This window comes from Epinephelus fuscoguttatus, linkage group LG5 (assembly GCF_011397635.1).
Source record: "Epinephelus fuscoguttatus linkage group LG5, E.fuscoguttatus.final_Chr_v1".
NCBI classification, from domain to species: Eukaryota; Metazoa; Chordata; class Actinopteri; order Perciformes; family Serranidae; genus Epinephelus; species Epinephelus fuscoguttatus.
The window spans coordinates 3,465,441-3,582,423 of NC_064756.1; the positions used below are offsets into that span (position 1 = coordinate 3,465,441).

The 116,983-nt window shown below is 42.7% G+C and overlaps 2 protein-coding genes and 9 non-coding genes across 12 annotated transcripts; 8 read left to right on the top strand and 3 right to left on the bottom strand.

The window, feature by feature from the left end:
• Positions 1–1,113: 1,113 nt before the first annotated feature.
• On the bottom strand, positions 1,114–3,319 carry dharma. Its single transcript, XM_049575879.1, has 3 exons — positions 2,986–3,319; positions 2,583–2,785; positions 1,114–1,821 (listed from the first exon to the last, which is right to left on the bottom strand). Exons 1-3 carry the CDS (start codon positions 3,317–3,319, stop codon positions 1,702–1,704), a joined length of 657 nt encoding a protein of 218 aa, XP_049431836.1. The 3' UTR covers positions 1,114–1,701.
• A 13,277-nt stretch (positions 3,320–16,596) lies between these two features.
• trnar-ucu (transfer RNA arginine (anticodon UCU)) lies at positions 16,597–16,688 on the top strand. Its single transcript is given in 2 exon segments — positions 16,597–16,633; positions 16,653–16,688. It is a non-coding gene; the product is annotated as a tRNA-Arg (tRNA).
• A 581-nt stretch (positions 16,689–17,269) lies between these two features.
• On the top strand, positions 17,270–17,361 carry trnar-ucu (transfer RNA arginine (anticodon UCU)). The gene is given in 2 exon segments: positions 17,270–17,306; positions 17,326–17,361. It is a non-coding gene; the product is annotated as a tRNA-Arg (tRNA).
• A 2,933-nt stretch (positions 17,362–20,294) lies between these two features.
• On the bottom strand, positions 20,295–20,386 carry trnar-ucu (transfer RNA arginine (anticodon UCU)). The gene is given in 2 exon segments: positions 20,295–20,330; positions 20,350–20,386. It is a non-coding gene; the product is annotated as a tRNA-Arg (tRNA).
• A 214-nt stretch (positions 20,387–20,600) lies between these two features.
• Positions 20,601–20,692, top strand: trnar-ucu (transfer RNA arginine (anticodon UCU)). The gene is given in 2 exon segments: positions 20,601–20,637; positions 20,657–20,692. It is a non-coding gene; the product is annotated as a tRNA-Arg (tRNA).
• Positions 20,693–21,356: 664 nt separating this feature from the next.
• Positions 21,357–21,448, top strand: trnar-ucu (transfer RNA arginine (anticodon UCU)). Its single transcript is given in 2 exon segments — positions 21,357–21,393; positions 21,413–21,448. It is a non-coding gene; the product is annotated as a tRNA-Arg (tRNA).
• A 284-nt stretch (positions 21,449–21,732) lies between these two features.
• Positions 21,733–21,824, top strand: trnar-ucu (transfer RNA arginine (anticodon UCU)). The gene is given in 2 exon segments: positions 21,733–21,769; positions 21,789–21,824. It is a non-coding gene; the product is annotated as a tRNA-Arg (tRNA).
• A 5,588-nt stretch (positions 21,825–27,412) lies between these two features.
• Positions 27,413–27,504, top strand: trnar-ucu (transfer RNA arginine (anticodon UCU)). The gene is given in 2 exon segments: positions 27,413–27,449; positions 27,469–27,504. It is a non-coding gene; the product is annotated as a tRNA-Arg (tRNA).
• Positions 27,505–28,294: 790 nt separating this feature from the next.
• On the top strand, positions 28,295–28,386 carry trnar-ucu (transfer RNA arginine (anticodon UCU)). Its single transcript is given in 2 exon segments — positions 28,295–28,331; positions 28,351–28,386. It is a non-coding gene; the product is annotated as a tRNA-Arg (tRNA).
• Positions 28,387–31,164: 2,778 nt separating this feature from the next.
• si:ch211-137a8.2 (uncharacterized protein LOC777613 homolog) lies at positions 31,165–83,818 on the top strand. 2 transcript variants are annotated; one of them, XM_049576251.1, is made up of 13 exons: positions 31,165–31,361; positions 57,937–58,137; positions 58,469–58,619; positions 62,633–62,815; positions 63,331–63,465; positions 63,563–63,757; positions 64,339–64,468; positions 64,572–64,742; positions 65,027–65,127; positions 70,271–70,510; positions 75,693–75,848; positions 76,255–76,310; positions 77,993–83,818. In XM_049576251.1, the coding sequence occupies exons 2-13, from the start codon at positions 57,959–57,961 to the stop codon at positions 78,183–78,185; spliced, it is 1,890 nt and encodes a 629-aa protein (XP_049432208.1). In that variant the 5' UTR covers positions 31,165–31,361; positions 57,937–57,958; the 3' UTR covers positions 78,186–83,818. The 2 variants fall into 2 exon arrangements, with proteins under 2 accessions (XP_049432208.1, XP_049432209.1); XM_049576252.1 differs by lacking the exon at positions 63,563–63,757.
• A 24,224-nt stretch (positions 83,819–108,042) lies between these two features.
• Positions 108,043–108,134, bottom strand: trnar-ucu (transfer RNA arginine (anticodon UCU)). Its single transcript is given in 2 exon segments — positions 108,043–108,078; positions 108,098–108,134. It is a non-coding gene; the product is annotated as a tRNA-Arg (tRNA).
• Positions 108,135–116,983: the final 8,849 nt, after the last annotated feature.

Consider the following 116,983-nt stretch of genomic DNA (forward strand, 5'->3'; position numbering starts at 1 on the left):
GATACCAGCCAGGCGTCGACAGGGTCCAACGAGTGCCGAGAAATAAAGAGGTGAGGCACCGCTCCATACTCAGTCCAAGAAGCTGTGGAAGTGCTCGCCAAACAGGCCTTCAGCCTTACCAGCTGACTGCTGCGTTTACCCCGGCGGTGGTGGCGCTTATGCCAGAGAGGTGGAGCTGGGGCGCGGCAGAGGTGAGCTGGGATCCCCGATAGGAGCGGGGGCAAAGTTTTCCCGTCTTGTTGTTTCATTCATCTCCAAAACAAACACATGCGCGAGCCAGGTAAGCGTCTTTACGACAATACGCGCTAGAGCTCATGGGAAATGTAGGCTTCATTCCGGCAAAACACTACCGCTTTTGTCCACAGGGTCGCCAAAAGCAACTCAAAATGAAAGTTCCTTGTAGGGGCTTTAAGTACATTTTGTAGATTAGATAAGTTTAGATAAAACACATTTTACAAGATGCTGTAAAATAAGATATTTCAAGATAAGATTTGACTGAAGGAAACTCAGTGAAAAAAAACACCTTTTAAAATGTTGAGCTTTATGTTTTGAAGATATATTTTTTATGAAAAAAGTCTTTGTGTCAGAGTAATATTGCATTTAGACCTGTAAGTTGTCTCCCTGTAGTGTGTCAGAATATGTAGAGAATAATTAGATGTATTGTTCTTATGCTGTCACATTATTAGGGACAGGGCAAACTTAAAGCAGTTATGTGACTTTTTATGTTACTGTTTTATCTTCTGAGCAAAAATGCAGAATATTCACTGGTCTCAGATATTAAGATATGATGCTTTTCTCATAAAAAAAAGTGTCATTGTAAAAATGCCATTTTGAAATTAAATGTTTTTCACAGTGTGCTGAAATACAAAGTACATTATAAATCATGTTTATCTAAATTTTGCTGAAGCATAATTTATACAGTAAATAAAGATACACAAAAATGAATAAATGTATAAAAATAAACCAACACAAGACTAAATTCATTTCAACAAAATTTATTTTTTGAAGAAACCACTCAATGGTGCTCATGTTTAAAACCTGCACATGGCATCTGTAATACACAAATCTCAATAAATTACATAAAAATACAAAATAATTTAAAAGCCACAGAAAAGTCACTCCGTTGAGATAAAACTGCAGCTCAGGCCGAACAGGTCTCCTGACTCATCAGGGTTTGAAGTCTCCGGTGTCGGACTTTCCCTGCAGCTTCTGAACGCGTCACCACCTGCAGTCACATCAGAGCAGCCGTCTGTTTAGCCAAACCTGTTATCCAACAGCAGGATGCTGTCAGCCGACCTTTGACCTCTGATAGCAGAAGTCATGTTACAGGATGAGTTTGACCTCTGAGCAGCAGGTGGACAGTCAGTGCTTCACAAAGTCAAGGATGCTTCCTTTGGAAGGATGGGTCCTTCAAAGTTGGGTCCTACAGAGGCAAGGCAAGACTCCTTCCTAGTGTTCAGTGAGCATACATTCGAACAGGTGTGCATCACTGAAGAGGCCACACCTTTAAATCAGGCAAATTGTGTGCAAAGAATTGTGGGTCTTGTGGGTATGCATCCTTTAAAATTCTCTGAAGGAAGGACTCAGTCCTCAGTGGAATCCAAGGGTCCTTGACACTGGTACAGTCCTTCTTGAAATTCAGGGTATTGAAGGATCCTTCCTTGACTTTGAGAATCAGGATCAGCATCAGGTTTGTCGGGTTCAGAGGAAGGAGGTGAAGAAGTTCTTCTCTGCTCCAGCTCTGGTGGGAGAGGAGGGGGATTTGACCTTCGACCCGCTGCACTGTCGCTTCCTCCTGGCTCTGCGGTTCTTAAACCACACCTGGAACCACAAACAGAAAGAGAGACAAGATTAAACCATCGGAAGTTTGAAAATCCAGAAATAATTTCTGTTTTACAGTTTCTAGTTGTGATAAATGGTGTAATTTTGGTGATTTGTCTTTCTTTAAAAATCCGTTATAAAAGAAATACAAAATACAGCTATTCAAATGTGTATGCTCCTCCCCTAAGCCAGAAGTCCCCCACAAGTGCTTACTAAATTATCTGACATGCCTCCCCTTTTTGGCACCACTCCCACCACCTTCATACGAACACTCCCTACGAGGTGAGAGCGGTCTCAGATAGCTTCCATGTCTTTTTTTAATACATAGTTAAGTATTTCAGCAGATTTATTCAGCCAGTTTCGGGAGCCCTGGGTAATCAGTCCCACTTTCCCCTCCCACTACGACACCAGAAGAATATGGAACGAGAAAGCGATCGTGCGTAAAACTGCCATATGGACAGGTTCTGCGCATTCCTTGTTCACACATGATTAAAATAAATCACCTGAGCGGCTCCGCATACGCATTTGGGTTGTATATGTTTAATACTGTGAATTATATAACTATAAATAATAATTTTCCTTGTAAAAGGACAGACTTGATTTGCCACATAAAAGAAAAAAACTTCATGGATAAGAGCGTGCGTAAAATCCAAACTGGCAACATTTTACGCAGGGGCTTTGCGGCCTTTTTCTTTCTCCGGCCTATTAAATTAATGAAAAATAAAAATAAAGGCAACACTGAAACATCACGTGGGACTCACCCTGACCGTCTCCTCGCTCAGGCCGGTGCTCCTCGCCACCTCAGCGCGTGCCTCAACTGCCGGATACTCGGTGAGCTCGAACAGCGCCTCGAGTCGCTTGGTCTGACTGTCGGTGAACACCGTCCTCATCCGGGCCTTCTGACGCGACTGCGCCAGCATCCCGGTTTGATGGTAACCATGGTGACTTGCAAACTGTTGAGCACCTGGTAAAAAAAAAGTAGCATTTAAACGAGTTAATGGAGCGAAAAACGGAAGAAATGCGCGAAAAGTGATCCTGAATTAAGTATCGCTCTAAGAGTTTACTCTTAAACTAAAAAAAAGTTTAAATTCAAATACAACTTTATGTCAACAAACTTTTAAAGATTATCTTTAGAAATGTAAAAAATATATATATAATAATAACCTGCAGAGTCCTGGCTGCTGCTGAAATGCACGTGAGCTCCTTGTTGTAAGTTTGGATAAATGCTGAAGTCTGTGTGATGGAAACCGGCTCCGCACGGGCACAACGCCTCTCCGAAGCTCATCCCTCGGTACTGAAGGCAGCCTGACACTGGCACCGGCACCGGCACCAGGACCGGCGCAGGAGGTCTGATGTTCCCGGAGTCCAAACTGAATCCGCCCTGGATCCTCTGGAGACAGCCTCCTGGTGGAAACTCCATCACCGAGGTCTTGTGTCCGAACTGTGGGGAGAGGATGCGCTCCATGCTGAAGTCCGACACGCTGCTCCCTCTGTCCATCGTTACACTTGAATGTCTGAACAAGTTGCTTCTGAGCTCTGGAGCTCCAGTGTCCAGTTTTAAAGAGAAGCACAAAGTGTGAAGCCGCCATCAAACACCTGACTGCGCTTTAATATGTTAATGAGCTTCTTGAGCGTTTGATGGCTGAAGTTCAGTCAGACATGAGAAGAAATCTGGACTTTGATTTGACCTCTTGAACCCTTTGATTCTTTGAACTGGACGATGATGTGATGATGGGACTGAGTCTGTAAACTGGAATCACTTAGTTTGTTCATTTCATCTTCGAATCAGCTGTTAACTTTCACTTTTCTTCAAACAACTGGAGGAGGAGGAAGTACTCCGATCCTTTACTCAAGTAAAAGTACTAATATCACACTGTGAAAGTACTCCACCACAAACTAAAGCCCTGCATTGAAAAGGTTAGTTAAGTAAAAGTAAGTAAATGTAATTAGGAAAATGTGCTTGTGTTAGTACAGTAAAAGTAAAAGTAGGGGAGACCAGGTAGCATATAGTTAACAAACAGCAGTCTTTCCAACTTCTCCAGCTACATCACAGACGTCATTAACTGATGTCCAACACAAGGAGAGCCATAGTTACAGCCTGCTCCACTACACTGGGACAGGTTGGAACACAGCCTGGGGTAAGATCTAACAACAAGAGTGAAGAATTAAAAACTACACAGTACAAAAATTATACATAAAGACACTGATACATACAATACTAACCAGTTCCTATAAGGTGGAACACACTAAGCTGTACGTCTCAGATGCTGAGTACCACACACACACACACACACACACACAAACACACACACACACTTAAAAGACTGTTGCTCCAGTCAAATAACCAGGGGTCGTCCTGCTGCGCCCACACAGGGCAGCTGTGCAGTTGCTGCACACATGCCGCATTATTTTGCGTCCTCAAATTAATTGTCTTCACTGTAGACACATGGCAGGCACACTCAAATGCCGGAGCAACAGTATAAAGTGGCATTTGCACAGTCCATAGGGACTTTGGTCGCTGGTTCAAGTTCCCGTCTGGACCAAATGTGGAGCGTGGACTGGCAGCTGGAGAGATGTCCCTGAGCAAGGCAGCAAACACCCGACTGTTTAGGGTACCTGTCCATTAGTAGCAATTCTTGCTCTAACATCTCCTCATGTATGGGTCCTGTTTGTGAATGTGTGAGTGGCAAAACTGAATTTCCCCTCAGGGGTTAATAAAGTTTATCTTCTTAAAATTAAAGACTCAAGCACAAGTACCTCATATTTGTACTTATGTACAGTACTTGAGTAAATGTACTTTACGCTACACAAAGACTGGGACAGTAGGACAAAGTGTACAGGTACATGTTATTTATTCAGAATACCTTGTCAGCCATCTGTGCACCCCAAATTAGGTTTAAATCTATGTTGATCAGTTTGTTTTTGAACTTTTTAGAGATAAAAAAAAATATATTTCAACCTTTTAAAGTGTTGGAAACGTCCATCTATGGACCAGAGGTGCTGTAAACACACACTTTGTAGTTATTTCTTTCCTTTCCTTTTATTCTCTCCTCACTGTCTTCTGCCATCTGCTACTGTCTGTGATCAGCATCATTTGGATTTTTGAGGAGAAATAATCTGCAGTGAACACCGGTGGCCTGCAGATGTCACCGGTAGTGTTTGTTACAGACTGCAAATAACCTGCTGGCTTCTGAATTACTATTTCTCCAAAAACAAAATGTGAAAAGGAAAAACAGCCAACAGTGTCAGAGAGAAGAGAAGAGAAGAGAAGAGAAGAGAAGAGAAGAGAAGAGAAGAGAAGAGAAGAGAAGAGAATTCACATGCGACAGCAGCTAAAGAGTCAGAATCAAAAGACAAAAGATATGACATGAGATAAAATAGGAAACAAAAAGAAATATATAAATATTATTGCACAGTAAGATGTTGTAGGAAACTGTGCAGGAACGTTACACAGTGTTAATATAAGGATATGTACATGCACACACAAGCTGACAGAGGTGGGTAGTAACTAGTTACATTTACTCAGTTACATTTACTTGAGTAACTTTTTGGATAAATTGTACTTTTCAGAGTAGTTTTAATGCAAAATACTTTTTACTTTTACTTGAGTTATATTGTTTTAAAGCAACAATACTCTCACTTGAGTACAATATTTGGCCACTCTACCCCCCTCTGAGTACATAATTACACACACACACACACACACACACACACACACACACACACACATATATATATATATATATATATATATATATGTATATATTCTTATACTGTACATATGTATATATATATATATGTATGTATATATGTATATATTCTTATACTGTACATATGTATATATATATATATGTATGTATATATGTATATATTCTTATACTGTACATATATATATATGTACAGTATAAGAATAAATTAAATAGTAAATTGTTCTAAAGTATCAGCACTCTTACTTGAGTACAATATTTGGCTAAATATAAATATGTATTTGCTTCGTCACTACACAGCGAGTGTTAGAGTGAAACCAGCTTTGATCTGCAGCAGAGGATCTTTGTCACGTCACAGCAGATCAAAGCTGTAAATGACACTGAGCTTTTCTCACCTTCTCACTTCAAACAGTTAAAAACCTGCAGGAACCGAAACTGACTCAAACTAAATATGATCATAAATAAAACTGTCCACAGGAATGTGATGTATTTTATTCCACACTCCTTTGTGCTACTATAGTAAAAGCACAAGTGATGTGAGTGATGCTGACAACTCATCCTCACTGTGACCTCGTCACATGTCCACGTTTGGTCATGGACTGTCCACGTCCACATATGACGTGTGTTGGTTGTTGACGTTCTGGGACGCCGTGTCAACTTCAGCCTGTTACATGCATTGTCTGTTTTCAAAATACACTTCTGTTTTCACAGGAAATGTACAGTTTGCATACAGTCTCTTTCAAAATAAAAGCACTACGTTGGTAGAACTCTACAAATTGACATTTTTTTCCTTCAGCAACACACGTGGTTGGGTTTAGGAAAAAAAGAACAGAGTTTGACTTTATATTCAAATGGGAAGCGAATAGCGGATATTGAGGTAGTAGTTCTGCCTGCAGCAGATGTACTTAGATGTACTTAGTAGGAGTAAGTACAATATACATGTATACAGAGTAGACGTGTTAAGATTTTTTTTGTGCCACAGTTTATTTACAGGTTTAAATAAAGAAAACGTACAGGCCTCATGGTTTGATTTAGTAACAGCTTTATCAGAGTTTTTAAGACTTGTTGTTTCATCATCTATAATAATGAGGGATAAATAAGAAAATATTTAAGTGTCTTAAGTCAAAAATGAAAAGCATTAATATGTTTTGAGTTTCAGTTTCCACAGTTTGTTTCCCTGTGAGTGTGTCGGATGTTAGTTCAGTCTGACTTCTGAGAGAAGATCAATCAGTGATCAATAACAGATCAGTCAGCGCCGTCTCTTTAAACTCTCTCTGATCTGATCGATCACTAACAGACATGAAGGGAAGGAACAGAAAGAGCAGCAGATTATCAAACATCCTCAGACTGACGATCAAACAGCACATTCACACATTTCAGTGGTACAAACGTGTTCAGTGAGGATCACAGTAGGCTCGGCTGCACAATATACAGACATTAAAGACAAAGAGACAATATCATGATAAATAATTTACAAGTTGTGAAGAACATTTTGAGTCCTGTGGGATTTTAAAAGTCTGTTTGTCTTTGGAAAAAATTTTGTGTATTTGTGCTGTGATGATTAAAATTCACTTTACAATAATAAAATCAGAAAACAACATTTTATGGGTCCAAAATGTTGAAATAGTTCCCTAGAAAGTTTTTGGATAGAACTGAGTAATGTGATACTCATCTGGGGAAAATAAGAATTTCCTTGACAGAAAATAATTCAAATTCAAATTCAAATGAATATTCTGTTATTGCAAATCACACTGCTCTTGTTTATTCTCTATTACCGACAAAGTCCTTTCTTAAAAAATTATTTGGAATTATCTCCTAAATGGATGTGCTACTTGTGCTTTGATGTGATTTTAAAATGTTTAAAATGAATTCTTGAATCATTTTCTTAATAAATATTTCATGAGTAACGGTTGGTTGTCAATTGTTGTTTGATATGAGTAACTATTAACAAACATTTATGTCATGATTTGAGTGAAAACACATTTTATAGAGGCTATTGTACACATATACAAATACTGGTGTGCCTTAGGCATAAAAAGTTTGGTCTACATAATACAGTCCATCACAACAATAAAACATGGAAACTTTCACCGCTGTAAAATCTCACAGTAAATTAGTTAATGTCTTTCTTTAACTAAGGAAACCTTGTAAGGGATTCTGTGCCTCAGCTAAGGAGAAATTAAGCTTTAAGTGTCATATTTAAAGAGAAAACTAAAGGTGTGCTGTGCAACTGGTCCCTGACGTCAGGAGGTTATTAACAGGAGCTTGTAAGGCCCCACCCTTGGTAGGCTCTATGGGGTGAACACAACTCCACCACTGACCGAAAATAACCTCAGAAGACACCTTTAAAATACTCAGATCTATTAACAAATAAACAAACAAGACAACAAAAATTGCAGGCTGAGTGGCAGCAGGAGCAGCAGGAGCAGCGGGAGCAGCAGGACAAGCACCAGAAGCCTCTCTGCTCTGCTGCTGGTACAGGAGCTCTTAAGCACCTCCTCCACACCAGGTGCAATGGACCTTGTTAAGCAATGCAGCACACCTGGACAGGAAGAAAACACACACAGCTGTAACAAAGCTGAATTATCCACCGAGGTCTCTTCCTCTCCAGAACAAATGGACCAGGTCATTAAGGCCTTGTTTACACGGATACCGATACAAATAAAAACTGATTTTTATTTCTTCCGTATAAAAAAAAAAGGTTTACACGATCAGTTGTGAAAGCGATATCCCTGTTTACACGAAAACGCAAAAACTGCAGCTTTTTGCTGCAATTAGCATGCCAGGCCAGTAGGTGGCGATACGCCATACATCAAACACCATAGAAGAACGTTCTGCGTATGCACAGTGATTTGTTTTCCTCTTGGCGCTCGTGATAAAAACAATGATAAACTACATTTGAACCTCATGTAGCATAGTTAGCTGCTATGCACTGACTAATATTGGGCACAGCAGACGTCTTTGTGCTCCGATGTAGCGGTGATGTTGATGCAGCAGTGCTAAGTTCATTTGTAAGCTCGTAAGTAGTCCCAAAAGTGCTAACAAAACGTAAACAACCCGGCACATATCTGCCATTGTTGTTGTGGTTACCGGTCGCCTAGTGGGCACAAACTTTCACTTTGGAAGGCCTTTTTAAAAATCTCCATTTTCATCGAGAAAAACAGCGCTTTCGTGTAAACGACAGACGCAAACACAAAGATAAATACTTGTTTTCAGAAATATACAGAACCATATAAACAGGCCCTTAAACCAGTAAAAACACTGACACTACTCCTTTCAGAGGGGCTTCTTACTACAGTGGTTGACATGGAAACATGAATGTCCCCGTCTAGAGCCAGTGTTTGGTTTGCCCGTTCTGGGCTACCGCAGAAACATGGCGGCACAACATGGTGACTCTGTAGATGGAGCCCGGTCTCACTCCGAAGTCGTCAAAATCCAGCGCTTGGGCAGTGAGAAAGGCGTCCTTTAAAGCTGGCATGAATCGCGGCCAGTTGCCGTTATAGTTTAATGGCGCCCGGCAGCGTCAGGGAGAAACATGGCAGGACAAGGATTAAAGTTAAATATAACCAAATAAGTCATAAATTAAATATACATATCATAACCTGCTGCCGCTTTCTGCTGTTGTCAAATGGCACTTGTTGGCACACACTGCTGGACTGAATGTAAGCACGGCTGTGATTCGGTCGTAGACACGAGGACGCGGGCCTACTTTGTATTAATAATCTGAATCTGTGAAGTAACCAAAGCTGTCAGATAAATGGAGTGTTGTAAAAGTACAGTATTTCCCTCTGAGATGTAGAGTAGAAGTATAAAGTACAGGTACTCAGTTACTTTCCACCACTGCTGATATCTGAACCAGGCGGGGTTAATTAGGGACAGGAAGTGACGACGTCTCCCCCTGTTTCTCACTGAAATGAATGAGGACCCAAATCTAGGGTGACTGCACCGTTAGGGGTCGTGGGCGGACTTTTGTTTCAGCCAGTCCCAGTGAAGGATGTTTTTACACAGCATGAGAGGAAGCAGAGGTCATCTTGTTGTTGTCTTACAACACTGAATGAGTCCAGCTGGGTTATTCATATTAGCCGCCACATCAGGTGTGAGTGTTTCTGTCAGACTCTCAGCTCGTCTCAGCATGAATCAGCAAAACATCATGAGGCCCCAGACTGCTCAGTGAGCTGGACTCTCCCTCTCTGTCTGCTGGCTCACTGTCTGTACTGTCGCTGATTAGTAAGCACGGCGGGAGTTCACTCGTAGGGCTTTTTGGACGAGTTTCAGTTCTTCTCTCACTCTGCCTTTTGGCAACTGCTCATCCCTCCTTCCATGTCCGCTCGCTGTGTCGGCTGGGTTTCAGTTCTGTGTCTGCTCTGCAATGTGTGTGAGACATTTCACTGGCTTCTGGCTGCATCTCAATACTCTGACCAATGGCCTCAGGGCTCGATCTCAAAACTGTGTTAGTTTACTGGCTGGATTTCAGTACTATTGAGTCACTTTGTTGGCTGGCTGCAGTGTAACGTAGTGTATCTTTGGGCTGGGTTTCAACACAGTCCAATGAGCCTTCTGTTGAGGCCTCAGAGCTGTTTTTTGATGTAGTTTTATTACTGTTCAGTGGCTGTTTCTTGCTTTGGTAATTTGAGAGTTTCATATTTTAAAGATTATCTTTCTCAGAATGTGTCTCATTACATCAGCACTCATATAAAATGTTGACCACGAATAAAAACACATGCAGGAGCTCACTGTGGCCTAAACCACACCAACTAATATTGACACTACTACTATTCATTCATTCTTTCATCTTCTAATCGCTTCATCCTCTTGAGGGTCGCGGGGTGCTGGAGCCTATCCCAGCTGACATCAGGCGAGAGGCAGGGTTCACCCTGGACAGGTCGCCAGACTATCGCAGGGCTGACACATAGAGACAGACAACCATTCACACCTACGGATAATTTAGAATCACCAATTAACCTGCATGTCTTTGGACTGTGGGAGGAAGCTGGAGCACCTGGAGGAAACCCACACTGACACGGGGAGAACATGCAAACTCCACACAGAAGGGCTCCCACGCCCGGGATCGAACTGGTAACCCTCTTGCTGTGGGGCGAGAGTGCTAACCACCACACCACCGTGCCGCCCCCAGAAAAAAGTCGTAATATTATGAGAATAAAATTGTAATTTAATGAGGAAAAAAGTCATAATTTAATGAGAATAAAGTCGGAATATTACAAAAATAAAGTCGTAATTTAATGAGAAAAAAGTCATAATATTATAAGAATAAAGTTGTAATATTACAAGAAAAAACCCGTAATATTACAAGAACAAAGTCGTAATTTAATGAGAAAAAAGTCATAATATTATGAGAATAAAGTCACAATTTAATGAGAATAAAGTCGTAATATTACGAGAATAAAGTCTGAGTTTTTAAGGATATAACCAACAACAAACAGAATGGGTTAGATACGGAGCCCCTTAATGGTCAAGTTGGGAGATTTTTTTGGACTGACTTTTGTATTACCTTGCAATACATTGCTTCCCCTCGCAATAGTTTTGCATTGCCTTGCAGGGCGTGACAGACAATCAGACACAGGTGATGTCATCAAAAGGGAGGGAAAACACACAGGGGCAGGAAGTGAAGTGATCTGAAACGAGAGGAGATGTGAGTTTCAAAGTACAACAGGAAACAACATGAATGAATGAAATAAAAAACATAACCTGAGGAACCTGACCTGTGACAGTCAGAAATGTTTGTTGGCTCTGTGATGATTTGGTACCGCAAACAATGATGAAAATGCTAACGTTAGCATTCACCACCTAGCTAACTTGCTCCTAGCCACAGCGGCACATTGGTAGCCTACATTTTAATCAGCATTGACATTGTGACACAAGTTTGGTTCATGTGTGGGAAGAGATAGCGGCCAAATGTTGGCGATAATGCTCCACGATTTGAGACAACACTACCCTGCTGAAATTAGTGCACCATGCAAGAAGTACGTAGTGTAGTGTGCTACATGGAAGTGTACTAACAGAAGTAGGCTACTCTGCTGAAATTGGTGCACCACGCATGAAGTACATGCAGGTTGGGATCTGGCATAAAAAAGGAGGAGGAGAAAGAGAGAAAGAGGAAGGAGGGAGAGTTTGAGGTTTGAGTCTCATCCAGACTGATGTGTGTCACCCAGCGATGACCTGAACTCTCTGAGGACAGCAGACAGAAAAGGGAAACTGGAGGAGAGAGGAAATAATATGAAGATTGATGGTGATCGTTTATTGATGCGGATCAGTCAATAAAAAGAGAGAATCACTCTCTCTTTCTGTCCACAGGTCAGATCAGCTGATCCAGATCTCCCTGAAGAAGAGGGTTATTGTGGTCTGCCTTCTGAAACTGTTTGGAGTTCAGTTTGTGAATGAAGCGCCCTCAGTCTGACGACACGCCTGCTGGCATCAAACTGAAAACTCTCTCTGGATCTCTGCTCGGTGCATGACTCATCTCACAGCCTGCAGGCACACAATCAGATGAGTTTGGAAATATTGACTCTCGTAGAGCTGAATGGTTTTCAAAATTAATTACATGCAGATTTAAAAGCTGCAGATTCTTTAGTTAATAACCTGCTCTGGCTCAGGATCATGAGTGACATCAGTGATGCAGATAAATGTAGTTTCACTGACTGACAGCAGACTGATGTCTTCATTTTGAAATGCTGTAAACATGCTGAGTGCAGGCTTTCAGTTCACATGATTCAAACTGGCTTAATTTGATATGTTTAAATTGCTCTTTGACACCAAGAACAAATTATAACTGAGTCCAGGAGTGATGTGACTCAACCCACACAGTCTGATACTCAACCTGGAGCAAAGAAGGGCACGAGAATCAGCACATTCTCCCTTCGACCTCGTCACGTGTCCACGTTTGGTCATGGACTTTCCACGTCCACATACAACGTGCAAGGTACCCTGGGTGTGTTGGTTGTTGATGTTCTGGGACGCTATATCTACTTCAGCCTGTTACATGCATTGTCTGTTTTCACAATGCACTTCTGTTTTCACAGGAAATTTACTGTTTGTATACAGTCTCTTTCAAAATAAAAGCTTTATGTCAGTACAACATCGCAAATTGACTTTTTTTTCCCCCCTCCAACAGCTAATGCCCGTGGTTGAGTTGAGGCAACAAAAGCACGTGGTTAGGTTTTTGTTTTTTGTTTTTTTTATAAAAGAACAGGGTTTGACTTTATAATCTTACGGGACACAGACGCCATTCTCCGGGTGAAAGTTGGTGTTTGTTGGACACCCCTCCTGCCTGCCCTGCTTGGACCATTGCCGCCTTATTTTTCCTTTCTTTCTGCCGCATTTCCCCAACGCTGCTGAGCGACTGGCCGCGTCTCATGCTGATGTTAAAAAACAGCTCTTTTGTCAGTGTCTGATGCCACAAGTCACTGCCCAAACGCTGGAATTCGACGACTTTGGAGTGAGGCTGGCTTGACAGAACAGTGTTGATATATGTCCCACTCTGTCTCTCTGTCCCTCCTCGCTGACCCCTTCATTGCCATTTTCCATCCATCCACCAGATGCCTTCAGACTTTCCCTCCTTTCCCCATCACCTGACTACACCACCATCCACCAGCCCAGTCGCCTGGAGAAAATGTGGGCATTGTACATTCCTGCAAAACACGTTTCACTTGTACGTTTCATACATATCATACCAATGTTTGTATATGAGCTGGCTTTGTTATCTGGAGGTGGCGGGGATGATGGATGGTGTGTCACCTCAGAGTGATGCCTGCCAAGCTGCAGACCACTGATACACCAACACACAACAAAACTGGTTGTTTTTAGCAACTCATCATTTTTTTTCCTGCAGCTCTTTAGACACAAATGTGAGAACTGTTGCTGGGCTAAACGAGGGTGTTTTTCAGTGGCCTGTCACTGTGTCTCCCACCCCTTATTAGACACGTTAGTGTTTTTTGGTTGTTGTTTTTTCAGAGGGGAAAACACCATGATAAATGACTGGTTTTATACCAAGGTACTGCTGCTTTGCACCCCCGAGACTGGGTATTTTACAGGGTCTGGTTTCCTAACCAGAACCTGTAACAACTGGTGAACCAGGTGAGAGTGGACTCAACTGCACGACTCTGTGGATAGTTTGGGTAGAATGAAACAGTCTTCAGGTGGTTCATTACACAGAGGGATAATCAGTGGAGGCAAACAAATCTTATAGGGATGAGATAGAGGCAGAGTCAATCAACACGTAAAATAAAAATTCCAAGAAAAGGACACAGGAAAACAACACACACAAGGAGCTAAGATGAAAACTGAAAGAAAACAAGACACAAGCCATGTTTCCATCAGCCTGTTTAGATGTGCATCTAGAAGTATCGCATTGGAAAATTATGATGAAACGCCAAAATTCGAATTAAAATCCCCTGATTCGCACAAACTAAAATACGCTTTAGCCAGGTTTGGTTGATTCACAAAACAGGGGATGGAAACAGTTATGTTCAAATTAAGTCTGACGTAGCGCACCACTCTCCATGGTGATATCCACACTCCGGCTCGGGAAGGCGGTAATGCATTTACAAGCTGGTTGCCAACCGCCAGAAAACGTAGAAGAAGAAGTGGAAACACACAGGATTTGTATTTCTTATAGCACGCATTTCCCAATGATTCAAATCACTTTTGGATGTAAACATAGCTACACACTAAATACTGTGGTGAGGGGAAGGATAACGAGACACAGGTGAGGCTAATCAGGGCCGGACAGACAATCGGACACAGGTGTAGTCATCAGAAGGGAGGGAAAACACACAGGGGCAGGAAGTGAATCAATTCAATCAATCAATTTTATTTATAAAGCCCAATATCACAAATCACAATTTGCCTCACAGGGCTCACAGGGCTTTACAGAGCTGTGACATAACCAAGTGGTTTTTGTAAACCACAGTCCTGCTGACACAGAAAGTTTCATTGTACCTTCTACATAATTACATACAAATGTGTGTGGGCTTTGCAGAAATACACAATCAGTGCCAGTTCTGGTGGATGAGTTGCATTGGCACACCTGTTCCCACTGTCCTCCTCAGCTCTGCTACGGGCCTTCTTCACCCACCTCCTCACCTGCATCTTTACCCTCATCGGTCTCTCTTCATATATATGTAAAACAGAAGTGGACACAAACACATGAGCATAAACTTGACAGAATATAGTATGTACTTTTTAAGGGCAGCTGCATTACCTACTAAAAGTAAAAAGAAAAAGTTTGCGATGGGGAACGCACCCTCCACCTTCCTCCCACAGTCCAAAGACATGCAGGTTAATTGGTGACTCTAAATTGTCCGTAGGTGTGAATGTGAGTGTGAATGGTTGTCTGTCTCTATGTGTCAGCCCTGTGATAGTCTGGTGACCTGTCCAGGGTGAACCCTGCCTCTCGCCCAGTGTCAGGATAAGCTATTATGGAAAATAAATAAACAACAAAGACAATGTCATGACTTCAGTTAGAGTCAGTTCAGTTCAGTTATATTTATTATATTGTTTGGTGCATTTAATTGGTGCAAGGCTGACACTGTGTCATCAGTGAGCCCACTTACATAATAATGAGCCTGACTGAATATTCCCAGCTGTGAGCTTCAGCTGCAGTTTGTCGGTGTGACCAGCAGGAGGCGGCGCAGACAGTAGAGCAGACAGACGGCTGCTAAAAACCATTATGTAACGTCTCTGTCTTCTCTCTCTGCTTCTCTCTTATCCTTTCATCGACTTATCTTCCATTCAGCCTTCCTCCCTCTCTCCCTCCATCCTCTTTCAAAGTGACTCACTCTTTTTCTCTCTCCGCTGTCTCCTTCCTCTCACTCTGTGCACCTGTTTCAACCTGTAGTATCTTAATACAATATAACCAGAGAATAACGTGAAGACATTTAACTGTTGGCTCTTTGTCTGACACACACACACACACACACACACACACACTCCAGACAGTCATTAGACAACTGTCCGACCTTCATTGCTCCACATAGCCCACAGGAGACACACCACACACACACACACACAGCCTGCCTAAACACACACACACACACACACACACACACACACACACACACACACACACACACTCACTCTCTCGTCACCTGAGGCGATACAGAAGTCTCTCTCTGAATAATGTGATCTCTCTTCAGGCGTGCTTGATTTAGCTCCATTCTGCAGGATTTTTTCTTTCCTCAGTTAGACCCCCCGCCCCCCCCCCTTCTGATAAATCAAACGCGCCCCAGGTTTCCACAGAGGTGCATGATAACCTCTGCTTCTACCTGAAGACAGAAGGAGACACACAGAACATACAGACATGCTTCTAATTATCACATTTTAAATCCTGTGAAGTCTGTCTCTCAGTACTGTCTGACTTCCTGACTTCCTGTCTGTGTCCCTGTCTGGTTCTTACCAAAGATGTAAATCTTTAAAAACAACTCACAAATATTTGGGTTCATATTTTTTAAAAAAAAAGGCTCAGTAATTTCCCAAATGGTGGAGCGATTCCTCAACGAAAGATCACAGATCACTCAAATTCTGCAGAGCAAGAGAAAACACCATGTCTGCTGCATGAAGTTGTTTCTCTGTGGCGCAATGGATAGCGCATTGGACTTCTAGACAAAGACAGAAGAAGTGTTTCAAAGGTTGTGGGTTTGAGTCCCACCAGAGGTGATCTTTAAAGATTGCAAAGTTAGGTGGGTGCAAGGTCCTGAGAAGGGAGATCACAGTCCCGGACACACCAAACCGACATCAAAGAACAAGCAGAGATGAAAGCCACCCATGCGCCACTCCTCGCACTCGCCCTAATAGAACTCCTGCCCCCTTAACTTTCCTTGTTATCCCACCACATTTCCCCCTGATGCTGCTGGCCGCCATTAAACAATAATGGTGACTGGTTGCGTATCATGCCAACGTGAAAGGATGTTTTTTTCATCGGCGTCTGATGCCAGAAGTCACTGACCAAGTGCCCGTATTCGACCACCTCAGAGTGAAACCTGGTCGAAATTTTCAAGCAATACTGGGAGTCTTAAGACCAAGAAGACCCACTACATCAGGCGAAGCAACATGTGGCTCTGTGGCGCAATGGATAGCGCATTGGACTTCTAGACAAACACAGAAGAAGTGATTCAAAGGTTGTGGGTTCGAGTCCCACCAGAGTCGATCTTTAAAGATTGCAAAGTTAGGTGGGTGCAAGACTTCTGAGAATGGAGATCACAGTCCTGGACACACCAAACCGACATCAAAGAACAAGCAGAGATGAAAGCCAAATGTTCCGCTGCCTAACGTCACCTGTGTCTTGGCCAAAACTCTCCATACCAGCATTGTGTTTACAGTCTCTTTCAAAATAAATGCACTACCTTGGTACAACTCCACAAGCTGATGCTTTTTCCCTCAACAACAAACACAGTTGGTTACATTTAGCCAACACATGCACATGGTTGGGTTTAGAAAAAAAGAACAGGGTTTGGCTTTGCAATCTTACAGGAAGCAAACACCAGCCTCCCAGGTGAAAGGCTGGGGTTGTTGGACCCCTTCACCCCCTCATGCACTCACCCTAATAGAACTTCCGCCCCTTTAACTTTCCTTGTTATCCCACCACATTTCCCCCTGATGCTGCTGGCCGCCATTAAACAATAATGGCAACAGGTTGTGTATCATTACAAACGTGAAAGGACAGTTTTTTCATCGGCGTCTGATGCCAGAAGTCACAGACATCATAAGAATCATAAGCAACAACATGCGGCTCTGTGGCGCAATGAATAGCGCATTGGACTTCTAGACAAATACAAGAGAAGTGATTCAAAGGTTGTGGGTTCGAGTCCCACCAGAGTCGATCTTTAAAGATTGCAAAGTTAGGTGGGTGCAAGACTTCTGAGAATGGAGATCACAGTCCCGGGCACACCAAACCGACATCAAAGAACTAACAGAGATGAAAGCCAATTACTCTACTTCTGAATCTCTTCACACCAGCAGATGGCAGTAGCCTGTCAGTGCCTCTCAAAGTCAAGGATGCTTCCTTGATAGCATGGGTCCTTCCAAGTTGGGTTCTACAGAGGGTAGGCGAGACTCCCTCCCAGCATTTACTATTCATTTTCTATTTAGCATTTACTATTTATTGAACTCAGATTGGCCCCCGCCTTTAATTCAGGCAAATTGTGGGTACTTTATGCCAGCTGAGGATACACTCATGTGTCCTTTAAAATTCTCTGAAGGAAGGACTCGGTCCTCATTAGAATTCAAAGGATCCTTGACATTAAAACAGTTCTTTGGTGGGATTCAGTGCACAGCCTCCTTGACTTTGACAAGCATTATGTATTTGTCATTCAGAAAGGGAAACCTGAGGATCGACAGGACGGATTCAAGATGCTTGTCAGCCAGTCAGCACGTTAACAACACAACCTGATGGTGAAAGAGCAAAGCATATTTACTGTGCGCCAGTGATCAAGGACACAAACAGCTACTAACCATCTCTGCCAAAGACCCCAGTGGATAAAAAATAATCATACCTAATATAAAAAGTTTGTTTTGATCTCAGTTGGCTAAAACATGATCCTTGACCCCATGAACCTTTTTTTTTCCTATAACCAAGTGCTTCATGTGCTGTAACCTACAAACACATTAACCATAGCACCGTTGGTGATTTTTGTCTCAGTTCCACTTCAGCTCTCCTTTTCCACTAACTGACAATCATTAGTAGTTTTTGTGACCTGTTTTACGTTAAACACAAGGCCTGCTCAGTGGAAATATGAGGAAATGTCAGCCGTAATCAACAAGGACAACAAAACACAACATCTGACCCTTTTCCTGTCGTTTCTCTCCTCTTAGTGTGTCACATTAAGTGGAAAAAATACTCCCACTCGCTGCCATTAAAAAGGTCGGAGCTGATGTAGCAGTAAAGGTCAGGAAATGCATACAGAAGCACACACACACACACACACACACACACACACACACAGAGCATACACAGTGCGCAGCTCATGTACAAGTGTACGGCTGAACAAAAGAAAGGGTGAAGGGAGGAGAGTTTGAGTTCAATTATGCAGGGTCTGTGTTCGTGTGTGTCTGTGTGTGTGTGTGCGCATAAAGAAGTGGGCGTGGCGTAAAGATGGTAAGGAGCTGATTGGTCCATTTGGGGGTACATACAGCGCTGTGATTGGCCAGTTTGCATCACAATAGGAGCTGAGATTGGCTGACAGGCGGACAATGGCCGTGTCATTGGTCAGTTCAGGGAACAAAAGGCTGTTTGGGCATCGAGGCGGAAAGGTGAGGAGGTCAGTGTGTGTGTGTGTGTGTGTGTGTGTGTGTGTGTGTGTGCGTGTGTGTTCAGTCTATTGTGTTGTATGCAGGACAAGACGTCTTCTGCAGCACGTTGGGAAAAATATGAAGTGAAATAAAATCATTTGAGACTCTAATTTGTGTGTTTTCGTAGCCTGGATATTTTGATATTTTACATTTGCTTGGTCATACTTCCCCCTTTTATTTTATAAATCAGCTGATGGATAACTAAACTGATCAATATATATTTACAGCTCTCTGTGTTACTGCAGAATGACTGTAGCTTTAAAAAAAGAAGTTATTATTTCAATAATAATAATAATAGCGTTCATGTGACCCATCGTTACTCCCACATATTGTAACCTAATTAACATTATATTGAGCCTCATACAAGAAACAGTATACGGACAAGTTTCCTGCTCTTTTTGTTCATGTCCATGACTTGTTCTCATTTTGTCAGTACCCATTGATTTCTGGTATTCACCAATGTTGTCTTATTTTTGATCCTATCTGAGGTCAGAGAACATTTTACATGAGATTGAGGGCACGCTGACTAAGATGCGAGAAAAACAAACCTTAGGTACCTTCACTTTACTTGAGAACACTGTTTACTCCGCAAAAATGAGTTGATAACTTTAGGGACTTTACAAATTAAAGTATCTGGAAACAAACAATATGAAAATATACACGTGCAGCTGAAATGATTAGTTTCATTATATCAGCTTCTCAAATACAAAGACTTGAAGAATTTTACAGTGTAATAGTAGTACTTTTACTTAAATAAAGGATCTGAATACGTCCACCACCACTGACTGAACGTAGTGCTAATTCAGGCAGGACATGATGTCAAGCTTAGCCCACATCCCAGCTTCATCATCTGATCTCAAGCAGCCCAATCAATTGGTGGATCATCATGTTGATTTGGCACTATCGCTACCTGTTGGCGCGACAACTGTGTACCCCCATTATGCTATACAGAACCCTGATGTGGAATAATGCCGCATTCGTTTGGCAATCCAGGCCGGTCATTCCTTGTCGGATTTATATGACTGTATGACACGTCTGATCTGAAAGCGTTTCATTGCAACAGTCCGGAAAACATGGCGGTGTGCCGTAACTTTGTTTTTGTTTGCATGGTTGCTGAGCAACGGAGACTTTGCTGGTTCAAACGACTTTAGGATACCATAGGCTTGCACAGACTTTTTTTTTCAACACAAATCAACAGTGGAAATAGAAATGCCATTGCAAAGTACTTGTATGATTTTTACGACACAAATGCTTAATTAAACAGCATATACGAGGACAAATAACTTTGTTTACCATTCACAATGTGTGCAGCCATCTTTGTCGTGACGTCAATTCTACCGACTCGGTCTACGTGGACCTTGCCTGAGTTTGATGACGAGACCTCCGGGTAGAACGGGTGTTCTTTTGTACCTTTCCGGCTTTTTAATTTTTTTGTACTGCCTAACACTGTAAACCTTTAAAGATCGACTCTGGTGGGACTCGAACCCACAACCTTTGAATCACTTCTCCTGCGTTTGTCTAGAAGTCCAATGCGCTATCCATTGCGCCACAGAGCCGCAAATTTGATACTCCAGTGATTTCAAGTCATCAGACTTGAAATGTTCTGTACGAATTCAAACATACAAGACACAACACATGATCCAGGATCTGGACGCTAGATTTTGACGTGGTGTCTGATGCACAACTTAAAACCACATAAGTACTGCATATTTAATTGTTCCTCTACATCAAGTTTGCCAACAAAAACAGTCACATTAGCACTAAGCCTGTGGCTCTGTGGCGCAATGGATAGCGCATTGGACTTCTAGACAAACACATGAGGAGCTATTCAAAGGTTGTGGGTTCGAGTCCCACCAGAGTCGATCCTTAAAGGTTAAACCATGATTTCCTTTGATGTAGATACTTGTTAAGTTGATGCAAACCATGAGCTGAAATCAACTCAATCAAATCTCAGACATTCAGAACAACTGATGCATCATAATGGCTAAAGCAAAATTTACAACCTTGTAAAACCCAAACTGGTCTCATGCTTGATCAGTGATTTCTGGCATGAGTGCTGGATGAGTCCAACAACCACCAACCTTCAGGCCGGTGTTTGCCTCCCGCAAGATTGTAAAGCCAAACCCTGTTCTTTTTTCCTGAACCCAACCGTGTGTGTGTGTGTGTGTGTGTGTGCGTGTTGGCAAACTGTAACCATGTGCATTTTTTGCTGAAGGAACAAAAGCATCAATTTGTAATGTTGTACTGACGTAGTGCTTTTATTTTGAAAGAGACTGTATTTAAACTGTACATTTCCTGTGAAAACAGAAGTGTATTTTGAAAACAGACAAGTGAAACATCTCTGAACATCAACAACCAACACACCCAGGGTACCTTGGACATCATATCTTGACATGGAAAGTCCATGACCAAACGTGGACATGTGACAAGGTTGGAGTGAGAATGTGTTGTAAAACCATTACAGTACTATAATGTCGATACATCAAGTCTGCCCAGAAAAACCCATCACTTCAGCACAAATTGTGTGGCTCTGTGGCGCAATGGACAGCGCATTGGACTTCTAGTTAAGCACAGGAGAAGAGATTCAAAGGTTGTGGGTTCAAGTCCCACTAGGGTTGACCTTTACAGGTTTAGAATGCTTAGAATTAAGTCATTATTTCCCTTGATATTAATACTTGTAAAGCTGATAAAACCATACAAACCAACTGCAGACTCCGACTGCATCCTGCTCTGCCATTGAGCAAAAAGGGACAATAGGGTCCCAGTTAAAAGTGACTGAAGTTACCCTTTAATGATTGACAAAACTTAAATTGCTGTAAAACCCCCACAGCAATATATATTTCATCATTTCTCTATGTAAAGTCTACCTGCAAACAAACATCATCGAGTATGTATCATGTGCGGCTCTGTGGCGCAATGGATAGCGCATTGGACTTCTAGTTGAGAAGAGGAGAAGTGATTCAAAGGTTGTGGGTTCGAGTCCCACCAGAGTCGAGCTTTATATGTTTGTACAAAGAGAGGTTTGGCATCATGTTACAACACACAGTAGAAGTGTCTTGTTTGTAGTGTAGTGAGGTAAACACACACTCAACAGCTAGGGAACACCTTGCCAGTACTGTTCCTCCTTTTGGTCCATATTGACATGATGACATCACACAGTTGCTGCAGATTTGTCGGCTGCACATCCATGATGAGAATCTCCCGTTCCAGCACATCCCAAAGGTGCTCTATTGGACTGAGATCTGGTGACTGTGGAGGCCATTGGAGTACAGTGAACTCATTGTCATGTTTGAGATGATGTGAGCTTTGTGACATGGTGCGTTATCCTGCTGGAAGTAGCCATCAGAAGATGGGTACACTGTGGTCATAAAGGGATGGACACGCTCAGCAACAATACTCAGGTAGGCTGTGGTGTTTAAACCATGCTCAGTTGGTACTAAGAAAATCTCCCCCACACCATTACACCACCAGCAGCAGCAGCAGCCTGAAGCGTTGATACAAGGCAGGATGGATCCATGCTTCCATCTGAATGTGGTTTTTCCAATCTTCTATTGTCCAGTTTTGGTGAGAAAACCCGTGTGAATTGTAGCCTCAGTTTCCTGTTGTTAGCTGACAGGAGTGGCACCTGGTGTGGTCTTCTGCTGCTGTAGCCCATCTGCTTCAAGGTTGGACAAGGTGTTGTTGCTTCAGAGATGCTCTTCTGCACACCTTGGTTGGAACCAGTGCTTATTTGACTTCCTGTTGCCTTTCTATCATCTTGAACCAGTCTGGCCATTCTCCTCTGACCTCTGGCATCAACAAGGCATTTTGGCTCACTGGATATTTTCTCTTTTTGGGACCATCCTCTGTAAACCCTAGAGATGGTTGTGCTGAACATCCCAGTAAATACTCAGAGCAGCCCGTCTGGCACCAACAACCATGCCACGTTCAGAGTCACTTCAATCACCTTTCTTCATCATAAAGTGGCCGGTGAGTGCATATCAGTTAAAATAAAAGGAGACAAAAGACAACATGCTGTTGCGCCACAGAGCCGTAGCCTGTCTACAGCTGACAGGACAGAATAAAGTCAGCCCCAACAATTTTCTATAAATCATAAATATTTACATAAATCATCTGTATAAATCAATTTAAAATGAAGGTCAGTTTAGCTGCACAACATTTGCAATGACTGATTTCATACACACACAGAGTTGAAAACATACACTCACACACATGCACACACACATCCGCAAACAGTGGCACATATAAAACCCGAGGAGAGCTGACAGACACAACAAATCAATGCCTGGCTTTTGTGTGTGTGTGTGTGCGTGTGTTTACATGTGTGGCCAATCTGCATATATGTAAATGAGTTCACACACACTCTGCCGTAGATTGGTGCAGTGACTTTATCTCTATGCAATTATGTAAATGAGGCCTGGTGTTGTAGGACAGTTACGTAAGCATCGTATTTCAAAAAGAGGTTTAGCAGGAAATTACATAAGATGCTGGTTCTGAGGCTATTTACAGCCACGATGAACTGCGCTCTGCCGACACAATCACACCAAGACAATGCACTGTATTTATGGCTACGAGTGAGGAGGGAATTACTCTGAGCACGAGCCAAGGAGCTGGTCAATTTAGGCTGGTGGCTGCTGAGTTCATCACTTCTGTCATTTGAAGGAAGACTTCAGAGCCACCGCTGAAATTTGGTAACTGAAATTACACATGCAAAGATCCGCAGTTAAATCTGGTCTCCTGCTCTCTGCTGGGAACCAGAAACTTTTGGCATCAGTCACCAGACAAAGGACAAAAGGGAGAGTCCATATCACCTCAGGTATGGAGGACTTGGCTCAGCTGTTTACTGAAACATTTTGCAGAGCGCACCTTTCAGTGTCCACTGAGCTGAGTAAATGAGGGCGTCATGACCCCCGCCTGTCTGTCTTCAGTCTCTGTCTGCCTCACTTTCAGCTGCTGATCATAATAATTCATGAATCTCAAAGGAGTCCTGTTTCATCTGGCACTGATTGTGTTTGATGTGCTCCTTTCAAATTCTGTTTCTGACTAATACAGTCTGATTAGAGGGGGCGTCATTGTGAAAATCTATTAGACTGTTATCTTTAGAGCTTTTGTCGTGGACTTTTGCTCTTTTTTGTATCTTAAATGACTGTATTTCCCAATTGTCTATCCTATTTGTCACTTTTCATGTTTTGAGTAGGTGCTTTACAGTAGAATATCCAAGTGAAGTGAAGTTACTTCACTTGGATATTCAGCCTCTGCTCAGAATGAGGTCTGTGTGTTTCTTTAGTGCTCACCTTTAATCTCAGTTTGAGATGTGTTTGCATCACAATAGCCAATCTTGTGTCCAGTAGTTGAACTTTTTGAATTAAGAATGTGCACATGTTCAAAGATTCAGGAGGTTTCAATGAGGGAAATGGGGTAGATGTAACTTTCAGAGTTATTAAAAGTAAATGCCCTGAGTTAGAAATGTTACTCAAGTAAAAGTATATGTGTCAGGAAAATGTATTTGCATAGCTAAAGTAAAAGTACTCACGCTCAGTGGCTCACCGGGTAGAGCAGGAAACCCATATACGAAGGCAAGGATACATTAAATACTAGTTTAACTAGTATTTAATGTATCAAATAAATGTAGGGCAGTGAAAAGTAAAATCAGAATTATACTGTACTTTGTTACCTTCCACCACTGCTGCAAACTGCAGATTCAGACTTATAATTATAAAAATATTATGAACAAATAAATTATGATGGATAAACATAGGACTTGACTGTGACCTGTAAAGAAGCCCCACATTTACCAGGCTCAACATTAAAGTGAAGAACACATTAATCTGAAACTGACTGTTCTGCATGGTTAATACTTTTACTTTTTGTTTCTCTTGTACTTGAGTAATGAGTAAAAGATCCGAGTACTTCTTTCACCACTGCAACCCTGTGTCAAATTAGGCCATTAGCTTGATGCTAACACATAATGGGAATTACCATTATGCGCTATTGAAAATTACCATTGGGAAAATATTATCCTTGCAAATGATCCATTTTTATTTCAAATGCTTAACATTACATAAAATAACACAAAGGAAACGCGCTCAAACCGAAAGGGCAAAAAATTCTCCATGCTCTCTGGAAACGAACTAACAGCGGCTGACTCCTGCCGCAGTAGGAATTGGACAGTATTAAAGGGATAGTGCACCCAAAAATGTAAATTCAGCCATTATCTACTCACCCATATGCCGAGGGAGGCTCAGGTGAAGTTTTAGAGTCCTCACATCACTTGCAGAGATCCAAGGGGAGAGGAGGTAGCAACACAACTCCACCTAATGGAGGCTGACGGCGCCCCAGATTCAAACGTCCAAAAACACATCATTGAAACCACAAAATATCTCCATACTGCTCGTCCGTAGTGATCCAAGTGTCCTGAAGCCCCGACATAAAAAGTTGTTTGGAAAAACCTCATTTGAACTCTGTTTTTAGCCTCATTGTAGCCTGTAGCTCTGACTGTCGCTGTGGACCGTGCGCGAGACCAGCGAACGCACATGAACACACATGAAGGCAGTGCCCATGTCTCACGGTCTCGCGCAAGCGCGCACACGTCAGCGCAGTCTACAGAGAGGCAGTTAGAGCTACAGGCTACAATGAGTGTTGTGAGGACTCTGAAACTTCACCAGAGCCTCCCTCGGCATATGGGTGAGTAGATAATGGCTGAATTTTCATTTTTGGGTGCACTATCCCTTTAAACAGATACACAGAACACATGTCACAAATGTCACATGACCTGCAAACTTACAGGAAGCAATCCACAAATGTGCAAATCCAGTTTCAAAATGGATCCACAAATGCTAAAGTATGACTTTATGTGTATTTGCTGTAAACTCTTTACATTTGTAACACCTGTAACATTTTATGTGAAATTAAAGTACGTGTTTACAGAGTAAGTTGTATGTATTTTTGTGGATATGCCCTTACAAAACACAAATGTAAAAAGACATGTTTGTGGATAGATTGTCTTGTGTGGGTTACAAATAATAAAATAATCCACACCAAACAATGATCCACAGTCGAACACTTCAGTGTTGAGTCACAGCAGACATAAAGCTCTGCAGATGAATCTGAAACACTTCCAAATCCTGAGAGATCTCTGGAAAGTTTGCTTCTGGATGTATAAGAGCTAAAAGTTTTTCTTTATTCCCTCTGCACTTCACCAGAGATTCAGTTGTACGGGATGGACAAATTCCTGTTGATTCCCCTCGGCTGGATGTTGGTAACCACAGTTAGATGTGTTTCTGAGATGCCTTACAGATATACGAGGGCTCTTTATCTTTCCTTGGGTTTTGTTTGCCAAAGTGCGAAGCAGCAGGCCTCCTAAGGTGCTGCGTGTGTTGTTTTCAACGGTTGATTAGCCTCACTTGCGGCTAAGTAGCTAAAGAGCTAAGTAGGCACACTCCCAATGTGATGCTCTCTTTGCCCTCTCAGTAGCTTAATTCAATGGATTTGGTTTAAGCAGTTATGGAGCTAAACAGAAGCAGTTCTCAGATGGTGAGGAGATGCTTTGGAGGCATTGTGAAGAGGATTAGCTGATGGCGGTCTGATGACAGATGCTATTCTTGGCTTCAGCGAAGTTATTCTCCATGGTTCACTGAGCTAAGACCGCCCCGCTCTTCAAACCCCCCACTCCATTTTGAAAGAGTACTCCAAGTCTGCTGACCAACACAAACTGTCATATCAATGTAACAATGTTGCTCTGTGGGGCAATGGACAGCATGTTGGATTTCTAGACAGACACATGAGAAGTGAATCAAAGGCCTTGGGTTTAAATCCCATCAGAGTCAATCTCTAAAGGTTTTCAGGGTTAGGTGGGCATCAGAAAGAATTTATACTTCCTTTACATGCAACAATAAATCTCCTGCGTGATGGCATACATACAGCCAATAGATGGCACTGAAGACGGAGTTCATAGTTTCCAACAACAATCGAGGCAACAGTGGAAGTCGTAATAATGTACCGTTTAACAGAGGTAGCATTGTAGACTGAGGTGGCCTGTGATAACACTGCAAGATGTGGCTGGAGAATTATTTTCACTTTATTACTGATTTGTTCCATTTTGCCATTTTTCACATTTCTTCTTTGTCTCCTATGGTCGTATCTTACTTGAACTATACTACACTGCCCCCACAATCTATTTCATCTGTATACCTAAACTTTAAGAAAATGTCCATAAACACAGACAAAATGAACTTAGAGTACTCTGTGTCTTTAACATTTCCCTGTACTACAAGGAAGTCTTATAATGCTTGCCTTTGGTGGAACACCAACCCACAACCTTTGAATCACTTTTCCTGTGTTCGTCTAGAAGTCCAATGCGCTATCCATTTTGCCACAGAGCCACACACTGTGCATTGCTAACTTGAGGTTTTTGTTTGCAGGTAGGTAGGTATGTGAATATAAATGTATCATTGAATATGTAGCATGGTGGTGTTTTTTACAGCATTTTAAGTTCTGTTGATCTTCAAAGGTTTACAGGCTAAGATATACGACTGGGAGTCTTAAGACCAAGAAGACCCACTACATCAGGAGATGCAACATGAGGCTCTGTGGCGCAATGGATAGCACATTGGACTTCTAGACAAACACAGAGGAAGTGATTCAAAGGTTGTGGGTTCGAGTCCCACCAGAGTCGATCTTTAAAGGTTTACAGTGTTAAGTGGGTGAAAAGTCATTCAACCATGATCTCCCTTGACACCAGCCTCCTCTGGACTGCCTGTTCAAGGTAGGAACTTTGTGCTGTTATTCCACCTCAGGGTTCTGTCCAAAAGCAGAATGGTCATGAACTTTCTACATCAACCTACGATATGCAATGTACCGTGGGTGCGTTGGTTGGTTGACATTCTGGTATGAAATGTCAACTTAGGCCTGTTACAAAATACAGTTTGGTTTTCACAGGAAATGTACAGTGTGCACACAGTCTCTTTCAAAATAAATGCACTACCTTGGTACAACTCCACAAGCTGATGTTTTTTCCCTCAACAACAAACACAGTTGGTTACATTTAGCCAACACATGCACATGGTTGGTGGTTGGCATGTGATTGGGTTTAGAATAAAAGAACAGGGTTTGGCTTTGCAATCTCACAGGAAGCAAACACCGGCCTCCCAGGTGAAAGGCTGGGATTGTTGGACCCATTCACCACTCCTCGCACTTGCCCTAATAGAACTTTCACCCCTTTAACTTTAGTTGTTATCCCACCACATTTCCCCCTGATGCTGCTGGCTGCCATTAAACAATAATGGCGACTGGTTGCGTATCATGCCAACGTGAAAGAACAGTTTTTTCATCGGCGTCTGATGCCAGAAATCACTGACCAAGTGCCTGTATTCGACCACCTCGGAGCGAAACCTGGTCGAAATTTTCAAGCAATACTGGGAGTCTTAAGACCAAGAAGACCCACTACATCAGACAAAGCAACATGTGGCTCTGTGGCGCAATGGATAGCGCATTGGACTTCTAGACAAACACAGAAGAAGTGATTCAAAGGTTGTGGGTTCGAGTCCCACCAGAGTCGATCTTTAAAGGTTTTCAGTGTTAGGTGGATGAAAAGTCATTCAACCGTGATTTCCCTTGACACCAGCCTCCTCACGCACTCACCCTAATAAAGCTTCTGCCCCCTTAACTTGCATTGTTATCTCACCACATTTTTTTTAATTTGTGAAAAGAAGTAAAAACATCAAGAAACCTCATAACATGTTTGTTAATACTGACACATATAACTGTAGTTATGATTTACAAATGAAGTTGGGAGTGTCAGCAGCACATTTAATTTGAATGTGGAGGAGAAAGATTCTCTTTTGTTTCCATGTGGATCACTGATTCCAGGGTGTATCTGTTACACAACGACAACACCACAGCAGCAGAGTGAGGGCTGAAGGTCCACGTGTGGTATTTTGAAATCTCAGCCACACAAAGAGATACAGCTGCTGAAGCCACGCCAAATCTTTCCTAACTGTTTCAGTTATGTTGTATCAAATGAACAGTGACCTCTTCTCTGGCAACAAGCCACGAGTTGTTCACTCATGTTTCTAGTTTCTCAGAGGGGTTCCTTTTGTTATGCTGATCTTAAAGGGAAACACCAGTATTTTCAACCTGGACCTTATTTTTCATTATGTGTTCATTATTTATTATGCAATAGAACCACTCAGGGCACCTGCGCCCCGTCAATTTACATCCATTAAAAGTGCTTGCTTTTGCCACTCACAGGCTCAGGTCGTTATTATGAGTGTCTTAAATTTTGCGTAAAGGATCCTGCAGAGAAATGAAATGCTTTCTTTTGTACCTTTTGCTTGTTCCAATCAGTTTTATCTCAGTTCTACTAACAGGAATTCTCTTTCTGAAATCTCACAAGGCTAAAGACAACAAGAATTTAATGTCGGTTGAACATGCAGCTGATTTTGACATTGTGGAAAAAGTCTGTGAGTCACTTAGAATCATAAACATGGGAAAATCCAGCCTGGTAAGACCACCCTGATGGCGTCAGCTCAATATTCTGTTTTGGACTCTATGCTGCCCCAAACTCCTTCCAGAAATTAAAATCCAATCGGGGCCAATCAGGGATAGTTGACAACATAAGCAGCCAATCAGGGACTGCGTTGTAGTTCGTGAGGTAACATGTAGCCTGCAGCTTGCAGAACAGTTATGCTCCTGAAGCAACGAGCGCCAACTCTAACGTTAGTCGAATAAACACAGCAATAAGTAAAGTTATTGCAGAAATAGAATCAAAAACAACAATTAAACAAGAACAAGAACATGCACTTACCGTGTTTCTTACAGGAAGAGATGTTTTCGCAGTTCTTCCATCTGGATTTGACAAAAGCTTGACTTTCAACTGGCTCTGTTGGTGCTGATGAAGATGATCCCTGGTGTTTTGTTACACTGATTGGCTGAAGGACAGTGATCCCGCCCACTGGAAGTGTTTGGCGCGGCACAAAGTCCAGACTGATACAGAGAGTGAAACAGAACGTTAAGCTCACGTCATCAGGATGATCTAACCAGGCAGGGAAAATAAGGTACTGGGGGGGATCGTCCCCTGGAAAACTTTTATGAACAAGCTCTATTTTGATGCTTTTTAAAATGCACTCTGGCATTTACCCTTAAAAAGTGTTTTTTAAAATGAAAATTTCCAGATAAACGGGAAATTGTGCAGTTAAGAATATTAGTAATTGTTGGTCATTAGTATTAAGCAGAAACAGAACACCTGCACCTGTATCATTAAAGTTTAGAGAGAAAAATATTTCTGTTTCATGCTACTTTATACTTCTGCTCCTCCTCTACATCTCAGAGGGAAACACTGTACTTTTTACTGCACTACACTTATTTGTCAGCTTAAGTTACTCTGAAAACTCAGATTAATAATACAAAATATAATCAACTACTAAATGATGATGTATAATTATAGATTAAACTATCCAGCAGTAAATATATTTAAAGCTTTTACCACTGAAGTGATTATTGGTGCGCTTTCCCTCTTCCATGCGATCACACAATATGTGTTGCTTGAATGACACAGAGGACCTAAAACAAACAGCATCATATTATTTTTATTTTTAATCTATTCTACTTAGATCCAGGGCTATTCATAAAACATTTGGGGCTGAAACCTCAGATGCCCAGGCCTAAAAACACCACTGGTAAATAATTAACACAACTATGGATTTATTACATTTAGTATTTACTTAAGGTTTCATCATATTTATTGTATATTTTTGTACTTCTAATCGGTGCTGATTCTTCCTTGTGAAGCACCTTTGTTTTGAAAAGTATGTATCAGGTTCATAATTATAATTCTACTTCTAATTCTGCTAATTATTATCATTTCAAATGCTGTATCATGATGTTTGCGTGGTGTGTTTTCTAAATTAAAAAGGAATCTACGTGTTTACAGGTCTCAGACTGATGGAGAGGTTTTATGGGTTTATGGTTTAATAGCAAAGGTAAAGGAGGCCATAAGGGCCGCGTCCCATTCCAGTAACAGCTCCACTTCTGTGCTTCCTTGCCTTTGTGCAAACAAACTGAGCGATGAGGAAATGTCAGGAAACGGATAAAAAGAATGAGAAGGTGAATGAAAGTATTTGGAAGATTGAAAGTCACCTTCACTCTGTGTGAGGAGGTGAAGTAGGACACATCAGAGGAGGTTTATAAAGAAAAAGGGACGCGGGTAAGAAAGCGCCGAGCTAGTGGTGCAGGTGCGCAGCTGCAGGTGTGTGTGTGTGTGTGTGTGGAAATGTTCGGAGGGGGCGTGGCTTATAAACTACCTGCAGCAGGTAGGTTTGTGTTACCTGTCGTGTTTTCCTGCTGCACACTGAAGATGTTTCACGGCTGCTGCTGAGTTTTATCTCTCAGCTCTTATCAGATGACCACAAGCCCAAAACTCACCTGGATCACCGGAAGTGTTTCTGACTGTCGGAATAGTTTTGTTTTTACCCCAACAAACCGGACACGTTTTTCTCTTGACTCGTTTCCTGAAATGAGCTCATCCACCGGCCGGTAAGTGACTCATCATGCCGACGTTAATTAGATCACGTTCACCTTGCACACCGTTTACACTCACCGTGAGTTTGTTTTCCGGTTTGTGAGGTCTTACTGAGTGTTGTTTTGTTGTTTTGTTGTTTTATCTGCATGTAAACAAGTTTCAGATGTCACCTGAACCGAAACTCTCATCACCTGTTTGTTATTTTAGACACAAGTTGTTTTGAGGAAACATGCAGCTTAATGTGAGACTCTGAGGGTGGTAATTTACACCGCTGTGCTGCTCAGGAACCGGTTTTTATTCTGTACCTGGGCAGTGTGTGTGTGTGTGTGTGTGTGTGTGTGTGTGTGTGTGTGTGTGTGTGTGTGTGGTAGAGTCACTCACACACAGGGCTGTCAGGAGTGTATCCAGTGTCCTGTGTGCCCTCGGGATAGGAGTTTTAAGAGTTGTGTGTGTTTGGTGTCCATGTGTCCCTCTGTTGCCATGGTTACGGAGACAGGCAGGCATCATGCATGCTGGTCTGGTGCACATGGAGCAGGAGTCACTTCAAAATGTAGATCTTTTTTATGATATCCTTGAGGTTTAGGATGTTGGTCGGACAAAGCCAGATGTTGTGATCTGCATGTTTCACTGTTTTCTGGTATTTTATAGACTCATATAGTTTCAGGTCGGGCTGTGATTGGATAGTTGTATCAAATGATGTAACACAGAAGACACAAAGGAGGACACAGTGCTGTTTAACAACACAGCTCACAGCGTCTGAGCCTTATTTTAGTTTTACAGTGGACATTTGTAGTTAGTTAACTGAGCTGGTAAACCCTTTTGTTTAAGCTGCATTTATCTGAACTTCAGAAGGCCTTTGTGTCGAGCACTGAGAGCTTCATTCTGCAGCTTTCTTACTCTTAAAACAACCTAATTAAGTCTAAAAGTTGATCTGGTGTGTAAGGAATAATATCTTGTATGTAGGAGATAGTAGAATATGTGATGATAAACTTTGTATCAGCTGATACAGACTGGTGAATGGTGGTGTCCATCAGTCTCTGTCCCTTTAACACCTCTGCTTGTGTTTGACTTCTGAGAGCTGCTTTATGGTATCTCTGGAGTTTTGCATTAATTAGATGGAGCAGATTCTGAACCACTATTTTGCACAATTCCCGCTGGAAAAACAGCGATGGGACGCTAGAAAACACCCACATTTTGTGTCTAAAAGCAGCTGGAAACACAGCGACAACTCACTGGGTCACAGCTGGTTTTGCTCTTTGCTGGTATCGACAGGTCGGCAGGTGTCTCGTCTAGGTGTCACTTTAGAAAAGCTGAAATGATGCATATGAAACATGCCAATGTTACATATTCATGGTTGCAGAAACATACAATGCCAACATTTTTGCTTTTCAATTGAAAACAAAACATCTGAACACTTCATGTTGGACTGTAGGAAACTGTGATGGGCTTTAAATCTGAGCATTTTGTGGCTTTGTGAAGCTGCAGTACGTCCCAGGTTGTGACCCAGCTCATTATCTGTGTCCACCACCTCAAACAAACAAACACGCTCCTGTCACGCCCTAATGGATGGTCTTTGGTCACATTGGATTGTCTACAGGATCCTTCAGGCTTGCTGTGACTGGAACAACCACCACAGCAGCAGCAGCTGTCGGTGCTGCTGTAGGAATGTGTCGCTGTGGTGAAACACCTCCTCCACCCACTGACAGCAGAACACTCAGACCTGTTTTTGGTGTCTGACAGCAACATGTTGCTGTGTGTGTGAGTGTCAGTTTGAGCTCGAGGTCTCCGGTGAATTCTCCGACAAACAAACAGGTTGATCCCTGACTGTGTTCAGGAGTTTGTTTTACAACAGTGTTGCAGATGTGTCAGTTACATTGACCTGTAGACAGCTGCTTCTGAAGTGCAGTGTGTCCACCTTGACTTGAATTTAGTGCAGCTCAACCAAACAGTCGACTGACAGAAAATAAATTCACAGCAGTACTGATACTCCATTAACACTGTGTTTCCAGCTTCTTCAGTATGATCGTTTGCTGCTTTCATCTGTTTTATATCATGATAACAGAATATCTGTGAGGTTTAGGTTGTTGGTTGGACAAAGTGAGATGTTTTCTGATATTATATAGACTCATATAGTTTCAGGTGAGGCTGTGATTGGATCGTCACATCAAACGATGTAACACAGAAGACTAAAAGTAGGACACAGTGCTGTTTAACAACACAGCTCACAGCATTTGAGCCTTATTTCAGTTTTACAGTGGACATTTGTAGTTAGTTAACTGAGCTGGTAAACCCTTTTGTTTAAGCTGCATTTATCTGAACTTCAGAAGGCCTTTGTGTCGAGCACTGAGAGCTTCATTCTGCAGCTTTCTTACTCTTAAAACAACCTAATTAAGTCTAGAAGTTGATCTGGTTATCTGGTATGCTTTCATTTGATAAGTTGAAGTAATAAAAATACTGAAATGATAAAGCCTACACTTCAGCTAACCTTCTACTTGGACATTGTGTTCGAGGAACATTTGTGTCACGGGGTAATTTTTTTGGTCCGACCCTTGTGGCTGCAGCTTCATCCAATACAGCGACCACTGTGTCATGCACACAGGTCACGTCCCGCATGGGCTCTATGAGTGGAGGGTTACGGTGTCACTGAGCTCAGGTGAACCACCCTGCAGCTTTTACAATGTAACTGTGTCACATAGATCGTATAACTGTGGCTACAGTTTCACTACAGTGACCTGAGCTGTGCTGAATGTTTAGTGTCACCTGAGAGGCTGAGTTATGTTTGACCCCGTTCCCACCTGAAACTGAAACAGTCGTGATCACTGAACGTGTGACAATAAAAATAAAGTTCTTGTTGTTTCAGATATTGGATTCATTTGACCTGCTTCAGATTCTGAGCAGAGCATTTTGCAGCTGCAGACTGTGCACCAGTAAATGTGGTCTGTAAAGTGTCAGAAAATTGTACAAAATGCTCATCACCTGCTTCAACAACCATGCCATGTTCAAAGTCTCTTAAATCACCTTTCTTCATCATTCTGATGCTCAGTTTGAACTTCAGCAGCTCGAACTTCAGTTGCTGCCACGTGATTGGCTGATTAGCTATTTGTGTTAACAAGCAGTCGAACAGCTGTACCTAATTAAGTGGCCAGTGAGAGTAAATGTATAAAACTGCTGTTTTCATGCATTTTTGAAGACAATACGAGTCAACACAAACTCTCTGTGCCAATCAATGAAGCCTTTGACAGCTGCAGTGATAATGAGCCCTGCGACGAAGCTGCTTGAAAACTGTTGAACAAATAGTGAACACTTTTGAGAGGAAGACAGGTGTGGGAGGAAGAGGAGTTAGAGATGAAGAGCTGCAGTGAAAGAGGATGCAGAGCAGGTTGTGAGTTGATCTGAGTGTTTTGAAAGGAGTTAATGTGTTTTATTAGTGTTGCTGAGGCTGCTGGGCTTCATTATGACTCAGATTACCTTCATTATGTCCCAAGGCTCCACCCCCCCACCCCCACCCCCCCATGGAGGCAGTCTGCACTAACTCTTTGCTAGCTAACATCTGCAGGCTAATGTCCCCTCTGACAGCCATAACAACACATAATGTTATTACACCATTAAATAGCCTGCTTCCTTCAGCTTTATGACTGCTGTTACCTGCAGCACGTCAGCCCTCTGCACAGGAACACTCTCAGTTAGCCTGTTTCCACTGCACCGCCGAACGGGGCCGAAGAAGGCCGAGCAGGGCCAGTCTGGTTTCCCTAGCAAAGTTTACTGTCAGGTAGACGGCACTGATACCTTGTTCACGTTGCAGAGTAAACGACCAGAAAGTTTTTCTTGAACATATTTGATTGGTGAAGGCTGGAATTATGGTGCAGTTTGCAGGTTAGCAGCAATAGACTACAAGTATTTTTCAGTGGAAGCTGGTAACATGAAGCTACAGACTGACGCTCAACACTTCAGGAAGTCTGTGATCGGGTACGTGCAGCTGATGGGGAAGATGATGATGATGGTGTTGAAGGTAGAGCTGAAATCCACAAACAGGATCCCGGCGTAAGTTCCTGGGGGTGAAGGATAAAATGGAGGGTTATGTATGTGAGGGTTATGTTGACTGCATCGTCCACAGACCAGTTGGCTGTGTAGGCGAACTGCAGGGGGTCCAGAAGTGGGTCGGTGGGATCGAACAAGGCGCTCAAAGGACTTAATAACCACAGAGGTCAGGGGGACAGGTCTGTAATCGTTCAGTCCTGTGATCCTTGTTTTCCGGGGGACATGGATAATGGTGGAGGTTTGGAAGGTTTTCATGGCATGTCTTCAGCAAGGTGTTAAAGATGTCCGCGGACACCAGACACAGCCAATCAGCACAGAGCTTCAGAGTGGAGGCAAAGACAGAGTACAGAGAGGGCCGTCGTCGTGGTGTGGGGGAGAAGGAGGGGGCTTCTGGGATGAGCAGTTGCAGGGGGCTCCAGACCCCTGCTGAGGTGGGGGAGGAGGAGCTAGTGGTCTGGAGCTGGTGGATGGAGTCATGGGGGATGGTGTCAAGACTGTCCCATTGTCTTTCAAATCAACAGTAGAACTTTATCTGGTTTGCTAGGTGCAGGCTGCAGATGGAGTAGGGAGCTTTGGGTTTGCAGTTAGGACACATGCAAAGCTAGGTGCCTGCAATCAGGTGTGGTGAGTGCTGTGGCAAATGTGCATGTCAAATTTGGGTAGAAACGTGTGGTCGTGACAACACTGAGCAGGAGAACTAACTATTCCTCATGGACTAAAACCTCGATTATATTTGGAGAGATCAGGCTTTGGACTGTTCATGGTGTTTTTTTCAAGAAAATTGGAATAGATTAAGTGCCTCCGGGTGCATTGAGACTAATTTGGCAATAAAGTGATACCTGACTCTGTATCCAGTCAGTCTGCATCAGTCAGGTTCACACAGCTAGAAGCCTGCCAGCTGCAGCACAGTGTCCGCTATTGATCCACAAAGCCACGTCTCTGTGAAGCACAAAACGCAAGATGAAGAAAAGTCTTTGTTTCTCCCCACCAGTTGCTGGAGTTTGTCCAATTTGTTGCACAGTGAATGCACATTGTAGAGAAATATTCATGGTAATGGTGTGCGAAGTACGCTCTTGTGGAGGTGCACAAGCTCATCGGCTCATTTCCCTCTCCTTCGTCGTTTCACTGCTTTGACCAGAACATCCATTAATTCCACTGAAGAAGAGAGAAAAGTGGGAAATAAATCTGATGGGGTTGTTTCCCCGGTGCTCATAAGGTCCTCTCTGAATCCCCTCTGAAAACACTGAATCAGCAAGCAAAACAGGGCAATACATGGTGGCCATTGGCAGTTCCATCTCGATCTTGAATGAACAGTTTTAAAATAGAATAGAAAAGAACTTTATTTATCCCCGGAGGGAAATTCAGCTGTTCAGCAGCTCATAAAAGACAAAGAACAACCACACTTTCCCTCAGGTTTGAGCAGTTTTTGACTTCAGCAGTGTCCCCTAACCCGTATGGGCCTCTTCCACTGTCACTTTTGACCGTGCCGAGTGAAGCCATGCCTGCTTTTCCATGTTCAGTTTAGACACGCAATGCCACGCTGAGCTTTGCTGTCCCTTTTCTTTCCATCTGCCCAGGTGTGCTGCGTTGCTTAACGAAGTGCATCACACCTGGCATGGAGGAGGTGCTTAAGAGCTCCTGTGCAGCAGCAGAGCAGAGAGGCCTCTGGTGTGGGGACTGCTGGTCCTGCTGCCTCTCAGCCTGGGATTTTTGTTGTCTTGTTCGCTTGATTTATTTGTTAATAAATCCCAAGGATCTGAGTGGTTTAAAGATGTCTTCTGTGGTAATGTTGGGTCAGTGGTGGAGTGTTGTTCATCTCATAGGGCTGTCTAAGGGTGGGGCATAACAAGGGCTAAGAGGTCATTAAATGTCATGATGTTTCCAAAGAAATCAGGACTTCCTGTCATGTCAGAAGTTCTGCAGATAACATAGCAATAAAAACAATCGTTAGTATTGTAAAAGACGTTAATATTTAATTCTCCAGCCTGAATCTCCTTCTCAAAGTCTGAAATATGTCGTCACACTCCCCTCCGCTCTCCGTCTCTCTCTCTGTGTCTGTGATCCTCCCTGCTTATCCCAAAACTCCACACTTTCTCCTTTCAGTCCGTATAATTCACTGCACTCTGCCGCCTCGTGACGCCACTTCCAGCTTAGTTAGTTTAACATTCAAATCTGCAGAGAAACGTCGACGTATTTGGGTCATGAGATTAAGATCTGCTCAGTAAAAAGACTCCTCTGACACCTTTAGAAGTTTCAAAGTCCTGTTCAGCCTGAAGCCAAATTTGACATAATCACTGAGCTTAGAATTATAAAGTCACATCTGTCTGATTTACTTTTATAAATCAGAACTGTTTTCATGCTGTTGTGCAGTTTTAAGGAGAATAATTTTGGGTTTTAGAAAGTTAAGTAGAAAGTATGTGGTTGTTATTTTAGGGTGACAACACCTCAGGGTGTCTTCACAGCTGGGACCAAAATGACACATAAATTCAGTACGTTAACAGCTCATTGGCCTGTGAGGGCTTCCCCAGGGCAGATATAATTACTGTGATTTACAAAGTGTTTATTCCCTGCACAGCCTGCGTGCTCCATTAAAGGGGCTGTACGTAGCTTTTTAAAATCAACATATCATTGCCTCATTAATTTTTAAGAATGGACCATGATAACTGTAAACGGATGACAGAACAGAAATCTCTGATTACATGGGGGGGTTTTTTTGACAGTGATGCTCTCTGGGATTGTTTGGGCCCAAAGATGCTGAAAGGTTTGTAGCTCGCTCCTTCGTGGAGGACGGCAGCTGCAGTTTCATTCCTCAACAGTTTCGGTGAAGACTAAGTGGAGTCTGGGGCTGGGCGATGTAACGACCATGTGATACATCAACATATTTTCAAGCAAGATATAAATTTAGACAACACTGTTTATATTGATACAGGGACAAGTTGTGTTACACAATGCTCACTCACTCACAAGTTCTCCAGCAACACTCAGAGACACAGAGCTGCTCCTCTGTTTTATCTGTCTGTTAATTAGTCTCCAGTGCGATGTCGGTCTATATGTTGCACGTGCTGCGCTAAATCAGTCTGAGATGAATGAAATGACCACAGTAGCACACATGCAGTCCAGCACTGCGCTGCATGAGCTGTTTGATTGTGTCAGGTGCATCGTGGGTGTTTTGTGGCAAACCATCACTGTTTTTCCCGCTGCCACCAACACTGAATATTCTAAGCCAAAACATGATCTTTTCCCAACCATAACCAAGTAGTATTTGACCACAGGTTAACCACAGCGTTATTGAAATGGAAAGTTTCAATGTATCTGCTGCATGATAACATGCAAATGTTCCATAGCTGTGATTTGCAGAAATGTAAAACACTTATTCTGCCGAATGGTTTGGCTTTCTGCCCAGTCTCAAGGTCCGTAGAGAGATATTGCTCTGATGATATTAAAGCACAAACAAACCCATTAAGTTTTGCAACTGAGTGCAGTTTGCCCTTTTTTACACCTCATTGCAATTATCCATGTGGCAAAGTATAAATGTTGCCTTTGTACTGAGAACACAGAAGGCATAAATGTGTCAGAGAGAAAAGACGGCGAGCTGCAGGTCCTGACCAACAAGAGGCAGAGTTGTTCCTCCAAACTTCAGGCGGGGAATAGACAATGACAGAGAGAAGCCGCAGACCTGGCGAGGTACTCTTGGTCCCAACCCTCACCTATGGTCATGAGCTCTGGGCAGTGACTGAAAGAATGAGATCTCGGATACAAGCGGCCAAAGTGAGTTTCCTCTGTAAGGTGTATGGGCTCAGCCTTAGTGTAAGGGGAAGGAGCTCTGACATCTGGAGGGAGCTTGGAGTAGAGCTGCTGCTCCTTCATGTCGTAGGGGTCAGTTGAGGTGTTTCGGCTACGTCCCACTGGTGGGAGGCCACGGGTCAGACGCAGAACACACTGGAGGGATTATATATCTCGTCTGGCCTGGGAACACCTTGGGGTCCCTGGGCCCCAGTTAAGCGACTAAAAATGGATGGATGGAGAGAAGCCATGTTTGTGATTTAATATCCGAGTCTGTGAGTGCACTTGACTTCCCACCAACTCTGTGATAATTATTTCACTGTGACTGCGTGTGGCTGTTAGTGCTGATCTTTGTGAATTGGACCAGTTTGTAGTAAGGCCCATTTGCATTGAAAGGGGGCAGTTTGGTGCCAGGTGTTTGCATATTACCTCATTTAAATGCGTGCAAATAGCACAGGAGCATATTTACTTGGCAGCGCGGTGCGAGGTGCATTCCATCCTTTGTGGGAGCTTTGAGAGTTAACCTTTTCCTCTTTGTGTTATTTGTGCAGGTTTAGCAGCCGCGAAAGCTGCACAATACTTTTGTAAATTCTTCCTGCAGTTTAGTTTTGTTTCTTGCACTGTTTGCTTTTTTCTTTAACCACCTGCAGCTACACTTATTGCTCATGTGCAGCAGATGTGAACAGCTCTAGTGAAAGACTAGTTGTGCTACATTTAGGTTGTCAATATATAAGTAGTAAAAACAGAAAAAGATTCTGTATTTAGTGCAGACTTTAAGCTCGGCTCATATCTGCACTATCAGGCAGGTGGAAACCAACATTAAAGTGATGAAAACAGAAACTAAACTAACTCGAGTGTCCTTAAATGCTCTTTGTATTCTGTTATTTTGAGCCTTCAGCGGAGGGAACAGGTTCACATTTCACTGAAACAGCATTGTACTGTTTGACACACTGAAGGAAACTGGTGTTTGAGTGAACTGTGGCTCATATTACTGTTAATGTGTTTCTTTTATCCACTTCCAGACTGTATTCACTTCCCTCCTTTACACTTCATGAACACCTCTGCTGCCTTTTAGTAGACTAGGGACAGAAGAACAAATCCACGCTGCTCTCTCATGTATGTGAATATATGCTGGCTGAGAGTTGTGGAGTAGAAAGGCAAATCTGAGGAATTCACTGTGAACGTTAAGTACAGTATGTTTGTGACACCCGGGCGAGACGCCTGCTGAGCTGCAGAACACTGGTCGAGACCAACAAACAACAAAACTGGTTGTTTCGGTGACCCGCTGCTGTTTCCACACCAGTGACAGTGCCTCCAAACGCAGGAATTTTAAGCCAAAACATGATCTTTTTCTCACCATTAGCAAGTGGTTCCTTCACACGTATGTCTAACAGGATAAAACGATGAAGAGGTGACATTTATCTAAAAGGTCAAAGGTCAGCTTCACTGTGACATCATAATGTTCTGCATAAAACACTTTCGGCGCTTATTTAACATCATATCTCAGGAACAGAAGGGGAGACATTTGGTCAGATACTAAACCGGTGACTGTGAAGCATCCGTGTTTTCTGTCAGAGAAACTGGACTGTTTCGCAGAGACATGCAACCAATAGGCAGTAATTTCAGCTGGTACCAGAAACTGAACAGTTGTCTCTGGTTGAAATGAAAGGTGACGTCAGAGATGAACTTACACAATGTTAGTTTTGGTCTATTCATATTCAAGAATATAGAATATCACTGATGGGTATAATCCATAGAAGCATGCAGCCGTTCTTTCCCCCTGTGGTGCTCTGACTGTTTTCTCTCTGTCAGTTATTTTAAAGATGATTTGTAACCTTATACACCCTCCAGATATTCTCACTGTCTCCTTTTCCATCTCCTCCCTTTTTCTCCATCTTCTCTACGTAATTAGATAGTTAGGATCAGGTATCGTTCATACCCTCCACCCCTTCCTCTCTCTAGGTCTCTGTCTCTCCGTCTGTCTCTGAGGGGGACAGAGAGGCTGTTTGTTCCCTGCCTGCCTCCTTTTGTCCAGATGAGACAATAGACTGACTCTGGGGGCAGAAAGGAGGAGGAGCAGGAGGAGGAGCAAAGATGTGTTGGAAGGGACAAGGACAAATAGGTGAAAATGCAAGTTAATTCCTCAGAGATCTTTCCTATAAATAGCCTAACTGACAAACTTAATTTCAGTGTGGCTGCAGTCTACAGTATGAGCTACTTGATCAGTCTTCTAGTGCACTCAATCCACTTTGTGCCATTTAGTGGCTGAGTTTAAAGTATATCATTTCAGGACCATAGAGACTGCATATGCACCACCATTTGAATGGTGATAATTGACGACCATTTTAAATCTCAGTTTACTGCACTATTGAATGTGTATTATTAAGGAAATAGCAACAGAGTGAAGCAGCATTACACAGCATTAATTTAGGTTTGATGTGTCACAGTCATGCTTTGCTGACTGACTGTGCTCCACATGTTCAGACAGGCTCATGGTGGACGTTCAATTAGAGAAGCCTACCAAGCTGCTGATCACTGCAGAACAACACATGCATAACAATAAACAACAAAACCGGTTGTGTTTTAGTGACTTGTCATTTCCCGGAGCTTTTTAGGCTCCAAGTGAGGGTGTTTTTCAGGAAGCTATTACTGGTTTTCCACCAGAGATTTTTACCAAGACCTCACTGAGTTTCCTGCTGGGATAGTGCCACGAAAAGTGGTTGTATTATAGCGAGACACGGCTGCTTTTGCTGCGGCAATAATGCCATGGAAAGCAGTTGCTTTTCTACTGAGACATTAGCTGTGTTTCCATCCAAAAATGATTCGAATCTTTGGGAAATGTGCATTTAAAGAAATAGGAATCCTGTGTGTTTCCATTAAATGTACGGACTTTGGTGAAAACTACGAACTCGCACAAGTTTTCCGCAGAACCGGAAACAAAACAAGTCTCGCATTCTTCTTCTTCTACGTTTTCTGGCGGTTGGCAACCAGCTTGTAAATGCATTACCGCCTTCCCGAACATAACTGTTTCCATCCCCTGTTTTGAGAATCAGCATTTTTTCGAATCAACCAAAACCCGGCTAAAGCGAGCGTATTTTAGTTTGTGTGAATCAGGGGATTTTAATTTTAATTTTGGCGTTTCCATCATAATTTTCTGATGCAATACTTCTATATGCGCATCTAAACAGGCTGATGGAAACATGATTATTGCTGCCACGCAAAGCAATTTTAATTTTTACAGTGACATCGTTGAGTTTCCTGCCGAGACAGTACAGTGAAAAGCAGTTGTTTTTTTACGCAGACATCACTGCGTTTCCTGCAGAGATAGTGCCATGAAAGTGGTTGTTTTTTAACGCAGGTATTGCAGTTTCCTGCCAGGATCGTGCAACTGAAAGCAGGTATTTCGAGTGAAAACATGATAATTTCTGAACCATTCCAAAGTGGTTTTTGTGCCTTAGCATAACCATGTTAACCACAGTGTTCTTGAAACCCTGAGAGGCCGTTTACACGTACACGGTGATTTTGATAAACGGAGACATCTTCCTTCGTTTGTGCCCTTCGTTTACACGCAAACGGAGATTTCTCCTCTGAAAACGAGTCTTTCTAAAAACTCCGACCAGAGTGGAGATTTTGGAAAACTCCGGTTGCGCGTTTGCATGTAAACTGAGATAAACGGAGATAAACGGAGTTATAGGCAGCCGACGTCACAGTATGCGCTGGAACTTGCGCCTGTGTCAAAAGTGCAACCTATGTTGCTATGGTGACAGTGGATACATGGAAGGCTTGAGCTTCTCGTTACACTGCCACCTACAGGTTTGGCATGCTCTTGTGTATATATACACGGGTAAGTGTAAACGAAGATCTTTTTGAAAACGGAGACGGTGAAATGTCCGTTTATGAAAATAGCCGGCAACGTGTAAACGGCCTCTCAGTTTCAACGTATCCACTACATAATGATCTGCAAATGTTACATATCCATGTGTTAAGGCTGTCTGTGTATTCTCTGCTGCTGTCCCTCTTCCCTCCCTTGCAGATCTGCCCAGGTGTGCTGCATTAGTTAATGAGGTGCAGCGCACCTGGCATGGAGGAGATGATTAAGAGCTTCTGTGCCACCAGCAGAGGGGAGAGGCCTCTGGTGTGGGGACTGCTGGTCCTGCCGCCTCTCAGCCTGGGAGTTTTGTTGTCTTGTTTGCATGTTTTACTTGTATTAAATGCCATGGACTTCAGTGTTTTAAAGGTGTTTATGTGGTTATTTTGGGTCAGTGTTGGAGCTTTGTTCGCCCCATAGGGGCCTAAGGGTGGGTGTAACACCATGGTTTGCAGAAAAGTACAATGCCAACATTTTCTCAGACCATTGGGTTGGTTAGATGACAAGGCTGCAGTGTGAGTTCTCAGAGTGCTTGCAGGTCTAATTTTGTTGTTTGGCATAAAAATTGCATCTAAGGAGGAATAAATAAGTTACTTTATTTCATGTTGGGAAATATAAAAAAGGTTTTGGTGGTCAGCAAGATTTTAGAGCTGGTTTTAATGTGGCTGGTTGAGCTCAGATTCTGCAGGTGCAGGGAGAGCTGTACTGTAGGACACAATCTGTGAGAGGAGAAGAGGGCAGGCAGGGAGGAGAGTTCTGACAGAGGAGCAACCGGCCTTATGTCACTACACACACACACACACACACACACACACACTGATGTCACCACAGGCTGCTCTCTGCTGCACACTAGGTTGTGTCTTTTTAGTCGTCGCAAGGTTAGAAAGAAGAGGAATGTCCAGTGAAGAGAGGACACTGGTTGGGTGTTGTACAGGAGTTTATTTTATGCTGGAGACTGGAGAGGGATTACATGTAAACTCACTCTCTGTGAAACCTCAAGGACAGTCCACACTGCCAGAGTTACACCGAGTGTTTTTGGAGTGTTGCCATCTTAATTAATGGCACAATCCACACTGAGAGATGCATGTCCGTACGCTCACAGTCGACTTATTTGTTGTTTCCTGTTCAGTGTAAGTTGTAATCTCCACAAGCAGCCGTTCAGATTACACAAATCTCCTGCTGTCTATATGTTGTGAATTCAATAACACAGTTCTAATCTGTAATTATGGATCCAGACCTTCAGGTTCACTGTCAACTTTCTGGTTTCACTGTGAGCATATCGAGCGACGGTGTGCAGAGGCAATAAATAAAAACCTTTCGCTTTAATGGCTGTGCAAGTCACTGGAATTTGATTTGGTGAAAACACTCAGTGCACAGAGTCAGCAGCACAGCATATACTGTAAGCAACAAATGATAATGACAGCGCGCCTGTTCTCCTCCTGCACGCATCTCATGTAGTGCTTAAAACTATTCTGCAGATCAATAGTTTTGTTGGTAATTCTGACATCAGTCATCCAGATAACGACGCTGTGGCCGGCTGCTGCCCTCTCAGACTGAGTTTATCTGTGCTGCTGACAGACAGCTGCTGCTGTAACACAGTCGGTGTGGACTGCACGGATGAACGCTTCAGTAGCTCTTACACACTGCTGACATCTGAAATTGGGGTTATTCTTTAGGTTATGACGGAGTCAGACATTCTTTCCTGTGGGCTTGAAATGACCTGCAAACTAAGTTTTTACAGGAAGCTTCTGTGTTGAAGCAAAGAACTCTTTAGAGCTTATATCTTTTTATTGTGATGGAGACAGAAAGTAAAGCAGACTGACGCTTTGGCTCCAACATAAATTAAAGGTTCTATCACTGAACAACAATTTAAACATTCATTCCAGCCTTTTTTCGATCCTGCACAGGTTCAACTTAAGTTGTTAAAGTCCGTGTTAAGGCTCATCTATAGACCCTTTTAGGGCCGATGTCACGGTTATATATCTTTTTATTAGCTAGAGGCAAAACAGGACTCGCCACCACAGGGCTGTAGGCTACACAGGAGTCTTAAGATGTTGTGTTATTTATCATAAAACATCCATCCACTGAGTGAGAGCGTACGGGTCGGCCAGTCTGGTCCCGTTGGTCAGTGTTTACTTATTCAAGTAACACTGGCGGTCCCGGAGAGTGAGTGACCTGACATGGTGTGTTGGTAAATTCAGTCTGACGCTCTACACTAAAATGAGAGCCCTGTTGGTGGAAGAAACGCAGCGTTATATTTCTACACGAATGAACCAACGGTTAAGTTAATCACACATTCACTCCGCTCGGCGCTCTGCTGCTCCGTCTCCACAGACAGAGTGTCCAGAGTGCGCTCTGCCACTCTGAGAGTGCGCTGCTCTGGATAACCCAACGCTACATTCAGACAGCGCTCCCAATTTACAAACATTTCAGTTTGCTTGGAATGAATATTTCTGAACTCACCTTTTTCAGAGAGACTCGTATCATCTTCCTCCACTGTCGAAAACAAGCCAACAGAACTTGTTAGCTAGCACTAGCTAATGTCTGTGGAGGATTGTTTTGCCTCCAGCTAAGCCCCGCCCACCAAAACCCATCATAATGTTTACTAACAGTTAAAGGCCCAATGCTCTTTTTACATATGACAATCTGGCGATAGCCGTGGCTGAGGCCTTGTGTTGTCAGGTTGTCTGTACATATAAATGTACTAATGAACATCTGTACATCCGTCTGTCCATCTGTCCCATTCTCGTGAACACGACATCTAAAGAACACCTTGAAGAAATTTCATATTTGGCACAAACATCCACTTTGACTCAGCGATGACCTGATTAGAATTTGGAGGTGGAAGGTCAAAGGTCATTGTGACCTCACAGAACATGTTTTTGGCCTTAGGTTAAGAATTCTTATGCTACTTATGACAAAATTTCACACAAATGCCTGATAGGATAAAATGATGAAGTGATGACATTTTGCATCCAACCCCAAGGCGGTAATTCCACTTATCTACATGTTCCAAACTCACAGTTGTTGAGAGGAGGAGATGATAAACCCCCTCAGTACGACACAAACGATGTTTAATGTGGTCACACGGCGGCCATGCAAGCTCAGGTTTGTGTGTGTTCTCAGCTGAGCTGCAGAGGGGATGATTAACTTTGTCTCAGGACACAGACGTTATTTTAATCAGTCTTGGTTCTAATAGTCTTAACTTCCTCTCACCTTCATCACCTCCTCAGCTGAATATCACTTTCCCTCTAAAGCCGCTGCGCTCTAATAGGAGCCATTCATCTCTTTTCCTCGCCGCTGAAACTTCAGGGAGTGATGCATTTCAGTGCTTCGTTCCAGCATTTTCCAAACTGCACTCGCTGACCTGCAGTGATTTTCTCTACACGCACAGTGTGCCTGATGCCAGTTTGATCGGAGTTTTCTAAACGTTAAGGTCACAACCTTAGTAGTGTTGCCATTTTTTGCCAGATATACATGCAGTCATATGTACAGCAAACAAGCTTCCTTTGAATTCATGAAAACATTTTCTTTAATGTTTATCTGGCAGCATTGGGTGGAAATAATGCTGCGTTCATGACAAAAGGGAAGTTCAAACTCAGTATTTCTCAGGTGCAACCTGTTAGGTTCAAAAGTTACATAAAGAGAATTAAGGTAAAAACACATTGTGCAGAGCTCAAGGCTGAAGTGCTGCTGTTTCATTAATGATACTTAGAACAACCTTAAATTTTGTATCACAATATATCTTTAATGTTATCATGAAATCAAAACCTTTTTTAATACTATTTATTCACATTCTGTAATCTTCTCTTTATAAAGTAGTTTTTTAGTTAGTGGCAGGATCCGCCACTCCTGCACTGGATTCATATTCATATCCACACATGAACAAATCCAGGTTCTCAATGGGTGTTGGCCTCCACCAGGATTGTCCCTTGTCACTGATCCTGTTTGTGATATTCATGGACAAGATCTCAGCCACGGGGAGGAGACTTCTTTGCAGACCTTACTATTGTGTCTCTGCTGTTTGCAGATGATGTGGTTCTGTTGGCTTCAACAAACCGTGACCTCCAGCAGGCACTGTGGCGGTTTGAAGCAGAGTAGGAAGCGGTTGGGATGAGGGTGGAAAACTGTGGATTGCCCCCTCTGGGTTGGAAGTGAGTTACTGCCCTGAAGAAGGAGTTCAAGTATCTCGGGGTCTTGTTAACAAATGAGGGTAAAATGGAGCGTGAGATGGATTGTCAGTATGGTGCGGTGTCTGCAGTGCTGCGGGTGCTGCGCCAGATTGTGGTGGTGAAGAGGGAGCTGAGCAAGAAGGCAAAGCTCTTGATGTCGTGGTCCATCTGTGTCCCAACCCTCACCTATGGTCATGAGCTTTGGGTAATAATCAGAGGATGAGATCACGGATACAAGTGGCCAAAATAAGCTTCCTTTGTAGGGTAGCTGGGCTTAGCCGTAGAGGTCCAACTGGTTGGAGGCCCCCGGGCAGAACCAGAACACGCTGGAGGGATTATATATCTTGCCTGGTCTGGGAACGCCTTGGGATCCTGCAGGAGGAGCTGGAAAGTTTCACTCTGAAGAGAGGCGTCTGGGGTGCTTTGCTTAGCTTGCTGCCTCGTGACCCCGCCCTGGATAAATAAATGAATGGATGAAACAAATCCAGTGTTACTGTTTGTTATTTGATCTTACTCATATCAGTGTTACTGCAGCTGTGTCAGAGCTGAATTAAGTCACTGCTAGTTAGGGTTGCAAGGGTACGAGCTCTTCATAATAACCATCAGAAAATATGGTATCAGTTTTTGTGTAATTACAATACTGGAATTTCTAACTTGGATGCAGTACCTTGAAAAACAGATCTTCTGTGCTGCCGGGGGGGAAGTTATGTGTGAAGCATTCATGTTTTCACAGACATGGATGGAAACTGTCATGGATGAACTTGACTGGTGTGCAGAGGCATACAACCATGAGGCGGTAATTTTAATTTTTCAGTACCATTGAAATGTAAATGGTATGATAACTATTTGCACACCATGGTATGCTGTAAAACCGGTTCACTCCTGCAACCCTGCTGCTGAACTGAATTTGTTTCCTGCTGCTGCTTCACATTAAAAGCCTTCAAACCCCGGGGGGCTTTTACTGTGAAGCAGTCACAGGAAACGCATCATTTTGTCACCTTTACTGTGTCCTGCTGTTGTGTGAAATACTACTGGCTGTGTTTGCACAATGAAATCAGGTGGTGGTTGCTCATGACGTGTCACGATGGTAAGACTAGGCGAATGACTTCTTTATGAAAACACCCCGAGTTTGGTTGGCTGCACTGTAAACAGACACACCAGCTGCTCAGCCTCTGTTTGCTGTGGTATTAAACACACCTGCTGTTACCAACAGTCAACCTGGACTGAAATCTGCAGGATTTAAATGGCTGCACACACTTCCTACACAGAGTCATCACATTCATTTTAAATGTCTGCTCACCGTTCACTGCCAGAGGCTGAACCAGCACTGTCTCAGGACTCACTGTGGGAATATCATCATGCTGTGAACGTGCTTCCTGTCACCTTCACACCTGAATATCATCCAGTTTATACTGCAGGCCTGATAGCACAAATCCACCTCTGACCACCATGCCAATAAAGCTGCATATAAACTAACTCCGCCCCTCGTCTCTCTGTTATTAACTGCCAGATTCATCTTTCTGTCTCAGGACGTAGACATTATTTAAATGAGTCTAAGCTGAGTCTTCAGAGTCTTTTCCTCTCACCTCAATCTCCTCCTCAGCTCCATATCACCATCAGGTCTAACAAAAGCCATTTTCTTAATCTTAATAACATGAATTCACTTCCTCTGCTGCTGCAGTGTACAGCGGAGGAGGTGATTTCCTCATCATCTCAGCAGGGATGAGTCTTAATAGTGAAGATGAGCTGCTTACCCTCATTCCCTCATGCTGGTCTGTCTGGCTGCTTCTGGTTTCCTGCAGGCACAACAGCAACATGCGCTGCAAGAAAAAACAAAATCCCCCCTGCAGAGACATAAAATATTATGTAATCTAGAGAAATCTTCTGCTATCAAACAGAAACATCTGCCAACAGGGTAAGAAGAAAATGTAGCATTAAAATGAGGCCAGTACCAAACACTACATGACCTTTAAAGTAGTAATGTAAGCAGTGGAACTTCAGACATTCAAGATAAAGGTTCCTGAAACTAGATTGTCTTTTAATTCATTCAATTAAAGCAGAAGTACAGAGGAGGATCTGATAAGCACAGCACTGCCCCCTGCATGCAGTCAGGAGTCGTCAGTGTAGTTACCTTGAAACAGGTTTAATAATCTAATGCAGTTTATGCTTGATAAGAATTTTTATCCTCGATAAGCAAAAAAAAAAAGCTTAAAGTCTCAGTGAAGCAGAATTTTAAGAACATGACACTGCTGCGATTTCTTTGATTTTACTTTCCATTAAAACAGGATGTTGAGGCAGTGTATGCTTCTGCAAGCCATGGATGTGTGTTACATTTGCATATTTATTATGTGAGAGAACTTTATGTTGTAACAGCGCTGTGGCTTAAGTGTGGGTAGGTTTAAGCACAAAATATACCCAGTTTTGGGAGCACAATCTGTGCTGGAAAAGCAGCGAGGTCTCTGTAAAAAAACACCCTATATGTGGCACCATCTCCGGTGGAAATAAATGACTCGCTAAATCACAGCTGGTTTTGGTGTTTGTCGGTGGTCTACAGCCTGGCGGGTGTCGTGCCATCCATCATGCCCTCCACCTCCTGATGCAACATATTATCACTCTGACCTTGTCATGGACCTTTCATGTCCACATGTGACGTCCAAGGTACCCTGGGTGTGTTGGTTGTTGATGTTCTGGGACGCCGTGTCAACTTCAGCCTGTTACATGCATTGTCTGTTTTCAAAATACACTTCTGTTTTCACAGGAAATGTACAGTTTGCATACGGTCTCTTTCAAAATAAAAGCTCTATGTCGGTACAGCACCACAAATTGAACAAGAAATGCACATGGTTACGTCTTCAACACACACATGGTTAGGTTTAGAAAAAAAGAACAGGGCTTAGCTTTACATACAGTAGATACTAGGGCTGTACCCAAATATTCGGCTATTCGAATATTCGTTTCTATAGGTAGGTATTCGTTATGAAAATTTGGTATCCGATATTCGTTTTTTTATTAAATTTTTTTTTTTTTTTAATTTATTTATTTTTTAACATTTTTTGGTGCTAAATGTAGTCGTTTTGTTGTTGGTAAATGTAGGCTATCAATAAAAATTAAATTGCATTGTTAAAAATATAGTATCGCCTACCAACGGAGCTTGAGCTCATCCGTCTGAGGCTGTGGATCAATGCCAAGTTTTACCACTTTATCACTATTCCCTCTAACTTGTAGCTGTGTTTTCGTTATCTTTTGAATTTAATATGAATTATGGAACCGTTTTTGTCACCGTTTTTGGACTGTCACCTGTTCAACGCATCAGTACCTTCGGATGCCATGACAGTAATAGATTATAGATTAATAGATTATAATAATAATGTCAAAATATCATTTACAGACCGATTTAACAGACGATCACTGCTGCCTGACCCGCAGGTCCATTTGCGGGTCCCGTGGGTTACGGGTCGACCCGCACATCACGACTCAGCTCAGTCTATAAGGCTGTACACAACAGTAAGGCTATAGACATTATATTCTATTCAGGCCGGCAGAACCAGCAGCGCATCGGCTCCACAGTGCACGGCACTGCTGATTAACCATTTTATTGCAGCACAGAGTGTCTGCCAGCAACCAATTACTTGCAGAGGCTTCCTACAGCTTGTTTCAGCGGTTCCCATTTAATCAGTAGACAAATTGAACAGGATGACTAGCCAATGTGAAAATCAAAAGAAAGCATAGAATAATGTACTGAAGGAGACTGTTGTGCCATCACATTTTTTTGTGGTTTGAGAGCAAAGATCCGGTCGCCGCTGTGCAAAACTCCACAATACAGTTAGGTCCAAAAAAACCCCGGAGTCCGCCCCCATCATGCTGACATGAAAACAGCTTTTTTCATCAGTGTCTGACATGGAAGTTACTGCCCGAGCGATGTGAAATGAGAATGGTTGCCTGATGTCAAAACGTGAGACGTATGAAATGTACATATGTAACCAGGACCAGGAACTTAACTTAAAAGTGGAAAATAGTGGAAACAAAAACACAACAATAAATACATATTAAGTTTTGATGTATTGTTATAGTGAAATTAAACTAAATATCACTCAAACTACCAAACATCCAGCTCTCTTTGCTCTGGGATTAAACAGCACCCTCTTCCTGTTGTGCCTCAAAGCACTAGATTCCTCCCTAGATGCAAATCAAATTCTGACTACCAGCAGACATCAAACTGATGCACAGAAGGTTTAATAAAAACTAACAGAGATGGTGGGAATGATTTATAATGCGTGCGGTCAAGTGTTGAGGAGAAACGAGATGAGAAGAGCGGGTGATGCTACACTGTTGAGACGCGGCCAGCTGTTTGTCCCCCCCAGACTGTTTGTTGGAGGCATCAAAGTCACAGAAGTCAATGACTGATCTGAGACGCACACACAAACAAACACACACTCACATGGGAAGCTGTCGGGTAATCATACTGGGTGATGAAGCATCAGTCATTACAGCCAATCAGGCTTCACTGCCAGCTTGTCTGTCCAATACAATCGCAGGTTGGGTTTTTTTTTTGCCTGTCTGGCTCAGCTGGCGATGTCTGTGACATCATCAGCGATGAATACTGTCAGGTATCAGACTTCTTGTCCACCTGTCTGTCTGTCTGAGTGAGTGGCGTGTTTGGTTAAAGGATTATTGAGATACAGGCTGACTGTGTGTGTGACAAGTGACACACACTCTCACAGTTGCTGTGAAAAGATGCTCAGATATCTGTGAAGACTGAGATGTTGTAATGACGGTGTGTGATCTGTATTCAGAGGCTTTTTTGCATTCTTGAACGTCCTTCAAGACGCGATGGAATTCTCTAATATTTGACTGTTTGAATAGTTGTAATCCGGCTTTAATGCAGATGATGCAAATGAAGTTCTCTGTGTGTTTGTTCATCTCTGTGTCATATTCAGATCTCCCCCGCTGATGGAAAACTACCAGACACAAACCTGTTTCAGTTCACTCATGTTCTGTTGTGTAAAAACTCAAAGAAATAGTTTGATCATTTGAGAAAATATTTTTCCTTTCTTTCTGAGGGTCAGATCGATGCCACTCTCATGTATGTATGTTAAATATGAAGCTACAGCCAGCAGCCGGTTTGTTTAGGGAACATTTCAGTTGCCAGACGAAAATGTTAGCAAATGTTAGAAGCATATGTGTTTCTGGAAACCATGGATGTGTTACATCTGCAAGAGGGCACTTTAGCGCACGTTTTTCAACAGTTGGGCCAGAACAGGGTTTGGCTTCATAGGGGAAGCTAACACGGCCTCCCAGGTGAAAGTCGGTGGTTGTTGGACCCTCCCACCCTACTCAGACTTCCACTACCTTAACTAACATTGTTGTCACGTTTTCCCCTGTCACCACTGGGTGGAATTTCACAATAATGGTGACGTATCATGCCGATATGAAAGGATGGCTTCTCTTGCCAGAGTCTGAGGCTGGAAGTCACTGCCCAAGCACTGGTATTAGAGTGAGAACTGGTCATAAGCTCTTTATAGTCTGTGACTAAAAACCCACATTGTCTTGAGATATGAGAGGTCGTCACACTGAAGTCTCCCAGCGTGTGGTAGGCATTAGACTAGTGTTTAAATTAATATGCAAATCAATTATTGACACCAACACACACTTAAATCCATTCAGTCCTTATTTTTGCTTCTGTCATGCTACAATATTTATACATGTTGACCGACGTTTGTCTGTTTTGAAGTTTTTAGTTTTGTGTATTATGAATTTTTGCCCACTCAATTCCTGCATGTCCTGCACTCTTGTGACCCGTAAGATTCACAACAACAAATACAAGAAAACACGAATAATCAGAAAGTTCAATATATCTACAAGTTCAGTCTCTGTGTTTACGGGGGCAGAGGAACATTTAAACTCCCCTGAGGTTCACAAACGTCCCAAATTCCCAACAAGAAGACAGAGAGGACATGACCTCAGTGTCCTCAGAGGTAGCTGTGGTGCTGATCAGGACTGAGACTGTTGACTTGTGTGTTTAATATTGTCTGCAACAGGGACCAGAAGTCGAGCGTTAAAAGTGGAAATGGAATGAATGAAAAATAATAGTCATTAAGCAAGCAGGTGTGTGTGTGTGTGTGTGTGTGTGTGTGTGTGTGTGTGTGTGTGTGTGTGTGTGTGTGTGTGTGTGTGTGTGTGTGAGAGAGAGACAGAGAGTAGCAGCACTTTAGTGTGTTGTTGGAGCCCTGAGCTGCAGTTGGTGACTCATCAGCAGATAAAGATGCTCTCTTTCCCTCTCTGTCTCTCCATTCACACGTCCAGCTCACTGTGGGACACAGCAGTGTGTGTGCATTTGTGTGTGTATTCACATGTTCAACAGATGTTCATATTAATGTTTTTCTCTCGAGACCGAGGTGGTAAATGTCTTCATCTGGTCCTGAATTGAACCCGTCTGTCTGTTTGTTTATTGAGACATGTTGAACCTGTGTGGAAAACAAAGTCATCTTTACCATAAATAAATGTGCTCTAGCACGACTAACTGAAGACCAGCATTCAAAGAAAATTAGACAGAGTCTTGTGAATTAAATAAATAAAAAGGTTGCAGCAGTCAAATAAAAGAACTGGACGCTGTCGGGAAACTCTAGAGTGTGTTGCACTCATTTCATTACTGTTAAGTTTCACAAATGTATGCTTCCATGCTGGCAATAGGTGCGGTTAGACTTGGTTAGCTCCCACAGTAGAAAAGGTATTGCCACGTCTCTACTGGTGGACACATTTCTAACATCGTATATAATAATGTCACCCAACCCTAAGCCTGTTAGTCCCCTAAGTGGACCAGTAGTGTTGGGTTTGTGTGGTCACATGGAGAAACAGAAGTTTTGCTAACCATCATATACAGCAGTTTGTTGCTAACCTATAATTTTATGTTCAAAACATTTTTATGACTCTGTGCAGATGATAGCTGCAGCCAAAGGCATGTTTGCAGGTTGTCCATACGTCCTTCCCATTTTTGGGAATGTGATACCTCAAAAATGCCTTAAAGGATAACTTTGGTATTTTCCAGCCTGGGCTCTATTTCCCCATGTGTATGTGTGCATATGATTCATAGGTACAACTCGTTCTAAAATTGGTTCAGTATTGAGGGAGGTGGATGCAACCGGCTGCCGCGAAACGAGCTAAAACGGTAACGGGGGCAAATGCATCCCGTATAAGTTTGCACATTAAAAGTGCTTTTTTTCACCACTGACCGGTTCAGATCGCCAGTGCTATCTCTGTAAATAGCATGCTAACTTAGCCTTTCCCTTACCTCTGGGCTGTGTGACGTCATCTCACGAGAGCTTTGCTTGTTGCCGGAAGAAAACAGAGGAGCCATGCTGAGCACCGCTCAGAGTGGCGCTGGTTGTCCCGGAGTACAGCTGAGAGTTTTACTGCATCGATTGAAAACAATGGTTCGTGTTTGTGCTTATCCGAATTGCAAGAACAGGATGTCGCATAACACCCCGTACAGCTTTCATGGGCTGCCTTTGTCGGACGGCGAGATGCTGAAGTTGTGGCTAGTTGTGCTACAAATGGATGCTAACACTCCTCTGCAGACACTGCGCCTTGCAGACCATCGGGTCTGCAGTGCTCACTTCTCCCAAGATGACTACTGCCAGCCGAAGAAGAGAAGACATCCAATCCCGAAACACCTCTTCCTCAAGAAAACGGCTGTCCCACGAGTAGAGAGAGCTACAGACACAGTGGAGTCAATGTTATATAAACAATGTTCGAAACGCTTAGTATGCTATCTACAGAGATAGCACTGGCGATCTGAACCGGTCAGTGGCGAAAAAAAGCACTTTTAATGCACAAACTCGTTTCGCGGCTGCCGGCTGCATCCGCCTCCCTCAATACTGAACCAATTTTAAAACGAGTTGTACCTATGAATCATAAGCACACATACACATGGGGAAATAGGGCCCAGGTTGGAAAATACCAAAGTTATCCTTTAAGGGAATTTCGTAAGATTTGGCAGAAACATACACTTTGACTCAATGATGAAGTGATTAGATTTTGGTGGTCAAAGGTCAAAGGTCAAAGTCACAGTGACCTCATTTGTGTCATTCTTTTGAAAGCGATATCTCGAAAATACAGTGAGGGAATTTCTTAAGATTTGGCAGAGACATTCACTTGGACTCAATGAACACAAGAGATTTTGGTGGTCAAAGTTATGACTAAATTTTGCAGAAATGTCTTAGTGGATAAAAAAATAATGAAGTGATGACCTTCATATCCAAAAGGTCAGCTTCACTGTGACATCATAATGTTTAATTATTCAACATCATATCTCAGGAACAGACGGAGAGACATTTGGTCACATACTGAATTGATGTGTGTGAAGCATCCATGTTTTCACAGACGTGGATGTTAACTGTAACTGCACCTTCACTGGTTTGCAAAACATACAAACACAAGGTGGTTATTGTAGTTTGGAGAATGAAATTAATGAGGAAGACACAGCACACAGTAATACAGATGCTCCTCTCTTGGCTAGTGATCGTCATCTTGAACAACTGACTTATCTGTAATGAAATGAGCACTACAGATTTTGGAGTTTCCCAGTGGTGTCCAGTTCTTTCCTCTGGCGCTTTGCACTGTTCGTTTCTTCAGGGAAGCAGTAGACTTTTATTTCTGACATCAAGTTTGAACCATGTTAAAAGGAACAACCTCCAAGTGAGCGGCAAGGTCCTGAAACTGATTCTGTCATTTCCCACAGTGTGTATTTCAGGAGGACTAAAGTTCAGTGTTTCATATGTTGTTTATGTGCAATACTGGCTGGACTGGAAGTCTACCTGAAACAATGATGTCATTTCTTGACAACCTAAACACGCCCTGAAACAGCCTATAGACTAACAGGTTGTGCAAATGCTGCGTCTTTAACCACATGGAGAACGTGAGGTCAGATGCTGGGTGCTAGGCTTGTCTTGGGTCTTGTGCCAGCTTTCAAGAGCGCGGTGGCAGGTTGCGTCTAAGGTTCCTAAGCAGCCTTAACAAGCACCGTAACACAGCCTATTGACCTGAAACCCTGAGTGCAGAGCTGATCTTCTTCCATGAGCTGTTTGTGTGTAGGCCTGTGTAAAGTTCTGGCAGCCCTGCACTAAATGATCAACTTCTTCTCCATATTTATGACATACTGATATTTGATTGGTGATTGGTTGGTCCTCATGACATGACATGCAGTGTGCGCTGCTGCGTTCCAAAAGTTGAATTCTGTTTATCTCACGATGCGGCCTGAAAAATAGGCAGTTGGGGACTCTCTGGCGTCTGAGCGTGCCTGCCATGTGTCTACACTGAAAACAATGAATTTTAGAGTGCAAAAAACGCATGCACGGCCCCTTAGGAGTCTCTCACTCTCACACTCACACACACACACACACACTGATGCAGACAGACAGTAAGTGGGATCTATGTGGCGTCTCAGAGGTGCAGGGCCGAAGCCTTGGCCTCATAACTCTGCTAATACACCACACACACACACACACACACACACACACACACACTCACACTCACACTCTCTCTCTCACACACACACACACACACACATAGTCCCCAGGTGTGGGTTTTGAGGATGTGGCCTTGGCCTGATCAGCCTCCTGTGGGGTGGGAGGAAGCACTTGATTTATGAGTCTGGGAGGCCAGAAGTTCTTAGGTGGACACACACACACACACACACACACACACACACAAAGAGTTGCGCTAAATGAGTGACTCATTAAATTTGTGATCTTAGAGAGGAAAGGAAGGTAGGAAAGAAAAAAGTAAGGAGAGAAGGAGAGGAAAAAACAGAAGACGAGAGCTCTCAGAGAATGAGCCTGGGTGTCAGTCTGTGGACCCGACTGTTTGATCAGCTGCTGCGTCTGTAAATCAGGAGATAATTACTCACAGGCTGTGAGCTCAAACTAAACAAAAGGTGAAGCGTAAATGTGTTCTTCCTTTCATACACGTAAATCTTGCCTTCAGTGAGGCGTTATTGGCTCCATATTTGTGTGTGTGTGTGTGTGTGTGTGTGTGTGTGTGTGTGTGTGTGTTGGTCCTTGTGGAAGTGATAATGGTGAATCACTGCTGCCTCTGTGTGTGTGTGTGTGTGAGGTCTGTCTCTTTGCTCGGAGGCTTTAAACCACTAAACAAAATGAATTCTTGTTGTTTGCTTTTCTTCTGTTCTCCAGGAGCAAAAACTCAAATGTGTTTAAGTCGACTTGTTTAAATCACAATCAGGTTTATCGCCCAGCAGGTTGTCACACACTGCTAGCAATTAACAGCTAAGAATGTCCACAAATAGTAAAAACAATGAGGTGCAGGAGCTCCTCACCCTCCGAGCAGAGGACGAGACGCTAAATTATTGTTATTGTTTGCCGGCTGGTCCTGTGTAAAAATGCAAAGGCAGTGTAAAGAAGGGACTTGGTAGCAGCTCTCTAACGACATCTCTGTGTACACGCTGGGGGATTTTTTTTTTTAAATTTGGCACAAATGTCCACTTGACCTCAACAATGATGTGATTAGATATTGGTGGTCTTCAGTCAGAGGTCAAGGTCAGTGTGATCCTTGTGAACATGATACCTGTTATCTCATGAACGATGACTTAATTGATAAGAATTTGGTGGTCGAAGGTCAGAGGTCAGTGTGACCTCACAAAACATGTTTCTGGCCTTTCTACAAACTCCTGCTTTCAACAGTCTAATTTATTGTCTCCACTTTGTGTCTTAACAGGTAAAGGTCACGTGATGTCAGGATGCCTGGATCCCTAGCCACTTCAGAGCGCCACCCCAACACAGAGGGACAGGAAGTGAGGGACATGGAGCTGTTTCTGGATCTGTCAGAGTCTCCTTTTCTTTCCACCTCGTCTGCAGCTTCGGAGCAGCAAGGGGACGGCAGCTGGAGCCAAGACGGAGACCTGCAGGGATGTGGACAGTGAGTGTCCCGCATATGTGTATCATGAGAGCTTAGTACTGGACTCCAAGGGTTTCACAAATATTAGATCTATCAACCAAAGAGTACTAACATTGTTTGCAGCCGGAGGCATCCTGTCTCTAATGTGATGGCGGTTCTTGGAGGTTGAGGGTTTACTGTCTAAGGTTTCTTACATCTGGAACACAACCTGGTAGATCTGGTTTAACTTTGGCACTCTATGGAGTCACCCCCGCTGCCACCACAAGACCATTTATAACCTCCATGTCTTTGTGTCTCACATTCCAGCAGCCTGTGTGTCTTTCTTGCTGTCTGACTTCCTCTGTGTTTCCAGATTAGAGAGGAAGTGGGTGCTCTGGCACGAGTTCATGAAAGAACACGCCCACCTGGACACTTGGCTTCGACTGGCCGAGCAGGCTGTCAGTTCCCCCAACTCCGCCCACGTTACCTGCATCACTGCCAAGGAAGAACTGAGGAAGTTTGAGGTGAGTAGAAATGAAACACAAATTACTGTAGAGTGGCAAATTCCAGGAACACTGGAGGTGGAATCTTTCCATGGGAAGAGATTTTTGCTCAGGCTGTATTTACTATCCCTACTCTCATTTTTCAGTTTTCGCATCCTTGATTCCTTTCCTTGCCCTCTCGCCTCATGTTTTAAACCCTCCCATCTGATGTGAGCGGAGGAGTCAAGGCAACAGGCATTTAATATAATGAGACATCTGGGCTTCGAAGCAGTGTCAGTTAAATATGACATGAAACACAGCTGCATTATTTCCTGTGTGTCACATCATGAATGCAGGAGAGACTTGTGCATCCTCAGTCTTCTCTCATTGACATGCATTTTAGGAATTGAGACATCCGTAAGCATCCCGCTGTGAATGATGTCCAGGTCACAGGCAGGAGGACGGAGGAGACAAGGAGGCACAAAATGGACAAATGAGAGACAAAATGCACAATAAACACAGTCAAAGAAAAATTATTTCTATTTACAGTATTGTCTCTGCCTTTACTAGGCCTATGCAGAAAGCCTAAGGTGGAGAGAGCACACCTCTCCGCCCTTTCACGCGCAAACAAGGAAAGCCTGAGGCAGAGAGAGCAAACCTCCCTGCCCTTCCATGTGCTGACATGCAAAGCCAAAGGCAGGGAGAGCAGCAGCGACGACCCCCTCCCCGGGTACAGAAAGTGAAGAGATGTCAGAGTGAGGGGGCTGCCTTGGTCAGGCGCCCCGAGCAGTTGGGCCCAGGAGGTGAACTGGCACCTCTCCAGCTACCAGTCCACGCTCCATATTTGGTCCACATGGGGACTTGAACAGGCGACCCTACGGGTCCCAACCCAAGTCCCTATGGACTGAGCTACTGCCGCTACTGCTTCTTCTTCTGTTAGTGTCACTTACAGTAACGAGTATAGCTGCCACCAACTTGAGTCATTTTTGAGTTACCTTCACTTTGTTTCCAACGCGGCCGCTCGGCTGTTCACCGGTTACCGTGTTGTGTCAGTGTGTGTGTGTGTGTGTATGTGGAGGAGTTCAGCGCCGGCACAAAAGAACCGATACTGTTAGAGCATATCAATACTATGGTCTTTGATAACTTAGCCCCGGTGCTAATTTATTTCCAGGTGTCGGTACCGGTCCTTAATCGAAACACAAACAAAGTGAAGCCTATAGGAATGAAATAAAGTTTGCAGACACACTGACACGGAACTGCAGAAGGCTGTGTGTGCATTCCACCGATCAGCGTTCTTCGGCACACCGCTCCACCCCTCAAGAATTCTGGGTAATCTGAAAAGTCCTACCCCCTTACTAGGTCCTTTTTCCAGGGTAAATTTGGGGTTGAGGGAAAGTTTTTTACCTGGGTAATTTCGGTGGAAACGCACAGAGGTTTTTCAAAATCTCGGGTAAATGAGAAAAGTTCCTGCGGTGGAAAAGGGGCTATTGATAAGTCAGACACAGCATGAAAAGGAGGAGCTGGGGTGGAGGCAGGTTGCAAAGCAGCTTGCAGAGGAAGCAGCAACAGTAGGCAGGACAGAGCAGTTTAAATAGGGCGCCCTGAATGATTCACCAATTGGTTGCATAGAAAGGAATCATGTGATCTTAAATTGTGGATGAGTTTAGCTTCTCTTTGAAAACTTTTGCAAAATTTTCCAGAGAAAAATTGAAAACTAAGAGTGAGTTCATATTTGAACCCAAACTTCAGTTAATGAAGGGATTAAATGGGAACTTTATTTCTCATCAGATTAAATATGGAGTCTTATTCAGTAATGTAAAAAAAAAAATCTGCTTACTAAGTTTTTATTTCATAGCCTTATTTCGTACTAAATTTGATCTCTCCACAGTTACTTTTCATCTTGGCTTGTCCTGCATTTTATTTTATTTTTTTATTTATTGGTCATTTATTAAATCTCCTCTGTGTTGTACATCATTGTCATAATCAAAGTAAGAGTGGGTCTTAGATCCATATATTTGTCTCGAGGCTCTACAATCTGGATAGCTCACATGCCTCGGTGAAAGAAAAACTGGGGTTAAAACAAAGTTCGGCTAAGTTCAGGTGCAGGTTAAAGACATAATCCAGGTAGAGCGTAAATATCGCTCAGCGGCTGGTCGTAAAGCTGAGGCAGTCAGTATTTATGTGTAAATCCCGTCGTTTTACAACCTTTAAATCACAAAGTTTGAGTGTGCAGCCGAGCAGTGCGTCCATCCCTGCTGACTGAAAAGCTGTAGATTCTCCTTGTTTGTCCAAATTAAATTCTGCTGTCAGGTTGGTCACTTCTGGGAAATGTGATCCACAGCAAACCTCCTCTGCAGCTCCAACACACAGTTAGGCAGCTGCTTTTATGTATCAGTCACTTTCTGTTGTTCCAGTGGAGGAGAAGGCAGGAGAATGATCAAGCACAGAATTCCCCCTGTTTCATGTATCTGCACTTTAAATTAAACACCAGTATAAGGAAACTTACTGAAGGTTCAAAGTCTTGTTATTATTGGTTACATAATTTGATGGTTGAATTTTCATGTGCCGCTGATTACGAGGCCCAAAGATTTGAAAATGTGGAGTGTAAGTTACAAATTTAACAACAATATATATGACTCTATCAGATTTTAATGTTTGAAAATAAACATAATTTTGATTTTACTACAGCAGCTTCAGGCTCTTCTCTAAAAATGTTCATTTAAAAGCAGATAGCAGAGTCAAGTCGTCTGCATAATGCAGGACTTTAATGTCTGATTTGTACAGAGTGAGACTAGAGCTGCAATGATTAGTTGATTAGTCATTCGACACACAATCTGCAATTACACTCACTGGCCACTTTATTAGGTTCAACTGCTCGCAAACGTTAATAGCTAATCAGCCAATCATGTGGCAGCAATTCAGTGCATTTAGTCATGTAGACATGGTGAAGACGAGCTGCTGAAGTTCAAACGGAGCATCAGAATGATGAAGAAAGGTGATTGAAGTGACTTTGAACGTGGCATGGTTGTTGGTGCCAGACGGGCTGCTCTGAGTATTTACTGGGATTTTCAGCACAACCATCTCTAGGGTTTACAGAGGATGGTCCCAAAAAGAGAAAATATCCAGTGAGCCAAAATGCCTTGTTGATGCCAGAGGTCAGAGGAGAATGGCCAGACTGGTTCAAGATGATAGAAAGGCAACAGGAAGTCAAATAAGCACTGGTTCCAACCAAGGTGTGCAGAAGAGCATCTCTGAAGCAACAACACCTTGTCCAACCTTGAAGCAGATGGGCTACAGCAGCAGAAGACCACACCAGGTGCCACTCCTGTCAGCTAACAACAGGAAACTGAGGCTACAATTCACACGGGTTTTCTCACCAAAACTGGACAATAGAAGATTGGAAAAACCACATTCAGATGGAAGCATGGATCCATCCTGCCTTGTATCAACGCTTCAGGCTGCTGCTGCTGCTGCTGGTGGTGTAATGGTGTGGGGGAGATTTTCTTAGTACCAACTGAGCATGGTTTAAACACCACAGCCTACCTGAGTATTGTTGCTGAGCGTGTCCATCCCTTTATGACCACAGTGTACCCATCTTCTGATGGCTACTTCCAGCAGGATAACGCACCATGTCACAAAGCTCACATCATCTCAAACATGACAATGAGTTCACTGTACTCCAATGGCCTCCACGGTCACCAGATCTCAGTCCAATAGAGCACCTTTGGGATGTGCTGGAACGGGAGATTCTCATCATGGATGTGCAGCCGACAAATCTGCAGCAACTGTGTGATGTCATCATGTCAATATGGACCAAAGTCTCTGGGGAATGAAAACATTTGTTTGTCCCAGCTTCTCAGATCCAAAGATTTGATGCATTTCTTTGTCAAATGTGATTGTAAACTAACAGGCAAACTCACTGCATGACTTCAACCCACAGGACTTATGGGTAATGGAGTCCTCTAAAGATGTCTGAGATGTTTTGTGTAGCTGTAGGACAAAAACAGTAATACGGTGTTTGTTACCTCAGACATGCCTTTTCTGTGTGTGTTTAGAGGCTGCGGTGCGAGGCCGGATCTCGTCTTGTCCAGTTGGACAGTCTGACCCAGAAGAATCGGACGCTGACTCGGCTGTTTCAGGGCGCCATGCAGGCGCGGCTGCTGGCGTTGGCAAGGGAGTGTGGGCAACGATGGGACAATGTGAACGCCAAACTGGAATCCATCACCAGACAACTCAAGGTCAGAGTCCCCCCCAATAAAATACCCAAATTAGTATTGTACTTCCAATAATATCTTGTATTTTGTTAAAGCATAGAAAAAGATTTTAGTTAATTAATGCTGCGGTTGAATTTTCATGTTGCTGATTCTGACATTGAGAGTTTTGGGTGAGATGAGAACCAAAAGGTAAATTTTGGTTCTACTGCAGCAGCAACTCCACACTTTACCTAAGTAAATGTTAAATCAGGTGTATTCACATGCTCACACTTATTGTTGGCAGAAAAGATCTTTGGTGCCAAAAACGTAGCCAGAAAGTACGTAGTCCAAAAAACATTTTCTAAAGTTAGATTGCATGTTTACCAGGTAGTGCAGTGTACCTGTGATCTGTTTAATAATTTAGGAGAAACTGAATTTAGCTTCAGGCAGAAATGTTGAAAAAATGACCTTAAAACACTAAAAATTCCTTTATTGAAGCAATTGTGAACCATCAGAGCAAAGAAAGAGAGATTTGTGTGTATCTCTATTTCTTCTGTCAGCTCTTTGTCTCGGAGTGGGAGGGGTTTGAGGCAGAGAGGGAGGAGCTCACTCTCTGGTTGGCTGACCTGGACATCCGTCTGACCGATGTCGATCACCTGACAGGAAACACCTGCGAAAAGCTGAGACAACTGCAGGTTTGTGTGTTTGTGTTATATAACTAAATGCATGTGTTTTCCTACCTTATGTATATGTTTTGGGTTTTTTTATGTGTGTGTGTGTGCGTGTGTGCAGTCCTTCCAGCAGTGTGTGTGTGTGAACTCCGGCCGTGTGAATGTCCTGCTGCAGCGCGGGGAGGCCTTGATCCAGCGCAGCCAGCCAACTGATGCTCAGCATGTGGAGAGTCGGCTGCTGGAGCTGCTGCGGCGCTGCAGCCTCGTCTACAACAACATCGCACGAACACACACGCGGCTGCTGAGCATGAGACTGGTACACACACAGACACACACTCATTGTGACAGCTGAAATGAATGGCAGTGAACTCACACAGATGTAAATATACATGAAGGTGGAGTGAAGCTCACACAGACATCTACTTGACTCAAGAATGAACTGATTAGAATTTGGTGGTCAAAGGTCAAAGGTCACTGTGACCTCACAAAACATGCTTTCAGCCTCACTTCAGAAATTCATTCACTAATTATGACAAAATTTCTCATAAATGTCTAACAGGAAAAAAATAATTAAGTGATGGCATTTTATATCCAAAGGTCAAAGGTCACCTTCACTGTGACATCATAATGTTCTGCATAAAACACTTTTATGGCCACTACTCAGCGTCATATCTCAGGAACAGAAGGGGAGACATTTGGTCAGATACTGAATTGGTGACTCTAATATTGAACCTGTGCTGATTGTATAGATCTTCTGTGTGTGAAGCATCCATGTTTTCACTGACATGGATGGAGACTGTAACATGCTAACATGTAGCATACACAACCACAAGGTGGTAATTCTAATGTTCATTTCTTTTTCTCTTCCTCCCCCTCCTCCTCCTGCTCCTCCTCCAGGTGTTTGAGGATGACTGGATTCTATCTCAGGCTACAGACTCTGGTTGTCCTTCAGAGACTCTACTAGAGGAAGAGGGAGCGCTTGATAAAGCCAGCCTGGACCTCCCTGCCTTATCAAACCATCCGAAAGGTTAACTGAAACACTAAACATTTAATCACAGGTATTAATGACTCACTAAAGGACAGCTGCTGACATTCAGTAATAAATCAAACTGGTTGTGTCTTTTCTCTAGATTCCAGCCAATCGGCTAACTACACCCCGGCCTTCTCCTCTCCCATTCACCCCCCTCCTCAGTCCTCACCTACCCACGAGCACCAGGGGCTGGAGTGGGACCCCTCGGTTGATGTTGGTCGCTCTGTTTCCCGTGACGATGCCGACTCGTCGTATTTCAGTGTCAGCACAGGTAGGAATATTTTCAAGTGTCTGTCATATAAAACTTTCCTCACAGGAACATCTGAGACTTTTTATTTCACTGTTGTTTCTCAGTAGCTACAGATCCAACACCTCGTTTACCAGACCACCATGAAGGGCCGCAGGCAACTGTAGGGTTTTTTAAACGTATGTCGGGATAAGACTGAAAGACTGCTGAACGTTCCGGGCTTTAGGTTTTGGTGTTGGCTATAATGAATATAAGTTGCCCTCAATGAAACATACTCTCATAGATGAGTGCTCTGTCTGTGTTTCAAGGTCTGTGTCACAGAGATGGCGTGAAGAGGCGGAGCTACCTCAGCTCCCTCGGCTCTCTGTCTGATATCAGCAATGACATCAACAACCAGGAAGCAGATCTGGTGAGTTAAACAAGAACAGCCCCCTTGAGTTTTCTGATAAAAATAAATTCATTATGGTTCAGGGGAAATAGACTGACGTCATCAATTTAAAAATATCAGACAACAGACATTTCAAGTTCTTTATTGTTGTGTGCACAGTTACAGTGACGCAGTCATTGGCTCTCTCCAACAGTGCTCATAAATATACTAAATATAATAATGTAATATAAAAACACACAAACCTGTGGCATCACCCAGTGCACTGTTGAGTACTGTACTGTCCTACGTTATAATGCCTTATTTGTAAAACAGTTCCCTCAGTACGGCGCACCTGGTGCATGTCTTACACTAGTCACAGGTGATCAAACATGGTGTCACTATTTTAATGCCAAAATGTAACTACTTTGTAGAAATCCCACACAAACAACACCTATCTCAACATTTAACACAACTATTCAAACATATAATGTGTGAGTTTCACTGACCCACCACTGTTATTTTTTATGTTATGACTGTGGATGTCAGAGTGGGTTTGGCCATGCAACCATACACGCAACAAGGAAGTCTGGGCCACTGCTGATTTTGTCAGATGCCAGGGGTCCGTCCCAAGTCTCTCATTTTTATAGTGCTACTGCTAGCTCCTCGCTTGCACCGGAAGTCGTTCGAGGTCCGCCATCTTCTAGGCCGTCCCAAGTCTCTTATTTGTGCAGCAAGGAGCTAGCGCTAGGAGCTAGCAGCAAGCTTTAAGCAGCTATGAGCTAGGATGGTCGAGAGCTTACTATCCAGAAGAGTTTTTCAGCTGAACGCCATGACGTATAAATGCCTGCCCTCTACATCTGGCACATTTGAATGAGATGGCGGAGAAACAGTACAGAAGTAAGTACCAGTTACATGCATTCTTTGCAATGAATCGCTGTAATTCACGTACCTACTTCAAAGAGTAATGATATTTCATGCAAGATTGTTATGTTGCAATTATTTTTATTTCAGTCACAACCCGTTGCGTTGTTCATTGGACTGTCGGTGATGTGCGGCTGCTACATGCAAAAGTGTGTGACCAGAGTCATGACAGCGGGGGGTGGGGGCTACTGTTTTGGTCAGCGAATATAATGAGACTTGGGATGTACCCATAGTAACGCCAGACGCTGGCTGCTTTACGGAGCAGATCCAGTGGTGCCGGCGTCATCAGGAATGGACGTCGCTTCTCGTGACGCTTCAGTGGAAAGGACGTCTCATGTCTCTTCAACCGACAATGCTCGCTCATCGCTCCTAGCGCTAGCTCCTCGCATTTTTTCCTAGGTGGGAGGGGCTAAACAGCTAGCAAAGTTGGCTAGGTAAAATAACTAGCAGTAATTTAAGAGACTTGGGACGGACCCCAGGATGTCACTGTCTATGATGTAGCCTGATGCTCGCTGATTGGCTGGGAGAAATCACACCTCACAGAGAGGCATGGGGAGGCCATTTTGAATTTTGTCCACTGAAGTTAGCTATGTTCTTTTGCCTGATGAAGGGGGACTCTGGTCTTTTTCAACCTGGAGCCTGTTGCAATATGGAGAGTTTTCCAGCCTGTTAATGTACGTCCAAAAAAATTTTTTTGGTGAAAATTTCACGAGAGGTGACGTGTTGCAGAAAGAAAACAGTGGAAACACGAGTGAGAGTTGGAGAGAGGAGTGCCACTAATTGTTTGGAGTACAGAAAGTGTATTTTACTCTAATCAAAAATATTTTCATTGTCACGGTTGAATGTTTAGCTGATTTCAGTGATGTGAAAAAGTCTGCAAGGTATCAGAACGAGACTTCTCCTTTTGCGAAACTTGGTGCAGAACAAGTGAAAGGTACAAAAAATGTTTCATTTCACTGTAGGGATTCTTTCCATAATGTTGTTGTAGTAGCGTAGTATGGGTGAGCTCCGACAAGGCTCTGACAGCACGACTGTGCTCCATAGACTCTCATGCAATCGCTTCTGATTCTCCTCTATTCAGGCTGGTTTTGTGGATGTGGAGCTAAATGCTGAGCCTAGAGATCATTGTGAATAAATGACACTCGTTACCTGGAGAGGTTGGGAGGAGATATGTCTGTCTTCCCTGTTTCAAAAGCAAAATCAAACCCTGAAAAGTGTAGGGTTAGCTAGCTAGCTACTGAAGGTATAGCCTCCTGAATGCTGCTTTTGCTTATTAATAATTATAACAGTGAAACAAAGGCAGACCCTGCTGTACAGTAACCAGTGAAGGGAAGCAGGGAAACTTTGCTCATATTCAACCAGCTGTGTGTCATCGCATTGTGCGCAGATGACTGTTGTTTGGCTTCCCCTGGAGATCCTCAGCCATCCACCAGCAGAGGTCCGGCGGCTGGCGGCACAGGGGGAAAGCCAAACAACGTTAATCTGTGATGACACACAGCTGGTTCAGTATCAGCAAAGTTTCCCTTCATATTCTTTGTCTTGTGTGTCGATCAGCAGTGATGTGGTGGTTCACTTTTACACTGTGATCTGTAGCCTATAGTTCGGCTTTAACTTCTAACTATCTTTGTCTTTTTAACCTGTTGTTGCTGCTGAGTCAGTTTGACATCCTGGATATATAGTGTCATTGTCGGTGTACAGTTGCCTGCAGGAGTTACTTATAGCCTCTTTGGCTGTTGTGACTGCAGCTGTCTCCCTCAATACTTACCTAATTAGAATTTTTTGTCTCTATTAGCCTCTAGACACAAAAACAAAAAGGGCACTTCTGTGGCGTCATATTCAAACCGTCAATTTAATGAGCCCAAACCAGCTAACATGGAGAAACTTTTTATGTATCGTATGTATGTACTTATGTATCATTTTCCAAGTATTCGTAATGATTTTGACGCTAACTTTTGCTCCAGACTGCCGTTTCCTTCTAATGTCACTTGGCAACACAAAAGCGAGAGGTGCTGAAATGATTCATTTTAATGTATTTATTTATTTACAAACTGATGTGTTGTTGGAGGATGACTACAGAGGAGCAACATCAGGCTGAAATAAGAATAAAACCATGTGGTGTTTACCTCTAACTTCATTGTACACTCTCTTTTGCTCTGCTCTGACCCAGATGCTACATGGCCCAGAGGCTTCGTCTGTCTGTCTGTCTGTCTGTCTGTCTGTCTGTCCCACACACACAGACACACACGTACACAGTCATTGATGTTCGGATACACCAGCTATCTAAAAATGTTCTCCGTGGCTGCGTGCCGGCTTCATGAGCTGGTTAGTTCACCTCCTCTACTGCTGATTTATTGATGACGCCTGCAGGATGTGGCACTTCTATATGTTGTTGTCAGTTTCCTCTTTTAGCTTTATTTTGGCGAGACAGGAGTGTGTCAGCAGCTGCACGAGAGAGAGAGAGAGGCAGACACAGAAATAAAGAGATAAAAAATGGAGAAGGAAAAAAAAGACGTGCGTCCATGAACTGTGGGGAAACAGAGGCGCGAAGCGAAATATTGAAGTGATTTGAGTATCCTCCTCTGCTCGCCTGCAGCTCCCCCCTCTCTCTGCCTCTCTGTCTGTTTCACACCCACACACTGTTGCCCTGTCGGTGAACTCCAAAGCCCAACAGGAAAAGAGACGAACAGAGAGACGCACGTAAAACTGAATTAGCATCTGATCACAGCTGCAGCATCCCAACAAAGACATCAAAGTGTGTGAACACTCTGAAAGAAAAAGAAAAAATACAATCTTATGTATTTGCTGGATGTGTAGAGACGTGATGTCAGCACGCCCTGCCTGCAGGCTCAGCTTGGCGCTGTCTGCCCAGAAGACTCTTCATGTTGTACTTTATTAATCTGCGACCGTGTGACCTCGTCTGCTTGTATGCCGCAAGAATTCTGAATGCAAGTCAAAAGATGGAGATTACACCTCTGATCAATTTCAGGCATCACCAGTTTAACTTAAATTCACACTTCTTTGACAATATGGTGCAGAACCCACTGTCCTGTGGTACAACTCTTCGTCATGGTAGTTTTGCATGTTTTAGCTAATTTCCTACACATCATTTTTTACATCATTTCTTAGATCATTATTTATATAGCCCACGATCAAAAATCACAGTTTGCCTCATCGGGCTTTACAATCTGTGCAACAGTCCTCAAACCCTCACAGCAGATGAGGAAAACCTCCCCCCCAAAAAAACTTCAACAGGGACAAAAAATGGAAGAAACCGCAGGAAGAGAAACCGTCTGTCCCAGGACAGACAGACAGGAAATGGATGTCTTGTGGACAGATTAGACCAACGTAATAAAATCACAGTATAGACATTCCACTCATCTGCTAAAGAGAATTATATTAACAAACTCTGAAAATTAATGTAATTTTAATGAGGAAGTTTGTAAATGTGGTTACTTTTTTAAGCTTTGCAAAAAGGAGTGTAACTGAAGTGCCACACGATAATGTTGGCACTTTGATAGGACAAAAAGGGCACTGAATATTTACTCTGTTTGATTTTTACGCCTCTGTGCCGGCGATAGCGGTGGCCGGAGGCATTATGTTTTTGGGTTGTCCATCCGCCTGTACATCTCATTCTTGTGAATGGGATATCTCAAGGGAATTCCTTTAAATTTGGCACAAAGGTCAGCTTCACTGTGACATCATAATGTTCTGCATAAAACACTTTTCTGGCCATTAGTTAACGCCATATCTCAGAAACAGAAGAGGAACTATATGGTCAGATATTGAAGTGGTGACTCCAGTCTTAGGGTTAATCTTGAAACTGTGCTGATTGTACAGATCTTCTGTCCTGTCAGAGGGACAAAGGGTGTGAAGCACCCATGTTTTCACAAACATAGATGTAAACTATAAGAGAAACTTGACTGGTGCATGGAGGCATGCAACCACAGGGTGATAAATCTAGTTTAAATTGCACTACAATGAAACGAAGCTGTGGTTGCTTGAAAATTAGGAAATCATTTAAAAGCCTGGATGGTATGATCTGGTGAAAAGTCAGCAGTTAGGAACCTTCCAAACCCTTGAACAAGCCCTTTTAAAAGAGTATTAGGTCTCTATGTCTGAGTTCACACTACTAAGTTTCCACATTATGACACATAACAAAATAAACCAAAACAAGAAGCTGTTACATGCTGGATCATGTGAATGGCATAAAATGACTTTTTTCCAAACCTAAGTCTTCTGTGTATATTATCTGTTTTCTGTGCAGCGATTGGAGGGATGGCTTGACCACGCCCAGCCCAGTGTCTTCCCTCCAGTCACAACCCAAAGGGGTGGGACTCGGACAAACAGAGACCAGTGGGCGACCTCAACTCCTGACAGACAGGACGGTGAACCAGTCAGCTTTGACGGTGGGCGCGTGAGGGCGTGGCTGGGAGTCCAGAGTCCCAGCCCTCCAGAAAGGAGGACTTCCTGTTCCAGAGCTGTGCAGACGGACGGGCAGGTGGAGGTGGGTGACCTTCATTCACACTACTGAAACTTGAAGAGCAATTACTCATGACCAAAATACATTCTTTCTGACAATTCTTTGTTCTACTGCCAACATTTTGCAAAATGAAAGAATTAACTTGGCAGCAGTAAGTTCATATTTCACCTCTATTTCAAGGATAAATTTGATGATGTTTCATATAGTTTTTTAAATTGTCAAGACGTTCTATGAAAAGACTCAAACTAACACCGAATGTATCTACGAACAAGTATGGCAATAAATCTTCTTCCTCCACTGTTGTTAAAAACACATCAGTGAGTCACACTGTTGTTCCTTCATCACCATGAAAACACACTCTAGTTATTCTGACTGAATCCCACATATACTGTCGTGCTGCCACAAATACTCACAAGAGCACCAAATGTGGATTAATGCACCGCTGAAAATAGTCCCCAACAGACAGGGAGTCAAAGAGTATCAGAACATCATAACACATTATTGGTTTTGTGCTTTTCGTGAGATTTGTTGACAATAACAACAATATAAACCTTATTGTTTTGTCTTACTTTTATGCCTCTGCTCTGCTGATAGCTGTGGCCAGAGGCTGGTTTTGGGTTGTTTATTTGTCTGTACATCTCACTCTCTAAACCAGATTTCTCAAGAGGAAGTTGGGTCAAACTTGACTTTGGTGGTAAAACGTCAAAGGTCAGCGTGACCTCACAAAACATGTTTTTAGCCAAAACTCAAGACTTCGTCCACTAATTAAAATTTCACACAAATGTCTAATCGAAGGAAAATTATGAAATGATGACATTTTGTATCCAAATGTTCAAAGATCAACTTTATTGTGGCATCAAAATGTTTTCTGGCCAAGGAATGCCTCGAGGGAATTTCTTCAAATTTGGCACTTGGACTCAGCAATGAACTGATTAGATTTTGGTCGTTAGAGGTCACTGTGACCTCACAAAATATGTTTTTGGCCAAGATAAAATGATGAGTGGATGACTTTTCATATCCAGAAGGTCAAAGCTTAACTTCACTTTGACATCATCACATTTTTTCTGGCCATTACTCGACATCATATCTCAGGAACAGAAGGGGAGACATTTGGTCAGATGCTGAATTGGTGACTCCAGTCTTCGGTGTCCACCTTCAAACTGTGCTGACTGTATAGATCTTCTGTGCTGTCAGGAGGAAGATGTATGTGAAGGATACATGTTTTAAATTTGCAGCTTTTTGCAGTAACATGTGAAGCATTGTCAACTGTCATCGCTACATATGAGTCTGGACAGACATGAATGTAAACTGTAACTGCAGCTTAACTGGTTCGCGGAAGCATGCGACCACGAGGTGATAATTCTAGTTTGCTAAGCTTGTTTTCTGTGGAGTTCAGTATTAACATTCAGCGCATGGCATCACATGAACATCGTCTGTGTATGTAAAAACTCCTGACCTGACTCTCGAGACATTCACCAATTTGCTCTCTCTTTTTCTCAAACACACACACACAAATGGCTGCCCTTGTGGGGACCAACTTTGTTATGGAAGGTGACAAAATAACTGAATGAGGACAATGCAGGAGGATACCTAGCGTGTAAGTAGTAGATGTGAAAGTCCACTGACAAAGCTGCGGTATGTGATGACTTCGGATGAGAACGTGTTCAGAGGTTTGGTTAGGGAGTGTCCGAAGTATACAGGCCTTTTAAGTCTTGTTAAAGTTGTGGAGTCTAACATGATGAAACTTCACTCTCAGGTTAAGCTGAACAACTTATAGTCACAGTTTGTCACAAGTAAGAACAGTGCTGTTGATGATTTAAAGTTGTCCAACAACTCTTCTCTCAGTCTCAAAAATCACAACAAATGTGTGCCTGCGTACTCCATACACTGTAAAAATAATGGGTGTAGCTACTGTGAAGTTGCCCATTGGTTTATGGACCAATTATTGGAACCAATTAAATGAGCCAATATTTATTCTCCACTGCCAACTTGGCTTTTTGGAGTCAGAGGGGATCATATTTGGATGAGAGGCTGGAGCTGTGAAGAAGTGAGGAGTGGATCTGACTCAATGACTGCAGCAAGTTGCACGCAGCCTGTCAATCAAGCAGCCCTGCACTTAAATATGCGTAACTTTGGGCCTTAATAAAATATAAATGGGTGAGTTATAGAAATTCACCTCCTGCACAGTTGTCGTGAATGTTGAAATTAGCTCAGAGTCCAAAACTGTTTTTTGTACCAGGCTGTAAACATGTTTATTACTGCTGTAAAGTTGAGCATTTTATCACAGAGCTCTATGGGGACTTAGGCCCAATCCCAATACCCCCACTTGTCCACTACCCCTTAGCCCTTGGCCCTACCCCTAGCCATTGCCCACTACCCCTTGGCCCTCGAAATGAAGCAACGAGGGGTAGGTGTTGAAATCTTTCCCTAGGAATTGGGACACCACTCACTACGTCACTGCATCGGTTACGTTCACGCATACGTAACTATTTTAAACAGAAGCTGCGAGCCATCTACATTTCCAACCGACATCTACAATGGAGTCTCCAGTTGAGTTCATCCTACCGATCTCGTTTGCTGCATTCATCATGCTTCGTTTGATGAACGACAGACGACAGGGGACTTCTGCTAGCTAGCTAACATTATGAGGCAGCATAGTTACACTAGTTGGCATGTTATCGTAATGTGAAAAGTCCGACAATTTTGCAGAACAGGACAGATGACAGACGCCAGATAGCGCGAGCTAGCTAGCTAGCTAGCTAACAAGCAACCTCACGACGGTAACATTAGCTATGTATGAACTTTTTCCCCGTCTCTTGCTCGGTGGTAGCCATGGCGATGTCTGCCCCTTGCTGGCAAGTCAGCATCTGAAATCTCTCACTCCGAAGGGCTAGTTTCATACCCACTACCCCTCGTTATGCCCCCTACCCCTACAGGCAAAAAGGAATTGGGACACCACTACCCCTTGCGGGAACGCGCAAATCTAGGGGTAGGGCCAAGGGGGGGTATTGGAACGGGCCCTTACGGTTTTGTAGCCAGCCTCAAGTGGCCATTAGAGGAACTGCAGTTTTTGGCACTTGTACACTGGCCTCATTTCTCAGCCTCAGAGGTTGCCACTTGGCATACTTGCAAAGGTTGATGCAGACTAACCAGCACACAGATTTGTTTAGTGCTCACTCAATTCTTTTCTCCTTAATTTACTTCTGTACTTTTTGACCCCAAAATGTGGATTGAGAAACGGATTCCCCACGAAATCATTAATGCACATACAGTAGGTTGTCTTACTTACACACAGTATGTCATTGTTATCTCTCTCACTTTGCTCAGCATTGTAAAGAGTTCCAGCAACACACACACTGAGTGATGTGCCCTCTCACCAGAAGCGCCATCAACATTCATACTCATCATCCTTTATTTTTCCACCTTTTGTAAAGACAGATTCCTGAATATCTGTCCTCTAACCCCCCTCTCTGTTTCCCCTTTCCGACTTCACTTTCCTCTCTCCATCTGACTTCATTGGCCTTCTCTCCCTCTCTCATTACTGGTGAAAGCGCCTATTTATTCTCCTCTTCCTCCGTCTCGTCCGCCGCTCCTCGGGCCGCCGAAATGAATCCATAAAGTCTTGATTTATGCATCGAGTCTGGCTGCACTTTAACTGTCGCCATAAAAACAGGAGAGAAACACGCAGACTTCCTCCTTTCCTTCCTTCCTTTTTACTTGCACTTTCCTTCATCTCTGTTTTTCCTCTGTGTGACTTACAACCCGTTACAGATTACTGTCTGTGTACAGGAGAGAGAGGTAAAGTTGGTAGATGAGTTTTTAAGGGTCAAATCTGATGACAAAGTGTGTGCGTTATTGTAATTAGAGCGCTTTTGAGCACACTCATTTGCAGTATGCGAGTTTGATTGAACGCGTGTTTGTGCGTAATAGCATTGGCACTTTCTAATGGAGGTTCATTACTGACAAAACTATCGAGCGAGCACAAAACAAATTGGAGCAGAAATCAACCTGCGAGTCCAGATTTGAGAGCAGCGAAGGAGAGAATCAGGAGTTTAATCGATGTTTGGGAGCAGCTTGTGTACAAACTCAGACTGAGAGCTGAACAAACTGTTGAATTGTAATTTGAGGCATCATAGTGACCCTCCCTCCCTGTGTGCTCCATCATCTCGGGGGTGAAGTTTTGCCACTTTGAAAGAACTTAGCATAGCTGGACTAAGAGTGATGTCTGGAAAACATCCTCTTAACTGTGTTATGAATATGAATTCAATATGCCTCTCTGCAGAGCAGTGAGTTGACAGTGTCGCCACCTCTAGGACAGGGTGACATTTTTTCTTTTCCCCAGAACTTTATTGATGCCATGGTTAACCTGTGCACAGTGCTGGGCAATAGCATAGTCCCTGTTTTGTGTGCAGATTGTAGTTTTGTATTCTGATATACAAGTCTTTAAAGCTCTTTTGGTTTGTCTGACATAAACCAGACCACAAGGCTGTTTCACTTTGTAGACAGCATGTATGCTGCTGCAGTTTGTTAAGGATTTTATGGAGTAAGTTGTCCCAGTATGTGGATGTGTAAAGCACTTGGTGTCTGAAGAGCAAGAACATTATGCACAGTGGCCATAGCGAGAAAAAAAAAACCCTATAGAAAACCTACAATCAATATTTTATCGATATTTTATCGATACAGCATTGCCACACAAAATATTGAGATGGAAGATGGAAATTATAGTTTAATCTGAACTCATCCAGTCATGTTTGTAACAGCAAAGTTTAGGTATCCAGTGTAAAGACGTAAAAACACTCTGCAACTGCAACAGTTCTATTAGAATGTATTAAAAAGGACTAAAACCAATTTAACACAGCTTTGAAATGACAGTGATCAAATGTTGGGCAATTTTTTTATAGTCTGCATTCAAAAACCTGGAAGCCTTGCTACTTGACTTGGACTTGGACTTGGACTTGACCCAGAAGACATAAAGAGAGCTCGGGCTGTACCAGATCACAATGAGAGCATTGAAAATGGCTGCAGGACTTTGGCAACTAACATGTCTGTCGCAAATTCTGCCTAAGCGTCCCCTCGGGGGGGGGGGGGGTCGAAACAGCTGTAGATGTTGCAGATGTGGAGAGTGTTGACAGCTTTAACCTTCACTAATTAGACTTTATCACCGTCCATCCATTAACAGACTGTATTTAACTGTTCTGTGTTACAGTGCTACCTGGATGAACGCCACAGTGACGCACCCAACCATCTGCGTCCTCATTTCAACAACACACAACAGTCTTTTCCTGCCCCCTCCTCTTCACCCTCACATGACCTAAAAGCTTCGCCTGATTGGACAGGGCACCGATATGGATCAGATCTTCAGGTGAGTAGGCAGCATCGGTTGGTTGTCTTAATTTTGGATGATAAACCAGATGAATTATCATAGAGATGTTGTTGGTGTTTTTGGTCGCAGCTTTCCCTGAAAGAGGCTTGTTGTCATGGCACATAATATACAGTGTCGAGACTGCCAGAGGATTTCATCCATTCACAGTAATTAAAGTGTCAAAAATTAATGTAGTATTGATTTATTGATGGAAAATAATACGCAGAGAACCTTTTAAATAAGTAGTAGCAATAAGACATAGTGTCAGTCATGCCCTCTGGGGAGGAATAAACTCTGTGTGTGCAGATATTTCTGAGCTGATATATTCCTGAAAAGTTTTCCTGTGAAAGTAAGAAATGTTGCCTGAAACCACAGCGGATCAACAGAAGCTCTCTCTGTTCCCCAGGCTGAAGAAGAGCAGTCCTGTTGTGAGGAAGCTGAGCGTCTTCTCTCCGAACAAAGGTGAGAAAAGAGTTGTGTGCAGATGGAGCGATAAAAGACGCAGGCTGACTGTAATATGCAGGATTTTTCTAAAACCACAGAGATAGGCAGAACAGTGTCCTTTGTGTTGATGAAGAGAAAAACAGAAAGTCAAGTTTTTCATCACATCATTAACAAGAATACTGCTCAGTGTTTGTAGACAGTTTGTGGTGTTGCGTTTTGTGCCCCACCTGTGTCTGTGGAACATGCATGTACATTATTGGGGACCTCGGCCGAAGTCAGAGGACCCTTTTGTTTCTGGTACTTTTATTCTTTCTCCCACCACCTCTTTGAGCTGGAATTAGACCCCCTAAACATGCTCAAAAACTCACCAAAATTGGCACGCGTGTCAGGACTGGTGAATAATTTCATAAAATGAAAAAAATTAACCCCAAAACTGCCAAAATGGGCTCCCTAGTGCCACCTAGACACATTAAAATGGCTCCTGCAGCCCGTAGAAATGTCGTAGAAAGATCAAACCAAGACTGGCTTGTTTGTCTCATCGAGACCTACAAATCACGTGCTGACACCCAGACACCCACAGCTAGTGCCTCTGAAATTAACATGAGCAAATGTGGAGAAATTGTCAGCTGTGAGGTAGACATCTTAAACTTGCGACCAAGATCGCATTTTTGAGTCCACAAGCATAAAACCTATATGTCTGCGTTCGGGACGAGTGTATCTCTCTGCTGGTATGTTCAGATTAAGGATTGGACCCACGGTTTGGAAATAAAAGGGAGGAGTTCGACACATTTTAAAGCCATCTCCATCTGCCTGGTCTCTCACAGCTTGTCTCTCCCTCTGCTGCATGTAAGTCAGTGTGTGCGTGTCTCACAATCTTTATAGGACAGATTGCAGCAGCAGAATCTTCATCTGAAACAGCATCTACACATTATACACCAGTGTTTTCCATCTCCCACATACTACTACAGCCTTTATTACTTATAATACTGTTGCCACTTTTGTGATTATGACCGTTAAATACATTTTGTAACGCACTGTAATATAAAGTCCCTCCATTGCCAAACATGACCTTGCATACCCTTGACATTGCTTGTTTTCTCGACATTTCGACTCTAATAAATATTTCGCACTGTCTGCGTGAGCTGGAGGCCAAAATGGCGTGAGTCTGAGGTCCCGCCCAACGCTGCTCGCAGCTTTAATTTAGTTTTTGAGATATGATCATTTTTATGAGCGGAGTGCAAAAGCTTTGTGATAGATACATCATTTATTCCTGTGGCACCACTGCGCATTTCTGCACCACATGTAACGCAGTGCAGTGACATCATTCTGAGAGAACAACATGATCACTTGAAAGACAGAAGCCTTAGCTTCCTACTGCAAAATGAATGAATGTTCTGGTTTTTATTATAGAGGGATATATACTAGATAATGCAAACAACGACGTCCCGCAGCCATTACGGGGAAATACCGGTGTTCATTACTGCAAAATATCCCATTTGCATGGCACATAATTTAACATGTCAATGATTGCTTGATAAATTATAGTTTCATTAAAAAACCACTAAGGTTTATCAACATGTAAGTTTAGCATCTAACTTGTTCCTTCTAGTTAAGCTCCACCTGTTGCCCAAAAGTAGATCTTCTGGCTCCACAGCTGAGCATCCAAACCAGACAGTAACACCTCCACCTCTCCTCCACAGTATGACCTCCAGCAGCAGGGCCTCGTCCTCCCTGCTCTGCCCAGCCCTCCTCTACCTCCTTCTGGCTGCAGCTCTGGCTCTCCTGGCCTATCTGATCTGGGTCGTCCTGGAGCCGCCGTGTCACCGCAGCAGCAGGATGCATCGTAGTTTCCACCTGGCACTGAGATATGTCAACGGACCCCCGCCTACCTGAGGACCACCCAGAGACAGTTTGACTGAAGCACTTTCCTCAGGCTCGACAGAACAGAGGTTTGCAGCTCACCATGTAATGCTCATTTCAATGAACCCACAAGAGTCAAACATCAAAGATCTGACAGTGAGGTGCAGGAATAGACAATGAAAAAGCAACTTTATAAAACCTTGAATCAAGGGCAGCACTGAGTGTCAAACATACACGTTTTTCTTCACATTTTCCAAAATAATTGTCATAATGATCCAACTATGTTTTCTCTAACTACAAAACTAGCTTCTTCCTGTATTAAACTCGGGCTGCGGCATGGTTTTGGCGCAACCCAAATGTCAGTTAGTTAATAGTCTGAACTTCAACTGTTTCTTCTTTAAGTGATGAGCCACTGAACGATGAAAATGTTCTCATTATACAACCTCATTTTTGGAATATCACAATAAAGTTGGCTTCATTTTAAAACCAATTAGATGTAAACACATAACCAGTTTTGGATCCAACCCTCTGAGAGCTTCATCCTCATCTTCATCTCTCCCTGTATCACTCATCACTGAGGCTGGCGACCTGTCAGAGAATTTGTCAGTGGTGTCTGGGCTTTTTGTAGAGTCCTCAACCCCCTTCTCCTCCTCTGCCTTATCTTCAACCTCCTTGCCCTCCTGCTCCTCACCCTCATCACAGTCATTAATAGTCTCTTGCCTCAGTTGCCTCACAGTCTGCAGCCAAGTCACTCAAATCTGACTCTGTGTCAGGGTCATCAGCATGTTGGGGCTCCCCTTCCAGCTCAGTCCTTGAATCGTGGCCTTCTGCTGTCTCAGCATCCTCCACCAGGGCCTTTGTTCTGAGTTACCTCACTTTAAAGGCCTCATGAAGGTCTGGTACAGCGCAGTAAAATATTTCTGCTGTCGCCACATCATGACACATGGAGGTGTCCACCCTGGTTCTCTCCTCCTGGGTCAGGTGCTTTTTGACCTGACTGCTCACAGTTAATCATGTTAAGTTGATGGTGATGGTGCCCTTGAGGCCAGCATCATGCCAGGCTGTGTTCAGGTCAGCGCTCAATTTGGTGAGCTGCTTCCTGTCAGTTGCATGAAAAACGTGCTATGTGTAATGTGTATCACCTTCCTCAGCCAAGTGTCCTCCTCCTCATTGAGGGCCAAAGTGGCGTGGCCAGATGTTCTTTGGGTCTTGTCATCTCCTACCCACACAAGATTCATCTTCTTCCTCATCTATATCCAGGACCTCTTCCATTTTCAGTGATGTGAAGACAACTGGCTGGTGTCCAGTTGGCATAGGTTGGAAACCAGTTATGTGCCCCAGCAGCATGGATATAGTTGTGACTCTGGCCTTCCTCGTCAGTTTGGAGCAACGTTGGTATCACTTTCTTGGCCTTGGCGAAGAAGCCACTCTGATCTTCCGCACTCACACGGTTCCTAAAGTTCAAGCGTTGAAGTCAAAGATGGTTGTGGATTTGTTGCCCTGAGCTCTTGTAACTTTTCCACAATAGGCACCCGCTTGGCTTTGAACATAAAGTCATCAACTTCATGTTGGGGTGCAGCGCACAGATCCCACAGGTGCTTACCCACCCGAGATTAGCCCGGCTTGTCACACATTGGGCACGTGAGCTTTCCTGCACCATGCCCACCTGCCCAGCAGAGGAAGGGTTCTGGATCTTGTTTCATTGAATGACACCGTGAACATGGACAAACTCGATACAACATTATACAACCTTTAATGAAGTGAGACAATTCCACTGGTTCTGTGTGCTGTTTATGTTTTTCCTTTAACTTTCTAAAAGTGGTCATCACTCAGAATCTATAAAAAGAGACAGGTTGCTGCATCAGTTTAAGAAAAAATACTTTGATATCTATTGGAAACAGCTGAAATAATGTCCTCACATATTCTTTTTACATTCATTTTATAAACAAAGTTTAAGACTTGATAAAGACAGTTTATCCTTGTCCTTAAAAACAGGAATCTGACCAAAGAACCAACCAGTTTTACCACTTACTGCCTTCTTCAGGAACTTTTTCAGACTCAGTGTTCTGGTGTGTATTTTTTGCATCACACAGCAATTTAACTGGTCTGGACGCAAACTTTTCCAAACCTCCGTTGTTTGAGCACAAGGAATGACTATGCGAGATTGACAGGTTGCAAACCTTTTAAAAATATTATTAAATGTTGACAGCTAAAGATGCGATTTTATGCACCAACAAAAGAGAGTTTTTAGAAATACTCTCTCGTGCTTTGTGGCAGCTGATGTGGGTGGTGCGTTGAGATTAAATGAGCAGTTTGTATAATATTTTATAACTCCTGAAAGGTAAGGGACAAAATCAAATCATGTTTAAGTTTGAAACATAAGATTTCAGTTTGAGTTTAGTTCTTTCCAATAATTCGCAGTAACCTGCCCATTAAATTAACAGAGTCTGAACACAGTATGCTGCCTAAAATATATCTTTCTCTCTTACTAGGAGCTGTAGGCTACATGAAAATAATACGATAGCACATTTCTGCCCGTGTAATGAATAAAGATCCAATAAGTCATTAAAGTTAGAAACCTTTTTAAAATAAGTTAGTATACCAAAATAATAAATTAAAAACCCAAAATAGAAACAAGACTAGTTCATTATTTTGACATAGTAACTCATTATGAAATACCAATTCATCATTTTAAGATACTTACTCATTACTTTGAGATACTGTTATTTTAAGATATTACCCGTTATTTTGAGATTCCAATTCCTCATTTTGAGTTACTAACTCATTATTTTGAGAAAGCTGCATATTTTTAGATACTAAATATTTAAAGAAACTAAGTCATTATTTTGAGATGCTAATTATTCTGAGATAGTATCAGTAAGTAATAAGAAGCTTTCTTAAAATAATGAGTAAGTAACCCAAAATGACAAATTAGTATCTCAAAAAAATTAGTATCTAATGAAAGAGTTAATATTGCAAAATATTGGGTTGGTATCCTAAAACAATGAGTTAGTATCTGAAAATAATAAGTTCATATCTCAAAATGACAAGCTTTCTCAAAATAATGAGAAGCTTTCTTAAAATAATGAGTTAGTGTCATTATTTCAAGAGAGCTTTTCATTGTTTTGAGTAAGTCAGCTTTATTGACAGTGGGGCTCAGTATCTTAAAAAAATGAACTCATCAATGAACTAATCAACTCAATATTTTGAGATACTAACTTGTTCTTTCAAAAGAAGTTTCTCATAGTGACTAAAACATAGTGATTTTTCTTTTTCTTCATCACACTGGCTTGATGGGCTTCCATATGAAACATGTCTGGCTTCACCTGCTCAGAAATAATATTCCAAAGTCCATGCCTTAAAGAATACATATACACCGCCTAAATATAGCAGAATGTATGTAAACTAATGGGAAGTTGTACTATGTAGATTTATCTTTGCATATGAGATTTTTCTGTCAGTAAAATTATTCCTAACTGCCTCATTTTCCAGACCAATGCTATTACAGCTGATTAAATGTCCACATCAATGTGTTCAAAGTTGTAAATCTGCTTTGTTTGTTTGTAGTTCCAATGTTGCAGTAGTTGCTTAGAAAAAAACAAAAGAAACATAGATGTCTTTTTTTCTGTTGAATAAATGCAGTGTATGTTTGAAAGATTGAGGGGGTTAAAAATGAGAAAGAGTCTGACTTGTACAGCTGTTTATTTCCTTTTTTCCTAGATATGAAATCATAATTAATAACGTAGAAACACTGTACTAGCACAGTAGGAAAGTGAGGTCAACAGTCACAGCCAGAATAATTTTATGACTCATGTTGTGTAAAAAAAAAAAATGTAATGACACAGACACTAATGTTTTGACTTTAGAAGATTTACTTCCTTGTTCACACAGGTTATATCTTTAAACCACTATCTGTACTAATGTAGCCAAAGCTAATGTAAAGGATGCAGCTCACAGGCTAGCTCTGTGCTGCCCCCATGGATACAGCATTGGCGGCGAGGCCCCGTTCAGTCCTGTGAAAGTTGCTCAGTCACGCATGAAGCCAAAATCACTCAGTTTCCATGTTATAAAATTATCCGGACAATCACTAATGTTTCGGCATCATTGGGCCCATAGAGCAGACGCACTAGAGACTTACGGCCACTGACCGAGCGGCTAATGTCCAGTTTAGCACTGCGCTAACTTCAGTGCTGATAAAATTAGTTAATCTTGCAGCTCTTTTAGAATTTTCAAAAGATGCTGGACCGAATGGATTAAATCTTGATAGTGGAGCAAGTCCTTTCACAGAGGTTGTGACTCATAAAATATATATATGTCTTTTTCCCAATGTTAGTCTGTGGGAAAAAGTCTTTTTGGGCCCATTGGCATCACATGACAGACCCTGAAAATTGCAATACCACTGTTTGGCCACTACGAAAATTGACTTCAAAGCCTGGTACACTTCCTGGGGGCCTGCTTTCCTCTTAATAACTCTGTGTAATACTTAATTAAACTACCATTTATGACAAAATTATGAAGTATTTTGTACTTATATTGACCACTAACTGCCTTTACACCGTGATAGCACTTGTATTTAAAATTCATTAAGATGTTTTGCAAAAAGGGAAATGTGTTGAGGGTAACATTTGTCAAAGTTTTAAGGACCAAGTCCTTTTTTGTGTGTTTATTTTTATTTATTGTTTTAGTCCATTAACTACAAATCACATATCTGTACATCACTGCTGGCCTCTTTCTAAACAACCAAAAGTGTTAATGATTTTGGTTTTCCTTTTTTATTTTTTTCTCAGGCAGCCTTTGGTTTCAGTTCATTTCTCCAAAGATCATCTCATAGTGACTCATCTTTCTGCAGAGGCATTATCACAGCCGAGATCCAGTCTGTGTTTATTGTAGTAAAGTTGTGTTGTTGGTGTTTGATGATGCGTTTTAAATGCAGTTAGATTTTAAAAGCCCTTAGTGCTTTTCCAAAGAACAATAAATTCACTGTGACCAAAATAAAACCATACATGATGGATTATTTGCAGCCAGTTTCGGTACAGCAATAGTGCACAGAGTATATCTGATGATTATTAAAGGGGCTAAAACATGAAAAAGAAACATGGTTTCTGAAAGGGAAGTTTGATGGTTTATCTCTTGTTTGTTTGTGGAGTTCTGACTGATTTTGTACTTTAACTGTCCACTAAGTGTAAATAATGTCACGCTCCAGCTAGAACAAGGTGCTGCCTGCTTTATTGTTGTGTGTTTAAAGGGACTGAAGAGTTTTGTGTTCCCAGCATCATGTAACAGCTGTGAGAGACCACCTGTGTGTGACTGCAGCTCAGTCAGTGACCTGTTAAAACCCAAATGTGTCAGGGGAAGGTTCTTAAAACAAGTAGATTTCAGGAGGATCAATAGTTGTTAAAGCTGCCGTCCGTGGGCTGTGTGATGATGGTGATGATGATGGTGATGATGATGATGATGATGATGATGATAACGTGTGTTTTGAGCCTTTTGAGGTTGAGAGAATCATTGAAAAGGGAACTTTGTAAACCAACTGCCATCTAAATATTTCACTGTTTTTTAGTTGAAGGTTTGTTTTTTGGTCATTGTTAAATATTTCAAAAACAGATCCAATCAAATGTTCTTGCTTTTGTACTTGTTTGAAGATGAATAAAATGAACTGTATGAAACATTTAGATTTTCAAGATCATTTTGTCAGTTCTGTTTTGTGTGAACGCACCACAAAAAAACTGTTAGTGTTTCTCATATGTAGAATTTATTTTAGTGGGAGAGACACTAAAACTGCGTTTATTTCTGCCTCTCAGAAGTCTCAGTGGACATACATTTAACAGCGAGAGATTTTTATGCCTCCACACTGGTGATAGCTGTGGCCAGAGGCCTTCCATTTTCGGGTTGTCTGTCCATCTGTCCCATTCTTGTGAACACAATATCTCAAGAACGCCTTGAGGGAAGTTTTTAACCTTTTGGTCAAAAGTCAGTGTGACCTCACAAAACATGTTTCTTGTCATAACTCAAGAATTCATGCACTACTTATGACAAACTTCACACAAATGTTTAACAGGACAAAATGATAACGTGATGACATTTTTTATCCAAAAGGTCAAAGGTCAGCTTCACTGTGACATCATCATGTTCTGCATAAAACGCTTCTCAGGCCATTGTTCAGCGTCTTATCTCAGGAACAGAAGGGGAGACATTTGGTCAGATACTGAACTGGTGACTCTAATGTTGTGCTGATTGTATAGATCTTCTGTGTGTGAAGCGTCCATGTTTTCACTGACATGGATGGAGACTGTCAGAGACACTGGACTGGTGTGCAGAGACACACAATAGTGGGCGGTAATTGTAGTTATTTTTATACTGCATAACTTTCAATCAATTTAATTTATTTTCCTTGCAGGTATGGGGTTCAGTGCTTAAGATCTTTGCCTTAAAGGGGAACTAATGTTTTTTTTCAACCTGGGCCCTATTTTGAGATCTCCTTTTGTCTAAATGAGTGATAGGATGTTCAATATGTGACATTTCTCCAGTATGAAGCTAGGGCTGACCTGCCTGCAGCCCGTGAGCGCGTGCTATATTAAATAACAGGGCACTCAGACAGTGTCAAACAACGTCAAAATACGTCCACTAAAAGTGCATTTTTTCACACAGATAGGCTCGGATTGTTAGTATAATTATCTGACAACATAACGGAAAGGAGAAATGAACGTCTGTGTTTACCTTTAGCTGGATTCAGACATGTTCCTCTGCCTGTTGCTGCTCCCTCTCTCTCCTCGTCCGCTCTTCAGTTTCAATGAGCTCTGCGTCCGTGTACGTCCGTGTACTCCGTGTTCAAATAAATACAGGCGGTCATCAAATTCAAATGGCTCATCCAGATCCAGTTGGTCAAAATCGGATAAAAATTCAGCCATGACTACTCCAAACAGAGTAACTCCTCACGTTTGTAAGGTCGCTCCAGCGGTAACTTCCTGCAACAACTCAAATCTAGCAAGACGTGAGATTTCAGAGCCAGACTTTCACTCTCTGAGTGAGTGTTTTGACTTGCCACAACAAACATATCTGAATTTTTACCCGATTTTGACCAACTGGATCTGGATGAGCCATTTGAATCTACAAATCTTGTTTATTGATCTGCTCAGACCCAGAAACCACCATTTTTGGGGGTTCAGAAGAAACGTCAATGTTACCAAACGTTTTGTTGAAACTTTTCCACATTCCAACCGAATCGTCAGCATTGCATTTTATGTGTCTGCAAACCATGGGTACGTTACATTTGTAGCAGATATGTTGAACTACGTTTCAACCACATTGTGTGGTTAACATGATGTTAGGCTTAGGCACAAAAAACATTCGGTTATTTTAAGGAAAAGATTGCATATGGCCTAAAATACCCTGGTTTTGAAAATGTTAAAGTTCACACATCACAATACATCACAGCAGTTTGACTGCACTGTTTCAAGGTACTTTATTTGAGTATTTCTATTTTATGCCACCTTATATTTCTACTACATTACAATCCAGACAAATATTGTACTTTTTATTTTAAGATACTTTCTGCTTTAAAGCTTTAGTTACAACTTAAGTAGATGAAGCTACTCAGCAGTATGTGAAGTTTTAAGGTTAGCTTCACATTTACCAGCTGCAACATTAAAGAGATGAACACATTAATGCATCAGTAATTATAGTTGAGTAATATGACATATATCAAGGTCCATTCAGCATTATGTGGACATTTTTGAGGCTAATACTTTTGTACTTTTACTTGAGTGAGATTTTGAGCGCAGGAGTTGTAACACAGAATTTTTACACTGTAGCACTGACACTTTTACTGCAGTAAAATATCTGAATGCTTCTTCAACCACTGAGTGTCTGAATCCATGTTTTTGTAACTTTAAAGGAAATTCTTCTAAACTGGAGCTTTAAGTGAAGTTTAGAGGGGATTCTTGTCACATCCCACAGGTGAGTGATGCTGAGCGTGTGTGTGTGTGTGTGTGTGTGTGCGTGTGTGTGTGTGAGTAAGTGAATGACGGCAGGTTTTGCGTTGTGTCTTACAGCAGATTTGCGTGCTGGATCTCGTGCCGCACTCACGTGTCTGAAGAACGCCGAGTCACTGCGATCGGTGACACTGCTAATACACTAAGCAGGGATTATCACTGCAAGACAAGCAGCCTGTGTGTGAGTGTGTAACCATGCATGTTAAGTGGGGCGTCATTTTCATTGTCTGTCACTAGAGTGTGTGTAGTGTTTGTGTGTGAGCATGTACATGTATGATCCCCAGACACAAACCCATTTTAACTACCTTAATGTGCTCTTGTACTTCTTGTACTTCTATCATTGTGAAGACTGATTCTAATTTCAGAAAGACATTTTTGGAAACTGGGGATCTTTAAGTCAGCTGTTAGGTGTGTGTGTTTACAAGCATGCAAACCTGTTTTTAGAACTATTTAGAATTTAGGAATTAAATGCCGAAAGGAAACACCAAAGAATCAACAGCGACAAACTGATACATGAAGGAATATTGAAATTTTCTGCATTTTTTTTGCTCGGCAACCCAGTCACCAGAAAAAAATGTTGGCGTTGCATGTTTCTGAAAAACCACCGATATGTCAGATTTGTATGTTACTATGTAGCAGGTTTGTTGAAACTTGTTGATGTTGATGTGTGGTCAGGTTTCAGCAGCAAAACCACTGAGTTGTGATCTGGAGAATCAGGCTTTGGTTTAAAATTCCTGGTTTTGGTGCACTATCCTCACTGAAAAAACAGTGACAGGTCGCTACAAAACACCAATATTGGTGCCTAAAAACCCATCAGACACACAGCCACAGGTTGCTACAAGATATCCACATTTCAATAAGGAGGGACTCGTTTTTATGGCAAAGGAATATTTATTAACATGTGAACATATGAATAGGAATGTGAAAAGTCTTTGGCGATTAGACCCCATAGAGATGGTATGATTTAAGGAGGGTGATGAATCCATGGTCGAATAGGGGACCCGGGGTGGTAGAGGTGTGAAGATGAGAGGAAGATGGAGAAGTGCCGATGATCTTGATGAGTAGAAGCATGAGCCTTTGTTGAGCTTGTCTGGATGGCTGTAGGTGGATGGGGTGGAGGAGGGCACGAAGATTCAGCCTAAAATGATGGCTGACAGGAGCAGAGGAGAGAGCAGATTTAAAAGGAGTAGTGAGAGTGGGATGGAGAGAAATGCGAAAGGATGAGCACAGAGGAAGTCTTTCTGATTGAACTTACGCTGAGCTTCATTTAGTGCGTAAACAACACTAGAAAAATAGCGATGGGTCGCGACAAAGAGCCCACATTTTGAGGCTCAACAGTCAGTGACAGGTTGCTGGACAGCACCCACTCTTGGTGCCTAAAAAGCCACTGGGAAGGGGTGTCGGTGGCTTAGTGGTAGAGCAGGCGCCCCATGTACAAGGCTGTTGCCGCAGCGGCCCAGGTTCGACTCCAGCCTGTGGCCCTTTGCTGCATGTCACTCCCGCTCTCTCCCCCCTTTAACACTTGTCTGTCCTGTCAAATAAAGGCTAAAAAATGCCCCAAAAAAATATCTTTAAAAAAAAAAAAGCCACTGGGAAAACAGCAACAGGTCGCTACAAAAAGTCCATGTTTGATGCCTTAGAGGTGCTGGAAAAAGCAGCAGGTTGATGGCTATAAACCACTGGATTATTACTGACAGGTTGCTAAAAAATGCCTGCATTCAATGCCTAGGGAACAGCTGGAAACACAGTGACTGAATGCTACAAAACACCCAAGTTTGGTGCCTAAAAAGCTGCTGGAAAAACTGTGATGGGTCACTACGATACACTTGTAGATCGGTGCCCAAATAGAAGCCAAAAACACAGCGACATGTTGCTACAAAACACCCACGTGTTGCTTGTAAAACTGCTAGAAACACAGTGACTTCTATTGGCTAAAAGGCTGCTGAAAAAACAACGATGGATCACGACAAAATACCCATGTTTGTTGCCACCACAGCTGCTTTTTTGTGTCACCATCACCACAGAACAAAAAAACATTGTCGCTATAAAAAAACATTTGGTACCTAAAAAGCCTGTGGAAACACGGGGTCGTGACAAAACCCCCATGATGGTGTCACGATCCCAGCTGGAAAAATACTGTTGTCACTACAAAAACACTCATATTTGTTGCCTATGAAGCCGCTGGAAACAAAGCAACTGGTCGCTACAAAACGCCCAGGGTTATGCCTTAAAAGCCACCGGAAAAATAACATTAGGTCGCTTCAAAACACTCATGTTGGTTGCCTTAAAAGAAGCCGAAAACACAGCGACAGGTTGCTACAAAACACCCACATTAATGCCCAAAATGCTGCTGGAAAATAGTGACATCACAACAGAAGACCCACATTTGTTGCCATCCTCCCTGCTGGAGATGCACAGATGTCTAGGAAAGAAACTGTGTGAATGGACTGTGCTCAGAAGATAAAAACAGCCTCTAATATTAAATATTGTTCCCATCAATGCTTGTCTCTCAGTTATGGCTGAAGTACGGCTGGATTTCGTTAAAAACACACTTTGTTTTTCATTGAACAAAAGACATTTCAAATGTTGTCTTCATACCATTAGCTGTATAAGAACTGACTAAATAAAATACGGTCCAAGAAAAACAAGATTTAAATCAGGAATAATAGCATTAGAGGTGTGTGTGCATGTGAGTGTAAAGAGTGTGTGTTTAGTGTAAACATGTGAGTGCATAGTGTGTGGCAGTCATTCTCAATGACTGTCAGCAGTGTATGTGTGTGAACATGCCTGTGTCCATGTGTCTGTGTTTTTGTCGTGCAGCTGTCACGTCATGTTTGTGTCTCTCAGCCTGTGATCTGTACTACAGTGTGTGTGTGTGTATGTGTACTTCCATGTGTTACTGTAGCATTGTGTTATTTTGCCTGTTTTTAATTCTGCGTGTTCAGACAGTTTGCATCAGTGTGTTTTCTTCTCCAGAGCTAGTTTTTTCTCTCTGAGTGTGTGAGCAGCAGCGTGGTTTCTTGTGAAGGACTCTACTGATAATATTCTTTAATTTGTGTGACTCTGCAGTCTTTCTTTTGCTTGTTCATGTGTGTGTGGGTGCATGTGTGTGTGCGTGTGCTCCGCTGGTGATCCAGTTAATGAAAGCGCTCCATCTGTTCGGAGCGCCGGCAGGCCTGCAGCTGGGATAAAGACGATGATGATATCTGCTCATTAAAAGACAAAAAAAAGAGAGAAAATTTAAACTTCCTTCTTGTGAATCATGAGAAGACTGAGAACAACTGTTACATTGATTTTTCAAATTTCTAAATTTAAGCCCTGACTCCTCCTGAATGATGACTTCTGCCCACAAGAAAATTGTCTTCTGGGAAAATCTATTTTTAAGTTGAAATATGAAGGAAGTTTAAATTTGTAAATGTATATTTAGCTTTTGATATGACTGTAATCAGTTAAAGATGAGACTTGTTACTGTTGCTTTGTACAAGCAGAATTTCCTCACACATGAAACCACATATCTGAGACGCTGTACATTCTGCCACGATAGGCTGCATTCCAATTTCAAATTTTGTCCATTAGATGGTCCAAGTTTGGACGGACAAGACGTGTTTTTCAGTCTTTGCGTGCAGGAACAGCACAGGGGTGAGGGGAGGAGGAGGACAGCAGACACATGAATGGACATGATTGTTTCCCAGCAGCTGAGAAAACGCCTCAAATTCAGTTAGAGGGCAAATAATTTCATGTTAGCTGAGGAATCTGGAAGTGGACTTTTAACCCCAAGGTCGTGAGATGGCGAGAGCTGATGAAGAAAGAGCAGGAGACAAAAAAGAGAGACAGAAAATTGAGAACTAAAATTGAGGAGGACTGAAAGGTTTATAGGGACAGTTCAACCCCAAATCAAAAATATATATTTTTCCTCTCACCTGTTGCTATTAATCAATCTGGATAGTTTTGGTGCTGGAGTGTTACATTGGACGTAGAGATGTCTGCCCTCTCTCTAATGTAATGTAACTAGATGGCACTCGGCTTGCAGTGCACCAAAAACTAGAATAAAAAATACATTTGAAAAACTCGACAGCAACTGAATCATTGTGATGTAGGAAGAGTGCATCTACTCATGGACGGCTCGTGCTCGTGACAGGGCAAGATGTAAATATCATTGACTTCCTCCTTGGCTGAGCTGTAATGTTAGCTAGCTCAGTGGTGCTAGGTGAGCTAGCAGTACATCCACGCTTCCTTCTGCGTGGTGAAATAGTTGGCAGGTGTGGTTCGGTAAAAGAAAGTAGTTCCTACACGAAACTGCTCCCAACAAGATCTGTGGATTATCCTGAGCAAGAGACATTGCTATTGAGTTTTTCAAAACTTTTGGTTCTTCGAGCGCCACGAGCTGAGTGCCATCTAGTTCCATTGTATTGGAGAGAAGGCAGACATCTTTACAGCTGATATCTCCAATGCTTTGCAACTCACACCAACACAACCTAGACTGAAAATAGCACCACATGGGAGAGAAAAAATAAGTATTTTTGGTTTTAGGCTGAACTGTCCCTTTAAAATAATTTTCTAGTTGCTCCACATTCACAAGTTCTTTGTTTCAAACAAAGCTCAAGGACTGACCTCTTGAGATGAGTCATCTCAGTTTCAAGGGAGACATTAGACACAAAAGACATAACACTAACACATGATGACAGCAAAAACAATTTTTAATTAGCTACAGAGCTCCTCAGGGAACATGGGAATACAACTTTTTTTGGTGCACAATTATAGCTGCCCATATACACCAGAAAAATCAAATGAAGCAGTTTAACTTGATGACATGTTGAGCTCTACAACTCTTCATCTAAAACCTCACTGTGGCTGATTCTGCTCATACCCCCCCCCCCCCCCCCCCCCACAATATTTACAACTGTTCCAATGTGGTTTAAACATGTAGAAGTTTTTTCTAGCTGCTTCAAAATAAAGGACATCAGAACTGCATCTCTGCTTTTTGCAGATGATGTTACTCTGTTGGCTTCATCACACCGTGACCTCCAGCATGCACTGGGGCGGTTTGTAGCCAAATGTGAAGTGGTCGGGATGAGAGTCAGCACCTCCACATCTGAGGACGTGGTTCTCTGCCTGAAAACTCTGGGTTGGGAGAGAGTTACTGCCCCAAGCGAAGGAGTTCACGTATCTCAGGGTCTTGTTCACGAGTGAGGGTAGAATGGATCATGAGATAGACAGGCAGTTTAGTGCAGCATCAGCAGTGATATAGGCACTGTGCCAGACCTTTGTGGTGAAGAAGGAGCTGAGCCAGAAGGCAAAGTTTTCGATTTACAGGCCCATCTACATCCCAACCCTCACCTATGGTCATGAGCTCTGGGTAGTGACTGAAGGAAGGAGATCGCAGATACAAGTGGCCAGAATAGGTTTCTGCCTTAGGGAGAGTAAGATTTATTTATATATTTTTCGCAGACATAGATCACAAAGTGCTTCACAAGGACAATATACAACAAGAAAGAAATCATAGAAACAAAGTGACTACCTGAGCTACGTTGTTATAAGTGCACAACTAACAAAACTATTTGCACACACACAACAAAAAAGAAGAATTCGAACTTCACACCAACACACAAAAATTTTGAAAAAGTACAGCTCTGGTACCCAAACGGCTGTCTAAACAGGTGCGTTTTTAGTTGGTCTTTAAAAGAAACCACAGATTCAGCAGATTGTAAGGCAGCGGGTAATGCATTCCAAAATTTAGGGGCTATAGTTGCAAAAGCTTGAACACCACGTCTTTAAGCAAGTGTGAGGGACAGACAACAAATGTAGTGTATTTTATCAAAGAGTGTGAACCATTGATAACGGGTGAAGTAGTTCAGCTACAAGAGAGGGAGCCTGACCGTGTAATGCTCTGTAAGAGCCGCTGCTCCTTCACGCTGAAAAGGGCCATATGAGGTGGTTCAGGCATCTGATCAGGATCCTCCTGGGTGCCTCTTATAAGAGGGCATGTCCGACTGGTAGGAGGCCCAGGGGCAGACCCAGAACACGCTGGAGGGGTTTTATATATCTTATCTGACCTGGGAAGGCCTCTAGATCCCCCAGGAGAAAGTGTTGCTGGGAATAGGGACGTCTGAAGTACTTTGCTCAACCTACTGCTCCCATGACCCGCCTGGGATAAGCAGATGAAAATGGATGAATGGATGGATGGATGGATGGATGGACAGTGGACAAAAATGTATATATGTGTCTAGATTTCTGTTATTGTGCATAGAGATTTTTTGTTGTTGTTATGAATGTACAGAATTGTGCAGATCTGGTCTCTGAAACTAGCACACTCAAACCCACATTTGTAAAACTGACAGTGAACTCAACATTACTGAGGAAAAACAGAGAACTGAAAGAAGAGATGGAGGGAGGACAGATTCCAGTCACATTCCAGCTCTGGAGCTGCTGTGTTCAGTAATTTTAGATATCTCACTACGTATTTATGCAGAGCACACAGGCTGTGTTGTTGTATAATGGAGACCTCAGCTGCATCCATTTCACACAAAACCCCCTTCAGTCCTGCAGCATATAGACACGTCCCATCTCTATTCAAATCAGGATATAGCCAAATAAGGGCCACCATGTTCTTCTACATCCTGACCGTTTCTTATTAAAGATCTGGGCTGAACAGAGTTTTCAAAAACAGTCTATACTTTGTCGCTTTGCCTGAACAGATGTAAAGAAAAAAAAACAGTGGCAAACTGAATTATTGCATTGATTTAATTTAAATCCAGCAGCAGCAGCAGACGACTGTTACACTGCTGCGGTTAATCTGATTTAAAATGTACACAGAGGTTCTAGTGGAATTTAAAGAGAATGTCAGGTAGAAAGATGCTGCTGATTTAATTAAGATGTAATGGAGTTAGTTTGTTTACTGGTACAAACATACAAACAGAAAAATGCAGGTTTGGCGGGCTGCTGTCTGTATGTTACCCTCTCTCCTCTTATGAGTGTATAGAGGTTGAACTAAACAAGGTGTGTGTGTGTGTGTGTGTGTGTGTGTGTGTGTGAGGCGAGTGTGCACAGTGTGTGGCTCCAGGCTGGACACACACTCCCTGATCTCTAGAACTAATGAACCGTCCAAATTGTCGGCCATATTCTCGAGGTTTCAGCGTCCTTAAAAACACTCTTTTTTAGTTTTATCGTCCCAAACACATTCTCTGCATTTCCCAAATAACCCCCCACTCTCCCGCGCACACACACACACACACACAGATGCAGTTTCATTTCATTAAGCAGGGGATCAACTTATGTCAAAGCGATGCCAGAAAACAATATTACTGTTTGTGCATAATACAAATTCTCACTGAGTGTAGAAATGTAAGCGGACGCTCTTACATCTTCTCTTGAATCTATAACGGGGGAAGAGATTTGAACTTTACTCATAGTGTTACAATAATATTTCTGCAGGTCAGCTTAAGATGATGCATCATCTGTCATGATCATATCCTAAAATATTACATAGAATAACATAATGTGTCTGATAAAAAGGCTCTTCTCATCCCACATCACACACGTGTGTAAGTGCAGCCAAACACTGCTCAGTTGCTAGAAAAAAAATATTGGCATTGTACGTGTCTGGAAACCATGAATATGCTACATTCGTATGTTTCATACATTTCATATCAGCGTTTATAAAGTGACATGGAGTATGATTTTTTCAGTGACCAGTGGCTGCTTCTCCAGCAGCTTCTCAGCCCCCAAACATGGGTCATGTTTTAGGAACACATGGCTGTCTCTCCTGCAATTATTTAAGGTACCAAATGCAGGTGATAATTAAACGTGCAATATGTAATTTTCTGCCGCTAGGGGTCTCAAACCAAAACAATAACATAAGACGGAGTTGGATGATGTCACAAAGTAGCATGGGATCATGGGAGTTGTAGTCATATAACAGATACAGATCTTACTTAGCTTTACAGTTAGCGATGGCTTCTCCCTCTCTGCTGCTCTCTCTTGCTCAGTGCGTCTTATGTTTAGCTATTCCTCTGCCTCTTTTATAAATGCAGTTCATTTACCGGCATCAGCTCAGCATTATAGAAACCTATCGTTAGATGTTGTGGTTAGCCGCTGGCCGGAGTGCTGGTGCCCCGGCGGGCAGCAGTGCTTGCAATACACTGGTGGAAATGATTATTATTTCGATAACATCAGCCAGATGTTTGCTTACCTGTCTAGTAGAACACACACGAGGTCGGCGTCGAATTGTAGTCCTAGATTTTCACGAAGCTCTCTCCATCTTGGAAAGGCCACACCAATATTTATCCTTGATTTAGCTCTCTTCTTATCCCAAATTCTTCTGGGATCGCTTGGTTGACCCGTACGTTTCCGTTTTACCGGCTTGTTTCCCGGGAACAGCTTCGGTGTCAGAAGGTGCAGCAACCGTCAATGCATAATCATGATCCATGACGAGTTAGCTTAGCCTAGCAACAGTAACCTTCATTCTCTGACGTTTCATCCGGTCTGCTTCTTCTTCTTCTCCTTCATTTAATAACTATGGTAACTGGAGTTACGTCACCATTGACATGCGACCTAATGACACGGTCCGTAACTGTTATTAATATTTCATATTTATCTGGGTTTGAAAAATTGTTGGAAACATTTCTGATAATCAAAGTACACAACTAAACAAAATATATAATATTGGTTTAGTCATTTTTATGTGGAAAAACTACACATTATACCTTTAAGTTAAGGTGTTCTAGATTTTGAAAAGAATTTTGTGTAGACATTTATTGACCTGCAAATCATCCAGTCAGTGCTCTCTGGGACTGGTGTCTGATGCCTCAGTCAGACACATATCGAACACATCTGCTAATGCTTACAGTAGATGATGATGCATATCTCAAATCATAGTGGTGGGTAGAGTACTGAAAATCTACACTCAAGTAAAAGCACAAATACTCTAATAAACAGAGACTCAAGTAAGAGTGAAAATTACCATGTGAGACACCTACTCATGTTAAAGCAAAAAAAAAAAGGTTTTGAAATGAAGTAGCGCTGATTAGGGCTGCAATGAAAGTAATATTGGAGCTGGAATTACAATTTCAAAGCACAGTAAACCACTAGCTACAAAATAACTTGTGTCTTAATCATAACATCAAATTTAATGTCAAACATGAAAAATGAATGTCGCTAACATTAGCTAGCTAATTACATTTTCACCTACGGTTCGACTTCCTTCATTGTCCTTGCGGAGGTTAGAAGAGGACTTTTTAAAAGCGGAGATTTCAGTGTTTTTCAGGAGGCACAGCAAGCACCTCATCATGGGACATGTTGTATATAAAGTGTGGCTGGCTCAGCCAAAGATTGCTAAAAACATGTTAAGGGGCTGAAAACCTGCAGGAAGCACTGCTAGAGGTCTCAAAACACCCATATTTGCAGGCTACAGTGCTGAAAAAATAAAACAAAAACAGCAATGACAGGTCCCTAAAAACATCCAAGTCTGGTGCCAAAAAAATACAGGAAAACAGCAACCAGTGCCTAATTAATACCCACAGTTGGTGCCTAAAAAATGAGGCAAACACAGTGACAGGTCTCTAAAGAACACCAACGTGGTGCATGAAAAAAATGCAGGAAAATCAGTGACAGGTCCCTAAAAATACTCACATTTGGTGCCAAAAAACCCTGCAGGAAACATAGGGAGGGGTCACAGTTTGGTGCCTAAAAAAACAACAGGTGCCTAAAAAACACCCACAGTTTGGGGCTTAAAAGATGCAGAAAAACATGTGATTGATCCTTAAAAAACAGCCATGTTCGGTGCCTAAAATCGCTGAAAAAAATCCCACATTGATATGATACGTATGAAATGTGCACATGTAACGTATTTGTGGTTTGCAGAAATGTACAATTCCAACATTTTCTTCTGGCAACTGGGCTCAGTTGCAATGACGGTTTAAATGGCAAATGTAGTGAAAACAAAGTAGATAACTCGCTAAACAATATACTCAAGTAAAGAGTAGATGTAAAGTTTTACAAAAGGAACATGTTCCTTGAAAACAATACTTTCTCACTCAGGATGTGTTTCTGCCCACTCCTGACAAAACGTGAACCTCGTCAACAACTAATACAGCTCGTCATTATGGAAAGAGTCATTAGGAGTTATTACTGAACAAATTTTGCATGTTAACATGCAAACTTCAGATTTTTCAGCATTTACAACTGTAGTTAAATGGAAATAATGAATATGTTATCTCAGTTATAATGATGTGTTTAGAGCCAAACTACAGTGCATTAGACTCGCGTTTTTCTTATGGACAGAAAACAAGGGTGTTCCAGTTTCTCAGTTAGCGTGACGAGAAATCCCACACTGACCTCCAGGTGTGTGTCGCTGCAGGTGGGGAGCGGTGCTAACATTAGTGAGCTTCAGCTCCCTTATAATACCAACACTGATCACTTTCCTGGGATCTTTAATACAGATAAAAGCATCCACCAACTGGCTAATAATAGTGCTCAGCCTATAAACACACCAATTAACAGGGCATTACCTGCGCCCATCTGTAGGAAGGGACAGGTGTGTGTGCGTGTGTGTATGTGTGTTTGTTTGTGTGCTGTGTCTCGGCAGTGTAGTGCGGGGTAAAGTCGGGATGTTCCCCTGGCTAATGGCTTTGGATCGGAGCCCGCAGTGACAGGACTGACTGACCGACCAACCGGCTGCTGCGTGAAGAAGCCTGGTTCACTGCCAAGTCAACACACTCATTACACACACACACACACGCACAGCTGAGACAGGAAACTGAGGGTGGGAAGAGTGTGTGTGTGTGTGTGTGTGACAGGAAGCTGATGTTGTTTGGAAATTAAAAGTGACGTGCTGCATCCAGAGCATAAAAACGGGAAGATGTCGGTGTTTTTGGTACTTAATTATTTAAAATGATGCTCCAAAGCGATCGATACAAGAGCGGGCTGACTGGAATATTTAACAAGCTGATGGGAGAAGCTTAAAGTGCTCTACGTAGCTGTTTAGACCTCTTACAAACCTCCATTCTGACCTTAAATTTCAAGTTTCTTACAGTTTGGAATATACTTTTTCATGGTGAATAGCAGTTTTACATTGTGTAAATTCTGTATCTTTATAGCTGCAACATCAATGGAAATGCTCTTGGCACATTTCCTCCTCAAAATTGAGCCTGACATATTTGGTATCTTTGCAAATTTAAGGGTTTCCACAGAGCGAGAGAAAGTGTTGTTGAGAGGCACAGGCGTGCAGAGAGAGAGACGACCTGACCTCCCCTGAGAGTTTGAACAAAGAGATTAAAAAACACCAAGACAGAGAGGGAAAATTAAAAAGTCAAGACAGAGAGATAAATGAGGAGGTAGTGGGATCTCATCACTCAGGACACATCCAGAGGTGGGAGAGGACACAATTCATGACATGTCATGAATGACAATTCAACCCTAACTGCATTTAAGAATCCAGTTTGTCGATGTTTTGTTGCTTAAAGCTTTGGGCTCATGCTAGCTTCACTTTAAAGATTTTTTTCTAATGTTATTCATTAAAATGCCTCCTTTTCTCTCTGACTGTTGAAGTAGATACACAGTCAAGTTTTCGGGGGGTGGGGGGGGTTCTGTATTTAAGGCATGAGCTCTGAAAATACAAGTTTCTAATAGACAACATGAGGTAACTGAATAACTTGAATGGACATGAAACTCTCCTTGTTAAACCATCAGATGGAGACCTTTGCTGGACTACAATTATCGCCTCGCGGTCGTGCACCAGTCATTTGAGTATCTGACCAAATGTCTCCCCTTCTCTTCCTGAGATGTGTCGTTAAGTAATGGCCAAAGAAATGTTTTTGCAGAACATGATGATGTCACAGTGAAGATGACCTTTGACTTTTTGGAGATAAATTGTCATCACTTCATTATTTTATACTATAGGACATTTGTGTGAAGTCGCATTCAAGTAATGTATACAAGGTCACATTATATAGGACGTTGACCTTTGACCACCAAAATGTAATCAGTCACAGAGTCACAGGGGATGTTTGTGCCAAAATTGAAGAACTTCCCTCAAGGCATTCTTGAGATATTGGTTTTAAAAGAGTGGGACGGGCAGACAGACAATGAGAACACATAATGCCTTCGGCTACTGCCAGCACAGAGGCATAAAAACTAAATAACACAAGTACATTTTAGCTCATTTCCCAACACCACTGAAAGAAAACCATGGCAACAACAAGTGTGTCCCAGCTGTGTTCATCACTTTTTAGTGTCCCCTTGAAACAGTGTTTGTTATTGTGTCTGTATTTGTTTATTCCTAAATATTGGTGAAGATATTTTCTCAGTTTGCAGGATGTATATTCTCAGGGCGCTGCAATGTTTGCCAAACACGACGACAGATACAAAAATTTGTTGGACAAATTTCTGTTGTCCCGCATGCAGTTCATATTGTCACATTATCCCCCCGTGTAAGAGGCACATTTTGACAGTCTGTCTCACCTAACAGAGACAAAACCTGGATTGATGTGAGCAGGGTCTGAGGTACAGTGAGGGGGTGGAGTTGGTTTGAAGGGTGGACAGCAGAAAAAGACAGGAGGGTGTTAACATTACAGAGAGAGTGGTCTACATTCAGCTTCCTGAGGGGGAAAGGTCAAACCTGCCTCCGAGCCTCAGTAGATTAGGACTGACCTGACTCGCTGCTCCCTCGAGTCCAATCACTCAGTCTGGAGGAAATCTGCTCTGCCTCGGCCCTCCCTGCGGAGAAAAGAACAGACAGTGGATTGAGACTTGTCCACCTCAGCAGGTTTCCAGTGTCCACTCCTCTGTGCAGAGTGTTAAGGTGATGTAACCTCCTCAGCTCGTTACCCCAAACAGCCAATCACAAATGATCAGTTGGTCTGGGGAATCCTTTGTCTTTTGATATTGTCTAAAACAATTTAACGTCACTGTTTGACAGTGTCTGCACCCTCTGTACTCAAGTCTCTTGTAAAACTAGAGCTAAATTTAGATGGATAGTAGGATGAATAAAACAGTTACAGAGGTAAAGTTAGTTTAACTTTGTTTGTTGTCCGTCCACCTGTCTGCCTATCCTGTTCTTGTGAATGTGATATCTCAAAAACACATTAAGGGAGTGTCTTCAAATTTGGCACAAATGTCCACTTGGACTCAAGGATCAACTGACTTGATTTTGGTCAAAGCTCAAGGTCACTGTGACCTGGTGTGACGAGCCTCCACTCCACTGGGTGCGCCTGTTTTCTTGGCTGTTCCCTCTGTTTCAGGATGCAGGTCCAGGCAGAGGGTCGTCAGTAACCTCATGAGCCACACCTGGGCCCAGTGTGCATCATGCTGTAAAAGCTCACCGCCCTCCGACAGAATATCTCCTCTTCCCTCATGGCATAGCTGCTGTTCTTTTGGTTTGTCTTTAGACATTTTCAGACACACAGACATGACTGATTACTGACTTTCACATTTATTTGTTTATCTATTGTTATTCTGTAAATAAATAAATTTTTAACTCTTTGTACACTCAACTTGTCTCCCATCATTGTTGCAGCCTTAGAGCTGGGTTGTAACACTTGTTCCTCTCATTCTTGTGAACACAGTGTCTTAAGAACACCTTGAGAGAATGTCTTCAACTTTGGCACAAACGTCTGCTTTAGCACTTTTTAAACAGGAGTTGTGCAAATTTGCAGGAAAGCCCAATCAGTCTTTTTTCAGCATTGACAGTATAAAAACAAAATCGGGGAGTGCGGCAAAATGCCGCTTACCTACTTTTGTTTATACAGAATGTGCCTTTTTCGGGGCAATGGGGGGCGTGAGCAAGTAACAAAACGTGTAGCTCAGCGTGTGACGTAAACAGTGACGTGGGAGGGAAGCCGCGGCTGGTCAGTCCTTCGGTGATTCTCTCATAAGTCGGCCCGTCCTTCACCGTCCCCGTCATCTGACAGTTAATGGCCTCTTCGTTTGCGAGGACAAGGAGGGCGCGCAATTCCTTGTCTCCCCAGTTGCTCATCTTTACAGTGTCTGTCAGGTTTGTGTTTCCCTCTTACTACTAGCTGCTCGCTAATTCCTGCTATCAGCTGTTTCCTGTTTATCCACCGCCAGTGGCTCACACGTGCGGCGTCATCAACAGCTCCTCCCGTTGCAGAAGGCCGCCTCGGTCTGTTTAAACTAAAAGGTTCCGCCAATATGTCTACCCTACGAGGCAGAAAATTGGGCTCCTCAGATCAACTCGCCAGTCCGGCTCTGTCTGTCTAAACGCTCGCAGCTGGCCGGCAAAACGACCCAACATTTGCGGAAAATCTGGCAGTGTGAAAGGGGCTTTAGAGTCAAGGATGAACTGAAAATGGAAAATGAAAAAAGACAGATGGGGGCTGCAAGGTGACTTGGTTGGCAGTGTTTGCATCTGCCTCTTCAGCAGTGGGAGAGACATGCGTAACATGTAGTCAGTTAATCTAAAGTAACGTCATACGTCAACTTTTGCTGTGAAAGTATTGAAAAAATTTCAGTTCAAGTTCATTTTGGCGGATGTGTCGTAGTATTTCAGACTTGAAGTTCTTCGATGGTACATTAACATTCCATTCACGGGCTGAGCAGCGTCGTCTCGTCTGCCTCCATCATGTGAAAAAGCTACTGTAGCCTGCAATGACGCATCGGGTCATTGGGCACCACAGAAAACGATTTATCAGCATTAATTTTTTTAATTTTTGTGATGAATTACTCTAGGCTGACCAAACGTCCTCTTTTGCCTGGACATGTCCACTTTTCATGTCCCGTCCGGGGCGTCCGGGGCGTCCGGGGGGGGGGGGGGGGGGGGTTTATAAACTGATGATAATGTCCAGTTTTCCGTGTGTGTGAGTGTGTGTTAGAGTGCGGCACGGGCCGCATATTTCTGTCCGAACCCGAACCAAGCCCGACATTATTTAATGACCAAAGCACTGAGTTTGTGTCACACAGTGGTTACAGGCTATTTAACAGGCTGGATGTGCTCAGCTGCGGAGAGGGAGACCTCCGTGTTTGAGACGGGAGCAGGATGCGCGAGGTCCGACGCTTCCAGTGATAGGAGAGGGAGAAATAAAACAAAATAAGATAAAATAGGAAAAACCTGTCTCCTTCTTTTATTTTATTTTCAGCGTTTAATCAAGGCGGAGGCGGAGGCGGGCGGCTGGAGGTCTGAGACTTCCAGAGAGGGGAGAGGTAGAAACAAACAGCCAATGTGTGTGTGTGTGTGTTATGTTCAGGTGTTGTCACATAAATAACAGTGCCCAAGCAATAAACAGGACAGACAATAGGATTTTATTTATTTTTACACTACATTTTCACTGAAAGCTGACTGAATCCGACCCGAGCCCGAATACAGTTTATAGTTACATTTTTGACCAAACCCGGCCGACCTGTCGGGACTCGTCGGGCTTGGATCGCCACACTCTAGTGTGTGTATGTGTCCCCTGTTGGGGCCTATCTGGATTTCTGTCGTTGAGAGATATTATTTTGTAATTTAACTGAATTTTCTATCCATACATATAAATTTTAAATATATTAAAATTATAAGGCATCTTTGGGTAAACTGCGATTATCATTTAAGTAGGCTATGTCGTGGCCGGCCGAGGGTCCTCTTTTTTGGAAATCAAAATATGGTCACCCTAAATTACTCGAAATTAACGCGTTTTATGACAGCCCTGGCATTATATTAAATGAAATCTACTTTTTTACTGTAGAAATTTGGACTTTCATTGGGCTCAGGTCCAAAACTGCTGCTATGGTTTGGGCTTGGACAGAAATTGTGTTCATGTCGTGTCAGACTTGATGTATTTGGTCACACTGAGAGCTCTAATGCTCAGTACTACACTTATCTTCACTGGATCTGATTGATTTGATTGATTGGTATGATTTCCCCCGCTGCCCTGGAGCTTGGGCATTAACAGATGTACATACATGCAGTATGTGTAGCTGCTGCAGATTCTGTCCACCTAAAACATCTAATATAAAAATTTTTCTTTGAATGAAAACATGTCTGTGCAACAGAGCTCGGCCACTCAACAGACACTGGCCAAATACATCACAGTCCCTCTCTCTGTTTCTCTGCCTCTCTCCATGTCTCTCATCCCAAGTGTCCACTCAGTACACCAGTCAAACCGCAATGAGCTCACTCAACCGCCAGTCCCCTGGGGCATTATGGGTAAACTCACAACATTATGCTCTCTATTGACGAGTGGAGTGCACTCCAGGGACCACAGACACCAAGCAATTACACACACACACACACACATACACACACACACAAATGGCCGGTCACATGAAAACATGCTCACTCAGGGACTGTCTATCTTGAAGACACACAGGCAGTTTATAATTGACTGTGAGGCTCCTCCCACTCTCCGGCCAGCAGTGTCATCAGCCTGATCTAGTTCACCTGGTTCACCTCCAGGCTATGAAAGCTGCTCCATGTGCTCACTCTGTCTCTGTCTCTGTCTCCCATGCACTGCTCTCACTGCTGACATTTCTGATCTGCCCACTCCATGGCTTGTTTTGCCGTAACGTTAGCTTAATAAATTGTTTAAGTAAATCTCTTGTGTGGACTCCCTCCTTGTCATGTTCCCAGAGCCAGTCTGGAGGCTCCTTGACTTGCGTGTCTGACTAGTCTGGTTTGGTCCTTGTGGTTGTCAATGCTAAAATGAATTTAGGTGCTCTTTGTGTCATTTTATCTACCCATGTTGTGACTTAAGGGAGTATCCTGCGTCATTAATACCGACAGTGCTAAACTCAAAATATCTTTGCACCAAAATTTCTTTAAAATGTCTGCACTTTGCCAAAAAAACTGTTCTCATTTTGGCAGAATAAAACCCAAGTGTTCTCATAGGAATATAAACACACACATAAACACATTGTGCACATGCACAGATAGTGTGTGTAACACACTTGGAGCTGCCTCCTGTCAGATCACACAGCTCCGTTCAGTGAGATGAAAAGAAAAAGAGAAGTGTGAAGAGAAGCAGAGAAAGAGAGAAAACAGTGTTTTTAGGCCAGTCTAGTTAAGACCTCACTGTCCCAGTTGAACAGAATATAGAGCTCACACTCTGAGATGAAAGCTGTGTGTGTGTGTGTGTGTGTGTGTGTGTGTGTGTGTGTGTGTGTACTGTACACTCAGCAGTAGGTCTGTCTCTCTGGGACAGATCTCAGTAGGAGTTGGAGCGACAGTGTAGAATGAATCTGTGTTCTCAGTCTTTGTGAACGGTGTCAGGAGAGGCAGCTCACTTTTAAAGCCATGGACTGCAGGATTGTGACCCCGTCTACATCAAACCTGTGGCTCCGCTCCGTCTGAACATGAACGGGCAGTCAGCAAAGGGACACTTCAGATCTTTTGACTTCATGTGCATCAATCACAGCAGTTTTTTTTATTTATTTATTTTTTTTTACTTATGGCCTGGTCACACAAGCATTAGTAGTACATGCAGAGCTTTTGCACTGATGCATGACTTTGTGTCGTCAACTGACAGCAAATCGTCTTAACTGTTCCGACTGTTAAAGAAACAGAGAGCCAGACCGTCTGAAATGGAAGAAGTTGTTGTGACATCAACACGTCCTCATCCCAAGTCGTCACATACTGTCGCTTTGTCAGTGGACTTTCACGTCTACATATTACACATAATGTATCCTCCTGAGTCTGCTGTTGGTGTTCCGGGATGCCACAACCAACGCTGGAACAAAAGCATGTGGTTAGGTTTAGAACTCCAGGGTGAAAGTCCAGGGTTTGTAGGACCCATCCACCACCAGCCCCACCCCCACCCACCAGCTCCTTATACTACATTGTTAATGGCAGCATATCACACTGATGGAACTCGTCTGCATACCATCACTGCTGCCACAGGTGCTGTCCAGCTGACCGGCGGTGTGTCATACCACTGCAAAAAGTGGCTTTTGGCATTGGCGACACCAAAATCACAGACAAAGCAGCCGTGTTTAATGATGTCGGAATGAGAACCAGCTGGTGACACCATCCAATTTAATATAACCCTGCTCTGGTGGAGTGTAACCTGCTCCACAAAAGACGTGCATGGTTTCATCCGACAGAGACAGGTACACATAAACTCATTTATTAAACTACTGGTAGCAACACAGGGAAAGCAGTTCATTTGCATTTTCTGCACATTTTCCTCTTCATTCTCTGTAACTCAAAGACATGAGAGGATTCATGTACATTACTGAAACCATATCAGTGTTTCTAAAGTGACGTAGTATATGAGCTGACTTAGTCATCAGGAGGTGGAGGAGATGGTGGATGGTGGATGGTGGATGGTGTAGGCAAGATGCCTGCTCAGCTTCAGATCACTGTACAAGACCAACAAACAACAAAACTGGTTTTGAGTTAACAAATCATTTCTGGGTTTCCAGCAGCTTTAGCCACCACACGTGGGTGATTTTTAGGGACCTGTTGCAACTTATCAACCACCAAACATAGGTGTTTTTTTAGCAAACCAGTGCTGTTTTCCATTGTTTTTTTTTTTTACCAAGATATCATTATGGTTCCTGCTGGGATAGTGCCATGAAATGCGATTGTTTTTCACAGATATTGCTGATTTTTCTGCCGGGATTGTGCCTAAAAAAACGTGTATTTTAAGTCAAAACCATGATCTTTTCGTAACAATATTCAAGTATTTTTTGTGCCTAAAGTGAACCACGATTAAACCACAACATTGCTGAAATGTACAGTTTCAATGTATCTGTAGGCTACATAACAACATAAAAGCATAACATATCTATGATTTGCATAAACATACAATGCCAATATTTTTCTGGTCATTAGGTTGTTTTAATGAGTTAAAGACGAAGCGCAGCCGACTACATTCAGACAAATTTCCACACATATTTGTTGTATTTTGAAGCTTGTTTGTGACAAAGAGAGATAATGTCTATCTCACTGTCTGCTCTGTCCAAATATACTCTAAATGCTGTATAGTGAGGTGATGTAACAGAAGTTTTTCCTGTCTAAAAATTTGAGAGCTTCCTCCTGGGAAGGTTGCCGAATTTTGTTTCAAATAAGAATATCTGTCATTTAAAAAAGTCATAGGAACATACTTGCATGTTTTAGTCCACTTAATTTCCAGGTAAAGATGTGACATTACTGCTAAACATCATCTGCGCATGTTTTCTTCCCAGGCTGCTCTGGGTTTCAGTTACAGTATTATAAAGTCACTGTCCTGGCTCAGTGTGGTGTCCTGGTTTGGCTTCTAAATCTGCCCTGCTGTCTAACCGGTGGCAGTGTATCAGGCCATGTTTACTGCCATCAGATTAGCTTGCAGTGGCCTGTAGTGTACAGCTGACTGCTGGCGAGCTAACAGAGTGTTTACACCAGCCAGAACAACAACAACAATCTTCTTCTGCCAACTGGAGTCATTCAGGCTTATTCGGCTTGCTTAAGGACACTATGGCAGTAGAGGCAGATGTATGGGGAAGTGGAGTTTGTTTTGTTTCTCTGTTGAAGTTCTCAGCAGGTTACTTCTGATCTTTAGTTCACAAGAGCTAATTTAATCCCCCCACCTATCAATCAGTGTTCCTTCTTTAGGAGGTGAAGCCAGTCCCAGTGTGCGGCCACAGCTAACATCGATGAATTGACTTTTTGTATACAGACTGCAAGAACCTCCTGTTTCCAAATGCATTGCATTTAATCTGAACACATCAGAAGTTTTAACATCATGTCAAACAGACCTATGGAAAACTTCCACTGCACATAAAGTCAATAAGTAAACTAAAGTGTAGAAAGTGTATTTTGCATTGTATTTTGCTAAACAAACAGCGAGTGAGAACATGTTGGTGTTTACCATGTCCACACCACTTGATTCCAGTTATCGGCTGTATTTTACTACGAACAAAGTTAACAGTTAGCTGCCTTACCCAGTTAGTTAGCATAACTGTTAGCACAGCTGTTGAAGACAAATATTCACCCGTTGCAAAATACTCCAAACCATTCCAGCGTTTGGTTTGAACACACCATAAGGATAATAAGGTTCAGGCTCAAACAGAAAGAGAGTGCCTGCAGCAGCAGGAAACCTCTTCCTCACATACAGCGAACAAGTGAACTCTGCAGATCCAGATATATATACATGTACTACAAGCAACAATAACATTAAGGGAGCTTATCGAATACTGATTGAGCCCAAGTCACGGCTCTCTATTGCTCTAAAAAAAGGTTGGAGGTGAACAAAGCTTCACAAAAACAGAGCCAGGGTGTGTGTTTTGTTAAAGCTTCACTCAGCCTGTTTGCTGACATATGGAGGAGATTAGGACGTCTTCATTGGACAAAACAGAATGTTCACTCATGAGATGCTCACCCTCCTAATGAGCACCACAAAAAACATTTTTCTCCTGTGGTGGTGGAGGTAGCATCATCCTCAGGCCTCCATCCTCCCCTGCTTCACTCAGCCTTCGCCCTCTGGTGAGCTTAGCACAGCCAGAGCCATTTATAGCAGACAATGACCCCCACCTGAGCCAGGGTGACTATAGGTTAACAGAGAAAGGCACTATAGTATTAGACACATACACACAAGCTCTTTAGTGCCCTGAGGAGGTGAGGAGGTGAGGAGTGAAGGTGATCTGGGATCAGAGAGTTTAAAGGCGTGGAAGATAAAGACATGAGAGGACTTTAAGTCAGGATAAGACAATGCACAGGAAGAGACTGCCTTCAGATCATTCCTTCATTTCTATGAGGAGAGACTGAAAAAACAATCATAATATTAATAAAGCACATAATCATAAATATGTAAAGATTCATTTTTTAAATCACCACTGACTGATTCTGTTTGCAAAGTATTGACGTTGTGTTTTTCTCCAGAACAGAAACTGGTTTGGAGGAATGTCTGACCTGTGAAAGCAGTGACAGGTGGTTAAAGAGGTCAAACAGGACGCCAAAACTGGAACACAGGATCATATCAGTTGACCTTCTTCCTGACAGAAGTCAAAGGTCAAACAAATTTGAGGGGCTAAGAGCAGAGGTTACACTTAAACATGGATTATGGGTAATAATCTTGCTGGTGTTAAATGGTTCAGGTTAAAACTTCCTAAGAAACACTGTCACTGAGCAACCCCCCACCCCCACTACCATAAATTATGTGTCTCATAGTGTAGTGCATTAGAGTTCAATTATTTTAGTCTCAGCAAGTTAAATCTCTGTTTTTAATGTATTCACTGTTTCATTACATCCAGACACACACAGCCAGGTGTTGAGAATCGCACGAGTCTGTCAAGTGTGTGATAAGCTGCAGTGACAGCAACATGATCTCTCCAAAAATATGTGAAATGACCACAGCTTCTTAACACATCAGGTGAACTGACACGTATTTAAATTATGTTGCGGCAGCATGGCTTGGTTTAGGCACCAAAACAGTTTGGTTAGGTTAGATAAAACATTGTGTTTTCGGTTACAATAACTAAGTTTGTTACATATTGCTGTAAGTATGTCGTAAAGTGACATATGTAATGTGATGTGACTATGGAAAGGATATAAGTACAAAAAGTTAAAAGAAGTCAACAGTGACTCTTTGTTCCACAAAGACATGAACAACAGTTTCCTAGGTGAAACTCCTGTGTCTGTTTGACCCATCTGCCGCTGCAATTTCCTCTGTTAATGGACTTTCTTGCTCTCTGTACTACCTATGGGGTTGTGACCACCATCCATTATCTGACACAATGAACCAAGGAGTTCATGTGTCCACCACAACAAAGAACCTTTAGTTCTTTATTTGTGCATAAACAGAAAATTAAACAAAAGAAAACTAGAACTACCGCCCTGCGCTTGTATGCATTCACGCACCAGTCAGGTTTCTCTTACAGTTCATATCCATGTCTGTGAAAACATGGATGCTCTACACAGAAGATCTATACAATCAGCACAGTTTGAAGCAAAAACCAATCTTTTCATTCACTTAACACTGTAAACCTTTAAAGATCGACTCTGGTGGGACTCAAACCCACAACCTTTGAATCACTTCTTCGCTGTTTGTTTAGAAGTCCAACGCACTATCCACTGCACCACAGAGCCACATGTTGCTTCTCCTGATGTAGTGGGTCTTTTCAGTCTTAAGACTCCCAGCTTGAAAATTTCAACCTGGGGTCCGTTTCACAAAGCAGGTTCAACAAACTCTGAGTCTAATCCTGAACTCTGAGTTGATCTACTCTGAGATAGGAAACTCTGAGTTTCCGGTTCCAGAACAGCTGATTTGAATCAGTTTAATCAACTCGGAGTAGTTTCACCTGGAGTTAAGCGCGTGCACCACAACTATAAAAAGCCAGCATCAATGGAGCCCCGATTCGACGAGTCACCATGGCAACAGGGAAGAGGAGCGCTGCGTTTTTCACTCCACTAGAATTAGAAATCTTAATGCGCTCATACGGCGAGTTTGCACACGTTTTCAAAAAGAAGTGCAACACCGCTGCAGCTGCAAAAGAGAGGGAGACAGCGTGGGAGAACATTGCTGCTCAGGTCAATGCATAAGTTTAAATGTCATCCTTTGCAATCACAATAATATTACAGGGGAAAACTGCTTGAATGGTAGCCTATTAATTTATTTCATTTAGGTGCAATCCCGCGGGGGAGAAGCGCACTTGGCAGCAGTTTAGGATGAAATATAAAAACATTGTTCAAACAGGTAAGGCTCAGCATAATCTCATGGGGGTGCCTGATTTTGATCATGTTTTACATTGTAAAGTAAATATTAAGTGGCTGTTTGACTGTGCAGTTGTTTTATCCCCAACATAATGCTGTTTTCACACACATAAATGTCTTCTCATCTATATCATGTTCTGTTAAATAATTAAGCCTATTTAAACTAACACAGACTTCTACTCAGCCAGCAGAAAGAAGGCAGATGCCCGTAAAACGAGCACACTTTTCTGAACACCCTGCACACAGTTGTCTTACTCAAGTGCTCAGCATCTCCGACATTGTACAAAAAACTTCCATTTGCAAAGAAACGCAGCGCATTTTTATACAGTTTATGAGCGCAACACACAATATCTGCTGGGATGTGAGAGCATGACTATGATTGGTAATGTTGCAAATGTAAGGACGGATTAGGTTGTGTATGTAGATGATGGACTGTGATGTGAAACGGTACAGCTCAAAAAGATAATTGTCTGGAAATGCTAGAACATCTATGCGCGGTCTGATAACCATCTCCCGACGAACATTTAATTCTCTGCGCAGTAATGCTGCACCTTCATCCACGGGATCGTTATCAAAAGGACATGTCATGTTAGTGAAAAAAGTCGCCACCTACTGTGCCTAATGGACTTCTAATATACTGACTCTGATTTTCTTAATGATTTTTTAAAATGACAGACGGCAGAAGTAGGCTACGCCAAAACTCACCTGCTGACTGAATGAATGAGGAAATCAAATGGAGTGTGTGGCTCTGAAAGAGGGCGGAGACAGAGAGAAACTCGAGGTTCATTGAGAAAAACCTGGTCCCGACCAGGTTAGGTTCATGGAGTCTGTCACTACGGTAACTGACCGAGAGCTTAAGTTACCTCTCTCTCTGAAACAGGCTAGAGTTACCCCTCTTTCTCTGGTTTGAGTTACCTCCCTTTTTGAAACGGAAAACTCAGAGTTTCCCTCATTTCAGGGTTAACAGACTCTGAGTTTTCACTAAACCTGCTTTGTGAAACGGACCCCAGGTCTCACTCCGAGGTGGTCGGATACGGGCGCTTGGTCGGTGACAGCTGGACAACAACAAAAGTTAAGAGCATTCTTTGCATTTGGAATATGAATCTCAGCTGGGATTTTTACTGGAGTTTGTGATGCAGACAGCTTTTTGCATGTTTACAGTCAGCTCTGTGCGTTGTACACAAACCAACTAGCCATCAGGCCGCAGTAGAGATGCATGCCCAAAAGAAAAGCTCATATTTCTAGTCAGAAGGAGAAACACACCTACTTTTAAACTTTCTGAAAGACTTCATATCAACAAATTTTTGAGCAAATATTGCAACGCCAGCCTTATCAAGAAGGTGGTTGAAGGAATCGCAAATGGAGGCTGTGTTCACACGGTCCAACAAGTTGGCCACCATTAGAAAACTTTGCTCCTTTGACGCAAAGAAGCAAAATACCACAAGTGTCTCCAGCCACTTTTCTACATTTTGATGTAATATACGGGCATGTTAATGGGAGTATGCACGGCTGTGTGTACATGGGAATATTCATTTTCATTAACCATGTAAAGAGCTTAGTGGGAATATTGTCTTTTTCAGAATAATGGAAAAAACTTTGTGCATGTAAACATGGTCAGTGGTTAGATGATCAGTTCCCTGTAGATGCAGAGGTTCGCTTCCATCATGGCCCAATCAGGACGTCCAACATGGCCGCCAGAAGGTGTGTTACATCACCTGAAAATCCTTCTGTTCTTTTCTGTGTAACCCTCCCTCCACCTGCCCATCACTCACTACCCCTCCACCCTCCCTGTGTACCTCCCCTGGAGTGGGCGGGGCTTCCCTAACGAGATCACCGCAGGCTAATCAGCAGGAAGGGTTCCCATTGGCTGAGAGCCCAGGGGCAAGCCCGTGGCGGGAGGTTGGCATGACAACAACACTGATTGACACTGACAGGTCATTGCTACACATAATGGGATTATGGAGAAAGGGAGGGAGAGGGAGAGAGGGGGTGAGGGAGGCTTTGACAGAGCAGCAAGGGAGAGAGTGAACAGTGTCACTGTGTGTTTGTTCCACAGCCGCTCCATGTTGTGCTCGTTGTTGTACAGTGTTCGCAACATGTTGGCTACATTTACATTGCTGCTAAATAGGGCCATGGCAGTCCTGAGTGTTTCTCACTATGCTGACAGGAGAACACAAACCTGCACACTGGATGAATGTTACACTGACTGAGATAGTCGAGAATATGTTTGTTGTGGGGCGCAAGGTAGCAATAGTTCTTTTATTTCATAACATCACCCTCAAGTAGTTCCTACAAACTCTGTGACCACAAAAAAACTGAGAGGAGTAAAAAGTTTTAATTGTACAAGTATAGGAGTGCACAGTTTCAGACAAGGCCCTTTTACACAGATATTGTTCTATAGGACTGCTACAAAGTCCTGTCTTTATGCTGCCTTTGCATTTTTACACAGAACCAAACAATGGTTGCGTCACGCTGTTCCAGTGTGCTATTATACCCTGCTCCCGGCATTGTGCCATGAAAAACGCTGTGACGGGTGTGACATGTAACGCAATAGTGTTGGCCTCTACTGTGAAATAAAACATACGTGTTGGCAGCGCTTTATAAACAGTAACAATGGACAAACATAGCAATAAAAATCATTTACCATCCCTGTTGTATGACAGTTGATCTCATCCTCTGCTCAGAGGTTAAGGAGCTCCTCGACCTTGCTGTTTCTCTTCTTCTTTGAGTTAACTGCTAACTGCTAACAGCCACTTTTTAAATCTCCCACAGTGGGTCACATACATAACACAACATCAAACTGTCCCTCCTGTCCTAGCCATGGTCCCATCCTGCCAGGTGTCCTGTTTATACGGACATCGTTCTGGCACCGTTACTACCTCTCATGACGGCTTACAGGCAAGACAACTCTGTCCCCTCATTCTACGATCGTATCTTATATACAGCACAGTGAGGGGACGTAATGGCCAGTCACCTCACCCACCGCTCCCCTGTCCCAAGGTGTCCCCCAGGGGTCGATGCTTGGTCCCCTCCTCTTCATCCTCGACATGCTCCCCCTTGGCAAGATCATCCGTCGTCACGGCCTCCAGTTCCACTGCTACGCCAACGACATCCAACTGTACATCTCCACCAAAGCCATCACCAACACCACCCACTCCACACTCACCAACTGTCTCACTGAAATAAAATCATGGATGCAAACAAACTATCTCCAACTGAACAGTGACAAATCGGACATAATCATCATTGACCCCACATCCCGCACCAAAGCCACCCACAACCTAGGAATCATCTTCGATAGCCAGCTAAGGTTTGACCACCACATCAATCACATCACCAGGACTGCCTTCTTCCACCTCAAGAACATCGCCCGTCTCCGCCCCTCACTCACCTTCTCTGCTGCAGAAACCCTCATCCATGCATTTATCATATCCAGACTGGACTATTACAACAGCACCCTCTATGGCTCATCATTCAAACTCCTCAGTAAACTTCAGTACATCCAGAACTCCGCTGCCTGCCTGCTCACCCACAACCGCTCCCGAGACCACATCACCCCGGTCCTCTAAAACCTACACTGGCTCCCCATCACACATCGCATACAGTTCAAAATCCTCCTCCTCACACACAAAGCACTCAACAACCAGGCCCCCTCCTACTTCACACACCTACTCCACCTCCACACCACCTCCTGCGACCTCCGCTCATCCGAAGGAAATCTCCTCTCACTACCTGCACGGACCAAGCACCGAACCTGGGGCGACAGAGCCTTCTCCATCACTGCCCCCTCCCTCTGGAACTCACTCCCCAAACCCATCCGTATCTGCACACACCTCCCAACATTCAAGACCACGCTCAAAACTCACCTTTTTAAATCAGCTTTTAATGTATAAGTTTGTGTGTTTTATGCTGTTTTATTGCTGTTTTTTATTCTGACATATCTCTATTTTATGAAAAACTGTGAAGTGTCTTTGAGCATTTGTTAAAAGCGCTTACAAATAAAATTTATTATTATTATTATTCCCACCTTAAACAGGCAATGTAAAAGGGGCTACACAAGACATGGCAAGAGAGATAATTCAAACCCTGTGTGAGGTGGGCAAGATTGTCAGATTGTCTGTTTTGAAAAGTTACAAAAGTTGCTCAGTGGAGTCCCTACCAATAACAAAGTGGTAAAGGTGTTGGTGGAAGGAATTTTTGATTGCTATCTGATGATTGGGCTATCACTTATTTTGCAACGGGGTCTCATCCCTACTCATCATGTTTTGACACTTGGGCAGAGCCCCCTGGCGTTATTTTAATGATGCTACAGGCAGCCTGTTGCATTGTATCTCGTTGCAGAAGAGGATGGCAGATCTTGTCATGGAAGCAGCTGCAGGATCTTGACGTGTAAAAGGGTTGGTGGGTCTTCACATGAAAGAGGTCGGAGGATCTAGATGGGCAGGGGTTAGAGGATCTTGATGTGTAAAAGTGTTGGCAGATCTTGACACAGAAAAGAGTTGGTGGATCATGAAGCAGAAGAGGTCATGGGATCCTGAGGCACAGGGGTTGGGGATCTAAATTTGAGGGTGCAAAAAATGCGGCATGTGTACAGCCTCTGAGTCATTACCCAAAGCTACCCTACCAACCCAACCAAATGGGGTTAGAAGGGCTGGAACACAAATCAGCTGACTAACCCTCATATCTTAACATTAGGAGAGTGCACATAAACACACTGTTTCACTGTTGATGTTTGGAGATGTTTGAGATATTTTTCTTTTATTCATGTACAAATGTGAAAGTTTATTTTGAAAACAGCATCCACACAGGAAAGATTTGTAACACATCGATAGCAGGATCAACAGTCTGACAGCAGTTACCACCAGAGGCCACAGTGTCAGTAATTATTTTGCTGTTCACATTTGTGTTCTCTTGAAAATGAATGGTTTAGACAGTTAACTGGACCTAAAGCCACATTCTGTCCACCACCAAAATTCAAACCCCAGGACTAGAACAAACTATGATCATTTAATACAGGGACTAACACTTCACAACAGCTTATTAGTGCTATATAATGCAAGAAAAGAGGCCTATGTTTTCATTAATTATTTGAGAAACAAAGAAAGTTCTTATTTTCTGTAAATGTCCTGTCTGTGTTTGTCTTCCTGCAGCAGACTGTTTGGGGATGTGACCCAGAGAGGAGAAGGACAGCAGACAGGGCTAGTCAGCACAGATATAAAACACACACACACACACACACACACACACACACACAGCAGCCAGCAGGACTTGTGTCTGAGTGCTACCAGACTGACTGTCATGTCAGCGCCTGCAGCTCTGCCATGATTCAGCAACACAGCGAGATAGAGAAATACACAGAGGGACAGACAGATGAAGACAATAAGAGAGAGTGAGAGAAAGAGACAAACAGCACAGAGGTAAACTGAGAGACTTATTCCCCTTTTCGTCATGGATCTTTAATGTTACGGCAGATTACCACGTCCATATGCACCAGCTGATTTTTCTGTGCAAGATCACTGATGAGTTTATTTACCAGATCAGCATCAACTCTGAGATTCTGAAAGTCTTCCTCCTCTGCTCCAACGAGAATAATAACAGCAGCAGTCCTGGTTGGAGGACACAAAGGTTAAAACATCCTCGTGTGACTGATTTACACAGCCACTGGAGACTGACCTTCTTCCTGGCGTTACCAAACAACCATGACTAAAGGGACTGTGGCCTAAAGTTGTGGCTTCCTAATGATCACCACAGGCTAGCTCAGAGAATACTCCGATTGTAATGAAGTGAATGGAAAAACCCCTACAACTTTTCTCCAGGAACACAGTCTTTGGAAACAGGCCATTAATAAGTCTCAAACCTGATTTCACATCCTCTTGTGAGATGAATTTAACCACAAGCTATTTTACATGATTTGGTACCACTAAGGGCACATTTGTCCTCAACATTAGATATGGAGATGGAAATGGATATCTGTCTGTACTCTGCCTTCATTTTGCTCGTATTCGTTTTTTAATAGCTTACAGATACGGACAAAACAGAGCAGTATCACCAGAGCTTGTGGGGGCAGCGTGGCGTAGTTCAAGTGAGATATGACACTCCTCCCCCTTTCATGCTTAGACTGTCCTGTCAGTAAAAGCCAAAAAACAAATCTTAAAAAAAAACTAGGATGGTGACCATGCTAAACATCATACAGTTACATGCAAAAGTTTATTGTGAATATCTTAGCAAGTAAAAGATGACTTGATCTCCAAAAGGCAAAAAGTTAAATATGACACATTTCTTCAGTATTTTAAGCAAGATTACTTTTTAATTTCAATTTTTACAGAAAAAAATGAAAAGGGACTGAAGCAACAGTTTGGGCACCCTGCATGGTCAGTGCTCAGTAGCGCCCCCCCCCTCTGTGAGATTCTTGGGCCGTCTTCATGCTCTGCTCTTTGAGCTCTATCCACAGATGTTTAATGATGTTTAGGTCGGGGGGCTGTGAGGGGCGTGGCCAAACCTTCAGCTGGCTCCTCTTGAGGTCATCCATTGTGGATCTGGAGGTGTGTTTAGGATCATTGTCCTGTTGTAGAAGCCATCCTCTCTTCATCTGCAGCTTTTTTACAGATGCTGTGATGTCTGGAATTTAACTGAATCCATTCTTCCCTCTACCTGTGAAATGTTCCCCGTGCCACTGGCTGCAACACAAGCCCAAAGCATCATCCATCCACCCCCGTGTTTAACAGTTTGTTCTCCAAACATACCTTTGCTCATCGTGTCCACAAAGTTCTGTTTTACCTTCATCAGTCCACAGGACTTGTTTCCAAAAAGCATCAGGCTTGTTCACATGTTCCTTTGCAAACTTGTGAGGCTGAATGTTGTGGTGAGGACACAGGAAAGGTTTTCTTCTGATGACTCTTCCATGAAGCTCATATTTGTCCAGGTGTGTCTGCACAGTAGAACAGTGCACCACCACTCCAGAGTCTGAGAAATCTTCCTGCAGGTCTTTTGCAGTCAAACAGAGGTTTGATTTGCCTTTCTAACAATCCTACGAGCAGCTCTCTCAGAGAGTTTTAAACTTGACCTCCACAGTTCCTGTTAACTGCCATTTCTTACTGACGTGACCAACTGAGGAAACAATTGTTACTCGAAAAATTGTACAAAGCAAAAATAAAATCCCGATCTTGCTTAAAATGTTGAAAAGCATATTTCATCTTTAACTTCATGCCTTTTGGAGATCAGTTTATCTTCTACTCACTTAACTATTCACAGTAAAATAAATTTTGACCAGGGTGCCTCAACTTTTGCATGCCACTGTACCTGCTGAGCAGCAGTGTGTTAGCATTGTCATTGTGAGCACGTTAGCATGCTGACATTAGCATTTAACTGTGGATGAAGACTCTTAAGTTTCGCTCCTTGTTTCTTTCTAACATGAATAATTAAACTCACAGGTTCTGTGTGTGAATGAGGCTGGAAAGATTTCCAGAAAGAAAAATAGAGACCGGGATTGAAAGAGAAAAGCGAGGATTAAACAATTTTAGTAAATGCTGGAGAGAAGAAAAAGGGGGAATTGAGGAAGAAAGTGAGAGATTGGATGTGAAAGAAAAAGATTTGAAAGAAAGAAACGAAGAGGAAGACAGAGAATGATAGAAAAGACGACGAGAGGAAAAGAGGTAAAACTAGCCTCAAACCTAATTACACAGATTAATGTGGCTTGGAGAGAGCAGTTACCCAAATGGACTGAAAGAGAGAGAGACGATTACGCCATTTGATGCTCAAAACTCTAAATGTTAATAGATGACTCTCCAACTCTCTCTCAGCCTCACTCACTCATTTTCGTTAGACGAGATGTGTCAGCACAATACTTTATCCTCTCCCTCTCCTTAATTCAGTTCAATTCAATGAGTTTTATTGAAATAAAGTACAGTTCAGTGTGTAAAACGGCTGAACAAAATAACATCTCATGGGCAGACCCCCAGAGTGGCGTTTAAGGACAAATAAGTGGAAAATGAAGAAGAATCTGACAGATTCCACAACCATGACTTACACGTTTTCTGACACAATTAATTGCCAGTTTTTCGAATCAGAATGAAAACGAAATGCAGTCCAGAAAGACTTGTTTGATTGATGGATCCGTGAGTTTTAAGACGCCTAAACCCTGCACAGAAACTATTTTACAACTCTGTAAAGTGATCCCTGCTGCAGTCGTTTTATCCTCTGTCTCAATGATCGTGAGGTAAACAGTA

What these genes read in the sequence shown, in the direction of transcription:
- si:ch211-137a8.2 (XM_049576251.1), top strand. Translation starts at nt 57,959, where the DNA reads ATGCCTGGATCCCTAGCCACTTCAGAGCGCCACCCCAACACAGAGGGA. An exon ending in GTATTTCAGTGTCAGCACAG is followed by an intron (nt 64,743 to 65,026) that starts GTAGGAATATTT and finishes CTGTGTTTCAAG; the next exon opens with GTCTGTGTCACAGAGATGGC. An exon ending in GATATGGATCAGATCTTCAG is followed by an intron (nt 75,849 to 76,254) that starts GTGAGTAGGCAG and finishes TCTGTTCCCCAG; the next exon opens with GCTGAAGAAGAGCAGTCCTG.
- dharma (XM_049575879.1), bottom strand. Translation starts at nt 3,319, where the DNA reads ATGGACAGAGGGAGCAGCGTGTCGGACTTCAGCATGGAGCGCATCCTC. An exon ending in CAGCAGCCAGGACTCTGCAG is followed by an intron (nt 2,786 to 2,985) that starts GTTATTATTATA and finishes TTTTTTTACCAG; the next exon opens with GTGCTCAACAGTTTGCAAGT. An exon ending in TGAGCGAGGAGACGGTCAGG is followed by an intron (nt 1,822 to 2,582) that starts GTGAGTCCCACG and finishes TTGTGGTTCCAG; the next exon opens with GTGTGGTTTAAGAACCGCAG.